This window comes from Brachycentrus maculatus, unplaced genomic scaffold (assembly GCF_059751285.1).
Source record: "Brachycentrus maculatus isolate JH-2025_06_01 unplaced genomic scaffold, ASM5975128v1 h1tg000357l, whole genome shotgun sequence".
NCBI classification, from domain to species: Eukaryota; Metazoa; Arthropoda; class Insecta; order Trichoptera; family Brachycentridae; genus Brachycentrus; species Brachycentrus maculatus.
Genome location: NW_028281106.1, coordinates 270,585 through 389,224, shown reverse-complemented (window position 1 = coordinate 389,224; position 118,640 = coordinate 270,585). Strand labels below are relative to the sequence as shown.

General features: G+C 33.5%; 12 protein-coding genes across 14 annotated transcripts in view; 5 read left to right on the top strand and 7 right to left on the bottom strand.

Annotated features, from left to right (window-relative positions):
- The first annotated feature begins 5,821 nt into the window (after window positions 1-5,821).
- LOC148303681 (small integral membrane protein 14) lies at window positions 5,822-11,739 on the top strand. The gene is made up of 4 exons (XM_088269569.1): window positions 5,822-5,994; window positions 9,858-9,957; window positions 10,709-10,900; window positions 11,526-11,739. The coding sequence occupies exons 2-4, from the start codon at window positions 9,883-9,885 to the stop codon at window positions 11,571-11,573; spliced, it is 315 nt and encodes a 104-aa protein (XP_088125695.1). The 5' UTR covers window positions 5,822-5,994; window positions 9,858-9,882; the 3' UTR covers window positions 11,574-11,739.
- Window positions 11,740-16,126: 4,387 nt separating this feature from the next.
- On the bottom strand, window positions 16,127-27,016 carry LOC148303680 (uncharacterized). Its single transcript, XM_088269561.1, has 7 exons — window positions 26,281-27,016; window positions 23,595-23,779; window positions 22,118-22,328; window positions 21,381-21,512; window positions 20,215-20,410; window positions 19,007-19,239; window positions 16,127-17,913 (listed from the first exon to the last, which is right to left on the bottom strand). Exons 1-7 carry the CDS (start codon window positions 26,833-26,835, stop codon window positions 17,257-17,259), a joined length of 2,169 nt encoding a protein of 722 aa, XP_088125687.1. The 5' UTR covers window positions 26,836-27,016; the 3' UTR covers window positions 16,127-17,256.
- A 117-nt stretch (window positions 27,017-27,133) lies between these two features.
- Window positions 27,134-30,003, top strand: JMJD5 (Jumonji domain containing 5). Its single transcript, XM_088269547.1, has 4 exons — window positions 27,134-27,591; window positions 27,688-27,845; window positions 28,110-28,752; window positions 29,724-30,003. The coding sequence occupies exons 1-4, from the start codon at window positions 27,334-27,336 to the stop codon at window positions 29,979-29,981; spliced, it is 1,317 nt and encodes a 438-aa protein (XP_088125673.1). The 5' UTR covers window positions 27,134-27,333; the 3' UTR covers window positions 29,982-30,003.
- A 1,507-nt stretch (window positions 30,004-31,510) lies between these two features.
- Window positions 31,511-49,236, bottom strand: Pef (penta-EF-hand domain containing protein peflin). The gene is made up of 4 exons (XM_088269548.1): window positions 49,058-49,236; window positions 35,767-35,932; window positions 35,145-35,288; window positions 31,511-34,168 (listed from the first exon to the last, which is right to left on the bottom strand). The coding sequence occupies exons 1-4, from the start codon at window positions 49,067-49,069 to the stop codon at window positions 33,942-33,944; spliced, it is 549 nt and encodes a 182-aa protein (XP_088125674.1). The 5' UTR covers window positions 49,070-49,236; the 3' UTR covers window positions 31,511-33,941.
- lbk (leucine-rich repeats and immunoglobulin-like domains protein lambik) lies at window positions 35,929-39,145 on the bottom strand. Its single transcript, XM_088269545.1, has one exon. It carries the CDS (start codon window positions 38,892-38,894, stop codon window positions 36,114-36,116), a length of 2,781 nt encoding a protein of 926 aa, XP_088125671.1. The 5' UTR covers window positions 38,895-39,145; the 3' UTR covers window positions 35,929-36,113.
- LOC148303677 (putative ATP-dependent RNA helicase DDX43) lies at window positions 41,786-44,394 on the top strand. The gene has a single exon (XM_088269546.1). It carries the CDS (start codon window positions 42,040-42,042, stop codon window positions 44,026-44,028), a length of 1,989 nt encoding a protein of 662 aa, XP_088125672.1. The 5' UTR covers window positions 41,786-42,039; the 3' UTR covers window positions 44,029-44,394.
- A 1,157-nt stretch (window positions 49,237-50,393) lies between the features above and the next one.
- On the top strand, window positions 50,394-59,908 carry LOC148303675 (lanC-like protein 2). Of its 2 annotated transcripts, XM_088269544.1 has the most exons (7): window positions 50,394-50,503; window positions 52,037-52,155; window positions 53,926-54,105; window positions 54,436-54,581; window positions 55,836-55,977; window positions 56,678-56,986; window positions 57,651-59,908. In XM_088269544.1, exons 2-7 carry the CDS (start codon window positions 52,075-52,077, stop codon window positions 57,978-57,980), a joined length of 1,188 nt encoding a protein of 395 aa, XP_088125670.1. In that variant the 5' UTR covers window positions 50,394-50,503; window positions 52,037-52,074; the 3' UTR covers window positions 57,981-59,908. The 2 variants fall into 2 exon arrangements, with proteins under 2 accessions (XP_088125670.1, XP_088125668.1); XM_088269542.1 differs by lacking the exons at window positions 50,394-50,503; window positions 52,037-52,155 and adding an exon at window positions 53,606-53,852.
- On the bottom strand, window positions 57,979-80,115 carry LOC148303674 (ATP-dependent DNA/RNA helicase DHX36-like). Of its 2 annotated transcripts, XM_088269541.1 has the most exons (11): window positions 80,101-80,115; window positions 79,465-80,026; window positions 77,010-77,396; window positions 75,186-75,518; window positions 73,556-74,096; window positions 72,625-72,793; window positions 69,297-69,697; window positions 68,173-68,509; window positions 67,477-67,661; window positions 66,118-66,310; window positions 57,979-63,964 (listed from the first exon to the last, which is right to left on the bottom strand). In XM_088269541.1, exons 2-11 carry the CDS (start codon window positions 79,870-79,872, stop codon window positions 63,874-63,876), a joined length of 3,045 nt encoding a protein of 1,014 aa, XP_088125667.1. In that variant the 5' UTR covers window positions 79,873-80,026; window positions 80,101-80,115; the 3' UTR covers window positions 57,979-63,873. The 2 variants fall into 2 exon arrangements, with proteins under 2 accessions (XP_088125667.1, XP_088125666.1); XM_088269540.1 differs by lacking the exon at window positions 80,101-80,115 and having other exon boundaries at window positions 79,465-80,081.
- A 109-nt stretch (window positions 80,116-80,224) lies between these two features.
- Window positions 80,225-88,296, top strand: LOC148303673 (syntenin-1-like). The gene is made up of 5 exons (XM_088269549.1): window positions 80,225-80,470; window positions 80,924-81,158; window positions 83,209-83,549; window positions 84,131-84,394; window positions 86,848-88,296. Exons 2-5 carry the CDS (start codon window positions 80,931-80,933, stop codon window positions 86,897-86,899), a joined length of 885 nt encoding a protein of 294 aa, XP_088125675.1. The 5' UTR covers window positions 80,225-80,470; window positions 80,924-80,930; the 3' UTR covers window positions 86,900-88,296.
- Window positions 88,297-96,284: 7,988 nt separating this feature from the next.
- Window positions 96,285-105,448, bottom strand: Culd (CUB and LDLa domain). Its single transcript, XM_088269579.1, has 13 exons — window positions 105,342-105,448; window positions 104,605-104,725; window positions 103,606-103,800; window positions 102,462-102,640; window positions 102,040-102,223; window positions 101,250-101,399; window positions 100,989-101,171; window positions 99,878-99,997; window positions 99,514-99,732; window positions 98,618-98,726; window positions 98,186-98,252; window positions 97,853-98,027; window positions 96,285-97,141 (listed from the first exon to the last, which is right to left on the bottom strand). The coding sequence occupies exons 1-13, from the start codon at window positions 105,354-105,356 to the stop codon at window positions 96,756-96,758; spliced, it is 2,103 nt and encodes a 700-aa protein (XP_088125705.1). The 5' UTR covers window positions 105,357-105,448; the 3' UTR covers window positions 96,285-96,755.
- A 2,415-nt stretch (window positions 105,449-107,863) lies between these two features.
- Window positions 107,864-116,004, bottom strand: Prim1 (DNA primase small subunit). The gene is made up of 6 exons (XM_088269560.1): window positions 115,534-116,004; window positions 115,275-115,444; window positions 114,017-114,215; window positions 112,516-112,726; window positions 110,748-111,081; window positions 107,864-107,972 (listed from the first exon to the last, which is right to left on the bottom strand). Exons 1-6 carry the CDS (start codon window positions 115,785-115,787, stop codon window positions 107,950-107,952), a joined length of 1,191 nt encoding a protein of 396 aa, XP_088125686.1. The 5' UTR covers window positions 115,788-116,004; the 3' UTR covers window positions 107,864-107,949.
- A 1,696-nt stretch (window positions 116,005-117,700) lies between these two features.
- Window positions 117,701-118,640, bottom strand: part of LOC148303670 (uncharacterized) — an 8,758-nt gene continuing 7,818 nt past the window's right edge. Inside the window, exons 12-13 of the mRNA XM_088269539.1 lie at window positions 118,560-118,640; window positions 117,701-118,029 (exon numbers count right to left, since the gene is read on the bottom strand). The exon at window positions 118,560-118,640 is cut by the window's right edge and continues 156 nt beyond it. Of these exons, the coding sequence (XP_088125665.1) occupies window positions 117,966-118,029; window positions 118,560-118,640 (145 nt within the window). The 3' untranslated portion in view covers window positions 117,701-117,965. The remainder of the gene's footprint in view (window positions 118,030-118,559) is intronic.

The window sequence follows — 118,640 nt, the reverse complement described above, 5'->3', positions numbered from 1 at the left end:
TATTTATTTAACATTATTATATGTTCATCAAAGGTAATGTATTGGCAAGCACGCTCGGCTACCGTTCTGGAGGTCCCGGGTTCGATTTCCAGGGAGGGCCAAATAAATAAATTGATTTTTTCACTGTAATATTTATTCAATATTACCCTGGACTGGTACCTGCAGCGGAGGGCTGATCACCTTTCCTTCATGTATAAACGATCAAGATAACACAGCGTTTATGTGAAGCAGTGCCCTATGCACCATTGGGGTGCGGATAAGGGTTTTATTATTATTATTAAACGTTCATTAACATTTCATTTAATTAAGCAATAAAGCTTACTTTAATGATAAAGGGAATGAATAAAATGTAATGAACTGTCATTTGTTGGTACTCAAATTTGTTTTATTATTTATTGATTTGGCATTAACTTAGTGGAGTAACAAGATAATATAACAATAAATCATGAAATATTTATTTATTTATTATTTTAATTAAGTTATTATGTTATGATCTAGGAAATGAAACAAATGTAATGTACATTAAATTTTATAACGTGTAATTTTTACTAAGCCTTAGTACTCAACCTTTTTTTAAATTTAGCACTAATCAAAGTTATTCACAAATGGAGTAACATGATGATTTAAATATTTTAAAAAATAAACTTTTGTAAATAAATACCACTTCTTGTGTTTGAAACAGTTTGTATTTTCATCTGTTAATGAGAACATAAGCTGTCGAAACTAGTTGTATTTACATTGATTAACTCAAAAAGTCATATCCATGTGTTTTATTTTTACATTCAGTAAGTTTGTTATTAATTAAATATCAAATATCGGCATTAATTTAATATAAAAAAGTAAGTGGTTAACGGTATATTTTGGACCTCGACAGTTGGAAAAATAATATTTTGGTAGATATTGCTTTTACTATATTTTTTTTTGTGTGAATGACATATTTATAAATTTTAATTTAAAAAAAAAAGTATTGATGTCAATAAAAGTTCACTAACGTACTGCTTTTAAAAATAATCATGAATTTTAAAGCAATTCACACAGTAAATATCAGACCATTAAAAAATGAGTTAAAAACTTCTAGTAATGAAATTTGATTCGCGGTGTAATTATTTTTGGACACCTGTTTTAATCTAATATTGTAAAAATGACATTTGTTGGTACGGAAAAAGTAAGAAAAAAGTATAAATGAAAGTCAATTAAAATTAATTTTTCGGTTATAAAGGTTTCTAATAACTCTTTTTAATTTTTTACGAGTTTTTACAATCCATCAATACAACACTTTTTATAAATTTTAATTTAATCATCTCATCAATAGATGTCTCTAGCGAAGTTCTAGTGATTCAAGAATAATGTTCAAAATTGGTTCATATAAGTATATAGAACTTCCAAGAATTTGAGATGTGTGGTTGTCAATAATGGGTAGAATTTATGAATGTTACACGTGTGTAAAGTGATCACTTAAACCAGCCTATGACGGTCGTCAGGCCCCGTAAATGCCCAGACTTCCATATCTTCTTCTTCTTCTTCATCTTTGATGAGATGTCAAAAACTAAAATAATTAAATTTAATTTTAGATTTTAAGGGGGTTCTAAACTGCGCGATTCATTAGTTAGAGAGGTTGGTTGTAGGTACCTACAGAAATTATATTGAATCTTTACTCTTTACTTTTAGATATCTGTAATGTTAGCGACCGATAGAAGAAGCTCGACTAATTTATTTATCCTTTCGCTTACTACTACCTGGTGAAAGAAAAAATTAAATATTCGTAATTAAGTGATTTTTTTCAATCTGAAAGAACTCATTTTTGAGTTATATAATATAGAATGAGTTATATAGAAAGACAGAAATGGATCACGAACATAAAATATTTATTTCCAACTTAACATTTACCTTAAAAGCAAGAATAGGGTAAAAAGTGCGATAGAAGTAATTCATATGGAAAAAAATAGGACGGCAGATTAAAAATTAAATTGAATACAAAATAAATCAAATAAGTTATTATAATTGAACCAGAAATAGGGTTAAAAGTTGATAAAGAAATAACATTAAAGTATTTTCTTGAATGTTTTTCGCAGATACTTTGTGGCACATTTTATAAACTTTTTAAAATAAAACAACTTTGTTTTTACTGACACATTTTTTCTTCAACCGGTTTCGACAAGAACCTTGTCATCATCAGGGTTTAACATGTACGATGATGATGACAAGGTTCTTGTCGAAACCGGATGGAGAAAAAATGTACCAATAAAAAATAATTAACAACAAAGTTGTTTTTTTTTATATAAACACTAAAGTAGGTTGGTATTGGAAAATTATAAAGGCATAAAAATCAAGAATAGAGTCAAAAGTACGACTGAACCAATTTATATAGAAAAAAAATCTAGTAAAATAGATAAAATTTTAGATAAAAATTTAAAACAAAGTACATAGGATTAATTATTATGAGCAAATCTGAAATAAGGTTAAAAGGTTATTGTTATGTTTACATTAAACATAATGTAAACTTTAAATTAGTATGAGGAAAAAGGGTATATGTACATATAAAGCAAGAATGGGGGAAAAACGATTGGAGCTATTTCTATTGAAAAAAATTATCGGATAGTTGTAGAATTAAATTCAAAGCGAAATAAATAAGGTACCTATGTTAATTTACGCGAAGCAGAAATAAGTTTAAAGGGTAAACAAAAAATAACATTAAACGTAATTAAAACTTAAGTTATTTAGAGGCAAATATGGCGAAGTATAGTAAGAATAAAATAAAATGTAATAAAAATAAATAAATGTAAAGATTATCTTGGAATACAGTAAAAGTAACTAAACCGGACAGAAAAATAGTACAAAATAAACAAGACTGAATAGTTACTACAATTTGTACAAAGAAAAATGTATGGTTACATGCATTAATTTATAAAGTGATTAAGGTATTAAATTAACAAAGGTATTCATTAATTCAATTAAGAATTAACTATCGATGAAATCTTTTCATTTTTATTAATCTAGTTTTAGCAGTATTACTGGGTAATGCTGCTGAAACTTGATTACTACTGTTTTATTGTAAAGCATATAAGTATACACATATTTATTAATCTTTAAACTTGACAAATATTTGTTAGTTGTAATTGTTTGTCAAGTTTTAATTTTATACCAACATATTGTATTTTAATTTTTTTCGGTAGAAAATTGTATGTATTAGATATATAATATTTAAATACCTGTTAGTTTCTTTAGTCTTGTATTTTTATTATAATTGTATTATTATTTTCCCGGACAAATTAACATAAGTATAAATGACTATGTTCGTTTGTTCAAAATTTTAAATCCCCTGAAGTAATTTATCGATTGCTTTGAAATTTTGACACAATGTTGGATTCGAATTCGGGCGCGTTGTTATATACAACTGTAACAGGTAAAACTGTTTTTTTAAACCGCAACAGCAACACACGCCATACTAAATATTGCTCACGTCGGACAGCGTGGTTCTTGACAGCTGCTGTCAGTTAGCATTTTCAATGTTTTCGATTGCATTGTTTCATAAATCTAAATATTTTCATTGCTTTACAAGTATTGGGGAATTTAACATATTTCTATTTTCTTTTTTTTTCAATTAATCAGACTGAGCTACAGTAACACGTTATCGGGTACAGCTTGTTAATAAATGTGTCGGGTTGTGGTTTCGTGGTTAGTGTCGCGGACTCTTAAGTCAGAGTTTCTCGGTTCGAACCCACTCTACCACAATTTGATACCTATTTCTAATAATGAGCCACTATTACTATTTCACAGAAATAGTATGAAATTCAAATATTTGTGTGAATAATAAAAACACAAATATTTCTCTATAAAAAAGTAAGTATAATATCTACGTTTAAATAAAAATAAAGTTCAAATAAAAAAGCCCTGTTCTAAACGTACAAATTCCAAATATCAAAAAAAGTATTGAGGAAATTAAGAAAGAAATACACTCTCTGTTTTAGCTCTATTAAAAATGCTTATATTTTACAATACCTAACGGAAATAAGTATTTTTTTACGTTACTCAATTGATTTTATTTTTAACGTTTTTTAATGGAATAAATAATTGCAAAATAAAAAAAAAAACTCACAAACAACAATTAATTTTTATCGCTGTAATCAACATATGAAATCATTTCCTTTGTTTAAAAAAATGAGATTCATACTCGTATGGTGAATTTAAATACGTGACGTCGAAACGCGGATCCATTGGATTTTCAAACGAAATGGTCTTTAGAAAAATGCTTCGAATTTTATGGACAGCAATGACCAATGCAGAGTTCTCCGAGGGTTTTTTTCATTATATTCCTTACGGAATACTCGTCTTTCTTCATCAAGTGATACATGGTGACTAGTAGCGAGTTCTCCCGCTCATTTTTATGGGGCTGATCACCAACGTAATACAGGTGACCTAACTTGAAGTAAAAAAAAAAAACGCAAAATTTTTAGCGTTGTAAAAATCGTCTTATTCTCAGATGTATTCATAAAACACTAAATATTTTCTTTATTTGACTTGTTACAATATGTTATTTTATATAATTAAAAAAAGATAGAAATAACACATGAGTTTTTACATTTTTTCTAGATAAAGGTCACCGTGTCTATAAACGTTTTTATTTTTTTTTTTTTAATTTAGGTTTCAAATATGTAATTGTCAGCTCCGTCGGTCGACAGATTTAATAAATTTGCCTAGTGGACCCCGAAAATCTTCGCTTTCTACACTAATTCGCTTTCTATACTAAAGTTTCCATTGAAATTTAAACTACGCTTTTGTTAACCATCTTATATTTTTACAATATATTTAAGATTTAATAAAAAAAACATATTAGTACCAGTAACCTTGTGATAGGTCTTTTATGGGTCCTAATAAATCCTGATAACTTAAATTAAATAAATTTGATGCTGATTTCGAAATAATGAAAAAAGAGAGTCTACGACCTGTTTTGTCACCGAGAAAATAAAATAAAATTGGTGGAAAGTATAACATTTAACCCCGAAAAAATTCGCACAAAGACGCCAAGTTGAAAGGCATTAGTAACGGTTTCTTTCGAATCGATAAATATTTTATTCAACGTAGGAATACATTTTATTTAAGGAAAAGGTAAATCAGAATCTTAATTGTTTTACTCATTTTAAGAATAAAAAATTCTTCTACCATTATCTCTGTATAAAATATAAATTAACTAAACTTATTTTCATCTCGTGGAATCCTGTAGTATAAAATTAACATTTTTGCGTTTTTTTATTTAAAAAAAGAGTGTTTTTATGCTCATCGGTAAAAATCATAAATTTTGTCTGATTTCAATGTAAATTAATTGCATCGAATGTACAATCGAAGTTCCCAAATCTATCTCCATTTCTTTGGTACTTCCTTATCTCCAGCTGACTCTGAAATTCAGCTAAGGGTTAAGCAATACCACTCATTCTCATTCTTGAGTAAAAAAGAAATATTTCTTGAAGCATGGCATTCGCTTTGTATACTATAACTCCCCCTATTTATTTTAAAATTATAGAACATAGGTACCTACCTAGGCAGACCTAATTGATTTTTGTAACATTTATACCTAAGTAAGATAATTTTTGGAAATCAATCTAAATCCAAAATTCAGACTACATCACGGATTAGTTATAGTTTAAAGTGTACTTATCACTTAAAATTTGAAAGGCGCTTTGTCTGCGCCAATTTATTTTATAGTATTATTTCAAACTTCCCGCGTAGGTACCTACTTGTAACTAGAGCTACGAGCTACGACATGTCGACCAATCAAACGTGAACAGGCATTCGTTTGGTAAATGGTCACCGTTCGGTTAAGTCCGCCATTCATTCGGGCTCGTTCGGTTCCACAACTGCAAAATACACTTGTCAAGACGTTCGTGTTTTGTTGATGTCAATAATATAAAATTGTTTCTCCTTGCATTTCACATTCGCCAAATTTCACAGCGTGTTTAAATCGAGGAACCAAATCGGACTTATTGTAACTTTAATCAGGTAAGTAAATTATTATTACTGTTCACATATATAGGTAAATACGGAACATATGATAGTTTTATCTATCAGTTTGACATTTACGTGTTTCCATTATTTTGTTCACAAATTCCGATTTTATGACGCTGGCAGCTGTAATAATCATTATAATTGACGCAATTACTTAATTTAGATTTTGATGCTAAATAATTTCGTAGCTGCTCGCCAAATTGTATCCACGGAAACATTGTATTTTTTTCTATATGTACTTAGTTTGGTTTCGTGGAAAAAAAAATTGGCACTGTATTGCAAGTTTTTGTATCGTATTGATCTAAATAATAACTTTAAATACTGCCTTGAAAATTGTGTTTATTTCGTTGTTGAAATACTCACACGAGATATGAATTACAGATAACTTATCTATTATGACATTTTTGCTAAGTAAAGCAAGCATTTTGTTTATTATATTAATTTCACCATTAGTAGTTTATTATTAGCATTTAAATTAAACATATGTGTTTATATCTTTTTCACGGTGTCTTCGTTGCTGCCTATTGATATAGGCATAATCAATAAAAAAAATTGTAATTCTGCTTACCATTCTCGCAGCTTGGTCGGGATTGTCTCATTTTAAAGGTGGGTCATCAGGCCACCACTGTAAATTACAGTGACATGTCTTTAACTATCGTGAGGAACTGAAATCCTAATAGCGAGTATTGTTGCCTACAATTTTCACTCAAGAATTACGTGAAATTATAGTAACTTTAAACATAAAGAGTAAATCCGCTCATGAGTAGGTATAGGGTCTAAAACTTACCAAGTTGAAGCCTAAGTAGGGCCATGATAAGCGGTGCTGCAAAAGCCGCAGCTAGATTCCAGAATCACTCGGACGTTAGGTAATTTCATTAATTGATTCCGCAGTCAGTTTGTGGTAATATCTAGCCATTTATGATTTTAATTTTGCTTGGTAAATACCACTATTTCTTAAAATCTATTGTATATACGGTGATTTTAAGAAATAGTGGTAAACATCAAGTCAAATTAAAATTAAATGGTAATCCTTTTTCAAAATATATAATTTCTTTACACCGATGCTCAGTATTTTTAAGAACAAAATGTAAGGAAAGTATTATACTAAAATAACATAATCAGACTAACGGCAGTGACATGCACACAGAATTAATTAGGGTACGCAGTAGAAGTAGGTAGTAAGGTAAGCTAGGTAGGTACTATTTACCAGGGTAGGCAATAAAGGTAGCTAGTAAGGTAAGCTAGTTAATACTTAGTAAGGTAGGGTAGGTACTGGTTGCATTTTTATGTGTCACGCGGGTAAGTTAGGATAGGCACTGCTTTTCTGCCTGTATGGAATGCACATCCCTGAGTAATGGCCAAAATATAATAAGATACACGCTATAATTCATGTCTCTGTGTGCAAAAATGTACCCAAAGGATTCAAGAACACAGCAATTACACACATTTCAAAAATATTTGAGATATGCAAAATTATTAGCGTTAGAATGCTCGTGCTCTACACGGAATTTTATCGTCTGCAGGACGGTTTAAAAAAAAAGCGACTACGACAGTTTAGCATTATCAAATTTACGCGCACCGTGATCACGCACCGATCAAGCGCACCGATCCGAAGAATGACAGCCAAAAGCACAAGCCAATCCAATCCGTTTTATCATGCTGACCAGACTGCCGGACGGTAAAATTCCGTGTAGTGCACAAGCGCTCTTAACAGTTCTTTGTGGTTACTTAACCCATTGCACCACTAATAAAGATGACATAATTTGTTCATGCAACACACTATTTAATTTTGACATATTTTTTATTACAATAACGTTAAGACTAAATTACATACAAAATAAAAATGGTGAAATACAAAAGTATAATTTTGTTGTTGTTCATAAGCTACAAATAATTTGTATTTTGATACCTATGATTTAAAATATACTATCCATGGGCGAAGTGAAATTTTAAACAAGAATCAGGGAATTGAATTATGTTTGAAAAACAATAAAAAATTCTACCATTTAATAGATAAAAATCATACATAAAACAACAATAGCGTAAATATACTAAAAAATTATTAATACAAAAAGTCATACTTTTGAAATAAAGTCAGCTATATAATAACTGAATAATCGGCGAATATGTATGAGGAAAGAGGTGAAGATTGTTTGGAAAGACAGATTGGTGTGGCGTTCTATTCTCTCTGCCTGCTACTGCGACGAAGGGCGTGATACTTATGATTTAAGATTTTTAGTGATATCCAAGACTAGAAATCGACTGAACGCCGCTCATAAAATTAATGTAAATATAGCTCCATTTCATAAGTTCTCACATTATTTAAATTCATATTGTTTGAAAATATCTTCAATCACTTCTATCTCTATCTCTGGTCTCAATCCTGCGGATTGGTCTGCAGCAACAGACAACATCTCCTTCGCCATTCTGGTCTATTTTCTGAAACCCTCTTCAGCCCCTCATACGTCGAGCAGCCCATGTCCTCGGATAAGTCGCTTAGATATTGGCGGCGTGGACGTCCTCTTGTTTATTGCCTCGATCGTCCCCTCTATTATTATGTGGAGGAAACCCTCTTGTCTTAAAAAGTGACCGATCCATTCGGCGCGTCTCTTGGAGATAGTCGCGAGTTGGTGCAATCTTTCTTCGATTAATCGTAGTACCTCGTCGTTGGAGATGTGGTCTCTCCAGGATATCCCGAGCATTCTTCTATAGGTCCACATCTCAAACGCATTCAGCCTATTCTTATCTCTTTCAGATAGGCACCATGTCTCGCAGCCATACAATAGCACACTCCATACGTACGTTTTGAAAAGGGAAAAACATACTTCTATATGAAGAGGGAAAAACAACACAGATATATTTTGATTTCTTAATCGCACAGCAATATATTTCAACACAATCCGCATTACTTAGCTGTGTGTTGGACAAATTATTTAATTTACTAGACAGAAATTAAATAATTTGTCAAACAGTGGCGTGTGGCAAAAATGCAACAATCAAATCTATTTTAAGAAATGCCTTGTAATCAATGCAAAGAAAAATATTGCACAGTAAAAATTGTGTGAGTTGATCACTTTTACTGTTGTTATAATGTCAATGAATACCCAATTTCAAGAATTTTGCATGCATTCATAGTATGAACTTTTTATGACGTAAGATTTATTTTTCTTAGAATTTGACAATGTCGGTATACATATTTGATTCTCCTTATAATTAAGGGGTCATGAGAGTCAATACTCTCATGACTCTCCATAACTGTATTGAGATAAATAATATTTCGGATAATTTATATAGTGCCTTTTTCGTAAAATATAACATCAGGGGCAATGTGCTGGGGTCCGTTAACGTAGCGATGGAACGCACTTTTATTGCATTGAAAATGTAGTCATGAAGATAGTTAATATTGTAACTAATCATTTAAAATGACAGAATTTTACTAGCGAAACTAAAGTTTTTTGATCACTGAAAATTGGGGCTAAGGTTATTTTGAAAAATATTTTGTAAAATAAAGTATTTAAAAAAAAAAAAAATGTGTCTCGTAATTTTGTTGTTGTTAAGGGGGTAAAAACATGACCGGCAAATAGAACAGTGCAGTTGATAGTTCAAACCATAGTGACCGTGTATTCATAGTGTCTATAAGTTGTGTGAAGACTCTCTCATTATCTATTTAATTAACCTCCAATGCGATTATACCAAGAGTGACTGGTAGCAGATCGATTACCAGACTTCCTTATGATTGTGTATTCGTTCCAGCTCAGCTAATTATTGCTGTTTCAATTCTTCAAAAATACATGTCTAAAAAGATTCAAGGGGTTTTACTACGGTCTATGAATATGTTTTTGTTTTCTTTTTTTCAGCTAAATCTTTAACACAACTGCAATTATGAGTGATGATGGCATGGATGCATGCGAATGCATCTGGAACCATGAGTTGGCCATGCGGCGCTTGCTTTCTTTGGTAATTTTATTTTTTGATAATATTCATTTAGCTGCTAGATAATTTTGGTTGCATAAGAACCTTTTTATCAAAAATTTAAAAAATTGTTTTATTGGGATTTCAATGTGACATACTAGTTAGTGGTCGTTGTATTGTTCATACTGTTCAAGAGTTTAAACAACACAAATGGGCCTTTGCGGATTTGCTCGTACCTGGTACGGGCACCCCGACGAAGAAATAGCTAACTGATTTTCCCATATTATGTTATGATGTATTTGAATGTATTCTCGAAGGGTGGCTCTATGCGTATGAACTGGAGTGGACTCTCTCGTCCAATGTCGGTATTATTTTGTATGTTTTGAACATAATATCATATATTTAAAATAATTAAAAAAACCTGCTCCTTTTCTAATAAAATCTGCATTAAAACTTATCAGTTAACACACTTCAGCCAGGTATTTTTTGATAACTATGCTGCTGGTGGCGACGGGATTTGATAATTATGTACATATAGTTAAGACCTTAACAAAGAGATTGGTACATAATTTTCATATAAAAAACATTGGATAATTCCTTCTTTTCTGACTTTGAAATGAGGCCGACGCAGAAGGTAAAAATACCCTTCCCGTCCTTAAGCATCAATTGACCGAACGAGTAGAAATACCTTTCCCGTCCGAAGTGTGTTAAAGGGTTAAAATTTTCCAATAAAGTTCTATTATAGAATTCTAATTGTGGTTCTAACACACTCGATTTTGATTACTGGGTATTTTAGTTAAGGCAAGGCCAGGCGTACTGCACTAACAGTGAGTGTCTGGAGGAACTGCCCGGATTTAGTCAGCCAACGCAGACATCGGACAACTTCATCCTTATGACTATCGTTATGATGTTTGCCATGGTGCTGTTTGTGCTCAGGCCTCGGCGTACCGAGACCCGAGCACTCGATGAGAAAGTCGTTGATAATCAGGTAAAAATTAAATTAATTTATTGATTGTGAAGGAGGTTATTTCAGAGATTACACAAATATAATAGGTATCTCAACTTCAGATGAAACATCTTACGTTTTATACGACAGAAGATGCAGAAGTCTGTTCATATAAAACAATAGATTTCACTAATTAATTCGACAGTCACTTTATGGTAATATCTATCCATTTTTAACTAAAATTTCACTTTTAATTTTTGAATAATGATAGAGGTTTCATCTCGAGTTAAGACACCTATAATATTGATAAATCATCCGTAGCCTCAACTTGAGATGAAATATGTATCGTTTTAAATGACAGACTCCCATAGTCACCTATAAAATTCATATATCATCTGTAGGGTAAATAATCCAGTGTCCGATAAAATAAATGATAGTAAAAATGAACATACAAATATGTAGATTTTCCACTCTGTATAAAAAATGTGCACATTAACATATATTCACATTTTTCATACATTGATATATATGTATTATATATTGCCATTACTCAAATAATTTTGGGGTTGTGGTCCCATAGTTATTGTCGCGGACTCCGATAAATGCCTATCGCAAGTAAATAGGTAGGTACTCTTGAATTTTTTTAAAATTAATTTTTGTTTTCTAGGGGCCCAGTGGACATCCCCCCCCTCCGCCACCTCCAGCAACCAATTAATAAATTAATCGCTTAAGATAAATGCCATCCACTACTATTTGACAACATCTCAGAAAAATATGCTATAGATCTGCCAGTTACAAGTTTAATATGACTCACTGCCAAACAATAATAATCTTTCCCTTTGAAAGGGAAAATGAGGAGTCGGTTTTAGCCAAAATTAAATCAGACATTCCCTGAAACTGGTGGTTAACGATGCGCATATTTGTCCCGACAAAACTATAATGTATGTATTACTATGTATGTATAACTTTGTAGATCAGCAGGATTGAGAAACCTGTATTTTTATTAATAGAGTTAATATGACTTTATAATAATTAATTCTTTATCTGTTTTAAATATATTATTTCAAATTGCTTATATTTATCAATATTTTTTCTTTACCTTGTTTATGTATATATATGCAAATAGCTTAGCTTTATTTAAAGCGTGGTGATGATATTCACTATGGAAAATTGTATCAAAACCAATTAACAATTTCCTAATTATAAATACATCATTATTATACAAATTCCAATGCTTTTGTATTAAATATCAAATATACCAATAAATCTTATTTCAATGCACCTTTTTATTTAATATATTTTAAAATACTGTAATATAAATATCCATTCAAATTATTATTATTTTACATGTGGAAGTCACATGTAAAACTTATTTTTGCTCTTTTTATCTAACCTACTTTTACATCTATAAATATTATTTTGGCTTTATATTTGAAACTGAAATGATGTTTTGGTAACTTACTGACTGTATACTCGGCGCAAATGAAAACTAATGTGATACTAAATTTGTGCTGTATAATTTAAAGGAGATATAGATTACTAAATTGCTTAAGGGAAATTGCACATTTATTATATTTCGAGAATGGTAATTGAAAAATTAAAAAAATACTTTAAAAAGTTGTTTAAAAAACTAGCAAACTGTAAGTTGTAAAGTAGAAGCATTCTTTAACCTTTATACTTAATTGATCCCTGAAATTTGCACAAAATTCAAAGCGATTAAAGTAGAGCATTGTATACAAACATGGAAGAATGTTTTTTTAAATATTTATTTTACCTTACATTAGGATTATATCCTTTCGCAATTAGTTGAGATGCATAATTATTGCTTCTATTATATTTTTCCTTGTCAAAGTATTATTAATCACTAATAATGTTTTTGGGAGTACGAATTATACCACAAGATATTAATATTTTATTTCTTGCTTCAACGTATTTGAGTCTCTAAATTACGATTATAATATAGTGGCAAAAAATATACCATTTCCCGTCTCAAGATACATTCTAATTTGTGGACACAGTAACAAAATTTGTTTTTAGTAACAAATAATAATTATTTTTATTTAAGTATCTCACATTTTTTACTAACATTTAAAATAATCAATAACATAATATTTTATAATTGAAATACAACTTTGTTTTAAAATCACTATAAATATTTTATTATAATGTCTACCGGTTTTGAAGCTAATCGCTATATAAATATCATGAGTATGCTTATTCTGTATATTTTATTTCTGTATATTCAAATGCATGTACTCAAGATTTTAAAAGTTAACTGTCCAATAGTCGTCACAACAGCTTCCTATTATACCAATGTTGTTTTAAAATATATAAGTGGTTGATTTGTATTAGCAAAAATATGTAAGTTACTGTTTAAATATTCTAATAAAAAATACTAAGCAAAATGTGGTTGCATCAGTGTGCATTGATGGGTTAAACTTATACAATACGTGATTGTGTGATAAAAGGTTTTTGGGTAGATATGTATAAATATATATTTTATTATTTTTAAGTAATTTTATGCACAATTTTTTTTCCTGATAATAAAATATTGGAGATATCATTTTCGTGTTATGTAATATTGACAGCTCCAAAAAATAAAGTCAGATTTTCTCTACTTTACAATAGAGCAATTTAAAATTAACAATAATAATAAAATTAAAATAATACATTATATGCACTTACGGCAAGTATGTGACCCATAGTTGATTTAACTATCTAGAGGTAGCATCATGTTTGTATCTCTTGACATTTCTCTCGCAGGTTTGATTTTTTGTAAATGGTGACAAATACAATCTGCCATGGAGGAATATTTGTCAAAAAAGTGTGGAGAAATGCTTTAATTTATTTATGACTGTCTTGCACCAAAGTTTCATGGAAATGTAACTTCTCAAAATTTAGCAATTTTGTACGGCCACTCTACCACCAAGATCTTCCAATTTGACACCACCAGCTTTTTTGTAGTAATATTTCGCTGCTAAGTGTTCAATAATTCATCCAGTCGTTTGCCAGACTGAAAATTGATATTCCAATATTTTGACAGGAACACTGCACCACGTCATAAAATGCGCCCAAAGCTTTCCGTCAATTCTAGAGTTGGCATTCAGATCTTATTTTTCACGCTCAATCAAAACTAATTGCAATGTCAATAAAATATATCAATTGTGATTCTGAAGTTTTTTTAGTTACTGAATTATTCAACAACATTACTAAATGACTACACGGAAGTACACAGAATTTTACCGTCCGGCATGTCAGTTAGCATTTTAAAACGACGATTGGCTTGGATTAGCATGTGCTTTTGTCCATATTTTTGGATCGGTGCGTGAACACGTTGCGTGTAAATTCGATCACGCTAAACTGTTGTAGTCACTTTCATTTTTCAAAACCGGACTGCCAAATTCAGAGTAGTGGACAATCGCCCTATAAATGCATAAATACCCTACAAATCGGTTATTTTTCAAAATAACAATGATTTTTAGTTTTCAGTTCAAAAAAGAGTTCAGTTTTTGTTGGATCATTCTTATTGCATAAAAAAGTTTTGTCTCAATATTTGTATCAACAACTCAGTTGTGATTTTATTTATTGGTGATGTCGATATGAGATTTTTCATCTTTGATATTTTATATACTACCTATGAATAAATAGCTCAACTTTTTGGCTAGCTAATTAGAAATTTATTTATGCTCTTCCATGTTGATAGAAGTAATAGTTAAAAATATTTTTTTTCAGAACAGCACAAATTTTGAGGTGGTAATCTCGCAACTCAATTTTTTCTCGGTTCTTGAAAATTTTTATACAACCATCTATCGTTCGAAATCTGTTTATGGTTTGATTTATTACTCTTTAAGTATTAAGTGGAATTAAAATTTTATATTCATGTTTTATTTCAGTAATCCTGAGCTAAAAAACTGAACTACTAACTCTCTTTATCTTTTTAATTCACAAAAAAACATTAGCCAAGTTCTTGAAATGTGTACAATTTGTATGTAAATAAATTGATGTGTATTTTGTGTAATAATTCAAATAAAACACTATGGTTATAAAGAAATGTCGTTGACTTATTAAATCTCCAGTGACTTCCTACTTCTGGACATCCCGCATACATTAATTCCATACATCCTACATATGTTCTGATAATCTCTTAGAAAATCTAAGGGCGGTGACTGACAGGAGCATTTCGTTGTAACATCGCTCGCGGCGAGCATGCTACGTTACAACGTTACGGCATCGGTGACTGGCCGCGATCAGTGCTCGTTTAGCCAAACCAATATGCCAAACCAAAAAATCTGAATTACAGTCTAGAAATCTGCATTAAATTTGTATAGAATCAATAACTCAAAATCTGTATGAATCCTGAGTTAAAATGTCGGACGACGAAGGTGTGGTTCTTGGTTCTGTGGTTTTAATAAATTATAGCTTACTCCAGATGATGAAGAAAAAAATATTCCCCGCAGTTCGGGGAATTTCCCACAGATTGACAACCTTGGTACTGACCTAAAATTTCATCCGACTTCGGATGGAGCATTCGGAACGAGCGGCGAGCAGCTCGGCTCGGTGTACTGACTGCCTGAATGCTCGCATCGTAACATGTTACGTTACAACAAAATGCTCCGGTCAGTCACCATCGAATTCATATCATATCTAGATTGCATAACATCTAAATCCTTAGGATTTAGAAGCTATGCAATCTAGATTTTATGAGTTTTACATTTACAAATTTGAACAGATTTTTTTCTTTTTTATCCAAGTTGGAAGAGTTTTATCCCTTGGTGGAGGATATTGTCATTACAAGTCGTCTCAAAGCCATTCTGTCATGCGGTATTTCCTCGACTTCCTCCCGGGTCAGTTCAGCATCCTGAGGTTTCACTGAGTGAATGGTTGTCAGCGGCCTACCGGGGTGATAAAATTCTCAGGGTTTGAAGAAGAGACATGGGGGGTTAATGCTTTCAGGCGGCATTCTCAGGATGTGTCCCAACCATGTCCATGTTCTCCTTTTGGTAACTTGCGATAAAAGGGGCTGTTGCGTTCTTCACTTAACATCCAAATTCCTGACGAAGTTATACACCCAGTGTGTGCCTCAGGCGCCTGTTTTTTAAACTTTTTAGTTGTTTGCCCTGAACGTTGTTGAGGTGCTATGACTTGCATCCCTAAAGAGACAGTGTTAGGATGCAGGGAATAAAAAGGCAACAATTTTTTAATTGTACCGCATTTTTGATATTTGAATTGGTATTGGTAATTTATGTTGTAGTAGAAATATTAAAAACATTTTTTTTAAATGTAAATACATAATTTATTCAGAAGTACATATACAAAGTCTTATAAACAGATTACTTATCTATATTCAAAAATAAGTCACAATAATTGGTAGTTCACAATGGAGTACTACTGCCAACACTGATGTATGTAAAATATGGAATTGGCAAAAGAAGGATGAAAACAGAGTGAACACTGTTGAAATTTGATCCCTTGAATGAGTATGTGGAAAAATAGAAATGACAATTAAAAATCAAGATTTTATAAAAGGATGTAAGGCTGAGTTAGGGATAGTTAAAAAGATTAACAAGGGTTCTTGATGGTGGTATGGACACGAGGAGCGAATGGATGATGAAAAAAGACAAAGAGAGCATATTTGGCAAACATGAATGGGAGAACACAATGAGGGTGACCAACAAAAACTGGCCACTATCAAATCAATCGGAATTAAAAAAAAGCCTTTATAACCAGAAAGCTTGTATAACTAGATGTATGGATATAGAAAAAGCTAGGAGTGTATGTCAGGACAGACGAATGTGGCATTGCATCCTCACCGCCTACCCTTTTAGGAAAACAGCATTATGTAGAAGCAGTAGTAGTTATAATAAATCACTAAAAATATACAAAGGGAGATGAAATAATAATTAATAAAAAAATACAAGTTTAGAAAATTACACAATTTGGCTGGTATTATGCACAAAGGAACTTTGTACTTCACAAACTTGTGAAAAAAATAGGAGTATAGGAATAATGATTTTTTCACGCCAATTTACACTTACACAATATGTATCTGAAAAAAATATTTAAACAAAAACAAGCAGAACGGATCCAGTTGGGAGAATTGTTTTTTAAATATAATAAAAAAAAAACAACAACAAAAAAACAAAAATTATCAGTATGATAATCATTCATAATAATATTGAGTAAGTTCACATTGCGTCCTAAGCTGTAAATCTTCATTATCCCGTAGTTGAATGTGGACTGGTCCCTTAATGACTTACGAATATGTATATGATAGTTATAATATCCAATCCCCTGAGGTGTTGAATGATTTTTTTTAATCAACAAAAACAATATTTGAAATTAAAAACCTGTAGTAAAGATTTTTAAATTGCGATTTTTTGAAAGTCGACATTATGAATTTAAATATTTTCTTCTTGCAATTTATGCACTACGGTCCTCACTTTCTTAATAAAATCACTTATTTTTTCATACTTTCCCGTTGAATCGGGCAAGTTTTCAAAGTTGATTACGTCACAAATATCTTTAGCAAAGTTGATGTCAGATGGAAGCTTATTGATAGAGCTCGATACAATCGGAGTACCGAGAGCGCTCTGGCGAACTCCACCCAACCTCGGGGTCATGGGAGAACTGCCAACGCTGGGGAAGTTGGTAAGGCTAGGAGATTTGGCGACACTAGGCGAGCTGGCAACACTGTGTGAATTACCAAAGTTGAGGGAGTTGGGTACACTAGGAGACCTAGCAACACTGGGTGAGTTGGCAGCACTGGGAGAGTTGGTAGCACTGGGAGAGTTAGCAAAGCTGGGAGAGTTGGTAACACTGGGAGAGTTGGTGACACTGGTGGAACCAAATTCACTCCCCAATTCCGCTGCTAAGATGGCCACACATTCTTGAGAACTCTCTTCGTCGGGGAAAGCGGAAGATAGGGCTTGGGAGATTTCGGGAGTTTTACTAGAAGCCTCGCTCTGCGGTGAACATACGCTGATGGATGAATTGTCTAGCGCCGCTAGAAGTTGTAACTTGCGGTTCTCAAGGTCATCAAGGGATAATTCTTCATCCTGTAAAATATATACTCGTGGAATAATGTGGCTTTTAGTAATAATACACATTTTCAATGTTCAGGCAAATTTATAATACTAATAGGTCTTCAACTAAGGGTCTTCGGCAATATTTTTTTTTTATCAATATTTAAAAAAAATAGATTGAAAAAATAAGATCATAACATAAATCAGTAAAAGAAAAAAACAATATATTAAAAGTAAAATAAAGTGAAATTAAAGATATATATTCAAATATATACATACATTTATTTGAAACCAGAAAATTAAATAAAAATATGTATAATAATAAACCCATAATTAACAATATTTCACAATAGATTTTAAGAAAAAATGGTATTTACTAACAAAAACATAAAATATGACAATGACTAAAGCCTCCCCCCTATTGTCTATGTTCCCGCTGATAAGAAATAAATAAAAAAAAACAAATAAACAAATAAAAATAAGAAACAACTCCTACTTCCTCTTCAAACTTCAGTGTACCAATGACACAACTCTAAAATTTAGACTTATATTCACATACAGTCTTTGAAAATGATGTGGAATGTATCAAAACACATCTCACAATATATTTTAAGAAATATGTACATAGTGATATTTACTAAATAAGACTTAAATTAAAAATTGATAGATTTAACTGGTAAGAGACTGTCGAATCAATTAATGAAATTTATTATTTCTCTGAAACTATAAACAAATAAATTTAAATCTAGAATTAAACATAAGGCGGATGGGCAAATATGGCACTCTGGTCCATGGCATTAACACTTTGCATGCCTACTACACGGATCCATGTATCATACGTCTAGCGCATGGTGCCAACTACACAGGTCCGTGATCGCACACATCAACATGCAAACGCGTCAGTCTAGTGCGTGCACTGCTGGCGAGAGTTGGATACATGGATCCGTGTGATAGGTATAAATGGGTAAATATACCACTATTTTTTTTTACAAAAATTGAATTTAATTGGTAATAAAGACACTTGGTGGAAACAAGAACAAAATTCTGTAATTTTTTAAAGAAATTGAATTTTTTTAAGTGGATATGTTAAGGTGCGAGTGCAAAGGAAAAATAAAAAAATGCAAACCTGCAATTCCGGCAATGGTAATGGGCTCTCTGGCGGGGGAGGGGGAGGGATGTCGGGGGGCGGTGGGGGTGGCGGGGGCGCGTCGGGCGGCGGGGGCGCGTCGGGAGGGGGCGGCGGAGGCTGCGAGTCGGCCGCGGGGGGCTGCTCCTCCGGCGGAGGGGGAGGAGGGGGCAGCAGCAGCAGGGCAGCCGCGGGCATTGGGTGCATACACGGCGCCATGCGGCGGAGGTTGTCTGGAAAAATAAAAAACAACATAACCTCAACAACAAACATTGTGTCATTTTAAAACACTTCAGATGGGAAAGGTATTTCTATCCGTTCGGTCGATTGGTGCCTAACGACGGGAAGGGTATTTTTACCTTCTGCGCTGGCCTCATTTCAAAGTCCGCAAAGAAGGAATTATCCAATGTTTTTACATGAATATTATGTACCAATCTTTTGTTAAGGTCTTAATTATGTATATGTACATAATTATCAAATTTCATTACCAGTGGTACGCAGGCATAAAAAACACCCGTCTGAAATGCGTTAAGGGAGATCTTGCCATCTTCAAATTCAAAATGCATCTAGCGCTAGAGTTCGGACGTGATTTTGGACATATTTTTTTTAGAATATATATTGGAATTTGAGTTTTTGAAAAACTCTTTTCAAACCCACACATTTATTCAGAAGAAAAACTTATTTTTTCAATACAAAAATAGTACTTTAAGAAAAAAAACAATTACGTCAAATGTTACCGAGGTTTAAAGAAAATTAAGTTGCAACTTAACGTATATTAAGCTTTAATAGGAAATGGTTGTCTTATTTGTGCTTTTGTACAAAAATGGTGTATGAATTATGCAAAAAATATGACTTAGAATTGGGGTGAAAAATATTTACAAACATATTTATATTTCTATGAATGTAAATATATATTAATTATTTTTTTTTTAATTCACAAAAAATTTAAATGAGTATAAAAAACATGTATGTAGAAAAAAAATCAGCATTCGATTTTGTTTTAAACCCACATTCTACAAATGTAATTTAAAATAAAAATATTGATATAATTAAAATGCAACTTTGTTTTAAAATCACTTTAAATAGTGATTTCAAAACAAAGTTACATTTTAATTATAAAATGGAAAATCACAAAGTTAGTGCTTCAAATATAAATTATAAAAATATTGAATAATATATTTATTTCAAATTAAACGCTGATAACTTACCTTGGCCTTCTTCATCAATGTCCATGTCAGATTGTATGCTGATGTCCAGCGGATGTGTCTCCTGGGGAGCTGAGGTTTGTGCGTTGGCCAGCTTCTTACGGCGGTACGCGAGAGCGCGGCGCGGCGCTAGCCTCTCCAGCATCGCACTCTTGCTGTCTTCCTCAGACATTGCAGGACACCCAAACAACTCGCATTCCTAACATTATTCACACATTATAAACAACAAAAAACACTTTAAGTAATTATATAAAATACCCTACAAGGGTTATATGTAAAATACCCTACAATTACCCGTAGAATTTTAATTTATATACTAAATATTAAAATCAAACACAGATTTTTAGAGTTAAAAATAAAATTTGTGACAATTGTTATGGCAATTTCAAACTAATGTAACTAACTTTTCAAACAATAGACTTTTGATGTTTTTTCATTAACCCTTTAACTAAATTATTTAAAATAAAAACACTTGTTTACCACTTGAGAATTCTATTGTTACGACTAGTTTCAAAAGATACAAATGCTTCCATCTACGGGTTTGAAGATAAACTGCAGCTTCCGAAATTAGTCGTAACAATATTATACTCAAGTAGTAAAAAAAACAAATATTTTATTTATAATTTAATTTAAATTTAAAAGCTATGAATAATCAAGATGCTGGCAGATTTAAGTGCACACTTGCCACTCGGGCAATATAATATACACAAAAATTTTGCCATTTATTATTATTTTATTATAAAATGCAATGATTACACGACAATAAGTAGCATGTAACATTACGTAAAATATTTGGAAAGTTATCATTAAAATAAAATATATTTAACTAACTAACTAACTAACTAACCATCACGCCGCTTCTCCGCAGGGGTAGGCAGAGAGAATAGAACTCCACACCACTCTGTCTTTGCAAACATTCTTCGCCTCTTCCACGTTCATGCATCTCCTCATACATACCCGCCGATTGTTCCATCACATCACACAGTTCATTCATCTTTCCATCTATACGTCATCTTACATTCCACATCGCAATCCTGCATTCATGCGCTATCCTACTCTTTGCGTCTCCGCGGGAAACGCGGCCAACTAGGTGGCGAACCTCAGCGTGGCCATTTACAGGCATTTTCCCACATATAAAATATATTTTTATATAAAATATATTTGCTTACATCGATGTACTTAGAACTGGCAGAGATGTTGAATCCGGGAAAATCCAGAATTTTTTTAACATCATATTTGTCTTTGGAACCTTCTTCAGCAATCTCGCCATCTTCATCCTGAGGATCCACAACCTCCTTACCCTGGAAACAGGAAACACAATTAATAACAAAAAGGTCTGACAGATGTTTCATATTTCATTTAGCTTTTTTATACAAATACATACATAATATTGATGATGATAAAATTGATTGTACACCTCAAAATGGGTTTAAAATATATTTTATAGATCAGTACGAGTTTCCGCCTCCGTAGTGTAATGGTCAGCACGCTCAGCTACTGTTCTGGAGGTCCCGGGTTCGATTCCCAGGGGGAGTCAAGTAAATATAAGTGATTTTTTCACTCTAATATTTATTCAATACTACCCTAGACTGGTATCTGAAGCGGAGGGCTGGTCAACTTTCATTAATGTGTAAACGATCAAGATAACACTGTGTTTATATGATGCAGTGCCCTATGCACCATTGGGGTACGGATAAGGGTTTGAAGAGAGATGAAGAATTTTACTAAGGCTAAAAACTTTAAATAACAGAGATTATTCAAACAGGGATTTTAGAGTTAACATTTTTGCCAGTATACCCACGATATTTAATAATCGTATATACTGTAAATATATGTGTACGTATATTAAGTATAAATATTCTATTTCCATTGATTGGATTGTGACATGACTGGATAATATAGTTACGGATGAATCGAAGATAGAGATCCCGGAGTGTTGAATCTTAGCATTGAGTAACCAGCCGGGCGGGTAGCCGAGGGTGCGCATGCGGTACACATGCTGCGGGAGCTGGTGTCGTTGGAGCCCCAGAGCCCTGCGCAGGGCCCCCGAGATCCGCCCCGCCACAAGGTCCATCTCCCCACTTTCCCCCTTGTTCTGCTCCTCCGTGTGGTATCTCCTGTTGCCAAACAAGAGAATATTAACAAACAAGAATTTTACTGTAAAGTGAGAAATAATATTATAAAATATTCACAGTGAAACCTTTCTTTTTTAAGGGATTGAAGAAAAAAAATTAAATGGAGGGAAAACGTAAATTGAAAAAAAAACTCTTAATTTTATTTATTTTTTGTGAAAATCATGTACAATAGATGAGATTTTTTGCATACAAAAACCTAAATGGAGGGAATGTATAATTGGGGGTATTGAAAAAAACATTATAAATTAAATTTATTTGTAAAAATTGTAATGACTTAATGAAAAAAATGTCAAAACTGCACGTAACAGATGATTGTGAATAATGTCAAAAAAAAGAAGCATCACAGATCCGATATTTTTAAAGTAAACTGGGGATAAAAAAGACCTAAAAACGTAATTTCGGGGACCATATTGATATCTGAAATATATCATATCTTTACTATAAAGCAATAAAAATTACAATATACATATCAGGCTAATGCATAATTCCTTGTTTTTTATATGTTAATCCTTGTTTAGATAAAAACTTTTGGAACCAATAATATATTTAAAAAGAGAAAACATATTATTCTATCATAAAGTACAAAATATTTTTTCGGCATTTACTTTACGGTAAGACATGTTGAAATTATTAAAGAAAACACTTTTTTTTTACCACTTCGGAAGCCAAGTTTACATCTTCAAGTTTAAATGTAAACAGTTTACATTTAGACCTGAAGATGGAAGCTTAGCTTCAGAAACTAGTCGTCATAAAATAAACTGAAGTGGTAAAAAAAAACAAGTGTTTTCTTTAATAATTTGTAATATCGCTCACTCCTTTCAAGAACGTCATAAATCAAAAATTGTCAATTTTTAGTTGTGCATGTTTTCGGAATGCCCATAAAATGTACTATATCCCACCAAAAGAGGCATATTTTTAACCTAATATTTACCCGCTACAGGGCAGATAGTGTTGTTTTTGCATTTTGAAGAAAAGTATTGTTTAATTATTTTTTTAAAAATAAACTAGTTTTTTTCAAATGGAGAAAAAACCTTCTGGTCTAACCTAAAAAGATCTATTGCACAGTAATAAGTTCAATAAGTGGCTTGATGTTTACTTTTATAAATTGTATTATATTTTTAAACTTTAAAAACGTTCTCCTGAAAAATCAAGTTTTTTGATTTATGACGTTCTTGAAAGGAGTGAGCGATATATGATGTACAAAATGGCTATGGCCACTAATAAAGAAAAAAAGTTTAATTATCATACCCTGGTTTTGACATCATGGCTTTCCTTTTTTGGTTGACCCTATGCATATCCCTCGGGTAAGGACAATCTCTTAATGTATGTTTGCCATCACAATTAAAGCATTCCTGATTTCTGGAAGGACCAACCTTAGGAGTCTTTTTTTCACTGTCTTTTAAAGTCTCTTTACTATGAAGAACATCAAATTTCTGAAAAATAAAAATAATTAACAAACTAACAAAACACCACGCCGCTTCTTTGCAGGGGTAGGCAGAGAGAATAGAACGCCACTCCACTCTGTCTTTGGAAGCATTCTTCTCGCCCCTTCCACATTCATGCATCTCCTCATACATTTTTTTTTAAAGCCTTACCGCACCCCAATGGTGCATAGGGCACTGCTTCATATAAACGCAGTGTTATCTCGATCGATTACACATGAAGGAAAGGTGATCAGCCCTCCACTTCAGGTACCAGTCCAGTGTAATATTGAATAAATATTAGAGTGAAAAAATCACTTATATTTATTAAACCCCCCTGGGAATCGAACCCGGGACCTCCAGAACGGTAAGCGAGCATGCTGACCATTGCAATACGGAGGCGGACATACCCGCCGATTATTCCGACTCCTGATCTGACCGCAAGTATTTGACATACTTGATAATTCCAAGTTTTCCTCGGTCTTTCACTTCTTCTCTTGCCAACTAAATTTATTTTACCATTCTTTCTTCACACATTGGTTCCTCACGTCTAGACCATCTCAACACATGTTTCTTAATTGTATCGATAATGCTTATCTCAGCCTAGCATTCTTTCCTTATTTCACCAATCAAACATCTATCGTTTTGCTGCACATTTATCTCAGAGATTGCATTTATCTCTGAGATTTCAGTCTACCTTCATCCTTCTTTTGTCAACTCCACGCTTCACTTCCATGCATTAGGGTTGGTACCCTTCACTACCTGGTTGGCAGGACTTCATTGTGTTTATCTTTACCTCTACCAATTTATCTTTTATTTGCTATAACTGATTTCAATGCACCGCTTACTCTGTTCCCACAATTTATTCTCCTTTCTCAATTTTTATCAATCTTTCCTCTAGGAAAGAAAAACATTTAAAAAAACTAACTAACCATCACGCCGCCTCACCGCAGGGGTAGGCAGAGAGAATAGAACGCCACACCACTCTATCCTTACAAACATTCTTCGCCTCTTGCATCTCCTCATACATAACCGCTGATTGTTTCGACTCCTAACCTGACCACTTTCAAGTATTTGGCATACTTGATCGTGCCAAGTTTTTCTCGGTCTTCCTCTGCTCCTTTTTCCAATTACATTCGCCTCATAAATTTGTTTTACCATTCTTTCCTCACTCATTCGTTCTACATGTTCAAACCATCTCAACACACCTTTCTTAATTTTATCAATAATGCTTATCTCAGCTTTGCATTCCTTCCTTATTTCACTATTCGAACATCTATCATACATCGTTTTGTCGCAAATTTTTCTGAGATCGCATTTTGACTGCATTCAGTCTACTTTCATCCTTTTTTTGCCAACTCCATGTTTCACTTCCATACATTCATACAGAAAACATACTTCTCAAATATACGAAATCATCTACCTCTCATATAAAAAGAACAAAAGAGGTTTCATATCAAATCGAGACACCTACAAAGCTGTAAATAGTTGCGACGAGTCAGTAATTTGTGAACGAATGATATGTGAAAAAAAAGTGAGATTCTCGCGCATTGGAAGTGAAATTTTTTAGACCCTTAAAACAGTTGATTTTATGCATAGCTATCTTTGCAGTAGCTGACAATTTTAAATTTCAGGATCACAAAATGGTTAACTGAAATTTAATTTTTATATCACTTAACCTTTTAACCGCGTCAACTTTGTACCTGAGAGACGCCCGTACGCGGCGGTATTTCACCGTTTTTAAAATGATTACTTTTATCATGTATTTAGTTAAGAAACGATTTATTTTCCTAAACAAAAACGTTCAATGGGATTCATCGTGCCTTTTTGGTACTCTATAATACACTTGTGTCACATTATTCTTGAAATATATCGTAATATAAACAAATAAGATCGTATCATAAATAAATCAAAGCACGCATCGTGTGTCACTCTTACCCACTGGCGATGCGTAGCGTCGAGAGTGAGACAGATATAGGGCATGATAATGGCGCGGACTAATTACCGACGGCAAGAAAAATCAGGGATCTGTTCTTTTATTTATCCTTGTGATGTTACAAATTATTAGTCAGATATTTCAACAGATGTCATAAGGCCAAGGATTGACGTATTATTTTATCCAAAGTTCCTCACCATGAAAAAATCCCTCTAAGTTGAACTGAGGTTCGAAACTTGGAGCAATGTAAGAACACATACGGTTATGTCAGCCGCGTATGGGACATGTTTTATGAAAACACATACGGTTATGCGAGCCGCGTGGATCCGGTTAAATAAATGAAATGTTTCAATTATTTCACACTCTAAGAAATTATGGGTTTATGATAGCTGAAGTATGATACACATGTACGTAGACTGTCTATGATGTATGCAATGAAGAGAGTATAAACGATTCATCCATTTCTCCTTTCAACTGCTCCCCACTGCGCCTTAAGATGTTTCACTCCAAAGTGACAATTAATGGTGTTAATCAATCTATTGAGTGATTATTAATTAATGAAAATGATTCCAATCACCTTGCTATAAGCTGGAACATCGATGTTATCGTACATCGGGACATTAGAAGGATTAGTGTCAAGAACAAACAGGTTAGAATTTAAGGAGTCTGTAGTGTCTTCTTTGGCGTTAGAATCTGAAGGCCATATTGTGAGTTCTTGATCAGAATCGCTATCGCAATGTGAAAATTCTTCATCAGAATTTAAAAGCTGCAAAATATATCTTTTAATCTTCTGCTTATAACGTCTTGCGATATTTTTGTCCATGAATCTGATACGCATTAGTGGTTTTTTTTCATTCATTTCCAGTGTACTTGCAATGTTCGCTGATTGGCTATTACTATCACATTCCGTCGATGTAGGACTGCGTTCCCGGATTAGCACCTCTTCATAAGTAACAGGCATTACTGGTTCATTGTATACCACATCTCCAAGACAATTATTATCAAAATTTTTGCTCGCTAGGCCCGGGTTGTTCGTTAATATAGCATCTTCACTAGATGAATTAGATTCAATTTCGCCGTTCTCTAATTCGAATATCATGTCATCGACTCCTTTTTTTCTATTTTTCGACATGGTTAAGTAGAGCAAAATCAGGTCAAAAGTATAAATTACGGACAGAAGATTTTACTGAAATTCTCGCTGGATAGTTGCATGGTGTTTTACACAAAATGCATCATTCAAACCAAAACTAGCCAAAAACTCGAAATTGACAACCGACTGACAGTTGACTTTTACGCCATATTGGTTTGTCTATGTAGATTTAAAATACTCTATGGACGTTTTAAAAGTAAGTACCTGTGTTGTCTACGTGTAGATTGTCTATGACGTAATACTAGTATATATGTATAATCTTTATATAATCGGTAGCTGTAGTGGTGTATAATCTTCTGTCAGCTGTTGGTTCTGTTTTGAATTTTCGCATTAGTTTTTTGTTCACATCAAATAAACTAAATATGTTTTCATTACAAATAACCTAAAATACGCAAAAAGGAAAAGTGAATTAAATCGTTGTTCCTATGATTTCTAGAAGTTTTTCAGATTTATTGGTTTTGTATTATTCAAATGAATTAAATGGATGAACTAACTAAAAAGCTTATTCAACTCATACCTCTTATAAAAACAAAATACTTGGCAGGAGTCGATCATGCTGTGCTTTATGTTATCAAATCGTGCAAACAAAAGTTTCTTTCGAAAGAAATTTTATCATCAAATGAAATATATTTAATACAAAGTTCCCTAGACAGAATGCATGAACGCTTGAATATAGGCCACTGGAAAGACGTGTCGGTTAATGAACGTCGATGTGTGACTATTTTGAGTTTCTTTAAGGTATAACTATTTTTATTTTTAACTTATAAATCTGTTCTATCATATTTTTCAATTCATAATTTAAATTTGATTTACTCTTTATTGTACTGTTTATAGGTCCTTGCATATCTGGAACAAAATGATCTGTCTTCTGACTCCGCATTTAACATGGCCTTTGAAATAATTGACCATGGCCTACTGTTTGGTGCACCGCTGTGTAAAATGCAAGATTTACTTCACCAATGTGCCCATTTGTTATCGTTATGGAAAACTGTGTATGTTTTGCATTTTTATACTAAATATTTTGAATAGCATATAGGTTCTTCTAGTTAAAAACTTGCTATCCAGTTCAATTTGACCTTTATATCTTTGTCTAGACATTCCGGTACATACATGTAATGGAATTTATTTTTCAACAAAATGTTACAAACTCAAAAACTTAAAACAATGAAATTATAATCATAGTAATAGACAAAAAGATTAATGCGTAAAAAAATTATACATATGGTTATGTAATTTAATGAAATATTTTATTTTAGCAAAAATACATCTGACAACAGTTCTGAAAAACATGACGACATTGAAAGAAAAGTAGAAAACAATCCGAATGATCCAGCATTGACGTCAGTATACTGTACTTATGAGATGGATTTGAAAGACATGATTGTAAAATCTTCAGCTAGTACAGAAAATCCCGAACATTTAGAAAAACTAGACATTTTCTCCAATATAATAAAGGAGTCTTGTCCATCTATTGAAAAATTTTACTGTCAATATTTTACACCAAAAATTCCAGCTATCCTTTTGGATTGCATGAACCATTGGCCAGCTTTGAAACTGTGGCCTGATATGAATTACATAATGCACAAAGCAGGTCACAGAACCATTCCTGTCGAGTTGGGATCAAAATACACGGACGAAGACTGGACACAAAAACTCATGACGGTTAGAGATTTTATGAAACAGCAAATTTTCAAGAAATCCTCAACTGTGGGATACTTGGCACAACACCAGTTATTCAACCAGATCTCGGAATTGTCTGGAGATATAAAAGAGCCTGAATACTGTTGTCTGCATGAAGAGGATGAATCTTCAGACGAAACTGACGTAAACGCTTGGTTTGGGCCGTGTGGAACAATATCTCCTCTCCACTTTGACCCTAAACACAACTTACTCTCCCAGGTAATATATATAGTGACATAATATCACAATTACCTTCAATTTAAATTTTCCCTAGCAAACACCACTTTTCTAAATATCTATCGTGACACGTGTTTAGATGCATTCCGCATCATTATCAAAAACCGTATGTGAAGCTGATTCTAAATTTTAGAGTTATGGCATTGAAGAATGAATAGAGGGGTAGAAACCGTTTCTTATTTTTATCAGTAGGAACATAGGGGGAGGCTTTATTCATTGTTGTATTGTTAATTATGGGCGTTCGTCCACTACCCGGAATTTTACCGTCCGGTAAGTCAGTAAGCGTTTTAAAACGATGATTGGCCTGTGCTTTTGTCCATATTTCTTCGGATCCGTGCGTGAACACGTTGCACGTAAATTTGATCACGCTAAACTGTCGTAGTCGTTTTCATTTTTCAAAACCGTACTGCCGAATGGGACAAACGTGGATAGTGGACAAACGCCTATGGGTTTGCTATAGCTTTTTTACAGAATAATCAGCCTAGCCTTATATTTTTAGATACTTAGATTTTAATGGATTGCCCATCTGAAAAAACTTGGTCAAAAAACATAGGGGATGATTAGTTAACTAGTTGGTGCATGTGTGGTTTTATTGTTTCGTAAATTTATATTAGTATATAGAATAGGTAACCAATGTAATTTCCAAAAAAAAGTAGGAATGCAATTCCATCACATGTTATTGTGATGGAATTAATCATGGTGTTAATTTTTTATATAAATGAAAAGTTTTGTTTTGAATATTGAAAGCATTAACTTTGTGGATCATATTGATATATTATTTTGAGAAATAAAAACCTGTTGCCCTCTTCAGAGTTTAAAGTCATAAATTAAACCCTGAAGAGGTTGTTGCCGAAACTAGTTGGTTAATAAAAATGTGAGTGGATCAAAACACAAAGTCTTTTTATTTCTCAAAATAATAAATAAAAAGTTGAATAAACATTCCTTTTTTTCAGGTCGTTGGTGAAAAGTTAATTATATTATTTTCTCCCCAAGATACTCCTTACCTTTACTGTCACACGGATAATATGCTAAGCAATACAGCCCAGGTGGACCCAACACAACCAGACTTCGTCAAGTATCCTCAATTCAAAAATGCCAAATCGCATTTTTGCATTTTAAAGCCGGGAGAGATGCTTTATATACCTCCAAATTGGTGGCATTATGTGAAATCATTATCTATTAGTTTTTCTGTCAGTTTCTGGTGGAAATAAAGACTATTTTTTCATAAAAAAACTTTAATATTATTTAAACCCTATTAAGTTCTTTATAGCTTTGTTTTGTCTCTAATAATTTTTATAACCAAATATTTCTCTTATACTACTTGTTTTTATTAATTATTCTTTAGTTCTGTATGTGAGAGTAAAAAAGAGCTACCAGTGTAATTTTAAAGTATTTATGTATTAATGGTTAAATCAAACACAGATTTTTTGAGTCTACTAAGTTGTATTATATTGTTATTGAAAATTATATATTGAAAATGCCATAACTAGGCGAAACAATTATCACAATATTAATTTTTATGTGTTTTTAACAATAAAATACAACTTAGTAGACTCAAAAAATCTGTGTTTGATTTAACAATTCATACATAAATTAAAATGAAGTTCTACAAATTAAAGCAAAATCAATAAATAATTTTAAAGTTGTAGCCAAACTGCAGGCATTTCTGCTAAAGGGTATCCATACTAAGTTTAAAAAGAAAAGTTCCCTCCAAGGCATAAGTTTTTTCAATTAATCAAATGATTTAACTAACTAACCATCACGCCGCTTCCCCGCAGGGGTAGGCAGAGAGAATCGAACGCCACTCTGTCTTTGCAAACATTCTTTGCCTCTTCTACATTCATGCATCTCCTCATACATACCCGACGATTATTACGACTCCTGACCCGGCCGCTTTCTAGTATTTGACATACCTGATTGTACCAGGTTTTCCTCGGTCGTCCTCTGCTTCTTTTTCCAACTACATTTGCCCCATAAATTTGTTTAACCGTTCTTTCTTCACTCATTCGCTCCACATGTCCAAACCATCTCAACACACCTTTCTTAATTTTATCGATAATGCTTATCTCAGCCTTACATTCTTTCCTTATTTCATCATTCGAACATCTATCACACATCGTTTTGCCACACATTCGTCTGAGGGATCGCATTTCGACTGCATTCAGTCTGCTTTCATCCTTCTTTTGCCAACTCCATGCTTCGCTTCCATACATAAGGGTTGGAACCAGAACTCCATTGTGTACTGCCAGTTTAGCTTCCGCTGATAGATTTTTATTTGCTAAAACTGATTTTAGTGCACCATTCACTCTGTTCCCAGCATTGAAATGATTTATGAGTTATAAAAAGTGTTTAAGAGAATATGTTACCAGTTAAAATTTAAAACTTATGAACAGAGCTGGGTAGAACTTTCTTAATCATTATTAAATAAAATAAAAAGTAATTGACACAGTATGTAGTGTGTAGATAATTTTAATATTACATATTATGAATTTAGTACTTTCATATTCAGAGAAAATGTGTACATTCACATGCTGTAAAGTGACTTTTATTCTGCCCTATAAATTACCAAGGAATATGTTTTAGAAATGTGGATCAAAACAAAAAAAAAATAGAAATGCCAGAGTAATTTATTTTTCAATTAATGAAGAAGATCTGGGCCACCATTCTGAACATGTAAAATTTTATATTTAAAGTAATGATATTGGGGATCTCTGGTAAAGATGAAATAAAATGCTTTAAATAGTACTCATTTCTCATTTATTATGATAAAATATATTACGGTGAAACACTGTTCGTCCTTTCAATGTGGCAAGCTGAAAAACTAAACCAAGAAATGTAACCTCTTTTTAAGAAAACAATGCAACTAAGAGAAGTGTCATAGTAATAAGATATTGCTATTATATAATAATGTACTTTTAAAAGAACACAAAAAATGGATGTAAGAAATCATCTTTAAAAAAGTTTTAGTTTTGGTAGCAAAAAAGTAGAATAAATTTTAAAAATTGCATTGTAGATTCAAACAATATAGCTGTCATGTCTCAAATATTATCAAAATTAAATGACACTAATACATTTATAGCTTACAATAACTTAAGAGGTAGTAAGGTAGTAACAAGACACTGGTAAAATACAAATACATATGTAAAAATGCATTTTGTGATTGTGGGCAATTTAAGGCATTTCGTTCGTTAGCTGCAATATTTTTATTTATATAAAATATGTATTTAAACAATTTTCCAATATTTATGTATATCAATCTAGAAAATTAGATTTTTTACTCAATGAGAATGTATTACAAACACTCAAATACGATCACTAGCCGGACAAACAATCACTTAACATCAAGAAAACACCATACAACATTCAACATACTTAGGTATAACTTTGTTTGAATTGCCAACAAAACGATTTGTAATATTTAAAGATTGCAACAAAATTAAATTAATAGTCATGAACACGCCACGCACCTTACGTATCACAAAATATTTGGACTGAAATAAAAATCTTGGCAGAACATTGATAAATTAAATGCATGTATTTTATAATTTTTATTTAGCAAATATGTACATGCATTTTCTCTCATTTGTGGCTGTGTTATAAATTTTTTGAAGTACATTTGTATTTATTCAATTTGACAGGCAGTAGAGACCTGAGATGTGGATTTAATTCCTGCAGATAATGTTTTGTTGATCTGGATATTGTGGCACTTCATAATGGTCTTTAATAAAAAAAATACATATATATATATATATGTAGATAAGCTAGAATTGTAAGGGTTTCGCGGGTAAATATTTTAACAAATTTAAGTAACAATACAATTGTTTATAAATACATACATAGTCTATTTATCATTATTGACATTCGGATTATTTTTGTTTTGCTGCACAACAAATGTTTAGTAGCTAAGAAATACAAAGATTATTAATAATTATTTTTTATCTATAAGGACAAATCTGGGCACATCCTAAGGTAAGTAAAGCTTTTGTATAGTAAAAATAAATACTCCGTAGCGACTAATGTTACTCTAATTTATTACATAAGTTTATCGCAAACAAACTGGAAGACCAAAACATGGTGTAAAGCTATAAAGAAGTGAATTTAAGGGGATTGGTTGCATATCTTAAGGTAGAAGCTAACTACGTGTGGGAATATATTTGTATTTATGGAATAAAAGCTATTTCAAATAATCCACTGTAAAAATAAATTACCATAGATTGACTATTGCTCAGTAAAATTATGTACGTATATTACTGCGTAACTTCTATACATTTACCAGCAATTATTTTTACTAACCACAACACATATCAAAGAGATAGATATTCTTTACTGTCAATGTATTGATAAAACAAAACACAATATGATTGATTAATTTAAAAGAAATTAAAAACAATCTCTCAAGATAAGGAAGTACAATTACAGTGTTTTTTTATTAGTCTGTTAATCTAACTTTTTTTTTATCATAATAACATAAAGGTTTGATTACAAATGAGTATTTCTAAATAAAGATAATTTTTTATTTACAAAAAATTAATTTCATTGATCTGAAAAAAAAAATTCTGTTCACATCATGTACATTATTCCAACAGATAACAAGAATTGGGGGTAAAAAAAATGCTGTTCACAAAGTCAGTAATTATTAACCTGTCGGTGAGTTGTTCTTGCCAACTAAAGAGTATGAAGAAGCAAGCTTTCCTGTCTGCATTTCATTTTTTTTTCCGTAGATTGACTAAAATAACTTACGTTGTTTTTGAAAATACAATCATAATTAAAAGTGTTAACGGATTAACTGTTGACGGATTTACAGTAGTTAAAAAGAAGGCATTCTATTAAAATTTCAATTGTGAAGTTAGTATTACAGATGATTGTACAAGACTTCAAGAAACTATGCAATGTCCACAAATATCACTATCAATTTAAAAAATAAAATAAAATTGAAGAACCTTTGAATACTAAACACAGACACGATACTGTCAATTGCTATTCAAACTTTTGAACCAATTGGATTTGGCGATAAGGTTCTTTCATACTCTCCCAACAGGTTATGGATACGTAAATTTAATTAAATAAAAATGAGTGGCAATGTAAAATGTATTGCATTGTGTGAATGCAACTTGTAAGAATGATAAATAATACCAAATGGGTTAATTAAAACTAGTTTCCTGTTAGTTGCCTTAAATGGAACAGCTAAGAGCAACGTTCAAAAAATCTTCAAAGCCAATACTGATCATTCCCTGTTGCTGCGTATCCCGAGAGCGGAAAGCCTCGGTGAAGCGTTGGATCTGGACACACAGCACGATGAACTGGTCCACTGATACTTCCTTCTTATTTACAACATCACTCTTGTTCACCAGAAATTTGATGAAATCCGGGGAGAACCGAAATCCCATTTGCGTCAAAGCTAGAACCAATTTATTTTCGTATGTAAATTCATCCACTTTTCGAGTCTATTTTTCTTCCTTTCTTATCACATTTTAGAGAGATTGTCACCGTAGATCGAAAAGTGACAAAATTATATATATCTTGGGTATTCGGATGTTTATCATATTTTCCATTCAAAATTATCATTCTTAGCACTTTGGGTTACTAAATACTGTAAAAAAGGGAAACCTTTTTTTGTCATAGGTGACACATTTTGCAATTTGACAAAATTAACTCATTTTCACCCAAAATGTTAGTTGTCACTTTCCACTCGGCGATAATAAGATACATAAGTTATTAGCAATCCAACGAGCAGTCAATACATTTTAACATCTCAACATAGATGATTAATATGGTCTATAAGTCTGGGTAACAAGGCTTATGACATAGCCTGTGCAAGTGATCACTTTACACACATGCAAATTCACCATTCTAACCGATTCTACTCAAATTTTCAGAACTCCTTTGATCACAGTGCACAATATGAGTTCACAACGGACGTCTATGTTGGATTGAGAAAGCTTCTATTTATCAGAGACCCTTTTATTTGTATGGAAGATCTGAAACCCGGATTATTTTTACATAGTGGGAAACGCCTGAAAACATGATTAATTTTTTTATGTGGCTTATAATGTACTGTGTCATGAGATTGATCAATATATCTAGGAGATCCTGAAAAGTAACTGCTAAGTGGAGAAAATCAAAATTTGTGAATGTTGGGAGTAGTTAAAAGATTACGGTACAAGGTTGCATTTTATAGCAGAAATGGTTTGATAAAAATATTTGAGATAACATTATACATATACCCTATGTATATGTAACAATCAGTCCTGCGAAAATAGCTTGACTAGCAAAGAAGCTGTGAATTTTAGCTTTGTGAGAAATAGACGGGATAAAGGAATAGGAATCGAGTCAAATGGTTCATTAAAAGTACAGTAATCTTGCTAGTTAGTTACCTTGAGATAATTCCGGTTCTTCGATGTGTCCTGACTGGTCTCGATCATAGGTGTGGAAAATTCCAAGCCACTGGTTGATATAGGCGTACAGTTTGGAGAATTCCTCAATGTTAATAGTTCCCGAAGAGTCACCATCAAACATTCCTGCAAACATTCATCAAATCACACCATTATATTACAAAATTACTTCAACAAACATATTCGGCATGACCAAACTAGTCAATTTTTGTCACATGACTTGATTCGAGTAAAAATTATTCTTCTTCTAAACCTTATCCGCACCCAATGGTGCATAGGACACTGCATCGTATTGACGCAGTTTTAACTTGATTATTACTTACATGAAGGCAAGGCGATCACTCCTGCGCTTCAGGGACTAGTCCAGAGTAATATTGAATAAATATCAGAGTGAAAAATCAGTTACACTTATTAGACCTCCCCCCCTGGGAATCGAACCCAGGACCTCCAGTACGGTAGCCGAGCGTGCTGACCATTACACTGCGGAGGCAGGCAAAAATTCTATCAATCATAAAAAAAAGTTTTAATTTCCATCATTTATTTTTAAGAAAAAAATACCCCATTGTTAGTTGTTATATCAGCGAAGGGGAAGGGAAGCACTTACCTATCATGAGGCGGCAGGCTGTGTCGGAGAAGTTCTTCCCCTGAGAATTGACAAGAGCCGCCTGCAGCTCGGGGGCTGAGATGTGGCCCGAGCGGTCGCGATCCACGGCACTGAACCACTGCACCACTTCCGGGGGCACGCCGCCCGCCGCCGCTCCCCCTCCCGGCTGTTCACAAGCGTAATTAGGAACTACGTCACTCCGCTAGACTATATACACAAGCGCTTTATACAATACTTAATACTAAATCAGTCTTTAGTCGCCCGCCTGCCGAGTGTGGACAAGTGTCACTGGTTGCAGGAGGTAACGGGGCGGAATAAGGAAACACTCGCAACACAACACTCTAGCGCTATGAGTAGGGATAAGTCCGGTTGGGATCGTCTCTATTGGAATGGTCGACGCGGCCCGCGGGCGCGAAGCTGACGGCGCAGTCGGGCGTGGACTGGTAGTAGTAGCGCTCCGCAGCCCCCAGCAGGCGGTGCGCCTCGTCGGGACCCGCCCGCGGCGCCTCCGCGTACGCCCCGCCCGCATTCATCTCCGCCACCCCGTACTCGTCTACGGGGATCGCCTCCATACTGCTCCTTTTGGCCGAATCTCCCGTGCCGCTGTCTTTGCATGACGACCGTTCCGAAATATTATCGGTAAATATGTGCGTTCCTGGAACTTCTCCTTCCAGAGATAGGGGAGCTAATTGCAGGGAGTCCGTAGTAAATTGCGGCACGGCCGTGTTCATTCCCTTTCTCGTATGATAAATGAAAATGACCCAAACTATGGAAGTCAAGACGGCGCAACAAACTATGGTAATAATGATGATACCTATCATATCCTCATTCCCCACAGAAACGACTCTGAGCTTTGTGGAATCTCTTACAGTACCCAGAGAATTGGTAATTTCGCATTCGTATAAACCATCGTCGCTTTGTAAAACTCCCACAATGATCAAGAGCTGATCCTCGGCCGTAAAAAAATGCCTCTCGGTTCTAGTAATAGTCGCACCGTCCTTCAACCACGTTAGAGATGGTTTCGGCGACCCAGAAACCATACATTCCAAAACGACAGATTTTCCTGCGGAGACTTCTTTGTTAACCATCGCGTTAACAAAAGAAGGCGCTTCTAAAACAATCAAACTGGCATTAGATATAATGGAACCTGCGGGATTCTGAGCGGTACAGCTGTAGACTCCCATGTCGGATATATTGGAGTTGAGGATAAAGAACACGTCGTCTGTGGGCATGACGATCATGCGGCGTTCTCGCGCGGCCGGGAAGTCGTTTCCTCCGTCCTTCTGCCACGCTATCTGCGGAGCCGGCTCCCCGCTGGCCGCGCACTCCAACTTGGCAGTTTCTCCCGCCTTCACCGTTATATTGGACGGCTTCTTGATGAACTTTGGAAATATTACGATGGTTATTCGAGACTTGAGAGAATACGTAGTTCCAAAACTATTTGATACGATACATTGGTATTTACCAGAGTCGGAATTAGTAATGTTGGGAATCGATAGCTCGGAATGCGCTTGAAAGTTGTGTTCTTCGGAAACTAATACAGATTCTGTCACAGAAGGATTGGTGATGTTGACATTATTTCTCCTCCACAGGAAGACCATTGGCACGTTACTAGTGGAGACAGCCTTGCAGTGCAGGTGGGCCGTGCCTCCCTTGATGGCTAGCTGCGTTTTAGGATGTTCGAGAATGCGCGGTTTGGGAGAATCCTTGCAAGTGAAATTTTCCCGGTATAGATTGTAAAGAGGTTTATTTCTCAACCAAGGGGGATATGCGCAGACGGCTTTAACGGAATTTGGTTGCGCAAGTCTTTGCAGCCAAAGTGTCAACCAACGTACGTTACAATCGCATAACAAACTACTCGTATTCAAGTGCAGTTCCCTCAAGTTTTGCAGAGGATCGAAAGCGTGTTCTTGTAGAGATGTAATGTTATTACTGGTCAAGTCTAGTGACGTCAGCATGCCGAGTCCCAGGAACGCCTTACTGCTGATAGACTTTATATGATTGTTAGCCAGTGAAAACTTGTGGAGGTTGACTAAACGTTGGAAAGGGCCGTTCATGTCTTCAACTGTCCAAGATATTTGATTGTGGGAGAGTTGTAACACTTCTAGTGCCGGAATACGGCTGAAAGCATTATCGGTAATTGCTGAAATTCGATTCCTGTCTAATTTTAGCCTTTTTAAATTAGACAAATGTTCGAATGTGTGGCCGTATATAACTTCCAAGTTATTGTTAGATAAATCAAGCTCCTCCAAGAGCCCGTTGAACTCCCAACAGCCTTGATCTATTGTCCCTATAGCGTTGGAAGATAGCGAGAAGGACCTCAGCGTATCCAGGCCGTAAAGCCAACCCTTGGAGATGGTGGATATAACATTTCTATCCAGCTGTAACACTTTTATAAACTTCAACCCAAAAAATACCGCATCTCTCAAGTGCTTGATTTTATTTCCGCGAAGCTTCAACGTATCCAAGTTTTCCAAACCTTGGAATATCAACCCGTCCATTTCCTGGAACATGTTTTCGCTGAGTTCTAATACGCTGAGGGATGTTTGATTCCAAAATAAAGATTTGGGCAAATGTATCAACCTATTTTTGTTGATCTTTAACTTGACGAGATTTGTCAGGTTACTTAAAGCTCCACTCTGGATAGTCTTTATTTTGTTGTTTGTTAAATGTAACGTTTTTATTGTACTGTTTGCAGGAAACAGAAAAGGACTTAATTTGTCGATATTGTTATTGTTTAAATTTAAATCTTCCAAAGCGGGTAGAGATAAAATGGATTCCATTGCGATATTTTGTATTTGGTTGTGAGATAAGCTCAGTTTTCGTAAGGACTTTAAATATCCCACAGACGGTATCGCTGTAAACAAATTCTTACTCAACTTGAGATCCGAAAGATTTTCGAGATTAGATAAATCGCAACTATAATCATCTTTTAATTTGTTCGAGCTCAAGTCCAATGATTCAACCCAGGAGGGTAGCTTATCGACCAATCCGGAAACATTACCCTGCGGACAGGATACGAGAGTCGAAAGACAAGAACATCCGCGAGGACAATCATTTAATCCGAATGCAAAATGAATGTTCCAAAACGGTAGCGCCAAAAACCACAATAGACAATGGAAGCCCATCTTAACACTTGTTAGCGCATTTGCTCACAAAACTTCGGGAGATGTAACTGCACGATCATTTTTGTATCCAGTAGCACACTTTGAGGCAAATGTTTTTCTCAAAAAAACTGTACAATATTTTTCAGGCGTATTATGTGTTGAAACAAATATATTATTTTCAGGTGCACAACAACCCACAGAATCAAAAGACGGCCATTTTGACAATAGCTTTCGTACAGTGCTACCAACATTTTTCTACCAATCCGTATTATGTATATGTTCAAACGATTGAAGGCAGTCAGATCGCATGAGTTTTCCGCCGTCGAACGAGTGTGCTTGGTAAAGTAGTTGTCGGACGGAATACATGCATTCGGAATTCCGAAAGAGGAAAACGCCTAAATTATGTTTGCATATTATACATGTGAAGAGTGATGTATGTAATGATTTTATTTTAAAATTTATAAACATATATTTTTTTAACCGTTTCCATTCACCCCCTGATAATATTTAAAATGAATTATTATTAAAATGAATGAAAACACGATTTATGAATCAATGAATTTAGTTATTTTTCTGTTGTTTCGCCTTGCAATGGCAATGAAACTAAGGATAATGTGAACATGTTTCATCTCTGAAAAATCAGCCACTAAAAATGGAAGAATCCAAATGTATTCGCCAAATATTTTTACAAATTACAGGGAATAAATTAGGCGGAATAACTGCTACACAAAACAAATTGACTGAGTAGAATTATAAAGCATGTTTTAATTTGTATTCATAATAATAATCTGCGGCATACAATACAATTGTCACAAAAACCACCAGAATCATAAATTTGTATTTTGATTTGCATTAATAATAATAAATTACATAACTCTAATAACTAAATACCATATTATTTTTTTGACATCTCATCAAAGATGAAGAAGAATGTGGAAGTCTGGGCATTTACGGGGCTGACGACCGTCATAGGCTGGTTTAAGTGATCACTTTACACACGTGTAACATTCACCAATTCTACCCATTATTGACAACCACATTACTCAAATTCTCGGAAGTTCTATATATATGAACCAATTTAGAAACCTTGTTTTTGAATCACTAGAACTTCACTAGAGACATCTATTGGTGAGATGTAAAGAAGCTTTTTACTAAGCAGAAACTCTTATATTATGTGAGGTCCGAATCCTGGATTATAATCACACACATGAGAAACGCCAGAAAATAACATTTTCATTTTTATTATTAAGCTTATAATTTGACCAAAACTAACTTAAGCTTATAACTTAAACCAGCCTGTGACGGTCGTCAGCCCCGTAAATGCCCAGACTTCCATATTCTTCTTCATCTTTGATGAGATGTCAAAAAAATAATATGAAAATAACACCTGTAATTGGAGATAATCCAGATTTTGTGAACAAGTATTTGGACACACTCAAAATGTTGTAACTAAATACCAATTCAATAAATTAAAAGTTAACATAAAAAAGTGTGGTGTAGGTCAGAAATATTAGGTAACACGGGAGTGGCTGGAGGTGTTTGAGATGTGGTGCTATTTACTCATACGCAGAGGGTAGAAACGAATATAATATGGATAGTGTTCACAAAATCAAACCTCAATAGAAATAGACAATAATTTGTGGTCGACGGGCAGAATGAATGAGAGTATGGGCGGAGCTAACAGACCAATAAATATCTGAACCCTTTTCGCAGATAATGCGTTTTAGCTAAGCAGGCTCGACCTTTGAAATAAATAAATAAATACCGGTCATGAAATACCTACTTTGAAACATTTATACTAGTTTTATATAATCGTATATTTTTCAAAAATCTACCGGCCCATAGCTTCACATTTTGACGTTAATTAACGCTTCCGACCATTAGCGACGTCACATATGGCCCCGGGTTTTGGGAGGGGAGGGAGGAGTCGACCGTCTGTATATAATTAGTAGTTTGTATTCAGGGGGGGTCGACTCGTAAACGTCAGATTGTTCAAAAAACGACCAGAAAATGACGAGACACACTAATACACTAACAAAAACACCAAAACGGGAACAAAAAATACGAGATACCAACAAGTTGTTCAAATATTTCAAATAAATATGGACAGACTATGGTTATAGACAATTATCGATAGAAAAATAGAAATCCGTCTATGAAGAACTTCATAATATTGAGTATTATGCCAAAGTTAAAGTTAAATTTTGCGTATGAAAGTGTAGTTTTTCTTACTTAACACAACGCTCCCTTGAACTTCTGCAGCACCCCCCAAATGCAAAAAATTTAAAAACGCCTAGCCAGACTTCCAAAACGCCCACAAAGGGGCGCTGGCACCCCCGTTAAGAAACATAACTTCAGAAAGTGGTGGGCACTCCTTCCGCCCTTTTAAAATATTGTATTTTCTAGAATTTTAAATATAATATAGTAATTTGAAAATTCTATCGTTTTTGTTTTTGTTGAAAAGCCTTATATTTATACATAGTTTGAGATAATAATTTCAAAACCACTATTACCATTACCATTTACCATTGTAAGGCTGAGTTGAGTAACCATTATTAATCGCCTGAACTCTTTTTATAAATGTCGCGTTTTAGCCGTGACCTTTCTATTTTTGTTTACACTGAAATAAATAAATTTAGATAGTGAAATATCTTCTTTGTAATATTAATATTATAATTTTGAAAATATGATTTACAACAAATTTCAATATACATACCATTTAACCTGAAAAATGAATGATAAATATTTCGGCGGGTGGATTTGACATTCAGCCGCGGCGAAGTCACGCCCAGCCGGGAGCTTAGTACTTCTAGCCGTTTACGTCACTTCCGGCCGCTGGCGAATATCACTTCCAGCCATAAAAAATCGAGGTAGTTGGCGGTCTTTATATAAAATAGTTAGTCTGTGTTTGTATTTATACATGTGATCGGCGGCTTCCAATTTTTGAACTTGGAACTTTCGAAAATAACAAATATTGATATATTTATCGAATTTGTGACGTTTAACATTTGACGACAATTTAACAGTTTTAGAAAGTTATCTCAGTAACTATTATTGATTAACATTCGCTGTTGATCAGTTTGCCGTTTGATATAACCATTGTAAACGTGGGAAATTCTAGTTTATTATCGTTTTTAAATAATTTATTACGAAAACCATTAATATTATGGCCGATGATGGTTGGAATAGTGACGAAGATAAATGTCCTATCGTACCTGCAACTACGAGCGGATATTATGGCGCCAACCGAAGCAGTAACCTGAATTCTGGTAACCAACAGTTTGTCAAAAACCGAGCCTTCGTTAAAACGGACCGGCGCAATAGGAACAATGATGGCAATTCACAGGACGCGGATAAAATGGAAGTGAATTCAAGTTTGGTGGGTAAAATAATAGGAAGAGGCGGTACCAAAATACGAGAATTGGAAGCGGACAGCCAGGCCAGAATTAAGATAGACAAATGTTACGATCGTCCTGAGATTACAACGGTTTCATTGATTGGAAGTCAGGAAGCAAAGACCAAGGCTCGAGAGTTAATTGAAAATTTGCTCGGGGAAAACAAAACAGATTACTCCTTTGTGAATTATTCAGGACACGAAAGGTATGAAAATGAAATGAAACAAAACAATTTTAACGATTCATACGCAGATCCGGAAGAACCAATAGATTGGCAAAAACTTTACGAAAAGAATCGCCTGATTGAAGAAGCTCATTGGGCAACTCTTCCTCCTATTTTAAAAGATTTTTACCACGAAGATCCAGAGATTGCCGGAATGCCCGAAAGTGAAGTTGCCAAGTGGCGGGAAGCAAATTATAATATTTCAGTGGAACGTATATGCGATGATTCCACTGTCGAGATGCCCAGGATACCTAATCCTGTGCATACGTTCGAGCAAGCATTTGCAGCATACCCCGAGATTCTAGAAGAAATAAGAAAACAAAACTTCACCGCACCGTCGCCGATTCAAGCCCAAGCATGGCCGATTCTCTTGAGCGGTCAGGACTTGATCGGGATAGCCCAAACGGGAACGGGAAAAACATTAGCATTTCTTCTACCCGCCCTCATACATATAGATAACCAACCTACTCCCGTGGAAGAGCGCGAAGGGCCCAATGTCCTCGTATTAGCTCCAACTCGGGAGTTGGCGATTCAGATCGAGAGAGAGGTCAACAAGTACCAATATAAAGGCTATAAGGCAGTCTGTATATACGGAGGAGCCAGCAGGCGCGATCAGATTGAAGTGGTATCGAGAGGAGTGCAGATTGTGATCGCTACGCCCGGCCGACTCAACGACTTGGTGCGTGCCGGTCACCTGAATGTGGAGGCCATAACCTACTTGGTTCTGGATGAGGCCGACAGAATGCTGGACATGGGCTTCGGCCCGCAAATCAGAGTATCTCTTCTCAAGATTCGCCCCACTAGGCAGACGGTGATGACATCAGCCACATGGCCCGAGGCCGTACAGAGACTGGGACAGAGTTACATGAAGAACCCCGTGCAAGTAGTTGTCGGCTCCATGGATCTTGCGGCCGTGCATACTGTGACGCAAGAAATAGTTTTTGTGAATGATGATTTTCAGGAAAAATTTGAAATACTCGTCAATTTCTTGAAATCCATGGATCCCGAAGATAAAGTTATTGTATTCTGCGGTCGACGAACTACAGCTGTACAAATCTCATCTGACATTGCGTTACTGGGTTTCTATTACCAGAGTATTTATGGCGGCTTAGAACAATCCGACCGAGAACAGGCTTTAGAAGACATGAGGGAAGGGGTAGTCAATATCTTAATCGCGACAGATATTGCAAGTCGAGGTATAGATATCGAGAACATTACTCATATATTAAACTTTGACTTCCCGCACAATATGGAAGAGTTCGTACATCGCGTGGGACGCACCGGACGCGCCGGCCGAACGGGAAAGGCTATTACGTACATTAGCCGCCACGACTGGTCAAAGGCAGAAGGGCTGATCGCCATTCTGAGCGAAGCCGGCCAGGAGGTTCCGCACCAACTTGTCAGCATGGCCGAGAGGTTTAAAAAGAAAATGCTGGAGAACCCGGATCCACGCGGCGGTCGCGGGGGCAGGGGCGGCGGCAGGGGTGGGGGGAGAGGATATGGAGGGGGCGGCGGTGGCAGGAGTGATCGCTGGTAGGGTAGATGGAGAGGCCAGATTACTGACCATGCTTCTGTGATAGTTTTTATGGAATTATCTAATAGAACAGCATGATAATTTCAGTAATTCTAATTAATTGTGGGAAAAATCTGGACTGAGTTCAGTGCCACAATAAAAAGTTTCTATCATTCTCATTAAACCATTAGTTTTGTATGATACCACTTAAAACTAAACATTCCCTCATCAGGTCAACTATAGAATAAACTGTAATAGGTCATGTTACTTATTCTTATGGGAAAATATTTCACTCTAGTCTGTAGTCGAGCTGGTAATATAGTTTTGAGTGAAAAAATGAAAACGAGAGTGTTAGACTATCATACCACAAAGTTAATGCGTTTACGTCACAAAAAAGTAAATTAAGAAGTTATTGTACGCATGTATATTTTTTTAAATTATTATTTTTGTTTAGAAAGCTCATGAAGGAGTTAGTAATCTACACACTTGATAGCGTGCACTAGGGTTATGTAGAATTTATTGTTTTAAATTACTTTCAAGTATTGCTATTCGTTAAATTTAATGTGAAAGTATTCACTATTGTCTTTTCTCTAGTTGAATATAATTTTAAATAAGTATTTAAAAGTGAAAAGGGAGAGAATTTCACATTAAAAATTGTGTCTGTGGGAACAAATATACAGACCTATGTTCCAAGATTATTGTACCTGACGTTATTTTGTATTGTGACATTGTCCACAACTTATTATTGCTAACATAAATTGAAACATGCTGAATTTGTTTATTTTTTTGACAGTTGTTTTGCCTTGCGCGAGTGCATTGTCGAAATGTTGACAAAAAAATACTTACATATCGCTCACTCCTTTCAAGAACGTCATAAATCAAAAAACCCGATTTTTCAGGAGAACTTTTCAAAGTTTAAAAATATAATACAATGTATTAAAAATAAATATCAAGTATTAAAAATAAATATCAAAACCTGAAGGTTTTTTCTCCATTTGAAAAATATTTAGTTTATTTTAAAAAATAATTAAACAATACCTTTTCTTCAAAATGCAAAAACAACACATTCTGCCCTGTGGTGGGTAAATATTAAGTTAAAAATATGCCGCTTCTGCTGGGATATAGTAAATTTTCTGCATTCCGAAAACATGCACAACTGAAAATTTACGAATTTTGATTTATGACGTTCTTGAAAGGAGTGAGCGATATATTTGATTACAATTTTGTTTAAAGCAGTCAATAAAATTGGATAAAATTATTCTATTGTGAAGTGAGTGTATTTTTTATTTTACAAAATCCTTGGTTTGTACGCCACTGATTCAAAATTCACGATGTATTATAGAAACCAACAGTTTTGCACATAAGTTGCAAACGCACACCTTAAAAAAACTCACTCGCAGAATATAATAATTCTGTTTAATTGACTGCTTTAAACAAAATTTATATGTAAATAAAAATGTCCAGAGTTTTGCCCACACAAGGCGAAACAGTTACCAAAAATATTAATAAACAATTTTGAATAATTAAGCGTGTTTTGATTTATATTAATGATAATAAATTACGAAATTATTCACAGTAAATGCCAATGCAAAAAATAAATCCATGGATTGTATTATAAATGGGTTTGTTGTCTTTGACTTTTGATCGGCAATACTTAGGTGCTTTCATGAATAAATAATAGAACTATAAAATATAAAGTTAATATTTTTTCCTAATAGTAAATAAGTTTGTAAAAGTTATTTAAGAAAAGATTTTTAGTATTTGGGTATTTAAATAAAAATACCTCCTTTTTATATGCGTTTTAAATTTGTGTATTTCGAATAAGTCACATCTCTGCTGAAATGTACGCATGTATTGATAAAAAATATATTAAATTTTACTATTTAACATATTAATACGTTGTGATTTACGAATATTCTGCACATTTATAGTTGTTCCGATTTATAGTTGGTTAAAATGGCGAATAAAGTGATAACTTAAACCAAACAATAATATGCCTTTTTTTTACTTCTTTTTATCCCCTAATATTGGGTGTGGTCCTTTGAGTTTCATACACATCAAGTGTGTTGTTTTTTGTTATTTTTTTATTTATATTTATATAAATAAAACAAGAATTGAGACCGAATTTCTAGAATTAGCGAAGGTTTGTGGGAATTGTTTTATGACATTCTCCTTAATCATATTAGGTATTGATTGTCCGAACAATTGGATGTTCAGTACACTAAATACTACATTACTCTGCTTATACTGCTATTATATTATAGAATAGTTTGTAATGTTGTAAAATTTAAACCTTTTTTTTTTTAAGTAAGTTTTTTTTATGTTCACATAATCCCATATACCTATACGTTGATTTGTGTAGAATGTTTATTTAAAAAAAATTAACTTTAACAGACCATGACGTTTCTATATATAGTTATCATCTAAAGGTGGAGACTGACCGGAGCATTTTGTCGTAACATCGCTCGCGGCGAGCATCCGAAACCGAGCATGGAGCGCTCGGCTCGGTGTACTGACCGCCTGAATGCTCGCATCGTAATGTGTTACGTAACGACGAAATGCTCCGGTCAGTCTCCTCCTTAAGCTTTTTGTGAGTAAAGACATTCATGAGTACAAAGTACCCTTGCGGTAGCCTAACGTGCTATATAAATTATCCAAAATGATTATGAACATTCTTGAAAAGGCATATTACGAGTGTCCTTTTAACTCAAAGGAGTATGAAAATTAATAAACGTTGGTCTTCATTTGTATGATGTTATATGTATAGCAATATATATAATTAGAACAAAATAATGTATCAAGCACTGTAATTTTTTTCTGTCTGGTTTAAGTAAAATTCTTAGTCACATAACACTAGTATATTGAGTGAAAAAAAGGTGTTATTTCGAATAAATATATTTGTGTTTTTGTGTCAATTTATGGTTTGCGACCTCTGGATAATACAACTTTTTTTTGAAAAACATGAAAATTAAAAGCAATATTATTTTGCCTATTTTGAAAACATTTCCACCTTAATAACACACCCATTTTTTTAATGAAAAAAAAAAACACTTCGTAAGGAACAGATATAAATAAATAACTCATTAATTTACAACACTGTTATATTTTTCACCAATTGTATAACTAAAATTAAAAGATTTGCAATCATCCAAAAATATCCTATACATATATGAATGTGTGGATTATGAATTAATATGTATTGTTATAAAATGAAAATAAAGTTTTATTAAGTATTATTTGTTTTAGTCACTTATTATATTTTTTTTCCCGTTATTAAGTTCAGTTAATATGTGTAAAACTAAATCAACTTAAATTTGATATTTTAAATTCAAGTTTATTGATGAAACTCCATTATTAATTGAATAAATCTTAAATGTAACAAACCGCTTGGAGCAATCATGGTCATAGCCATTCTGCAGCTTCAATATAAAAATTCCACTCTCCTCACGGTTGAGTCCTACCAGTCCGCGTATATAATACATACTCGTATATCAATAAAATAGTTTGTAAGCTATTTTTCGGTTTCAATTCATTGATTGTAAGTTATATTAATTTACAATTAATATATGCATTCTGCACACAGAAATAAAAGGTTCATTTTTGTGATGAAGGTCTTATTAGTTATTCCAAAATTCTTATTTTTTTGTGAATCATAGCACTTGTAATTCAATGTTTAGCAAGTGCTTTTTAAACTATTTTTTTATGTCTATATGTACTAATTTTTAATAATCTTAAAATTATATTTGACAAAAATCAACTAATAAATAACGATTAACATTTAACGAAAATCAACTAATATATATTTTTTATCATCTTTCATATGCATCAACATTTTTTGCACATTTTTTTTTTGCTTAAAAGCCCTAAAGTTGAAGAGCTTTTTGTGCTTCGATCAGTTCACTTTGTATCAAATCTGTGTCAATTGAGTCAGTACCGAACAAGGTATATTTTACCTATTTTTTTTCTTCATTTCTTTTTGCTAAAATTATATTCCATATTCTATTACGAAATTGAGGACTGTTTCTTGATTTATTTCTCGCCAATATAACTTTACAACAAATTTTATTTATGGCAGCACTGTATCCCCATGATAGATGGTAAGCATACTTGAAGATTTTTTTTTTAATATCAAGATGGCTAATTCTCATATTTTTTTCCCCTTTTATAATAATACAGTGCAAATTTGACTACACGAAATCAAATATGTATTTTTATTACATATGTAGTTATATAAATGATTTTTTAATAGATTTATATTATCCACTGACACTTCGTGATGGAATTGCATTTTAAATTTATTATTAGATTAAAACCAATATTTTTAGCTTTTCCACTTTTTTATTTGACCAGCGACCGGGTTTCGTCGTTACCGACATCATCAGACTGGTCTGATGATGTCGGTAACGACGAAACCCGGTCGCTGGTCAAATAAAAAAGTGGAAAAGCTAAAAATATTGGTTTTAATCTAATAATAAATATAAATGATTACTTATCTATTGAGAGATAGGTATAAAATATTAGTCACGTATACATCTCTCATGTATTCTTTAAATATCAAATAGAGCAAGTCTTATTGGGGTGGCATCCTCATGGTCGTTCACGGAATGATATGCGTATTTGTCAAAGAACTGTTTATGTAGTATCTACCAGTTAATGTATAAAGGATATAAGAAAAGTGGCCATTCAACATTGAAAATAGAATGAATTACTGAAATGACATGCAACAGTTCTTTATTATTTAAAAGTAAAACGTGCAAGCAAAGGAATTCCGTTTTGATTGATTATGAACTGCTCGAATTTAAAGAATTTAATTCCAATTGGAAAGTAAGGTTCTCGCAAGGATTTGTCATTTATTTCCTCTAAGATAATAAAATATTATGGATGAAACTGTTTAGGATGACAGCTGTCATTCGCGCGTGACATTAATATTGACTGAAAACATAAATATTTTGGAACAGATAAAAAGTGTATGCTTAGTTTAAAATACATTTTACAATAAAACACAATTAAAAAAATTATTTTTCCAAAAAGATTCAACATAAATCATACTTACATTGTAATTCATCTTCAAGCTTCCTCACTTCCTAACAACAACAAAAAATATCGAAGAAACGTCCTGGCGATATAGGCAATACTAAATAGCTTTTTTTTTACTTTATTGATCAAACTTTATTTAATTGAACAATAATAATTGTCTAGCCCTGATATCTTTCAATAAAATTAAAATTAATTGTATATTAAATCTATGTTTTATTTTATTGGCAACAATGAGCAAAAAAATGGAGCATAGAGTCACAAAAAACAGTAATCTTTGGGTATCTACTCCAGCGTATTGCATTGGCTTTCTTTTGGTCACATTTGAAAATTGTATTGATTCTCCTCGTTTTATTTTTATTTTCGCATAATGCAAAAAAAACATGGTATAAATATGTGAATAAGTGAATTTTTAAATAATCTTATAAAACACATTTTTTAGATTTTTTTTAAATTACATAACGTCCAAGTGACTCTGAAATCTAGCTACGGCTTATGCAACACCGTTTATCATGTCCCTACTCAGCCTTCAACTTTATAAGTTTCATAGCCTACGCCTACTTGTGAGTGGATTTACTCTTTATGTTTAAAGTTACTATAATTTCATGTAATTCATGAGTGAACATTCTAGGCAAAAACACTCGCACATTTTTTAGAGTACTGCATGTCAATTATATTAAGTCATAGCTTAAAAAAATACATGTATTTATATATACTTAAATGAATTATTTGTTTGAAAATATTTATATAATTGTGAAATAAATAAATATTTTCTTCCAAATAATTAATTTTTAAACATATGAATGAACTATTTTGTGATAAAACAATGATTGAGTGAATAAATAAATGAGGCTGCCTTATTTAAAATCAATAAATCGCCACTATTTATCTTGCTCGCGTCCACAGTATAGTAGCTAGTGTATTTGTCTACGGTGCTGGAGATCTCGGGTTCAATTCCCAGGGGAGCCAAAATGAATATTAGTGATTTATTACTTTATTAATTTTAAATCACTTTCGACTTGTACCTCAAAGGCAAAATTAATTACTTTGCATTTATGTGATCAAAATGACACTGCTCTGATACGATTCAGTGCCCTATGCACTATTAGAAAATAAGATACTTGAATGAGGAAGAGGCGAAGATTGTTCGCAAAGACACATTGGTGTGGCGTTCTTTTCTCCCTGCCTACCTCTGCGAGGGAGCGGCGTAATAATCATTCAGAAAGCTTTTTTTTAATAATAATAATAATTATTTAGTGAGCTTTTTTTATAAGATATTAATTTATAATGAATCCACCCTCCAAGTCAATAATTTCTTTAGCTGATATCATACCTTGCATCCTTGCATGGCAACCAATAGTAGCGGCGGTAATCTATGGGCGGCAGCGTCCAAATTTATATTTGTGTCAAAATCTGGCGAAGTGGCTGTCAAAAATCAAAACAAAAGTGCAGGAACTGCGTTGTGGTTGTATCCATTGAGTTTCTTGCTACTGATAAATTGACATAAATAATCCGAACTAAATTTATTGATGATAATTTGATATGATCTGGATGTTTTATCTTAATTCCCCTGCAATACGACGCGAAAAAAAGTAATGTTCTAGAACCGGTACACGGGTGCCGGTTTAATGTTGGCCCTTGATATATTATAATAAATATTTGTTCATCCATAAATAGTATATATTGATTAGAATAAGGTGTTAAGTATTTAAAAAAAATGTATTTGTGGGCGGAATGGTTTAAAAAGCCGCCTTTGATACTGTCTGATCTGATTTATTTCTTAAACAATATTTGAAAAAAAGGGATCATTTTCGTCTGAAATCCAACACATATTAGAAACACTGTGTTGGGTTATGGACCATTGACGCTAGGCCAATTTTTAAGCATTCCAACTAGTTAAGCCAATACTGGCTTTATGTAGATAACATCCCAAATAAATAAAAGGTCTTCAAGCTAAGTAGATCTTTCTAACTTACAAACATTTTATATGCTGCAATCTAATTCACATTATCATTACCATCTAAAATTAATTATTGGCAATTAAATTTCTATATTAAAATATAATAGGTAACATTTTTGTTATTTCTGATAACTTTGCTTTTATTCTTCATACTTTCTGGTATTTTATAATTTTTTTACCTTCTGTAGGTACATTAAAAAAGTTATAGAATTTTTCTGGAATAATATACATATTATAATATTCAATAATGTAAATCATTACTTCGTATAATTTTCACAAAAAAAAAATTATACCAATAACAGCTTCCCTGTCATTTGTATGTCAAATTAGTCTGTCTATTGGCCCATTATAAGGCCATATAGTTATTGACAGGGCTTTTTTTTAAAACAAAAAAGGTCCCAGAACTCACTTCATGTCAAGCTGTTTACTAAAAAAATATATTCAAATATTCAATATAATACCACATTTTACCCCGTTGACGAATTATTTAAATATAGATTTTAATTACGTAAGCACAAACACTGTTTTGTCTAATTGATTTAAAAAAAAATCGGTGAAAAAGGTGCCCAAATGCTGTTCCACCGCATTACATGGAAAAAAAACCCTGGTTATTGGTATAGCAATTGGCTTCCCTCAAATGGGCCATGACTGTAGATTGCCGGCTTACTAGAATTTGAATAAAGAATAGAACTACAAGAACAAATTATTATATAAAAAACTTGACAAAGCTAGACACACACCTACCGAACTTGGTACTATACAAAGTACCTGCATTGTCTACAGCCAGGCTTTCTCATTCAACAGGATATAGTTGAATATAGAAATTATTATCATCATGTACTTTTTGCAAAGTGGTGAATGATAAAACATCCAGAACATTAAGTGTTGTTACAGTAAACCACTGATGCTTAGTGATCATTTAGAACGGTTGCACCAAATATTTCAATTGAGTAGTAAACTTAATTTTTTAACATAACGTGGTTTGCAAACGGACTACTCAATTATCATAAATTTGATTTAATATTTTTTATATTATAGGGAACTATTATTAAGCAAGATAATAAATAACAGTAAAAATGGCTAAGTACTTTAAAAATACAATGGAAGATTTTGGATCACATCAGTCAAGAGAATATCTTAGTGAGAACCTGAGTGATGTAAGTGTGAGGTTGAAATTATATTTTTTATGTAACTTTGCCACAATACAACTGTACAGATCACAGTAGTCTTTTATGGCACTGACTTCTAACTAGAGTAAGAATAAATAATACTTTTTTTCATTAATTTATTAATATCTTTCCATTTTTTAATTTGATTTGACTTGGTAAATACAAATAATTAATATATTCTTCTTCAAGAAAGGGTAACTGCACCCGATGGTGCATAGAGCACTGCATCATATAAAGACAGTGTTATCTTGATCGTTAACACATGATAAAAGTTGATCAGCCGTCCACCTCAGGTAATATTGATATTAGAGTGAAAAAAATCATTTATATTTGTTTGACACCCCTGGGAATCGAACCCGGGACCTCCAGTATGGTAGCCAAGCGTGCTGACCATTACAATTATTATGTTATATTGTGAAACATGCTCCGATGCATATAACATCATTATCAAATACAGTATGCGAAACTTATGTACCTTAGAGAGGGAAAGAGCTGATTGTATTTTTTGTCTGGGAATATGGACAGTAAGCGGCAGGCTTTATTCGTTGTCAAAATGTCAACTGTTTCATCATTATTTATATTTGTATGTATTTTCAATGTTTTAATTTAAAATTTAGTGTAAAATATTTTTGGGATCTTTACATTATTACTATTATATATATGTGCGATTGTTACCTATGATGTAGCTACGGAAAAATTATTAGTTGTAAAGGACCTTAAAAATAATTAACATTGCAAGTCCGAAGCTTTAGCATTTTGAAACGTTAGAAATCCATAAAAATATAAAGAATGGTAAATCTATAATTACCAACATGACAATGACTGAAGCCTCCTATTGTACATGTTCCCACTGATAAAAAATACAAAACACCTCTTAGGGCGTTTGTGCACTACACGAAATTTTACCGTCTGGCACTTCAGTTAGCATGATAAAACAGATGATTGGCTTGTGCTTTTGTCTTTCTTTCTTCGGATCGGTGCACTTGATCTGTGCGTGATCATGGTATGCGTAAATTCGATCACGCTAAACTTTCATAGTCGCTTTTATTTTTAAAAACTGGACTGCTGGACGGTAAAATTCCGTGTAGTGCACAAGCGCTCTTACCTTCTCCTCATCTCTCAATGTCCCAGGGCACCACTCTCAAATTTGGGCTTACTTTTGCATATTATGATTAATATTGTTGGGTGCATCAAAATGTGTCATAATGTGTATTTTATAAGTGGTATTTACCAAGTTTTTGCATTTAAAAAAAAAAACTAATTTAATTTAAATATTCATAAATACAAGGGCTATTTATAAAGCTAGCCATTACGCCATTTAGTATTTCATTTTTACAGCTACTGTTATCCATTCAGTCAGCTAATAATCTTCGAAGAAAATAACCAGCACCCACTGCATAAATATAAGAGCTGTGTAAATATTAGTTTTTCAACATCTAGAGAAGTCGATCATCAATTTTGTGTCTAACGTATGCTTGAATCAGTTTTATTTTTATTCAGTATAATTCGGACTGTGTAAGAATTTGAAAATGAATATGAATTACATGTTTCCTTGTTCGTTATTATTCTTTGTGCTTCATTTTTACGTGTATGCAAACATTGACACATCTAGATTTTTTGAAAATACTATGGAAGATTTCGGATCGCTCGAATCGAGAATGTATCTTAACGAGGATTTGAATGATGTAAGTCATGAGGTTTAAAAGGATATTTTGTAGAAGTGATCGACATTGAATAATATCGTTTCCGCGATTTCAGCTCTCAAGTGACTTCAAGAAAAAAATTGACCTCTTTACTGATAAAAAGTTGCAAGAACTTTTGGCTGAAAAAGATGAAATATTTTCAAGTGGATGCGTCTACACTGGTGCGGCCGGAGTAGGACTTCTACTTTACCTGCGTGCTAAGAACAAACCGAGTAGAAGGGATGACACTCTTCGTGTGAGTATAGCCATCAATTAGTCAGATAACTCGGAAAAAGTAGAATTGGACTTAAGTGACCATCAAATTATATTTTTCTCACTATCTTAAATATCAAACAAGTTATTTGGAAATGTCCTGCCACGAACTGAATAAAAGATATTTTGGTTAGCAGTCATTGTCGTTATTGTTTGTGAGGTTCTTTGTTAAATTTTCCATCTTGCCAGTTGCTTATTCTCCTTCAAATGTCAACATTTTAAAATGTATGTCAATGATGTTTCACTCTTGCAATGTACTAATATTATGTTTGTTTTGTAGTAAAAAAACACACAAAAAAATGTGCTGTTTCAGGAAGCTCTTTACTACGCGGAAGAGAGCTGTCAAAGGGAAGGTCGGAGGGACGGACCTAGCTTCCTGTGCGGAGCTGCCGGACCACTGGCCCTGGCTGCCGTCATCGCGCATCAGTTGGGCCTCCCGCACCAAACATATATCTCAAGGTAATCGAGAGCTAACCTAACCTACACTGTAAACTCACTTTTATTCATTTCATTAAGTTATTCGGCAATCACTTTGTGGTAATACCTATCCATTTTTATTTTAAGTTTTACTTGGTAAATACCATTATTTTAAAAATTATTTTTACTTGGTAAATACCACTATCTCAGTTTTATTAGCCAGCACACTAATTATTACGCTATATAATATTGACTCTGGTAAAAATTCATACATAATTTGTATCGCCTTTTCCAACATTTGTCTCTGAAACTTGTAGCAAATGAATATCGCCCAATTTAGGAATTAGTGATGTATGTAACGAGATAAAAATACTGTATTCCTTTTTTGTACTTCCCATCAACGCTTCTGTGAAGACTGACTTCAGACATTGGAAATAATAATCGATTGTTTGTTCAGTCATTCTTCTTCTTCTGTGCTGGTCATATCAGGTCTCACTGACACCGACCATCCTTGTCTTGGACAGCTCTAAATAGCGCCTCGACGGTTCTGATCCCCGTACAATCTCATATATTTCGAAGCAAGAAGATCTGTCTTCTGTCTTTTATGATTAGGTGCAATAGCTATCAGTCATTGTTTGAACTTATTTCTAAGAAGCATATTGCAACCTATCACAGTACAATTGTTTGTTCCATTATCCTTAAAGTCAATTAATAACGAAACTAAGAGCTATTCATAAATGGATAATGGAGGTAGGCAGATCTGAAATAGATCACATCAAAAATAATGAAGAAGGCAAGTGAATGAAGCAAAAGCTGTCTTATTTGATGGCATATCATAAACAATTTACTTTTCATATAATTTGATAGTTTTTAGTAATTTTTAGTCCGCCTCCGTAGTGTAATGGTCAGCACGCTCGGCTACCGTTCTGGAGGTCCCGGGTTCGATTCCCAAGGGGGGTAAAATAAATACAAGGGATTTTTTCACTGTAATATTTATTCAATATTACCATGGACTGGTATCTGAAGCGGAGGGCTGATCACCTTTCCTTCATGTGTAAACGATCAAGATAACACTGCGTTAATTTGACACAGTGCCCTATGCACCATTGGGGTGTGGATAAGGGTTTTATTTTATTATTATTATAATTTTATAAATAAGTATTGTAAAAAGTGCTCTCGGCACGGGAAAACCAGTGAGGGCCCATGCATGTAGTGTATGATGAAAAATAAATAAATGAAGTGCAATTTTCAAATGCATATATGCAATAAAATAGTATTACTAAATTACTTTACCAGGCTCGAAGGACTTCTGGATTTAGCGGAGAAGTCCACTACACCTGATGAGTTGCTGTATGGCCGTGCCGGATATTTGTTTGCTTTGCTGTTTGTTAACCGAGAAACTGGACAGGAATTCTTTTCACAGAGCATTATCTCCAAGGTATCTAACAACATCTTAATTTAGTTGTATTTCTTGAACCTTTTGAGTATTTGCCTTTAAAAAAACTGGGCATGTATCATTAATTCTAAAAATGAGTATGAATCATGGTGTGGTTACTAAATTAAGTAACTCTTGGTTGTTTGAGTGTAACAAAATCAAATTCCGTCACCAGCCGTCCGCAGGCGTAAAAAAAACCCGTCCGAAATGTGTTAATTAATTCGCCAGTCAATTTGTGGTAAAATCTATTTTTAGTTTTACTCAGTAAGTACCACTATTTCTTGAAATCTATTGCGACATGCATCGAAACACTGTACGGTTTTAAAAATGATGCGGAATGCATTGAAACACGTGTCACAATAGATTTTAAGAAATAGTGGTATTAACTAAGTAAAACATAAAATAATACATTTCGGACGGGTGTATTTTACGCCTATAGACCGCTTTTTATGATTTGATGATAAAAGCGACGGAATTTGATAATTGTGTACTAGACCTTAACAAAGAAATTGGTATATAATATTTATATAAAAACATTGGATAATTTCTTCTTTTCTGACTATGAAATGAGGCTGACGCAGGAGGTAAAAAATACCCTTCCCATCCTTAAGCATCAATCGACTGAACGGGTAGAAATACCTTTCCCATCTTTAGTGTATTCTAAAACTGTTAAGTCGGCTTTTATAAAGTTAATACACCACAGGTAGTGGAGTCCATCCTGAGATCAGGGCGGCAGCTGGCGGCGCAAGAAGGGTCCGCCTGCCCGCTGCTGTACCGCTGGCACGACTCTCTGTACCTGGGCGGCGCGCACGGCACGGCGGGCATCCTGTACCTGCTGCTGCAGGCGGGCGCCGCGCGCGCCGACGTGCAGCCGGCGCTGGACTGGCTGCTGGAGCAGCGCTTCCCCTCGGGCAACCTGCCCTCCTCGCTGGGCAGCAAGTCGGGCGACCGCCTGGTGCAGTGGTGCCACGGGGCGCCCGGCCTGGTGCAGCCTCTCCTGCTTGCCTATCAGGTACCGTGAGCTTATCGTTTGCGATTTTAAATTTTAATTCAATCTACATTTTGATTGATTGAATTTGTATGTCAGGACATTTAAATTTAATTTGATTGAATTTGTATGTTAGAACATTTAAATTTAATTTCATTGAATTTCTGTCAGGACAGAAGAGTGTGGCGTTCCATTCTCTCTGCCTACCCCTGGGGGGAAATGGCAATATTATATAAAAATCGTTAACCGTTATCTTTGAATGATTATACAAGGCGTACATTTCATATAGTAAGAAAAGCAGCACCTATTCTAACTTAACCGTCACGACCGTCCGGTACCTACCCTACCTTACTAAGTACCAAGCTTCCTTTACTACCTACGTCAAATAAATATAGGTGATTTTTCAGTCCAATATTTATTCAATATTACCCTGGACTGGTACCCGAAGCGAAGAGCTGATCACCTTTCCTCTATGTGTTAATGATATAATACTGCATTTATATGATGCAGCGCCCTATGCACCATCGGGTGTGGTTGAGGGTTTGGAAAAGAATATATTTGTGGACTTCTTTGCATAGTTTCCTTGAAGTTTTGTACAATTATTTATAATACTAACTTCACAATTAAAATAATTTTAAACCCTTTGTTGATTATATCTTTTTTTTGCCCTGATCGCGTGTTCCACCAGTTGTGGGGCGACGAGCGCTACCTGCGCGCGGCGGAGGAGAGCGGCCAAGTGGTGTGGCAGCGCGGGCTCTGCACCAAGGGCTACAGTATCTGCCACGGTGTGGCGGGCAACGCCTACCCCTTGCTGCACCTGCACCAGGTCACGCGCGCCCCGGGCTGGCTGTACCGCGCCGCGCGCATGGCCGAGTGGTGCGTGGAGCAGCGCAACGGCACGGAGCAGCACCCGCCCGACCGCCCCATGTCCCTGTTCGAGGGGCTCGCAGGGCGCCTGTACTTCCTGACGGACATACTCAAACCGCTGGATGCTAAATTCCCCGCTTACACTTTGTAAATTACGCGTCTTTCGTGCTGTTTTGTGGACTTCTGGATGCTCAACACATTTAGGACGGGTGTTTTTTACGCCTGCGAAACGCTGGCGATGTGATTTTATATTTACATATTGTAAAAACCTTAACAAAGAGATTGCTATATAATATTCATATAAAACCATTGGATAATTCCTTCTTTTCTGCCTTTGAAATGAGGCCGGCGCAGAAGGTAAAAATACACTTCCCGTCCTTAACCTTCCCCTCCTGTTGATATGTATTTACTACAACCCGACTTTTAAAATGAAAATTATAAATTAAAATAGATAAGAGCTCAGAATTTTTTGTATTCCTCCGTAATATAATTACATATAACATAAAAGTATTATAATATGTATATAGAAATCCCTAAAGAGTTTTTGCCAAGTAAACAACGTGAGCTACATAGTAGCATTTTTGGATTTACACCAACTACAACCCTTGTGTCATACGTGCCGCAGGAAAACAAAGCGGTATTGCTTTGTGAAATTACTTTACATTCCGAAAAAAAAAAAACAGTAATAATTTTGAATTATAATGAAACAAAAGGTACTGTAGACACAGGGGACAAGATGACATCAGAGTATTCGTGCGTGAAGTCGAGTAGAAGATGGCCTTTTCGCATCTTCATGGAAATTATGGATATGGCAGCATTAAATACACACTTATTATGGACTTCAAAGTATCCTGAGTGGAAGAAAAATAATCAAAGTTGCCAAAAATGCTTCAGCAGAGAGCTTTGTTTAGACTTGGCCAAACCAAATTGTCTTTCGGGGTGGTCGTGTCGGCTACACAAATTATGACGGTTACTTGCGATGCTTTTTTTCTTCTTTTCTTTTCTTATTTTTCAGATAATTACCAGAGCTAGCATTACAAAATTGTTCAATTTCAACTTCAACTATGGTTAATAAAAGGAATATTCACATTTTTCCCGTTTTTAAACCACATTCTTATATGGTATACAAAATACATATCACCGGAGTGCATGGAAGTTTTTAGCATCGTAAGGGAAGTGTTAAGCATCAATTGACCGAAAGGGTAGAAATACCTTTCCTGTCCGAAATGTGTTAAGTTCCCACAGTTGTTTTTTTTTTTAGATGAGAATTGGATTTATTATTTACCTTGCTTTTTACAAGGTTTATAGATCATTGAGTGGATTTTGTTTCTTCTAATTAAAAAAAAGGATGATTTATTTTCATCTGTGTTGGGGACAGGAGGGATAATCTAGTGTGGGTCAATCACGAACTTCTCAGCATTACTCATTGCTGGGAAGAAACCATGTAAAATCCTCAGGAGAAGCCGGACTGTTGACTGTCGTCAACAGTTCTTCCATTCCACTAGATGTCCTTCACTATTTTTATCATGTATGATACCACCTCTCGTGACCCGCAATATTTTGTAAATTATAATAAATGTTATCTGTCACTGCATTGTCCTTAAATTATTTAAAAATACATCTTTACTCTAAGTTTTACTAGGTAAATACCACTATTATAAAAATCTATTGTGACATGCGTTTCGATGCATTCTGCGTAATTTTATTTGAAAATCATGACTTCGAAAATGATGCGGAATGCATCGAAACACGTGTCAAATTAGATTTTAAGAAATAGTGGCATTTACCAAATAAAACTTGAATTAAAAATGGATAGGTATTACCATAAAGCAACAACTGCTGAATCAATTAATGAAATTATTTGAAAATCCTCTTTTATTGAATGTTTTATTTTTTGTTTTCATATTTATTATTATATAATCCACCTCTCAAAACTACATACAAGGTTTTGACTAATTTAATTTTTTTGAAAGGAATTTTTTTCCAACTTTAATGTTCTTTATTTATTTACACCAGCAATCTCTGGTAGGTACTGAAAGAATTAAGAAATGATCAGTTTCAAATGTACCAACTTCTTGTTGTAAAAATATATACATAAATAAATATTTTGTTCAATTCAAAAGTATACTTTAATTTGCATGCATTATAAAGTAAGGCAACAATGAAATACAAAGTGTTCTGTATTGATTAAATTTGTCTGATTTAAATTAGGCAAGGCAGACACAGAATTCACCTAGGAATGAGATACATATAAGGATAAAAAAATATAATACAATTTGGTTGTATGTTATATGTATTTATACATCAAATGAAAATTAAAAAAGTATATCTTTAAAATATAATGAATGTAGGGCATAAAAAAAATTGCATTTTTATACATTATATGTATTTATACAACAAATGAAAATATAAAAAGTATATCTTTATAATAGTGTTATGAAAATAAAAGTGGTGTAAATGTATTACTTGATATGAGTTTATTAAAAATATTTTTTTTTCTTCACTTTTATCTGCACCCGATGGTTCTTTGGGCTCCGTATTGTAGCAGCACAGTGTTATCGTCAATTATGTTTATCAAACAAAGAAAAAAAATTGAAAATTATTTTCATAAACAAAAAAAGTTATGGTAAAATATGAAAATAGTTTATTTATATTTCTTCAAAATAACAGTACAATGTCGTGAATAAAGTTATGCACATTTTGTAAAGTTTACTAAATGGCACTTATGACCTTTTCACTTTCCAACATCTATGTTACATTAAGATAAAAAAAAACATGTACATACATACATAATTGGTATGTATTATACTTACAAATTTAGGTTGCAAGACTAGAATGAATAAGGAAGTACCAAAGTTTATAAAGAAGCACCATATTGAAAACTAAGGTGTTTAACATGATAATATAAAAATATAACACTTAAAATAATAAATGAAATACCAGGAGTACAAGTATGATATGCGGATTTAAGGAAGTACCAAAATTAATAAAAAGTACCATATTGAAAGCTAAGGTGTTTAACATGATAATATAAAAACATAACACTTAAAATAATAAATGAAATAACAGGAGTACAAGTATGATATGCGGATTTAAGGAAGTACCAAATTTAGTAAAAAGTACCATATTGAAAACTAAGGTGTTAAACATGATAATATAAAAATATAACACTTAAAATAATAAATGAAATACCAGGAGTACAAGTATGATATGCGGATTTAAGGAAGTACCAAAGTTTGTAAAAAAAGTACCATATTGAAAACTAAGGTGTTTAACATGATAATATAAAAATATAACACTTAAAATAATAAATGAAATACCAGGAGTACAAGTATGATATGCGGATTTAAGGAAGTACCAAAGTTTGTAAAAAAAGTACCATATTGAAAACTAAGGTGTTTAACATGATAATATAAAAATATAACACTTAAAATAATAAATGAAATACCAGGAGTACAAGTATGATATGCGGATTTAAGGAAGTACCAAAGTTTGTAAAAAAAGTACCATATTGAAAACTAAGGTGTTTAACATGATAATATAAAAATATAACACTTAAAATAATAAATGAAATACCAGGAGTACAAGTATGATATGCGGATTTAAGGAAGTACCAAAGTTTGTAAAAAAAGTACCATATTGAAAACTAAGGTGTTTAACATGATAATATAAAAATATAACACTTAAAATAATAAATGAAATACCAGGAGTACAAGTATGATATGCAGATTTTTTCTAAGAAAAAACATTAAATTTGAAAGAATGAGAAATGGTAATTTAATCAATTTTATTATATTCTTTATACTTTTTATTTTTGTTTTATCCAATTTGTGGATACTACACTAGTAAAATTTTTCCTCTTTTGCCGCGAGCTATTTATCGATCCATTTTTTCACATCTTGGAAGGTACTAAAGAGCTGCTCAGTAAATACGTGGCCCAATGATGTAAACAATTAATAATCGGAAGGAGTCAGGTTTTGTGAGTAAGCCGCATGGGGTAGCACTTCCCAGTTGAGTGCTTTCAACGTGTCGCCTACCGGTTTTGCTGTATGTGAGAGAGCATTGTCATGGAGCAACATCACTTTGTGTTGTCTATTTCGACATTCCGGTCATTTATCTAATAGCGAACGATTCAAATCGATCAACTGTTGTTGGTATTATCCATTTCACCAGGCTTTAATAGCTCTAATAGATAGACCACGCCTCTCTGGTTCCACTAAACACGGAGCATTATTTTCCTGCCAAAGCAATCCGGCCATGCCGTTGATTCGCCTAGAGTTACCAATGATTTTTTATGCTGTGTATTCTCAAAATATATCTATTTTTACAGTAACGATGTGATGCAAAAGACTTTTTTGTATAGTTCAAGCAAAGTTTCAGATGTGGTTTTTTGCCTTTTCATCTGCCTCTCGTTCAGCTCGTGTGGTATCTTTGCCATCTACGCCTTTCCTTCTGTATCTTTCCCATCTTTCATAAGAAACTGGAAACAGCTTGTTGATTAATGTTCAACTGCTCAACGAGTTATTTTTGTGTTTAACCTTTCCGGGAGTATGGCCGTACATGTACGACCATTCCAAATTTTCCTCATAGGAGTACGGCTGATCCAAAACATGATTTATGACATGATTTATATCAAAACATGTTTAAAACATGATTTGCAGCAAATTTATCGATGCTTCGATAAATCATGTTTACTGGTGTAAATAATAAAAAATTTTCAAGAAAATATATTGCTTATAGAATCGACTACGAAATAAAATTATAAAAAGTAAAAAAATAGCAAAAAACTGACTCCCCAGATTCAATTTTGTCCGCAGAAACTCACTCCCGGACAGGTCAAGAAACGTCTTTCTTCAGCAATGCTTGCGATTTCATATCTTCATACTTTTTTGACGGTTTTATGTGTTCCTTGACTAAAACCTCGAAATCACCACTTTTGAAACGCTGAAACCATCATTCGCATTTATCTTCCAATGGAGCGTGTTCATTAAAAGCTGCTCAAACTAATCGGTATGATTCAGTAAAAGTTTTCTTCAAACGAAAACAAAAAATTAATGCTCAATTTTATTTGTGTGAATGCTCAATTTTATTTGGCACAAATTTTGACATATTGAATACAGTAAAACAATACTATGCAAATACTTTTACAACTTATTACTTGTGCACGTTGACTCTCGTTAATGGCATAATGAAATGGTATATATGTCAAATTATTTTAACACTGCATCGGCGTGCCTACTGTTGTCTGAAATCCGCACTTCATACTTGTATACGTGGTAAAAACCCATTGTTTCTTTTGATGGAATGTTTGTAGTGTAAGACTGCACACATTAAAATAAAATATAAAATAAAGGTATGATTACTTTAAAGGTGAATTATTTTTTCTTCCAATAATTCTTTACTAAAAATTAATAATGAAAAAAATTAACATAATAATCTCAAATTATTTCGAGGTTTGAAACTTATACTAAATATGAAAATTTGTAGCGATCAGCTTTACCACAAACCAGACAACAGTGCTGCCGAGAAAATCGAGTCTGTAATAATTACAGATATAGCAACCTAAAAACTTTATAATATTTATGACTTTATTATATCATATGTATTGAGATTCAATGGTAACTACAGTGCTGGGGTCCTATACAGAAATTAACGGGTTAACTTTATAGAATAGATAACCATTAGACAAATTAGCTGATATGTAATAACTACAACAACAATGGGTAAAGTTACCTTACCAGCTCCCAACCAGCAGACTAAATTTGGCGACCATCCCTTGCTGTTGCAGGCCTGGTGGCATACTCTTCCACCACCAGTTGGAGACAGTGAGAGGATCGTTTTGAAAATTTTGATTTCCTCATAAATTAATCACGGCTAACCGTTTTTGAGATAGCATTTTATGAAAATGGCACTTTATAAAATATCCAAAATTATTATGTATTAGGTAAAAAGTGATGTTATCTACATTATGTAGTTAAATAGTTTACTTCCGTATGGAATCCCAGCTATGTTATAGAGATATTTATTAATATGTTTAATAAAATTTATGACTTTTTCGAGGGTTCCTCATTTGGAAATTCTTCACCAATGTAGCCTGTAGATGCATCTTCTGCTGTTATGAGTTCGATTATTGCTCTAAAAAAATATGCAAAATTAATCAAGTAACTAAGAACGCTGGAAAAAATTTGATAAATAAGTTTGTCAAAGTTTGTTACAAAATCCATAGAAATCATCACAATATAGAAAAGGATTAACAATGTAATGCATAGACAATAATTTTCAACATCACATAATTTCTCATCATCATCTTCTAAAGGCAGCGCCTTGTTGTGTCAGCCACTTGTCTCTGTCAGTCGCCATCCTCTTGAGCTGCGAATAGGAGGAGACGTCCATGAGCCGCTTCAAATCCTGGAAGTATGAAGTTCTTGGGCGGCCTCTTGTTCGTTTTCCCAAGATTCTTCCTTCGAAGATGTTGCTAAGAAAGGTGCTATGTCTAATTGAGTGCCCTATTAGCTTGGCCTTCCTCTTCAAAATATGATTTATAAGCTCTCTTCTTTCTTTTACGTCCTGCAACACCTTTTCGTTGGACTTCCTTACGACCCATGATGTTTTGGTCATCTTCCTCCAAACCCACATCTCAAATGCTTCAAGCCGGTCTTTTTCGTACTTTTGGATGGTCCAGGTTTCACACCCATACAACAAAACACTCCAAACAAAAGCCTTTATGAATCCTTTTCTTACTTCAATTTTTAAATGTTTGTTTGATAGGAGGCTGTACTTTTTCATAAAAGTTTGCTTGGCTAGCGTTATCCTCTTTTTTATGTCTAGGGTACATTTATTGTTATATGTTAGCGTGCTACCCAGATAACAGAATTGATCCAACTGTTGAATTACTCTATTTCCGAGAAGTATTGTTGGATGGAGGTCAGATTGCTCTTTTTCAACGATCATTGATTTTGTTTTGGCGGCATTAATTTTCAAATGGAACTTATCCAGAGCATTAGAGAGAGTGTTTAACATGTGGTTCATGTCACTCTCGTCCTCTGCTATCAGGGCGATGTCATCAGCGAATCTTATACAATGTATTTGTTGACCGTTTATTTTTACTCCATTTGTTTTTTCCTTCAACTCTTCAATGGCCTCCTCTATGAACAAATTGAATAGATAGGGTGACAGCGGACAACCCTGTCTCACACCTTTTCTTATCTTGGCTTCTTTTGAGGAACCATTAATATCTATGAGAGTGGATTGGTCCTTGTACAATTTGAGGATGGTTCTTCTGTCCTTCCAATCAATTCCACTTTTCTTCATGACTTTAAACAAGAGGTACCAATCCACTCTATCAAAAGCCTTCTCTAAGTCTATAAAGGTCGTGTATGTTATAAGATTCACATCCAGTCGTCTTTCCAGTATCTGTCTCAGTGCCAAAATTGCCTCTCGTGTTCCCACTCCACTTCTAAAACCAAACTGATCCTCTCCAAGCTGTTCCTCCACTTTCTTTTTCAACCTGCCCTTTATAGTGTTCAGGAGCACTTTGGATGCGTAGGATAGAAGTGTTATGGTTCTATAGTTGTTGCAGTCTGCTGCATTTCCTTTTTTAGGTATTGTTATAGACTTACTCTTTACGAAGTCGTTGGGCAATTTTCCCTTTTCATAGCACTCACTTATGATGTTATATAGTGCTGTCTTCGTCCGTTCGTCTACATTCTTTAAAACCTCAGCAGGTATATCATCTATCCCAGTTGTTTTTCTATCCGTTAAGGCCTTCACTGCAAAATCGAATTCAGCCCTTGTCAAGGGTGGTCCCTTGTAATCGGGATCTACTTCTTCTACATAATTTCTATGCATTGTATATTTCCATTTTTTCTTTCTAAACCAACTATTCAGCCGCAGCTGTTATACAGTCATAGGGAGCTTTCTAAATATTCCTAAGGAATATGAAGATTAATGAGGGGGGAGTAGGACGTATGGACAGAGGCCGTCATTTCGTCCCCACCCCTTTAGGATCCTGATAATGCCTCTGTTTTTTACTTAGGGAGGGTCCAATACCTTGCGGGAAACCCGCTTGCAGCTGTAAACTGTGCGCCTTTGAGTTAAGCTTAGACTACTTTGAGTTAATCTATATTTACTTATTGTATACCTTAAAAGTTTTACACTAAAAAACTCGATAAGAAAAAAGGTAAATATAAGTATGCTGGTAATTATGAGTATGTAGAGATTGAAAGGGGAGGCCATTTGCTGAATATTAAAATGAGCAAGATAACTGGAAACGAGGAATGTATACTCACTGCAGGACATGCCCTTCGGACGAGTTCCAGCAGACGGGTCGTGGGTTCTCCAGGCGACACTGCAGGGCGTCATGCAGGGCCCCCCGCAGGTCGGCTAACAGCTGTGCAGTGGCGCGTTTAGTATGCCACGCATGGGACCCGCTCCACACGGAACACATATCCTCCCCTAACTCTGATGTTGTCTCAATAGGATCTAAAAAAATATACACATGGCTATTGTTAACACACTTCGGACGGGAAAAGTATTTCTACCTATTCAGTCGACTGATGCTTAAGGACGGGAAGAGATTGTTACCTTTTGCGCCGGCCTCATTTTAAAGTCAGAAAATAAAGAATTATACAATGTTTTATATAAATATTATATCTTTTTATTAAGGCCTATGTGCATAATTATCAAATCCCGTTGCCAAATAAGGCGTAAAAAATAGCCATCTGAAATGTGTTAATGCATCAAGAGAATGAGATACGATACATCTCAATAATTACATACATACCTGTGTAATGGGTGGACTTTAACAACCTTTTCTATTTTTGCCTATTAATATTTTGCCAAATCCAATCCCTGTCTCTCCAATACGTCATGGCACCCACGAAACCTCTTAACCTCTTATCTTAAAAAAATTACAATTACGGGTGTGTTGATCAGAATAAGTCAAAAATATCAAATCAAATACGTAAACACTTCCTAATGTATGGGAGTGAAGCACGGACTTGGCAAAAGAAGGATGAAAGTAGATTGAATGCAGTCGCAATGCGATTTCTCAGAAGAACATGCGGCAAAACGATGTATGATAGATGTTCAAATGGTGTTATGTATAAGGACAAAATGCAAGGGCAAAAAATCTGCGGGTATGTATGAGGAGATGCATGAATGTGAAAGGTGCATGAATGTGTCGGGTTGTGGTCCCGTGGTTAGTGTTGTGGACTCTAAAGTCAGAGTTTCTCGGCTCAAATCCACTCTACCACAATTTGATACCTATTTCTACTAATAAGCTGCTTAGGCTCACAGAAATAGTATGAAATTGAAATATTTGTGTAAATAATAAAAACATAAATACATATTTCTCTTTATTTATAAAAAAGATACAAAGATTGTTCGCAAAAAGTTCGTTTTAAAAGTAAGTTCAACTTTAAGTTGAATACCGGGTATTTTATTCAGGCTAAAAAGCTTTAAATAACCGGGATATTCAAACAGGGATTTAAGAGTTAATGTTTTTTGCAGTATACCCACGATATGTTCACAGACCATATATTTCACCGAAGATAAGACAAGTCCACGGGTCCTATTTCTCTCTGGTATTTGTAAATGGTTAGCAGTTACCTGGTTATTTATTATACAGCGGACACAACAATAATTACCAGAAATGGAAAAATTATCCCCGAAGAAGATGAGAGGCAATGCGTGCGCAGGAGATGTGTCGTGTAAGAAGAGATCAGAGGAACGCTGTTTGAGACGGTATACAAGGAAATCGGCGGGTGGTCTTGCGAATACATTCACAGAACTCGGGTGAAGGTATACGCGCCCATCCTCTGGCGTAGACAGCCTGTTAAAAAAAATGCATGTAAAAACATACTATAATCATAAAAAATAGTCAAATCTACACCATATTTAACATATCATGGTACATGTTAAATTATTTATTAATCATGGTAAACTTCAGTCAGAGGTGACAGTTTATTCATGGCATTTTTTCACAAACTTATAGGCATGTATATTTGTAAGATTCTAGATATGATATCTCGCTTTAGATGCACAGTGGGGTGTAGCCATATTGGTATAAAATAGGTATGTACATGATATACCAATGGTAATACTGACCCCCCATTTCTGCAAAAAATCGTACTGGCATTCATCAAAGAAGAAATCATTCAGTTTGTCACCAAAGACAGCGAAAGGTGCAGAAGAGGTAAATAAGTTGGCATATCAAAGCAGCCCAGAAGTCAAGTTGATAATCCAACTAATTTGTTTTACTTTCAGTCTGACAAAATGTAAATTTGAAAATTGTTTTCCAAACAAAGGAACAAGATAAAACAAAGGAACTAGGAAAGGGGTACCTCTTGCGGCCGTAGTACTTGGCGACGTTAGGATATAGGCCGGCCACCACGAGCGCCTTGAGCAGTGCTGAGTTGGCGGAGTTGCGATTAGAGTCGGCGTCGTCCGGGTCCTCGCTGGCCAGGAAACCAGCGATGCTCAGCAGCTGCCCGAACTGGTGACGCATATTGTCCAGCATCCTCAAAGTGCGCGGGCTCAGGAAGTATTTCCTGCAGAAGTCCTCGGCCTGGCGGTGGGACAGGCGCGACCAGCGGCGCTGCGCCTCGGCCGCCGCCAGCTGGTCCGACCCGGAGCCGTCTGCGAGCTCCACCCGCGCAGCCTCGACCTCTCTCTCTTTCCCTTCGCATGCAAAATTTAATTCTTTAACCCTTTCTTTTTCGTGTAGTATCTGGGTCACGTATTTTGTACAGAAAAATAGGAAAATACTACATTCTGCAAATTATAATGATGGGGAACATAGAAGGACGCCGAGGACCTGGCAGGAAACGAACATCGTGCCTTCGCAACATTCGCGACTGGACCGGGATGAGAGGAGTCCAGGAGTTGTTGCGGACGGCGCAGGATCGCGAAGCCTTTGCCAACATTGGGGGGACCTAATACGGCACACGAAGAAAAAGAAAAATCCCTTCCTCTCCTGCGATGTGCAAATACATAGAAATAGTACTTGTGCTAACTTTAATATCTCGATAACTGTAATAAATACTAGGTTCAGATTTTAGGTGTTCCTCCACAATACATTCAAAAATTGAAATGCGATGCAGTGTTATCTTGACCATTACACTATGGAGGTGGCCAATATTTTTTTTTCTGCCCTACAAAGTAAAGGTAATAATTGTTCTTGTGGGTCTATTATTTCTGCTTGTCAAATCACGCCCTTAATCACATGAACCAAAATGTAAGTTAGTTATAAATAATCGTGTGAATTCCACGTGAACAAACAGTAATTTTACTTAATGAAAAATAAAGTTTTTTTTCTTACATTTGCATGTTATGTTTACCATTATTTATTCTTAAATATCTCTATAATGTGCCCGTTAAGTTGTGATTGTTAAAAAAAAAATCATTGTCATCGATAATCATCGATAAATAAATTTAAAAAATAAAAACTATAATTAGTAAGCCTTACCTAAAGGGAGAACGAAAGGATCTCTGAAGGCAACGACGGCTGCTATGGAGCTGACGGGTGCGACGGCGGAGAACAGTGAAGCCAGCAGCAGCATACGCGCCGCGCCGGGCGCCACAGGCAGGCGCGCCACGTGCACGCCCAGCGGCGTGAGGCGCTCGCCCTCCAGCGCGCCGACGCGCTGCAGCAGGCTCGTGGCCGTGGCCACGGCGGCCGACTGCGGAGCGTCGAGCAGCGAGTTCAGGAAGGAGGGCGGCAGGCGCAGCAGCAGCGTCGCCAGCAGCGGCTCGTGCACCGGCGTGCGCAGCAGCGCAGGGGCGGGCCGCTCCGCTAGCGTGTCCGAGCGCGCGCTAGTGTACAGGCGATAGCACTCCCCTTCGCGCACGCGACCAGCGCGGCCTCTCCTGCAAAGCGGACACAATTATTTAATCTGCAGTCATTAACCAATTACTTTTGATTTTGATTATGAGCAACATTTTGAGTGTGTCTAAAATCTTCACAAAATCTGGATTAAACAAGTATTTGGACACACTCAAAATGTTGTAAATAAATTATCTGGTCAAATTATAAGCTTAAATAATAAAAATTAAAATGATTTCCTGGCGCTTCTCATGTGTGTGATTGTAATCCAGGATTCGGAGCTCACATACTAATATAAGAGTATCTGCTTAGTAAAAAAGCTTCTTTACATCTCACCAATAGATGTCTCTATGAAGTTCTAGTGATTCAAGAACAAGGTTTCTAAATTGGTTCATATATATAGAACTTCCAAGAATTTGAGTAGTGTGGTCAATAATGGGTAGAATTGGTGAAAGTTACACGTGTGTAAAGTGATCAATCAAACCAGTCTATGACGGTCGTCAGCCCCGTAAATGCCCAGACTTTCATATTTTTCTTCATCTTTGATGAAAAAATAATTTGATTATGAGCATATAAACAGAATGTCAGAAGAGACTTCCACGTATCGCCCTTCAAGGAAACCCTGAAGGACGCAGACCTCCAAAAAGGTGGAGAGATAGCTGGGAGTCAACATCCCAAGAGAGACAGACGGAGGCACAAACAGATCCTGAGGATCTATGAAAAGAAGAAGAAGATTTCAATTTGATTTTTGCTCTGCGTGGGGCTATATTTGATTAAGATTGCATTTTACGGTTCCTCGTTGAATCACTGAACTGCGCTATTAACACATTGTGTGCGGGAGAAACTGCAAATGTTGTTTATTGCGAACTGTGGGTTGAAGACGGAACCCAACAAATGCCTTTTTTTCGCTGAAGATCGGTTGTTTGCTGGATACGACATATTACGGGTTTGTTTGTTGGCATGGAAAATAATGCCGCAACTAATTATCATTAGTTCTCCTTCATAGACAGTTAAAGGTGGAAGTTTGTGCTAGTAAACAAAAATCAACAGTCTCATAGAACAATAAAATCAACCCCTATCATTTGATCCAGATAGACATTAAATTGTTATTATTTATCATTTAATTATTATTATTTTTTTAAATAATATTATTTATGTTACAAGCAATCATATATGTAATTACATATCGCTCACTCCTTTCAAGAACGTCATAAATCAAAAAACTTGATTTTCCAGGAGATCGTTTTTAAAGTTTGAAAATAAAATGAAATGTATTAAAAATGAGTATCAAGCCACTTATTGATCTTTTTACTGTGCAACAGATCTTTTAAGGTAAAACCTGAAGGTTTTTTCTCCATTTGAAAATTATTTAGTTTATTTTTAAAAAATAATAAAACAATACCTTTTCTTCAAAATGCAAAAACAACCGTTTCTGCCCTGTAGCGGGTAAATATTAAGTTAAAATGTTGCCGCTTTTGCTAGGATATAGTACATTTTCTGGGCTTTCCGAAAATATGCACAACTGAAAATTGACGATTTTTGATTTATGACGTTCTTGAAAGGAGTGAGCGATATATGGAATGGATGACCATGATATTTTTTATGGGGAATATTTCAAATTGAAAATCGGTGTAGTGCCATTTACCAAATTAATAACAGGTGTTTATATTCAGTTTAGAAATGTGGTGAAATTATAACATAATCAGATTTTTTGTTATTTTATCTATGATGACAAAACATTACGCATAATTTCTTTGAAAATTCTAATCAAAAATATTGTTTTACTTCCGGCTAAAGTCTATTGTTTTTAGACCCCCGCATACAATGTGTTAACCTTCCCCTCCCGGTGATATGTATTTACTACAACTCGACTTTTCAAATGAGAATATCTATATAAAATATAATAGATACGGACTCAGAATTTTTGTATTTCTCCATAATATAATTTGTACATATTACATGAAAGTATTATAATATTAAGTTTCATTTTCAGCGACGGAAATAAACAATTTGTGAAAAAATCGGGAATAAAATCACCAATACACAAACTAACGTGGCGTGTGCGTGCTATGTAAGTATTTGTGCATATCGCATGTCGTAACGTGTTTACTCTGCCTGTCCAGTAGTATGCAGATCGTCTGGCGCAACGGTCTTGTCACACTACGTCATTTATAACGGCCACTTTTGATGTTTTTTTTCTCGTTTTCAGGTAATTATCAGAGCTAACATTACAAAATTGTTAAATTTCAACTTCAACTATGGTCAATAAAAGCAAAATTTAGGAATATTCACATTTTTCCCATTTCTAAACCACATTCTCATAGGGAGCGCGCAGAAGTTTTTAGCATCGTAAGGAAAGGCTTAAAACAGCATTATAGTAAAATTGTGTATATAGGGGTGGCATAAGGCCACATATTGCTATTGCTATTGGTATGTATTGCCGTATCTCAAAAGTGCATACAATTACAGATATAGGGTTTACATTCCATTATAATGCGAGGGAATGTCTACCTATTCCAGTAGGTCAAGTTATATTATAATTGATAATGACATAATTATAAGCAAAAATAAGGTGTTTTACATTAGTATAAATTTATATTGGATTTGTGTTTAATTTGGCTTGATATACAATAGATTGTACCTAATTTATTGTTATATTTTGTACTAAGATGCTTTCGATGCAATACGGTATACAATATTTGGAGACTCATGATGGTACGGTATAAAATCTTATCGGACTTAATAAGTTTCCCCGTTTTAATTTTCAGGTTTATTATGCGGTTCGGTATAGAATTTTATCGCTATAGAAGCGTGAGGCCACTTTCAACAATGTACGGGATGACCTATTAGAATGTCGCAAGTATTTAAAAAAGTAACTAGTTTGGGAGGAACACCGTCTTACATCAAAATTAGAAATATGGCTGATGATTTGTTGTCGCAGATATTGTAATTCGATCAGAGGAAAACTAACCTTTGATGTGCGTTGGCTTTGGATACCCACTCGGCCTGTAAGGTTTTTTGGTCTAACTCCACATCGTAGTCTTCTATCTTCATGCGACCGCTGTCAACCACGTAAACAACATCGTCTATCGTGATGGATGTCTCGGCAATATTAGTGGCAACTATAATTTTTCTTATATCTGAAAAGAGTACAAAATTTGTGCTTCCAGCAGTAAATAATAATAATCTTGCCCTTATCCACACCAAATTGTGACAAAGGGCACTGCATCACTCGTGCAATGTTAAATTGATTGTTATTTAAATGAAGGCAAGGTGATCAGTCTTACGCCTCGGGTACCAATCCAGGGTATTATTAAATAAATATTAGAGTGAAAAAAATACTTACATTTATATAACCTCCCTGAGAATCGAACCCGGGACCTCCAGAATGGTAGCCAAACATGGTAACCACTACACTATGAAAATGGACAAAAATAATACCTCATCTTTATATTTATGCTCTCTAGAGATACTAAAACATCAGAAAAGAAAAAAAAAATACATAAATACGTTTAAAGGAAAACAACCGCAGACCCTAAATTGATTAATGTTTAAACTAAACTTTTCAAAATACCCTTTTTTCAACCGGTAAACTCACAATATACATGTTAAGATCATCTCATCTACTGATGATATATTTTCCCAATAGATTTTATAGATGTCCTAATAAAATATCGGGTCCATGCTGTGAAGTGTCGGGTTGTGGTCCCGTGGTTAGTGCCGTGGATTCTTGAGTCAGAGTGTCTCGGTTCGAACCCACTCTACCACAATTTGATACCTGTTTCTAATAATGAGCCGCTTACGCTCACAGAAATAATACGAAATTGAAGTTTTTTGTAAATAATAGAAGCACAAATATTTCTCTTTGATTATAAATAAATAAATTTAAATCAAGAAGTAACCATTAGGCGGATGGGCGAATATGGCATTCTGGTCCATGGCATTAAGGTGCGAATGCAGAGGAAGTAGCAGGTGGGGCGGGAGGGGTTCTTCCGGATCTTGGAGCAGCTTGCACACGCGTGAGATCTCCACCATCCCTGGCAGGAATACGAGAATGGCCCCTGGCGGACGCGTGCGGCACAGCGTGCGCACTGTGGCCGCCACTAGATCCACGTTGAGGAATTCACTGTCAGGCAGCATCAGGCTGTCCAGGGTCTGCCGGCAGTAGAGCCCCGAGGCGTGCAGTTCTGCCACCAGCGGGCCCACGAACATCTCGTGTTTCAAGCGCGCCAGCTCCGCCTCGCGGTAGCGTAGAGACGAAGCCCTGTGCCAATCACTGAAGCCCGTAATCTCCAGCACGTCCTCCAGGTAGTACTCCCGTATGGGGAACATGACCCCCGGTATGTGCAACAGAGGACAGCCGCCGAAGAACTGACAGAAACGTTCCGCGTCCATCGTAGCGCTCATAAGCACCAACTTCAGATCTCGGCGCTTTGCAAGAATCTACAAATTTACGCAAATTAAATAAAGAAGCCTAGTCATCATCTATCTTATGTATTGAATGTCAAATCAAACACTGATTTTTTGAGTCTATAAAGTTGTATTTTATTGTTAAAAAAAACACATAAATATCAATTTTGTGAAAAATTGTTTCGCCTAGTAATGGCATTTTTAAATGAATGTTTAAAAATGCCATAACTAGGCGAAACAATTGTGACCAAATAGATTTTTATGTGTTTTTTAAATAATAAAATAAAACTTAGTAGACTCAAAAAATCAGTGTTTGATTTAACATTTATTAAAATACATAAATTAAAATGGAGATCTACAAGTCAAATATTTTGTTTTCAAATGAGTCTGTATGGGCAGTGCAAAAAACATTTTTGCACTGCCTTTAATAATTATAAGGTAAGTTTTGAATTTAGTACGAAGATTTAAAAATGACAATTACGTTTTTATTTTTATTCAAATCGATACTTCTTGGCGGAGCACATGTTTTAAAAAAAAATTTAAGCGGAGCTTTGTTGCGGTATAATGTCTAAAAGTCACTTTAAGAGCTTAGCTAATAAGCTGGTGTACAAATTAAACGCCAAATCTATAAATAATAAATGTACTGCCGGTACGTGGAATATTGTGGATGAGTATCATCGTTGAACAACAAACTAGACAAAAATATCGAAATCCTTTAGTACACAACCATGATACACGATTTACACACAACGAAGGTTTGATAGTCCCAAGAATTAACAGTAAATATGGGAGTCGAACACTGCAATATATCATTCCGAACATTTTTAATTTGTTACCGACGGATGTTAGAGGTCAAAATAAAATATGGAACAAAGGCAAAATAAAGGAATGGGTAAATGATCAAGAGTTAATTTTATGAAAATTGTAAAATGTTTATATTCTTAATTGTTTTCTCTTTTCTGTGTCTATATTAGGTTAAAATCGTTAAAAACAATAAAAAATGTATTAAAAAAAGAATTCCACCGACAAGACACACAAGGTGGCTTGGTGGGTCTCTGCAAAAAAAAATGTTCTAAGTATGTATAAATTGTGATTTAAATAAATGTATTAAAAAAAAAATACCAGTTTGACGATCCCGAGCAGAAGGTCACAAGTGGTGTCCCTCTCGTGCACCTCGTCTAGCAGCAGGTGGGAGACGGAGAGCAACGCCGGGTCCTGCTGCAGGCGCTGCAGCACCACGCCGGCCGTGACCACCTCCAGGGAGCCGTGCAGTCGCGCCGCCACGCTGTCCAGGCGCACGCAGTAGCCCACGCTCCTGCCCAGCGGCTCCGCGCGCTCGGCGGCGATGCGCGCTGCCACGCTGGTCGCGGCGATGCGGCGCGGCTGCGTCACCACTATGCGCACCCCGGCGCCCTGCTGACGCGACATGGCCTCCTCCAGGATTAGCTGCCCCACCTGTGAAGGTACAACTATTTTATCGACGGCCCCTACGTAAAGTACTCTATCTGCAAATCTGTTACTTTACAGCTTAGAAGATTTTTTCCTTTTTTTTTTTTTTTCTTTTTTTTCAACGTATTCTTTTTTTATTAATTAACGGTTATATCTGAAATTATAAACTAGTATTATTCATTCAAAAACACGATAAAATAATGTATTAAATCGTTTAAAACCATGCTTTGTCAAAATTAAGTAGTTAGCGTTTTAGGAGTTCAGTTCATTTCGAAAATTCGATGTAGATAGCGTCTTATATGCCTGAAAACTAGGCGTAATTTATTTTTTATATTTTTTTTGTTTGTTTAAATTTGTAGATAACGGTCATTTGATAACATACACCAAATATTTCAAAATTGACAAAAATGTAGTTAGAGCACTTTACGTCAGACACGACGATATGAGCCTGATATTCTTCTATATAACTAAGTAACCGTCACGACGCTTCTCCCCAGGAGTAGGAAGGAATAGAACCCCACACCACTCTGTCTTTGCAAACATTCTTCGCTTCTTTCATGTTTTCATGCAACTCCTCATACATACCCGCCGATTATTTTGTCTCCTAACCTGACCTGTATTGCGATGGTTCGATATGTGGAAGGAATGAGTGAGGTAAGAATTCTTCTTCTAACTCTTATCCGCACCCAATGGTGAATAGGGCACTGCATCGCATTGACGATACTGTTATCTTGATTGATAATTACAGGAAGGCAAGGTGATCACTCTTGCGCTTCAGGGACCAGTCTAAGATAATATTGAATAAATATTAGAGTGTAAAATCACTAATATTTTAATTTTGTATCCGAGATCTCCAGCACGGTAGCAAAACATGTTACCCATTACACCGCAGAGGCGGAGGGGAAAGAATGGTAAAAAAAATTATAAGGTTAATATAGTTGGAAATGGGAGCAAAAAAGCCCGAGGAAAATTTAGCATGATCAAGTAGTTCAATTACTTGGACGTGGTCAGGAATATTGAAAGTAAAATTCTACTCAAAAAGGAAAATTTAAAATATTTTTTTCCTGCTTGCAAAATGAGTACCGTAGAACGGGGCTACTTGAACTTTGATGTGTTACTTGAGCCCAGTACAAATAAATATTTACATCGTGGTATCGATCGAAGTATCGTAACAATAAATGTCACCTGTCAGGGAAACAATGAATCATGTCGATACGTTCATTATTGTATACCAAATACAGATTTTTTTTGTACTGGGCTCAAGTAACACATCAAAGTTCAAGTAGCCCCGTTCTATGGTAGTCAAATTGAGTAACAAACGCCAGTGGATGCCCACGCCGCGAATATCTCGCGACATATACGAGGACGTAGGTTATTTGACGTATGAGGAGCTGAAGAGGGTTTTGAAAAATAGATCAGAGTGGCGAAAGACGTGTCATTTGTTGCGGCAGACCAATATACATGAGATAAAAGAAGAATAAAAAAACAACCATTTACCTGTGTAGTTTTTCCACAGCCGGTATCACCACTGATAACCACCACTTGATTTTCTCTAATGCTTTTCAAAATTTCACCTCGTTTCTGATATGTTGGCAATTTCTTCCGAATCTCTAACATACTAATATATTTCTGGTCTTCAATTTTCTCCAAATGTTCCGCGTGAAGCTCGGCATTCAGGTCAGAAGGCACGGAGAACTGCGGACCGTTATTTAGACATTGGTTCAGTTTGTCAATAAAAGAGACAGTTGTAATGTCGATATAATCTTTTTTGAACCGCGTTTCCTCCGCAGTCGGTATGGGAACATCATCACTGGCATTCTGACCGATGGAATCCAATAAGTTCTTTATCTTTTGGAGACTCTCTTCCGCTGGCTGAAGTAACCTCTGAAAATAGTTACAGAAGAATTCAAATTATTTTATTCTCAATATTATTTATATTTAAAGCATTTACTTTGTGGTCAGTCATTTTTACTTATTTATTTTTTTACAAAAATGTAGGTAATATTAGTATATAACCACTCACTGAGATTTTTATGTCTACCGGTTTCGAGACGTACCCGTCTCTTCGTTAGGACAATCACTACCACAGCATGCAAACAATACTACCCTTCAATACCATAGCACTATTTACACACTTAAAACTACACAAAATGTTTAACACATGCGATTTTGGTCAACCCGAAAACCAACATGCAATAGGGGTTGCAGCACAAAATATGCATTAAGAACCGAGGTCAAACATGCATGTGTAAATAGTGCTATGGTATTGAAGGGTAGTATTGTTTGCATGCTGTGGTAGTGATTGTCCTGACGAAGAGACGGGTACGTCTCAAATTATTTATTCACTAATTTATTTTTATTCAAATGATTTATATTTAATTTCATTAATTTATTAAGCAGAAAGTAGTCGTATTTACTCAGTAAAAATTAAATAAAAATGGATTTATATTTATGCTACTAATAATATTCATTTAACCAAATTAATTATTCATTTCGATATTACTAACTAATTTGCATTGCCTTGATATATACATTTAACCAAATGAATTATTTATTTGAATATTACGAACTCATTTGCATTGACTTGATATATTCAATTAACGAAATTAATTTTTCATTTACATGTTACTAACAAATTTGCATTGAATTTATATATTCATTTAACCAAATGAATTATTCATTTGGATATTACTAACTAATTTGCATTGACTTTATATATTCATTTAACCAAATGAATTATTCATTTGGATATTACTAACTAATTTGCATTGACTTTATATATTCAATTAACCGAATGAATTATTCATTTGGATATTACTAACTCATTTGCATTGACTAGATATATTCAATTAACCTAATGAATTATTCATTTGGATATTACTATCTAATTTGCATTGACTTAATGTATTCAACTAACCAAATGAATTATTCATTTGGATATTACTAACTAATTTGCATTGACTTGATATATTCAATAAACCAAATTAATTATTCACTTGGATATTACAATCTGACCTGTTTGAACTGACTTGAAACATTATTTATCCTAATGAATTATTCATTTGGATATTTGAATTTGTCTACTTGTTCAGTTTCTATTCATTGTAGAGTTCAAAAACAAAATTTAAGCAATATTTTTTTCAAATAATCATTACAAAATATCATAAATTAATAATACTACCCTGGACTGGCACCTATAATGCAAAACTGATTAAATTACTTTTAAGTACAAAATTAAAGATGAGCTTAACACTGGATCAAATCAATTTAGGGCTCTATGCACCATTGCATGCAGTTAAGATCAGAAAGAAAAGTTATTTAATTTTTTTTCTTCTAATAATGTTGAATATCAATTTGTAAATGTGGAAACGACCTATGCTGAACATCATGCATTGGCGATACATTGTTTTAACACTAGCCAGTGGATATTTGAATCATAAAATAAGTGAAATTAGACAAAAAAATTCTTCACTTTACTATTACCCTGGACTATGAATTCAAAGCGCAGTACTGATTACCTTGCCTTTACTAGATTAATGATCAAGTAAACGCTGAATTTTGTCCGCCTCCGTAGTGTAATGGTCAGCACGTTCGACTACCGCACTGGAGGTCCCGGGTTCGATTCCCAGGGAGGGTCATAACATAAATGAATATAAGTGATTTTTTCACTATAATATTTATTCAATATTACCCTGGACTGGTACCTGAAGCGGAGGGCTGATCACCTTTCCTTCATGTGTTAATGATCAAAGATAACACTGCATTTATATGATGCAGTGCCCTATGCACCATTGGGGTGCGGATAAGGGTTTGAATTGTAAAAAAAAACGCTGCATTCATTTGGTATGGTGTTTTCCATACTATTGATGAAAATAAGGGTTAATAAGGGCTTACAGATTATAATTTGTTAAAGATTCTCATTTTCCTTCATAATAAGTTGCTTGGTACTTACCACCTGCGGAATTTTCTTTTTCTTTTTTAGGTTCTTATAATATAAACCAATTTCTCTCCCCTCTAGATGTGGTGGGTGACTTTGCCTCGGTTTATCGTGCGGTGGGTGACTTTGTTTTGGTTTATCGTGTGGTGGGTGACTTTGTTTTTCTTTATAGTTCCGACTCCGGTCAGTTTGTTTGCCCATGCCCCTTTGCATGCCTCCGCCCCCGCCCCTGCCCCTGCCCCTACCCCTGCCCCTGCCTCTCCCCCTGCCCCTGAAGGGCCTTGAGATCTCTCCATCAGAGCGATTCTGGCTGCCGGATGCCCCGCTCCGATCAAAATAGCTCTCATTCCTTTGATTCGGTAGTTGTAGATAGCTGTACTCTCGAGAAAATTGATGATAATTATTGTTATTCGGAAATGACATTACACCGGCTGTGAGTTCTTTATAATAATATTAGCGTAAAACTTCCGGTAATATTTAGGGGCATAGTAATTCGAACAAGTATTTAATAGACTGACACACCGGAAAACTAAACAATTCGCCGTCACCGGCCACCGACATTGACGAATACGAATGTCTGGAACATAAATTTTAAATTAATTTGTATTGTCCGGAATGTCAAAACATAACCACCAAATATCATATACCTACCAGAAAATACCTACAAATACAATCAGATACGAATAACATAAAATACCAACTGAACGAACTGAATCATAATATAAGTAGGTAACTTATAAGATTTTTTTAATCCTGGCAATACCTGTAGGTGTTTATGTGAAGAAATGTTTATCTATTTTTTGTGCGAGTAATTTGCAGTTTGATGTTTGATATCTGAATCAGTTTGTGTTGGTCTGTGCGTGTATTTTTGGTCTGCGTTTCTGCCGTTCAGTTCTTCTTCGGTATCGTTTTACTGTTTGCTTATTCTATCTTGTTTGTGAGTAGTGCGTACTGAAAGAAAAAAAAAACTGTTGAGACTTATCTATCATATTTATTAGTGCCCTATTACCATAAAGGCCAAGTAAGTTTTATTTTACTTGTTTTATTAGAAGCATTGTCTACTAATCTTGGGAATTCCATATCACTGTTCTAAATTAATGAGTCACCTAGCTCAAACGATGTTAATAATAGTTAGCACAGAAAAGAATTTTTTATTGACATTTCTAGAATATTTTGTTTGAATAAATCATTAATCGATTATATGAATCAATATTAATTATAATTTTCTGAGAATGTTAAAAAAAAAATGTGCAATGATTTAGTCATTTACCATTTTGCTAAAAAAAAACCTGTAATGCCCCTTATTTTTCAATCCACGCCCATGTGGATAGGGATCATTAAATTGATCCAGTGCTATCTTGATTAGTGGCCGATGGCTTCATTTACACATTTTATTTCTTTATTTTCCTTTTTGTGCTTCACACATATCAGCTGCAACTTTTTTCTTGCCAAATTAAGCTATTTGTTATTATAGCTACAGAATGGCTCTTTACCCATCACTGGAAGATATGAAGGTGGATCACATGGTCCAGGCACAAGTGAACTATGCGGTACAGTCTGCGAATCATCCGGCCATCGGGGCGGGCGGGAGGACAGGAGTCATGTACCCTGCACTATCTGAGTACATGGGACTGGAGCTGTCTCCGGAGATGATCGCTATCAACATGCCCGAGTACTCGCAGATTGCAGGGTCCACTGCTATAGTTCCCGTATGTATTTTATAATTATAATCTAGGTACCTTCTTCTTTTAAGCATACAACTTACATAGTACATATCGCTCACTTCTTTCAACACGTCATATATAAAAAAACTTGATTTTTCAGTAGATCGTTTTTAAAGTTTAAGCGTAGCTGTAGCGGGTAATTATTAAGTTAAAAATATGCCGCTTTTGCTGGGGATAGTACATTTTCTGGGCATTCCGAAAACATGCACAGCTGTAAATTGACGATTTTTGATATATGTATGACGTTGAAAGGAGTGAGCGATATTTGCTAACTTTTTTCATTTTCATATTTTTGATTTTTTGTTTTCTGTTAAAATCAAATATTTGTAGTTTTATTTCTGATAATATCTATTGTATTCTTGCCATATTATTATAGGCCAGTGCCCTTATTATAACCTAAAATATAATGTATACCCATCCACAGGCCATGCCATTGTGGGATCTTTTTTTGTATTAATATTTTATATATTTTTGTACATACTTGTAATTTTAATATATTGTGAAATGCAAAAGAATATAATAATATAATAAAGAAAAAAAAATAAAAATTAGGCTTGCCAGATTTCTGAAATGTTCAACCGGGACACTGGAATGCCCCCAATACAGTGAAACAAATGACCAAGTAATTATCATAAATAATCCTTCACACTTTATCTTTACACTTTTTTTGTCATCAATGATCAAATTAAATTTTTACTGAGAAGTAAACCGACACCTCGATTTTGTTTGAAATCCGGGACGTCTTCATTAAAACATTCAGCAGTGTAAGGTTAAACCAAAATTCCTGTTTGTGTTAGTTCATATAATTTTTTTTTATTACGTATAAGATTTTAACAGTTCGTCTCTATATCGAACACTAACTTTTTATGATGAAGTAAACAGTTAAACCGATTAAACAGTCATCTTTGGAATAGTTGATAAAAGGATTACATTTTTTACTCAAACTTCTAATTTGTGGTATTTATTTGTATATATCGCTCACTCCTTTCAAGAACGTCATAAATCAAAAAACTTGATTTTTCAGGAGATCGTTTTTAAAGTTTAAAATATAATACAATGTATTAAAAAGCAATATCAAGCAACTTATTGAACTTTTTACTGTGCAACAGATCTTTTTACGTAAAACTTGTAAGTTTTTTCTCCATTTGAAAAATATTTAGAATTTTTTAAAAAAAAATTATACAATACCTTTTCTTCAAAATGCAATAACAACACTTTCTACCCTGTAGCGGGTAAATATCAAGTTAAAAATATGCCTCTTTTGCTGGGATAAAGTACAATTTCTGGGCATTCCGAAAACATGCACAACTGAAAATTGTCGATTTTTGATTTATGACGTTCTTGAAAGGAGTGAGCGATATGTCACCCAAAATTGTAATTTCATGAAATGCACATTTCTTTTCTTCAGTTATATTTTCAAGATTTTTTTTATTGCAAATTTTTTATTTTATTGTTGTTTAAAAAAAAATTATTATCAGTGTTATCTATAGAGGGTATTAAGTGTTTAAATTAGGGAAACTTCAAAAACCCTGTCTTGCAGGCTAAGAGTGCTTGTATTTTGTTTTATTGTTATTATTTTGCTAGTCATTTTATCTCCTGTAAATATTTTTATTTTGCAGCCATTCCACTTGGCTAGAAACCCATAGTTTTATTTTATTTTATTTTCACATCATAGACTGTCTAAAGTAACATAAATGTGTTTTAAGTCTGCTGCAGTTTTTTCATTTGCAATTTTCTGACTATTTTTTGTAAAGATTTTGCATATTTGCTCTTTTATTCTCATAACACATCATAAATTTACAACATTTTGAGTGTGTCCAAATACTTGTTCACAAAATCTGGATTATCTCCAATTACAGGAGTTATTTTCATATTATTTTTTGACATCTCATCAAAGATGAAGAAGAATATGACTTCCATATTCTTCTTCATGTTTGATGAGAAGTCTAAAATTAATATCATCATAAATTATTTGTTACAAATGTATTTCTTCATTAGCTTGCAATAATACTGAACTACTTGTACTATTTTTCAGGCTAGTAATTATCCGACTCCGAATGTGTTGGGAAACATGGTGGCGCCGTTGACTGGAAACTCCATGGCTGTGCAGAAGTCATTTGTGACGCAGGGCATACGTCAGGTGGTCCTCTGCAAAGACGGCAACGGCAAAATAGGACTGAGACTGCGCGCTGTCAGCAACGGGCTGTTTGTGTGTCTCGTGATGAAGGGGAGCGTGGCAGCTATGGCGGGACTGCGCTTCGGAGATCAGGTCCTGGAAATTAATGACAAATCGGCCGCTGGGATGACAATGGATGAAGCCCACAAGATTTTGAAGCAGGCGCCGGTTAATGGAATTCGACTCTCCATCCGAGATAGGTGAGCAAAAGCGTAAATCTATATAAATATAAATTAGAGCTCTATCTGTCATTGTACCATATTAAAAATTCTAAATGTTTAATTTTGTTAACCCTTAAATTTGTTAAAATGGAAACATATCTAATTGCTTAGAATTTATGATAAAATATAAAAGTATATATATTACTTCTATTTCTAAAATCAGTATGATATTTACATTATGTGTTCATTATTGTGTCAAAATTTATGGCAATCGTTAAAAAATAATTCATATTTAAATAATAATTACGTATGTATTCATTTGTATTACTTTTGTCTTTGTAGTGTAATCGTCAACACTTTTGCAAGACAAAAGGTTTTGATCTTGGTTACTGAATGGGTTATTATGATAAAACTAATGTTTTTTCATTATAATTATTTAGAATGGTACCCCACATTTGTGCTTATAGTGTATGACTGATCACCGTACCTTAGTTTTATTGATGATCTAGAGACTTGATAAATCTGTATTCAGTGTCCCGTGCACTAATTACCGTAGGTGGAATTGTATTGATTTTATTTCAATTACTGGGTGTATAGTAAGTAATATCTAATCTTTTCAGGCCTTTTGAGCGCACGTTGACTCTGCACAAGGATTCTGTTGGACATATTGGATTCCATTTCAAAGATGGACAAATAACGGGTCTTGTAAAAGACTCCTCCGCTGCGAGGAATGGTTTGCTCATCGACCATCAATTGGTCGAAGTAAATGGACAAAATGTTGTGGGATTGAAAGATAAGGAGATAGTGAAGATTATCGAGGAGGCGGATACTGTCATGACCGTTACCATTATTCCTGTCAGCATTTACAAGCACATGATCAAGAAGTAAGTTTCATCATTTTATTGTGTATGCTAGAACGTATCCATTACCCAAATTGTCCAACTGTTTGTAATTTCTCCATTCCCCATCCCCTGAGTAAAATGAATCTATAATACAAAAAAATAGTGTTATTTGATTGTTAAAAATTGTTTGGTTGATTCATTCTGTATTAACACATTGTTGTCGGGCGGATCTGTACGGTAATTAGTGCGAGGAGCGAGTGTTTTTAACATATTTTTTGAAAATTATACACTTGTGTATAAATCGTCATACCTTCGAAAATATTTAATATTTTGTGATAAAAGTTTCCGTGTAGTATTCACCATACTACTAGGTACGGTAAGAGACATATTGTCACATGCATATCGTTCACTCCTTTTAACAACGTCATATATAAAAAAACTAGATTTTTCAGGAAATCGTTTTTAAATTTTAAAAATATAATCAAATGTATTAAAAATAAATATCAAGCCACTTATTGAACTTTTTACTATGCAACTGATCTTTTTAGGTAAAACCTGAATGTTTTTTCTCCATTTGATAAATATTTAGTATATTTAAAAAAAATAATTAAACAATACCTTTTCTTCAAAATGCAAAAACAACACTTTCTGCCCTGTAGCTGGTAAATATTAAGTTTAAAATGTCGCTTTTGCTGGGATAAAGTACATTTTCTGGGCATTCCGAAAACTTGCACAACTGAAAATTGACAATTTTTGAAATATGACTTTGTTGAAAGGAGTGAGTGATATATTGTTATTTGAAATTTTATTCATGAAATATAAAAATTATTATACTCTCATAGTTTATCAAATTTAAACATTAAATGATGATTTAAAATATGTATAAGCACCAGCACTGTAAGATAAAAAGCTTATTATAACACTCAAGACCACCAACATCACACAATTTAGCATCTAATGTTTATGAAATTTGACTACAGCAATACAGCTTCAATATTTATGATACTGTTGACAGTCTGGTATCTGAAACCTGACCCTGAATAGTGTAGTGTTTCCATTTGGAATTATCACTTGAATAATTAGTTTTGATGTGGTATTTTACTTGTCCGCCTCCGTAGTGTAATGGTCAGCACGCTCGGCTACCGTTCTGGAGGTCCCGGGTTCGATTCCCAAGGGGGGTAAAAATAAATATAAGTAATTTTTTCACTGTAATATTTATTCAGTATTACCATGGACTGGTACCTGAAGCGGAGGGCTGATCACCTTTCCTTCATAAGTAAAACGATCATGATAACACTGCGTTTATAAGACACAGTGCTCTATGCACCATTGGGGTGCGGATAAGGGTTTTATTATTTTATTATTATTTTACTTATACATATTTTTTTTAGACATAATTGATTTATGTCTTAACAAAATATGAAATTTACTTATGTTTTAACATATATTTTTCCTTTTATTTTTAATTCGATGGAGCTACAAGAATCGAACATTGAATTTCTTGTGAGCAGAAAGAATGAATGAATCATAATTTAATTGCTTTAATTATCATTTTAAGCGTACTTTGTTTTGTACTTTCTTATCTATGTAAATATGATAACAGACAGTGGCAATAGTAGGTATAAAGTAATGATGTTATTCACATTGTTTTAATTTTTTTTTGTTTATAATTAAGCACTTTAGATTCAGGCTGCAATGCAATTGTTATATATTTTAAATTATCAAGTTGCTTTGAGTGTTACATGCTGCAGAATTGCAAACATATTTTCTTTTTAACCTGTCCGGGAGTATGGCCGTACATGTACGGCCATACCAAACTTTTCTCAAAGGAGTTTGGACGTACATGTACGGCCGATACAAAATATGATTTATGACACGATTTATATCAAAACATGTTAAAAACATGATTTATCGGTATTTGGATAATTTTGATATAAATCATGTTTACTGGGGTAAATATCTTTGTTTATTCAAGAAAACATGTTGCTTATAGCATCGACTATAATATAAAAATTTAAAAGTAAAAAAAAAACACAAAAACAAATTCACTCCTCAGATACAGTTTTGTCCGGAGAAACTCACACCCAGACAGGTTAAAATACAACTTTAAATACTTAATGGATTGAATAATAAATGTGACTAAGGCATTGAGAGTGACTAATAGCAACATATTTCACCAACGGATTGTATATTAGTCACACTTCTTAATGCAACAAGGCATTGGTTATAGTGTATCCTTTCCTGTCATTGTATACATTATAATTATTGTAACCAAATAACTCTCCATACTGTAATATGCATTTTTTGATGTTATCAGGTTACACAGTGTAATTTGACTTGTGGCAGTTATCATTTCCTAAACGAGAATGTGACAAAGTGTCATTTATTAAATTTTTTTAAATCCTCCACTTATATTATAGTGATTTTAAATTCTTATCATATTTGATTTAATCAGTTGGAAATAATTTCTAAATGGAATATTTGTTTTTTTCCAGGATGGCAACCAATTTGTTGAAAACCTCCATGGACCACACTCCAGCCGTATAAACTTTTTATTGACCCTTTTGTTTCAAAGTTATTCGCAAAATGTGTATCCTTCATTATTACTAATACTATGCAAGCGACCGTTAATTGGTACTATTACTTTAATATTATTATTTATTTTTAAAAACAAAATTTATATCTAAAACTATTGAAGTACGTTTTATGGTCATTCATCTTTGGAGGTGCTGAATTTAGTGGCCATGGTAAAATATTGTTTGGTTTGTGATTTGTTATATAACAATTAAAACATAATTTTTTATTTGTTCCCTTTTGGTGGTTATATTACGTATGTATTACTATTTCTGGTCCCCCAATCATTGTTGTCAGTAGAAAAGCATTGAATTTTTATAGTAATAGATGTATGTTTATTAAAACAACACAGTATTATGTATGGTAAACATCAGAGTTATTAGCCTACAGGTATAACAGTTGACATATTTGGATTAATTTTTTTATTGTTAAAACATGGCATAGTTACCTGTTTTCAACTCTGATTCAAAGCGATAAATTAGTAAAAAATATATTACGCGATCAGGAAATAAAACACCCAATAATTCATCCCATATGTATATACATCATTACTAGCATTGCTAGTATTGCTAGAAATGTATGTCATCACAGCAGAATATTCATAGCATGAAAATGGGATACCTACTTTATATATGAAAGCTTAATACATATATGTGTTTAATATTAGGCCAATAATTGGGGTAACGCCAATAACTCTTCTGTTCTTCATACATGTTTTCAATTAAAGAATAATATTGTTGACCAGTCAAACTCTATAATGCAACAGTTCTTGCATAATTACAAAATGATTGAATATTATCTGTTTTATATAACATTAGAAACATATATATTTATATACAGTGTTGCAATGTTACATCTAAAAATATTTGTAACTGGGCGTAATATAAAATTTAAAACCAATATGGAATTATTGCCCACTTAAAGTTATACCATAAATTGAAAAAAAAAATACTATAAACTGTTATTAAATAAATATTTTGCAGTTTTTGCAAAAATAATAAATACCCAGCGTATTTCTATAATAACTGATGTTTCTACTCATATATAAATTTATTATTATACAAAAAAGAAGATAAATAAAATATAATCAACCTCACACTGGTTTACAATTTGTATTTTGTCTATAAATTCAGTGTGTTTTTTGTCCGTATTAAATGAATTTATTTACAGTCACAAATTCAGGTAAGAAACCGTAATGTTTCATAATTATTAAAAGAACTTAAATTATCCAATTTTTTCATTGTAGTAAGGTCAAAAGATCAAGTTATTAAATTATATTCTTTAACGGTCATATATGTTTAAAAAAAAAAGCACTATGAAATGATAAAATTAAAATATTTTCGTTGCTAGTCTTTGTATATACAAAAAAATGAAATTTTATATAAAATAAAACTTTTACCGAATTTACGAAATTTCCATTTGAACGACACTAGTCTATAGTTAAGGGGATGGTTTTGGTCTAGAGATAGCTATGTTTACTTCTCCCAAGTGTTAAGAGTCCGCCTCCGTGTTGTAATGGTCAGCGTGTTTAGCTACCGTGCTGGAAGTCCCGGGTTCAATTCCCATCGGGGATGAGAATAGATATTAGTGACTTTACACCCTAATATTTATTTAATATTACCCTGGACTGGTTCCTGAAGCGCAGGAGGGATCACCTTGCCTTCATGTAAGTAACGATCAAGATAACACTGCGTCAATATGATGCAGTGCCCTATGCACAATTGGGTGCGGATAAGGGTTAAAAGTTAAAAGTGTTGCAAAGTATAATACATACATACTAATATTCAATTAACAAACTGTGTATTTCTATATGTATTTGACTGATTTTTTATTAGTGCCATTACTAAAACATAAAATAAATATAATGCGAGATGCCGAAGGCAATCCTTTTTTTTGCTCATTGAAAAACTTATACTTAAATGTAAAAATAACAAAATTACTTTTGTTACTGCCATCGAGATAATAATAAAATCCAAAAATTAAGTTCACACACAAATTAATGGAAATAACCTGGTCTCACAACTATTAGAATATATAAGTATAAATTTTACCTGATTTGTGGGTATTTTTTCATTGCCCGTGTATAGATTTTATTTGAATAGTGTAGTTTCTAGATATACCCGGTATAAAAAAAGCTGTTTGTCTGCGTCTTCATATATATTATGAATTCTAAGACCTTTATATACCTAAAATATATATTGTGACGTTTCCGATGTGATTTTCAGCTATTCCAGAGAGGTTTTGTTGTAATATTAATCCTCGGCTATGTATATGTTTAATCATAATACATATATCACTAATCCTATTATTAAATACGCAGCTGGTTCACTTATTCAAATTTAATACTCGACAGATCAAAGTAATAATTAAACTGTTTATGAATTTTTGTTATGTGGTGTATGCATTGAGGTCTAGTACTAGTAACCTACTCAGAGAGCTGTGGCGGGAACAACATTACAAAGTTTATTTAAGGCTGGTTACATGTCCGGTTGTAAGGCTGGTTAGTTGCAAGTCTACCTTAAAATTTTGTCTTTGGTTAATATTTTCATATTTGAGTTCATGTTTTTTCAAATAAAAATCTTCATTTTTATCTGAGAACCGTAATTACAAAAATTCTACTGATTGTATTGTCCGCCAGGTACTTGGCATAAACTAAACAGTATAATAGTTAGTGCTAATTCTGATATCATCGAACCTTTAGCCATGGTTCCTAAACGTGCTAATCACAGCACTACAGAGGCATCTGCCTTATCATCATCTGATTATAATGTATGTTTATTATTATCAGTTTTTTATGCTTTAAAGCACATTTAAAAGTTTTAATTTTGATTTATTTTTAATGAATAAGAGTTTATTCCTTTTATTAAGCATTTATTCTACTTTGTTTGAAATATTAGCAATTATTGTTTTTCATAATGACTTGTCAAAATGAAGAGACAAGAAAATCAATTTAAAGCAAAGATTACAGCAAAGTGAAAATTTTTATTATACAAAATATTCAGTTGTTACTTAAAACTTGATTTTCTGGTCACGTTGCTTAGACATTACGGACCCTATCTATCTTTCGTCACCCTTTGAATAAATATTATTCTATATTGCATTATTATTTCTTAAAATAAGGCGTTTACTGCATTTGTAGTTTATTATTTACAACACATTCCAATGTACGTACAATACATATTTCATGTTTAAGTGCATTGTAAAAAGAGCACTTCCTTTTTTTATCTATACAGAATTGAAGAGAAGGGTGTATAAGGTGACTTTTTTTTTATTTTTAATTGTAAAAGGCTAACTGTATGGCTATTACATATTTTATAATCACTTTTGAGATTAAAAAGAATACAAAAATTATGTATACATATTGTATTTTGATGTTGTGTATTTGAGTATGTATTTTTATTATTAGTGTGGTTTTCTTGACACTGATCTATTAATGTATTTGATTAATGAATAGTAAGTAAAAATTACAAATAAATTTATTTTATTGGAACCAAATTTGTGTTTTATTATAATTATAATAAATTAAATAGAAATAATTAATTTATTTTTGTTGTGCATAGTTTTTTTAAAAGTTTTAATTCAAGAAATTAGAACCGAGAATAGCAACCTCCTAGTAAATAATTTTCGGCCATTATGTGTTAAGTTTAAAAGTACCTACTTCATTTCAAAGTCTGTGAAAGGTGTGGGTATTTATTTCTAGTATGTTTGACAAAATTATTTGTATTATATTGTAAAAAAAAAATTTTCATGCATTACTGAATTTTTTGCATGGTTAAGATTATTTTTATGTACTTTTACTTTTACATTAATTTTGGTTTCTTTAAACAGCGATAGTGGCCCCCACCAATTTAACTGATGGATTTCTTGAAGAACTATCAATGTTCTGTTGGCAACACTGAGGCACCAACCTAAAAATTTCCACTCCCTAGGTAGATGCTTAATAGTGGCAATATTGGTAATCATAGCTCAATCTGTTTACTTCTTTAAAAAAATGGTTTCCTGCCAAAATATTGAGGCTAGTTAAGTAACAATTGTTTCATTTTTACAAATTTGCTCAAACTTTTTTTTTTTTTTTTGTTTTGCGTGGGAAGAGGAAAATCTTTTATAAGACGCCAGGTGACATCCGGGTCACAAGACTGGCAGTGTGGAAATCTCCCTGCTGAGGGCCTACCCACTAAAAACCTCTCCCGTGCGAGCATCTACCACACTCCGGAACCGCCGTTAGGCATTACTTCAGAGTGTGGCATTGTCATGTCTACTGATCTACATCTACTTGTGCGGTCATGTTCCGCCTCCTCCTCTCACGCTCGGCATCCTCCTTCAGTCCGATCACGGTTGAGGCAAAGGCGTCCCATGCCCGCCACGTATTGTCATTTTGGAGCATTGACAACACTATCATGTCCAAGCTAAGGCGATCGACCCCAATGGTGGTTATGCTTATAAATTTGCTCAAACTATTTAGTTTATACTCCAAATATTTATTATACTCCAGACCAAAGTGTATGATTTTTTTTGGAAATGATGTGTCAGTATTTATATAATTTTAAAAGATACATTACATTTAAACCCAGCGAAACTGGGATCTATGAGGTCCTTAATATCAGTGTGGAATCAGCACTGAAAGGGGTTGTTTTTACTTATTTATTTTTTTACAAAAATGTTAATAAAATTAGTATATAACCACTCACCGAGATTTTTACGTCTACCAGTTTCGAGACGTACCTGTCTCTTCGTCAGGACAATCACTAACACAGCATGCAAACAATACTACCCTTCACCACCATAGCACCATTTACACACTCAAAACTACACAAAATGTCTAACACATGCGATTTTTGGTCGACCCGAAGACCAACATGCACTATAGTTTTCAATACAGACATGCGTTACGAGCCGAGGTTAAACGTATATTAGAATTAGACTAGGAATCGAATCTATTTATATACTTGTAGGATGAGAGGAGTGGGGGGGGGGTTCGAATTGGATATTGACGAATCGTGTTTAATCGATGTCGAATCAAACAATGGACTATATGTAAAATTTATTTGGTTGTTAATTAGAGGAATACTATTTTTAAGTGCTTTCCTAATATAAAAAATCTCCATATTATTTAGTTTTAACCCTTTATTATTAGTGTTTAATATTTTTACTCCCGTGTCTTTTTTGAAGACGTGATTTGATTCTATGAGGTGATTGGCAAATTCGGAGAAGTTATTATTGTTTAGACATCGTATGTGTTCTTTTATTCTGGTATTAAAATTACGCGACGTTCTACCAATATATTTCGAAGGACAAGAATCACAAGTTAATTGGTATATACCAGAATTGTCTAGGATATTATTTTTATCTTTATTATTTAAAAGGATTTTCCCAATATTATTATTAGTATAAAATGCCGGTCTTATATTTTTTGGTAAATATTTAGTTACTTTATTCGTTATATTATTTATAAACATTATTCTTCTCCATTTATTATTATTATTATCATTAATTATTTTGGGATATAAAAACTGTTTTAAGGTTCTTTGTTTAATTTTTTTATTTAAAAGAGAATTAATTAATTCTACATTATAACCATTATTTAACGCAATTTGTTTGATCGTATTAAGCTCGGTGTCAAAGTTAGATTTGGATAACGGGACATTCACTAAGCGATGTATCACATCGAGTGGAAAGCGGAATGTTTGTGGGAAATTGGATGATTGGAACTATTATTAATGACCGTATCTGTATAAGTTGGCTTACGAAAAATATTAAAGTCTATAGTGTTATTTAGTACTGTTAAAGTTAAGTCTAAGAAATTTAATTTATGGTCTTTTTCAATTTCAAGCGTAAATTTAATATTATCGTTAAAGGTGTTAATAAATTTTAAAAATGAAGTTAGTTGTCGTTCTGTTCCTGTCCAAATGCAAAAGATATCGTCTACATATCTTTTCCATAAAAATATGTTTTTAATTAATTGATTATTAGATTTAAATATACTATTTTCAATACTATCTAAAAATATGTCCGCAACTAATGGGCTTATTGGAGAACCCATTGCTAAGCCTGAGGTTTGATTATAAACTTTATTATTAAATTGAAAGTAATTTTGGTTTAAACAAATGTTGAAAAGACGACTTAAATCATTAGAAATGTTTTCAGGTAATTCTGAAGTATTCAGAATATCTTTTATAATTATTTTTGATTGTTCTATATTTACGTTGGTAAATAAGTTGACGACATCGAACGACACTAATTTTGCATTTTTGGGGAGTACCAGGTTTTTAAGTGTGTCTATTAGTTCTAATGAGTTTTTAATTGTATACTTAGTTTGGAAAATATTTAAATTATTTGATGTATTTGTTATAAATGACGCTAATTTAAAAGCTGGGGAATTACAAGAGGACACAACCGGTCTAATGGGATTATTATCCTTATGAATTTTTATTAAGCCATATAATTTGGGAATTTGAGGATTTGATTGAACTAACTGTGATTTTATTTTATCATTTGGAAACAGATCGCTTTTACATGATTTTATCGCATTTTTTATATTATCTTGGAATTTATTTGTTGGGTTATTTGGAAGGATTTTAAAAATATCATCGTTTAAGAAGTTTTCTACCTTTGAAATATAGTCTTTTTTATTTAGAATAACTATCGAATTGCCTTTATCGGCTTTTGTTAGAATTAATTCTTTATTTTTTAATGTTGTCTTAATGTTTGATATTTGGGTGAAATTAGTATCTTTTATAATCAAATTATTTAAATTGCCTACTTCATTATTTAAACTTTCCGCACATTTATAGTGATAGGACTTTTGTTCTTTAAATAATGCTGTTTCAACATCCATAGCTAAATTATCTAACGCGGGTTTAACATTTTTAATATTGTACTGTAAGTTGAATTTTAAACCCTTTGACAATAATGAAGTTTCATCGGGTAGGAATGTGTGTGAAGAGAGATTCACTACGCGATCATGAAATTTATGCGTATTTAGTATTTTTGGGTGATCTATTTTTAGTGTTTTTTTATTTATCAACTCGTTAATTTTTTTATCTAATTGGCATTTTTTATTGTATGCTTCTATGGATGTAAAGTGTCTTACTTTATCATCGAATAAATCCCATTCAATGGGATGTAGGATATGAGTTAGTTCCATGTGCAACACTTTTAAAATTAATTTTGTATCATTTCTTATTTTGAAGGCATTTTTTAAAACTTCTTTCAACAACGTTATTTTTAATTTGAGGATGGATTTTTGTGGGATATTAGAGGATTTTGAGAATGTTACAAATTTAGACTCAATGAATTGAGGGAAAATGTTATTTTTAATACATTTTTGATAAAAGTATATGTTTAGGGAAGTGATTCTATATTTTTTTGTGAGTTTTTTATAATGATTTGGTTTTAAGGCCGTACTCGCCATTATAATATTCTCAATATTATTAATATTTAAAGCATTTACTTTGTGGTTAGTCATTTTTACTTATTTATTTTTTTACAAAAATGTTAATAAAATTAGTATATAACCACTCACCGAGATTTTTACGTCTACCGGTTTCGAGACGTACCCGTCTCTTCGTCAGGACAATCACTAACACAGCATGCAAACAATACTACCCTTCACCACCATAGCACCATTTACACACTCAAAACTACACAAAATGTCTAACACATGCGATTTTTGGTCGACCCGAAGACCAACATGCACTATAGTTTTCAATACAGACATGCGTTACGAGCCGAGGTTAAACGTATATTAGAATTAGACTAGGAATCGAATCTATTTATATACTTGTAGGATGAGAGGAGTGGGGGGGATTTATATACTTGTAGGATGAGAGGAGTGGGTTGTTTTTATCTTCTTGGTGTAGACCTTGTGGCTTAGTCTCCTGCATTGTCGATTCCCAGCATCAATCCATCTCTTTGGACCACCAGACCAGGCAGACCACTGCCTGGGAGTCATCTACCTTGCGGAAAGGCCAACGGCCTTGCAATGCAATGTGGGGGGGAGTCTAGATTGTTCCATTCTCCTCTCATGCGCATACCATTGTCCTCTTTGTTGCTTTTCCCACCTAATGACATCTTTGATCAGGGATATTTCTCTTATCCTAGGTTTCTTATTCTATTCCTTAGACTCTTGCCAGATATGCTCCTTAGAGTCTTCATTGCTGACACTCTTAGCGCTTTTTTGTTACTGCTGTGTCCGATCTCCGTTTGATCCCATATCGCTCACTCCTTTCAAGAACGTCATAAATCAAAAAACTTGATTTTTCAGGAGAATGTTTCAAAATAAAATTCAATGTGTAAAAAAAAATCAAGCCACTTATTGAACTTTTTACTGTGCAACAGATCTTTTTAGGTAAAACCTGAATGTTTTTTCTCCATTTTAAAAAATATTTAGTATATTTAAAAAAATTATTAAACAATACCTTTTCTTCAAAATGCGAAAACAACACTTCCTGCCCTGTAGCGGGTAAATATTAAGTCAAAAATATGCCTCTTTTGCTGGGATATAGTACATTTTCTGGGCATTCCGAAAACATGCACAACTGAAAATTTACGATTTTTGATTTATGACTTATGATTTATTTATAGTTATGGTCAAGGGTTATTGAATAAGTTAAATATGTACAGTCATAGTTCTTTATATATTTATTTATTTATTAAGAAATCATATACGAGATGGAAAAAATAACAATGTTAGCTGATCTTAAAATAAATAGTAAAATAACAACAGTATGTTAAATCATAAATAAAGATTTAATTTTTTTTTAAACACTTGTGTAATACCACTTAATGAATTTTATATCATTACACACAACTAGTTTTGAAAACTAACAGACACTTTCATCTACAGGTGAAAAGTAAAACCTGTGGATGAAAATGTCTGTTAGTTTTCGAAACTAGTCGTGTAATGAAATAAAACTCATTATGTGGTATTATATTGTACAAGTGTTAAATTTAAAAAAAAAAAATTAATCCACAAAGTTAACGCCGAATCTATGAATAGTTTAAATAAAGATAATAAATGTAAATATATATTTTTTAAATTTAAGTATTTCTTGGTATTAGAAAGAATCGACACATTATTGAAGTTCAGAAAAAATACTACAATCCCCATTTTTACATTAACAGAAAAAATACTGTTGACTGATTTGAAACAGCTGTATGCACTAACTTTAACCACTATCACTAGTCTGTTTTCGGTTAGCTGGAAGATAGCATCATAACAATAAGCTTGGCAATCTAAAAAAAAATATATATATATATATATATATATATATATATATATATATATATATATATATATATATATATATATATATATATATATATATATATATATATATATATATATATATGTTACGGCGCAATAATTCTAACAACTTGAACTATGACCCCAAGCGCCCACAGGGCAATGTACGTGGGGAATGTTTATGTTACCAACCCCTATAAGATTGATACAAAGGAGACTGCACACACTTGTTCTTGTACTGTCATAGCGACCTGTTGAATAAACCGATTGCATCCTAATTACGAGATATTATTATTGATACCAGAGCCCCATGATATAAATAAATAAAAAACAATAACTGGTATTCAAAATTTACATTGTGAAGTTAATTCGATACCAAATCTGTAAGTTTTCATGCAAGTAATTTTTCATCCCTGCAAGATCAAGTTACAAACCTCTCACAATATTCTTTACATCATTATCAGTACATTGTATCTTTACATACAGCACAGCCAAAATGCACATTTGATCACAAAAATGCCACCTATATAATGTCATTGTATTACTATAATAGTGTTTGCGATTATATTTTGAACAAGTCATCAATTAGTTATTTTCAACAACACTCGTCTCACCTTTTGCAAATTCTAATGGTGCTTTGGGGTAATCTAAAATACTTATATCATCTAAAGAACGTTGACTGCATGGTCCAGGTTTACCAAGAGGCCTTGGTTGACCAGTAAATGAATTCAAATCCGAATCATAGTTTTCCTGCATCATTCTATTTGCAAAATCGGCTCGCAGTTGTAGTAAATTATCTTGCGAATGGCTTTTGATGAGTTTTGGAGGCGGAATGGTTATAAAATTTTGATCAGTTGATGAGTACAGCGTATCAAATGAAAGAGCACTTATATTAGATGGTGATGCCAATCCAGAAATTTGGTGGTTTGATGTAGCAGAGATCCATTGAAGATTTTGGGCTGTGTTTTCAGCTGAAAAAAAATACAGGTTATTGGTATTTCTGCATCTTTATATATTTTTTTCTCAGTAGCCATTCATCAAAGATTATTTAACGAATATATAACAAACAATACTTGTCATTACATATTTTTATGCACACTAAATCGCTGCCATGATATTGGAGATTGAACTTCAAAGATAAACATAGAATTATGCAAACACTTGTATAGTTGGTTGCTTCGCATTGGAAGGGACAGGGTAGAAAGTGATTTAATTAAAGTCCAGGTGTAATTATTTTATTGTAAAACTTTTATACTGTAAATTATTATTGTATCTCTTGTATAAAATGCATATAATCTAATAATACAAAAAAACAAATAATAATAATAAAAAATTGTATTAACATTGTTAGTATTTCGGCTCAACACAGGCCATGTCTAGAGAGCCGTATTGCATATAGTAAATGTATCTATGAAATAAATATGTATCTATGTATCTATGAAATAAATAAATAAATAAAAATAAAATAGCTTATATCGTTCACTTTGTCTTTCCTCATAAATCTCAGGTCTGACTTTGGAAGATGGACTGTGTTATTAAGGTTTTTAGTTGGAGGTCATAAATAAACAAAAAAATCATAAGCAACACTTCTCATTCTGATTTGCCTGTTGCCTTTCATGACATAATTTTAATTACTGTATGTACATATTATGTAATATTTTTCTGGAAGGCAAAAATCTAACCTTTCTGTGATGACGTGGAGAGAGTGAGGGATAACCCAATATCTTGTTCATTATAACCTGTGGTTTCCAAAGACATAGGAGGAGAAGTGTCCGGAACTCTGACCAAAGTGCTGTTGAGCATTTCTGGGACTGGTTCAGGAGGTAAATTTACATATTGCTTCTTCATGTCTGTTGCCTAGAAAAATAAAAGTATAGATGAACCAAGAAACTTTAGTTTGCACTGTCATAAAATCGGAAACTTAATTTTGCTGTTGAATTAATTATTATACTATGTATTTGAAAAACCTTGATGATTTAGTTATTGACAGAAAAAGTAAATTAATAAGTACTTACCAAAGAACTGCTCGGTAAAGATGAATCCTCACAATGCCTCTGAGTGGAAGAATCCCTTTCAATTAGTCTGAAAACATGTCAATAATATTTGTTCCAATATTTTTTAATCAATTTATAAAAGTAAACAAGAGAAAAAAAAAACTTCATACAAGGACGTCAAAATAGAAAATGCTGGCACATGTTGCTGATAAATGATTCTAAAATGTTGTTTCACATTATAAATTGATTTATGCAATATATCCTACGATTTGTATAATCCAGTTGTAAAGATTAGTAAGTTTTATTGATTTTAAAGTATTCTTAGGCTCCCTTAGACTAACATAAGTAAATAGTATAAATAAATACATTTTCTAAATTTAAAATAGCAAAAGTATAATTGCGGTTATTCCTTTAAAATTAAAAAAAAAATTATATTGAATGAAGGTGCATTACCTTTGCGTTGAATGTTTCCTTCGTGGTCGAGATGGTTTAACAACTTGGCTGTATTCTGGTGGTGGTTCATACAATGGAGGTTCATCTCTGTCGTCAAGTTCAGCAATAGCTGAAAAATCCAATTAAATTTTTTTATGAAATTAAATTCATTGATATTTTGACAGCTTAATGGAGATCGTGGTAATGAATAAATGCAAATCATTGCACATAAGTCTCCCGGCCTTCTATACTATTAATTTACAAAATAAGTTTTATTCGATATGATCTGATCTTTGTGCATCCGTATCTGGATAGCCTCATTCGATATCTGGATTGTCCTTGATTTTCAGAGTATTCAATAAAAATATTTTTTTTAAAGGCCAGAATTTTGTTCATCACGTTGATAAGCAGTGTTCGAGTCTTGCACTCGTACAGCAACACAGACCAGACATAACATTTGAAGACTCGAAGTCGAATCTACAGTGACAGGTGACTGTATTATTACAAACTTTTGAACAAATCTATTCATAGACAAATCAAAATAGAAAAAAATTAAAATAAATTAAGCACCAAAAAATTTAGAGCTATCCAATTCAAGAAAATAAAACTCTAATGCAATCAATATGTTAACACATTTCAGATGGGTGTTTTTTACGCCCGCGGACCGCTGGTGACGGGATTTGATAATTATGTACATCTAGTTAAGATTTTAACAAAGAGATTGATACATAATATTCATATTAAAATATTAAGTATGTGTGTAATTCCTTCAATTCTGTCTTTGAAATGAGGCCAACACAGAAGGTAAAAATACCCTTCCCGTCCTTAAGCATCAATCGACCGAACGAGTAGAAATACCTTTCCCGTCCGAAGTGTGTTAATAACTTAAAAGTAACTAATAACAATTCCAAACTCACTGAGCAAATGTGCTATAGTTCTTGCATGGTCCATGTGAGTGTGCGGAGTCGTGGGGTGCCCCCGTAACAGCAGGCGACACAGTGCGGTGCCCAGCAGCAAGGCAGCACCCGCTACAGCTGCCCCCAGCGACAGCAGCGCTGCGCCGCCCGCCGGGACCCCCGAACCCCCGGAGCCCCGCACAGGCCACCAGTACTGGCCCAGCGCTCTGTCGAGATCACCTGAAAGTTTCACATTGATGAAAGTCAAAACAAACCTATGGGGGTTTTAAGGGCTGATCATGCCAATTCAGTACATACACAACAATAGGTATTAGCCTACTGTTATATTCTAATCGCTATAGTATTATAAAAATGTATATCTCACTTGATTTGCAGTTTCCACCCTCGTCACTGCTATCTCCACAATTATCTACAGAATCACACATCAGTTGCACGGAGATGCATCGTTTATTTCCACAGAGTAGATCTATTCCGGCCAGGCAATCTAGAAATTTTTATTATGAAATAAAATAGTGCACAAGTACTTTCTGACACTATTGAATAAAATATTTATTAAAACATAAAAATAAGAGAAAAAGGGATGGTATGTCTTTACACCAATAAAACAAAAAAGAGTTTTTGTACTAAATATTTTATTGTATGAAGGTGCGAGAACCTGCAGGCTTAAAGCCACATGCTTGGCTACTCTGATACAGGCTTTTGACTCGTGTCAAATTTATGAAAATAATCTCAATATCTTTACACATAAAAATTTAGCTTCCATACTATTGTGTCCACAAAACTCGAAAAGTAGTCAATGGATTGACTTAAAGTTTTTACAAAAGCGGCTTTATGTTGAACCAGATAAATGGATGTGGCCTTTAGAAATGAGTAGCCTGGTCCAAATATTGCCGATAGTTTTTAATGAAAAACATAATTCTGTATTTTGAAAACAGTAAATATGTAACTAGTGATGTCATTAAAGACAACAACCGTTTGATGGTCAAATAAAATGAAAAAGGAAAAAGCTTTTTTTATTTATAATTTAAATTTGAAGCACTAACTTTGTGATTTTCCATTTTATAATTAAAATATAACTTTGTTTTAAAATCAACATAAATGTTTTTTTATAACTAAATTATAATGTCTACCGGTTTCAAAGCTAACCGCTTCTTTATCAAGACTGATTAATACTAGCTTGTATAAAATGTAATTTTGTTTTAAAATCACGATAAATATTTTATTATAACTTAATTATAATGTTTACCGGTTTCGAAACTAACCACTTCTTTATCAAGAGTGATCAATATTAGCTTCGAAACTGGTAGACATTATAATTAAGTTATAATAAAATATTTACAGTGATTTTAAAACATAGTTACATTTTAATTATATATTTTTAAAATTTATTTTATTCTTTTATATTATATCAACGATTTGAATAAGCTAGAAAGATTAAAGTATGCGTAAGAGTTTATAATGTGAAAGTATCATACCCATGTAAGCAAAGGCTGAGTAAGCTATTATTAGATTGTCTTCCGGTATAAGGTTTCCCCTAAAGGAAATGTAGAATCCATCGGCAATAGGCGCAACGTGTTCTATAGGGCTAAGATTAGCTTCTGTGAAAACCTCGATGATTCGAGATTCTGATGTCAAACCGTGATGCAATGACAAGTTGCCTGAAAAAAAATTGTGGTTATAATGTACAATTCCGAATTATATATCTGATAGATTAGAATTTAATAAAAAAATGTTACCTTTAGGATAATCTATAACCTTGAGGTAAATGTGAGTTTTGAAGTGAGATATGGTTGCAGCTGGTCGAATTAACCAGACACAGTCGTAGAATCCTTGTACGCCCGTCATATAAATGGTTCCACCAAGATTATCCACCTCACCTCCACAATCTAAAAATAATAACTAAAATTGAAATTCGTAAAGATAAAACGTACAAAACCATTTACATACATATTAATAAAATTTTACAATTGTTATTTTGTTTGATTTGGGGTGCTGTGACGAAGTCATTAGCTGTCTAATAACTAAAGTGATATCTTTAAACCCTCATCCGCACCCGATGGTGCATAGGGCACTGCATCATATAAACGCAGTGTTATTTTGATCGTTAACACATGAAGGAAAGGTGATCAGCGCTCTGTTACAGGTACCAGTCTAGGGTAATATTGAATAAATATTACAGTGAAAAAATCACTTATATTTATTTGACACCCCCTGGGAATCGAATCCGGGACCTCCAGCACGGTGGTCGAGCGTGCTGACCATTACACTACAGAGGCAGAAAGTGCTATTAAGTACCAAATATAGAAAGAAACTCGCAGTAAATTCTTCCTTGCAGATACACTAACACAGTACATATTATGTAGTATGTAATAGGTAGGTATTTGGAAAATGTTTACAAAGAGCTTAACAAACAAGTAAATAGCAATGATACAGAATTAAATATTTAGGTTTGCATTCTACTAATAATAAAATATATTGCTAAACTAAATATCAATACTATTTCGATACATGAATTTTGTAACTAACCTGTATTTAAATTATCAACATCTGTAGAATTTTTAAGGAATTGGTAAGTAGCTTTATATCCCATAGAAGTTCCACCATTTCCGAAAAACCTGATTGTAAGAGAAGCTCCCGAAGATACAACTGTCTTAGGTCTTGAAATTAGTCCCGAAACAAGTTGGATAGGTTTGCTATCTGAATTATAAAACTGAAATAACAAAGCAATATTTTAATATTTCATCAACTGTTAAGGTGGAGACTGACCGGAGCATTTCGTCATAACGTAACACGTTACGATGCGAGCATTCAGGCAGTCAGTACACCGAGCCGAGCGCTCCATCCATAGTTTCGGATGCTCGGTGATGCTCGCCGCGAGCGATGTTACGACGAAATGCTCCGGTCAGTCTCCACCTTTAATAAAAGCTTTTGAAATATTAAAATTTTACCTCCATTATTGATGCTGGCGAAATAAGAAAATCTGTAAATAGAAGCCTTATCTTGCAATCTTCATTTGTGCACAGTATAATGTGTTCCACTCCATAATCGCGGGGGTATAATGATGGAAAATCTGGAGAAGTTAAGAAGCCCTGCGTTCCAATTGAACCTTGAATGAATTGTTGATTTCCTGTAAAAACAAAATATGATTTCTGTCAGTAATTACTATATTATTATTTCACCCTAGTGATTACAAAATTTACAAAATGCAACATTCATAAAATTACTCCTAATATATTGGTATAAACTGCTAAATAATCAAGCCTTTCCATTTTTTTCCAATTCCTCATCAGACCTTTAGAATAAATATTTTTTAAAAAGGCATACAAATATAAAGAAATCCAAATAACTTCATAAAAGAAGATTTACGTAGATAGCGAAAGGTTTGTACCAAAACAAGTTTTTGCATGTTTCAAACGTTAGTTTTTGGTTCGATGATGTATTAGAATTTAACACTCTGTGGGTTGGTTCCTTTTAATATTGATGACTGTTAAATTTGAGATAAACCAAAAGGTAATTACTGAGGGTTTGTATAAGTTTTGAGAGAATTCTGTCAGCTTCTTTTCCTGTTAACATTTGATGTGAATAGACCGGCAATAATTTTTGATTGGCCATTTGCTCTGGTAGGCATTTTAATTCAATCAACTAGACACAGTTCCAATTTGTGGAAAATAAACATTCAAGAAGATCCAGCACATTTTAATACAGACTACTGCTTTACCAGACTTCTTCAGATGGTCTCTTTATTATTTGGGCTTCCGAATGTGCTAAATTTATATTATTTTGAGAAATAAAAAGACTTTGTTTTTTGATCCACTCACATTTTTACTAACAACCAAATAGTTAGTCCAACTAGTAGTTTAGTGACAACCAATGAGTCATAAATAAACCCTGAAGAGGGCAACAGGTTGTTGCCGAAACTAGTTGTTTGTTAATAAAAATGTGAGTGGATCAAAAAACGTCTTTTTATTTCTTAAAATAAAATATCACTATGATCCACAAAGTTAATGCTTTCAATATTCAAAATATTGCTTAATTTAGTTACTTATTATGTTAGCTAATTATGTTAGCAAATTATTTATTAGGTATACAAACTTTGCGAGATAAAGGTCATGTAGAAAGATCCAGACCACTTTTGTGGGACTAGATCAAATGATATTCCGACAGAACGGGTTGAGCTTGTGTAAGTACTTGTGCCGGCCAAAGAACATCGGTGTGCCGGAGCACTGTGCGCTGAGGGCTCCCATACTGTGAGGGCACTGCACGGACATTGCTCAGATGTGGAATTTACTGTAAAAATATTAATACCTTGATAATTATTATAATTGTACAAATATCAATTGTCAAAAATGCAATTTTTTTTTGTTGAAATCCATTGGGATATCAGTCCACAACTAGTGGTGTATGAATCACTAATTACTTATTTCTCTGAAAATGATGAACTTGTTCATATTGTTACAATTTGATACTCTTAATATTGATGACTATTTGGTATATTTTGGATAGTTCTAAAGAGTATATAAATCATTCCCTTGTTTCATATAACCATTAAGATTTGGGAACATTTTCAGATTATCTTGGGGAAAAATTAATCTCTTTTACCTTCCACAGTGAAATAAAGTCTGAAAGAGTAGTGGAATATTATATAACATCTTGGACTGTCCTAGATATTTAAATTCAAACAGTGCCAACACAACTCTATAACCCTTTCCGACAAAAATCTACTATTGGTTTGTGGACCACTGGTTGATGACTGCTATCTTAGCTCTGATCAAGGTGCAGCTCAGGACCGAAACTGCCCAAAGAAAGGTTGTTTAACACAAAATGTCTTCAGCGTACATATGTACAGCACAATAAAATGAATCTTCATCACGTCATTTGATTGCACTTATTCCCTTATATGTAATTAGCTTTTTTTTTCATAGATTACTAGCGACATCTAGTTTAAAAAAAAGCAATTACTTCTACAATAATCATAGACAAAATAAATCAAATTATTTGAAAAGGTGTACACAGGCTTATACTGCGGTGATAATAAATTTTAAGTTTCTTTTTTTTAATTATTATAAAATAATAAATTAGCAATATACTTACATATAGAAGAATTGGAACACATTTGGGGTAAATCCAGTTGAATTAATGATATGTGAATGCGGCATGAAGGACATGTCACTAATTCCACACCACAGTGTGAAATATTCTCTTCAATCCATGTCTAAAATGTGATTGCATAAATAATATACATATGTTCACAAACTTATTTATCAACATGATCTCTCAATTGTTTGCCACAAGAAAATTAGCAAATATTGGTAAAAAAGATAAAGTGTGATAAAGGTAAACTTAACATTTGAAACCCCGGGGCCGGAATATTCCGTGGTAAAGAAATACATTACTGAACAATACATTACCTGCAAAATTGCATGTTTTACTTTTACATATCCTATAAACAAAAGTAATACATGTAGTACTTCTGTTTATTAACTTCGCCTCCGTATTGTAATGGTCAGCACGCTTGGCTGACGTTCAAGAGGTCCCAGGTTTGATTCACAGGGGAGGTCAAATATAAATATAAGTGGTTTTTTCACTCTAATATTTATTCAGTATTACCCTGGACTGGTATCTGTAGCGGAGGGCTGATTACCTTTCCTTCATATGTTAACGATCAAGCTAACACTGCGTTTATATGATTAGTATTAGTGCAGGATTAAACTATTAGATATTCAAAAGATTTGGCCAATATTATTTATTAAAATAAGATGAGACGAGACCACAAAATTAAACATTAAAAAAGTTTATAAATAGTGCAAAATATAAAAAAGTAGCTTTACTTGATTCCTATGCATAATGTTTCCATTCTCCCCCAACTGTAAATATATGGTTCGTGTGTTGAAAGCTCCACATAGTTCTTCTTGGTAAGAAGGAACCAGAAAAGATATCCACCAGAATTTGAAAACTGTTGGAGCAGATAAAAAGTTTAAAATATGAACAATCTCACATTGATTAAAAAAATGTTATATCCTAGTTTTTTAATACCATGATTTTAAAACAATTTTATAGTTTAAGATCTTAATATACTCCTTTCAAGAACGTCATAAATAAAAAAACTTGATTTTTCAGGAGAACGTTTTTAAAGTTTAAAAATATAACACAATGTATTAAAAATAAATATCAAGCCACTTATTGAAGTTTTTACTGTGCAACAGATCTTTTTAGGTAAAACCTGAAGGTTTTTTCTCCATTTGAAAAATATTTGGTATATTTAAAAAAATAATTAAACAATACCTTTTATTCAAAATGCTAAAACAACATTTTTTGCCCTGTAGCGGGTAAATATTAAATTAAAAATATGCCTCTTTTGCTGGGATATAGTACATTTTTGGGCATTCTGAAAACATGCACAACTGAAAATTGACAATTTTCGATTTATGACGTTCTTGAAAGGAGTGAGCGATATGTAAAATGAGTATTATTTTTATTCCTAGATAAAAATATATTATTATTATTACTAGTTCTTGCTTACAGGTTTAAATGTTTGTTGTTGGCCACCAATTTTGAAAACTCCATTTCATCAGGTTAATTACGGTGTAATATTATATCAACATTAAAAATATACTTATTTGGTATCATATATTTATATCATTAACTCAAATCATGAGGTTTTTCGCAAATATGTTAATTTTTATTATATGTTTAACATTATTTTGTGGTGGTATTAACATAATTTTAAGGTAAGCCTAAGTGACCTTTGTTCGATAATATGTATTGCAAGTTGTAGACAAGGGTATCGAAACATAGACACTTGATACATAGTTTTTAAACTAAATCTGACTTTATAATTAAAAACACACAAGAGAAATGATCCAAATTTATTGAAGAAAAAAAACAATGAATTATGTACACATTTTATTGGATGCTTCTGACAAAATCGTCTACTAATTATTTTTGGGACCGATTTTATTGAAATTTCCTTAAAATATTAGTTATAAAATACAAACTTTAGTAGCAATAGGCTGTTTTCACTATATATTCTCATTTTAAATACGAGATATGAAGGATTAAACTAAAATTTGCTACTGTACTTGACATTAGTATGGATTTAGCCACAAAGGTCACTTACTAATCACGTTATTTGTATGTAAATTAAGTTCCTTGCATCGTTATAGCCATATTGTTTCTGTAGAGTTTACAAACCCTGTTCTAAGTATTTCACATTAAGAAAATTTTTGCTCTGGTTTTAACAGGATTGGTACTAATTCACCAAAACAACGCAGTATGTCACCAACAAAGTAAAATGGTATTCTTTATAAATAAACGAACTTTGTAATAAATTTAATTGGTTATTCAGATTCATATGAATGCAGAATCAAAATAAATGTATTTAATAATAATGGATAATTTGTAAATACCATTTTTGTGAATTATCACATCAAGGGCACTGAAGAAAGAACTTAATCGATCCATTATTAATTTATGTTTTACTTGGAAAATACCACTATTTCTTCTATTGTTACATGTGTTTTGATGTATTCCGCATCATTTTCAAACACTGTAAAAATGATGCGGAATGCAACGAAAGACGTGTCACAATAGATATTAAGAAAAGTGATATTTACCAAGTAAAACTTACAACATTTTGAGTGTGTCCAAATACTTGTTCACAAAATCTGGATTATCTCCAATTACAGGAGTTATTTTCATATTATTTTTTGACATCTCATCAAAGATGAAGAAGAATATGGAAGTCTGGGCAAATGCCCAGACTTCCATATTCTTCTTCATCTTTGATGAGATGTCAAAAAATAATAAGTAAAACTTAAATAAAAAATGGATAGATTTTACCAAAGTGACTGCCAAATCAATTAATGAAACTTAAATGTAATCTTTATTCTAGTTTTTGATAGTTAAATAGACTTGTATAATGTACAGTATGTCAAATTAAATATTCTTTATGTCTGATAATACTCCACTGTACAAGAATCATCAGTATTTTATTTGAACTTAAACACAATTATTATTAAGAAGATTCCTATTTGAACTTCATCACAGCGGTCACTATAATTAAAACACAATTGAAATAAAAGTAAAGTAATACATACACAGGGATTTGAAGTGCATTGTAGAGTTTGCTTTAAAGACTGAGGTTATTTTCACAGCAGGTTTTGAATAACAAATCCAATTAGTGGATTACTAAACACTTGCCTTTTGTAAGGATTCATTGCAAAATATTTGATTGTGAAATATGGACAAACTGTACTAACATAATCACATATAGATAAGGTGAACCTGTGTATTGATTTTAGGTCATCAGCTTATATCTTGAACTACGTGGGAGAAATAAAAATAAAAGAATAATAAAAAACTTTTTATTTTGTTTCACATATTTAAGTGTAGTTACAATTTATAAATAAATATTAATTGATTAACAATCGGGTTGTTTTAAAATTCAATGCTGTCTTCCGCTAGAAAAAAAGAGAAAAAAAGATTAAATTATTATTAAATAAATTAAAACAAAATTTAAAAAATATGTGTTAACCTGACACATTTAAAAAAAAAGTCACAAAAAAATGTCAATGACTACTTAACAAGGACATACATAACATCAGATTAATATGAAAAGGTATTGTTTAATTTTTTTTTAATATACCGTAAAGTGGGTATACATTGCACCAAAATACTGCATTTTTTCAAAAAATTGTCTATTCAGATCAGGTTTTTTACTTTTTCTGAGGTTTCAACTATTGCAATGTAATAACATATATACTTGTAACATGTCTAATACATTTTTTAATTTTTATCTATTTTACCTGTATTTTTTTTTTATATTTATATTTTGGTGCAAAGTATCCCGGGGTAAAGTACAACTTTGCACCATGATATTTTCTCTACACTTTTCGTACTAGAATCCAAATTGATGCAAAGTAAAGGCTATCCTACATGTTTTGTTGCACCTTATGAAGGGTTTTGGCTCATAGTTCGCTAAATGCAGATTATAATATTGTATAATTATGGAAAAATAAGACAGTTGATGGAATTTTTTTTTAAAAAATAGCAAAAAATCTAACACAAATGTTTTTTTTCCAATACTGAAGCTTTAAAATTATATAAAATTAAAGGTGGATATTAAAACATATCGTACTACATAGATAATAGGAATTAAAATGAAATTAGGTCTAAATATGGTCAAGTTCCGGGACGGTAAAGAAACCTCTTTTGGATTGCATTTTCGGTTCTTTTATGGAACCCACTACATCCTTCCAAGAATATTGAAGAAAGTCATCCTTCATCGGCCACTTCCACGATTTGAGACTCTTCTGAATGGATTTGACAGCTCTGTCTTTCTTTATTTCCAAAATCTGTCCCGGAAAATTTTCTCCTTCATAATGAAAATATAATACGACATATTCTCCCACCTTCTTTTTTACTGGTCCTAATGAAACTGAAGAACAAATACGATAACTGGTTTCAGTCATCCTTTTTGTTCTTCTCCCTCTTCCTCAAAGCTTCCGTGTGAACTATTATCAGTTGATGCTAGATATGCTGGAAGTTTCGATGCGGAAGGTGGGATCATTGATGTAGTTGGTTCAGGTAGCATTTGTGTCTCGTCAACGTTCATTTCGACATTTGAATCGTGAGCAATGCTCTTACTTGGTTCTATCGGTATCGTTTTCCTGCGTTCTAAGACTGAATTATTTGGGTTGAATCTGTTTTCTTCCAAAAACTGTTGAAAACTCTGGCGCACGTCATCGTCATACGCTTTTAATGGCAACCAATTAAGCAACTGACTAGTTTTAGCAACAGTCAAGGTTTTATGTCTGCAAAAATGATCTTATCCATTCAGAGCCTGGTACGTTGTTCTTTAATATTCGTACTCTTCTGCCAAATCTATCCAAATAGGCTATTAGAATGTAGCGAATGTTAAAAACACTCACTGGGAAACCGTACTCACTCATGTCTACTATGCAGTTTACGAAGGATTGCTCTTCGCCCTTGTCACATATCGGAGGTTTTCCCACAGGTTTTGTGTGCTGACCTTTGAGCTTATAGTTAATCATCCTTCTGAGGATTTTGAAAATTTCTTCAGCCTTTCTTTGACTGATTCTACCATTTCGAATGGCCTCCAAACACTGCTCCACTCTCTTCGGTGTAAAATCGCAGTATCGTCTGGCATAAGGCCGCTGTTTGTGTGTTCTTGACATTTTTGAAAAAAATATACCATTAGGAATCAAATAAGTACACAAAACCTAAAGATATTTAGCAAAAATGTCAAGTTGTATTAGCCGTTTTAAGACTTTTCATCTAATTAATTAACTATTGCCCTTTGTGGATACTTTGCACCAGGTGCAATGTTACCCCAAATGTGGTCAATACAAGCCAGTTCTTAAAAAAAGATTATTTTTACAAAAACTTGATAACGTAACCAAAAAATACAGCATTTGAGAAAAGCAGGGCCCACCTACCTACGATTTAGAGACCACTCACTTGTTGTAACTTGTTTCAGTATACTGATTACACTGGATTTTTTCAGACAGAAAACTTTCTTTACGTTCGGACAGGAAAAACGCATTGAAGCAATAGCGACCGACTGTTACTTCAATGAACTAAAAAGTAGATTGAAGTGCCATCTATCAGAAACAATAGAAAGTAGAATGAAAAATGACACGTATCAGAGATGACCAGCTCCACAATTTCTTTACAGAAGGTGGTGCAAAGTATCACCCATGGTGCAAAGTATACCCACTTTACGGTACTAAATATTTTTCAAATGGAGAATTAACATTCAAGGTTTTACCTAAAAAGATCTGTTGCACGGTAAAAAATTCAACAAGTGGTTTAATATTTATTTTTATTAAATTTTATTATAATTTTAAAGTTTAAAAACGATCTCCTGAAAAAACAAGTTTTTATTTTATTTATGACGTTGTTGAAAGGAGTGAGCGATGTGTGTATTTTTCTCAAATTGCATTTATTTTTAAATACACATAAGTATGTTAAATACAAAATGCCGTTTTATTTGAGTACCTAGTTTGATTTTTATATTTTCCACCAATACCAGAAAGTAATACTAAAATCGGTCAATATTTGAGAAAAATATTGCCAATTTTACCTTCTATAAAAAGGATAATTTTTGCAAAAAGTCTTTAGTAGTTTTAGTATACATATAAGAAAAAATCTCAGCAATAAAACGGTTAATTAAAATTTAGACATGCTCCGAAGATTTTTGGCAATTTACTAACCTATAGCCCTTTTTCTCTTGGCTTCCTCTTTCTCCAGCGCCCAGACATGGTCCTGGAAAGCAGCAACAGCTTCTTGCATCAAGGCCTTGCCTTCAACGTGGTCAGGTGCCTCTTCGTCCAGCAGGTTCCCGAGGTGCGGCACTTGAGCTGGTCGCAGTTTAGCGGCGTTGGTGGCTCGGAAGACGACACATACTCTCCCAGTCTTCGGATGGATGCTGAAGGGGGCCTTCAACAAGTGATTAGATCCTTTTGTCACGTTGATGTCGAGGCGTGGGTAGCACCATTGGAGTTGAATTTCTTCAACAAGGTGTTTCAGTCGGCGATTTCCATTGTGCTGTAAGATAAGATGGATGAACAATTAGGGATGTTTTATATTATGAGCAATTCGAAATTGTATAGGAACAACCTTAAATGTATCTTCGAAATAAATGTGTAAATTAATGATTTTGAAATTATTACTTGGATTTGCATTCTGGTAACGATCTCTCAAATACCAATTACACTTATTGCATTTTAGCAGTGCTAAAGAGAAAAAATAAATAAATAAGATTTAACCGGATCCACGCGGCTCGCATAACCGTTTGTGTTTTTACAAGACATGCCCCATACGCGGCTGACATAAGCGTTTGTGTTTTCACTTTGCTCCAAGTTTCCAACCTCAGTTCAACTTGGAGGGATTTTTTCATGGTGTGGAACTTTGGATAAAATAATACGTCAATCCTCGGCCTTATGACATCTGTTGAAATATCTGACTAGTAATTTGTAATATCACAAGGATAAATAAAACAACAGATCCCTGATTTTTCTTGCGGTCGGTAATTAGTCCGCGCCATAATCATGCCCTATATCTGTCTCACTCTCGACGCTACGCATCGCCAGTGGGTAAGAGTGACACACGATGCGTGCTTTGATTTATTTATGTTACGATCTAATTTGTTTATATTACGATATATTTCAAGAATAATGTGACACACGTGTATTATAGAGTACCAAAAAGGCACAATGAATCCCATTGAACGTTTTTGTTTAGGAAAATAAATCGTTTCATAACTAAATACATGATAAAAGTAATAATTTAAAAAACGGCGAAATACAGCCGCGCGTCTCTTAGGAACAAAGTTAACGCGTTTAAAAGGTTAAGTAAGAAATAAATAAGCTAGTTTTATTTATTTTTAATTAATGTTTTACTTAGTAAATACCACTATTTCTTAAAATCTACTGTGACACGTGTTTCGATGCATTCCGCATCATTTTCAAACACCGTATGATGCGGAATGCATCGAAACATGTGTCACAGTAGATTTTAAGAAATAGTGGTATTTACTAAGTAAAACATTAATTAAAAATGGATAGATTTTACCACAAAATGACTGCCGAATCAATTAATAGTTTTATTTACATAAGTAACAATTTTCTAAAATACATTTTTATTTTATAACAGATTATAATTTAAATTTGTGCGCCCTTTACAACATTCAAGATTTTAAGATTTTTGCTAGTATTCTTAACATTATTTATTTTCACATTTCCTCATTTTTGAAGGCCAGAAACCATTGGTGAAATGGACCAAAATATGTGTTGGTATTCATAAGGTTTTTTTTATTCATGAAAGATGTTTTTAAAGGATAAATTAATATTAATTATAAAACCAAAAATAGTATTTAAAGATATTTATTTTTAAACTACTTTCTTTTTCTCTTAAATAGTTGACATTTTGTCCTTTACAGCGATTTCCCCTGCCGATAAATTAGAAACTGTATGTAATTACCTCATTCCAGAATGCTCTGTAAACTTGTAGGAACGTTTTCCAACGTACACCAGAATCTGAAGGAAGTCCATGGAAGGATTTCTGGACCTGTGAGACGAGATTATCATCAGGCAACAGGCGGAGGAACTTAGCAACACCTTCCGGAGTAGAAATAAACTGCTGATCATTCAAGATATCATCAAAGTGCGTTGTTACTACTTTGAGAGCACGTCTGAAACAAGAAGACACAGAATACATAGAGGGTGATATTTCTGGTCACAGTATGCAAACAGGGCGATATTTCTGGTCACAGTATACATAGAGGATGATATTTCTGGTCACAATATACATAGAGGTTGATATTTTTGGTCACAATATTTACAGAGGGTAATATTTGTGATCACAATATACATGGAGATTGATATGTCTGGTCACAGTATACAAACAGGGTAATATTTCTGGGTACAGTTTATATAAAGGGTGATATTTCTGGTCACAGTATACATAGAGGTTGATATTTCTGGTCACAATATACACAGAGGGTAATATTTATGGTCAAAGTATACATGGAGATTGATATTTCTGGTCACAGTATACAAAGACAGTAATGGTAACAATATAAATGGTTTAGAGCAGTTACAATATCCTCGGATCTACAATAGTATTTGTCAACTTTTCTATGAACATAAAGCCCCCACGTATTTATTATTTAACATATTTACCTTTCTTATTATGTACAAGGTTTATAGATCATAAAGTGGATTTTTGTTTCTTCTATCTTAAAGAAATGTTTTATTTTAACCTCTGTAGGGAACAGGAGGGATACTCTAGTGTGGGCCAGTCAGGTAAATCTCAGCATTTGCTCATTGCTAACCTTCCCTTTCCGGTGATATGTACATATTTACTACTACTTGACTTTAAAAATGAGAATATCAATATAAAATATAATAGATACGGGCTCAGAATTTTTATATTCCTCCGTAATAATGTTACGTGTTACATAAAAGCATTATAATATAAAGTTATTTATTTGCAGCGACGGAAATAAATATATGAAAAAAAAAATTGGGGATAGAATCATCAATACACAAACGTTTGTCGTTTATGTGTTCGAGTATGCGTGCGTGCCGCACTTTACATACATGCGCACGCGACTTCATACTGTTTCCGACGTGACACGTGATGCGTTTCATCTTCTTAGGACATTATCAAACACGTGTTAACATATACATAAATAAATGTAGAATTCAACAAACAACAATTCCAAAAAACCTTGTTTTATTTTGGATATATTACCCAACAATTCAATATGGAATTCTACCAACTGTCTGCAGTTACAATGAATATTTTTTTGATATTTACATTACAAGTTGATCCATTTTAACTAACACTTAGGAATATTTACATTTTTCCCATTTTCAAATCACATTTTCATATGGTGTACAAAATACATATCACCGGTGCACATGGAAGTTTTTAGCACCGTAAGAAAGAAGAAGGAAGGGCTAAGAAAAGTTCTCACTTGATGCTGGAGTGGATGTTGTCGGAGTTGAGGTGCACTTTCTTGGCCTGCGAGTCTCCGCCAGAGATGAGGGCCAGGTAGTCCCCCAGGGCCGCTCTGCCCGCCGAGGACAGGGAGCGCGCCTCCCAGCTGGACACCCAGCAGTGCACACCTCGGCGCCCGGAGTACACCCACAGCACGCTGCTGAACCCAAAGTCCTCTGAAACCAAAGTAAGTTCACATAATATCGCAATAGGCGGTCATTAATTACCTAGCATATGAGAATGTATTATATAAAACATATCGCTCACTCCTTTCAAGACCGTCATATATCAAAAAACTTGATTTTTCAGGAGAATGTTTTTAAAGTTTAAAAATATAATACGATGTTTTAAAAATAAATATCAAGCCACTTATTGATTTTTTTACTGTGCAACAGATCTTTTAAGGTAAAACCTGAATTATTTACTCCATTAGAAAAATATTTAGTACATTTAAAAAAAATAATGAAACAATACATTTTCTTCTAAATGCAAAAACAACACTTTCTGCCCTGTAGCGGGTAAATATTAAGTTAAAAATATGCCTCTTTTGCTGGGATATAGTACATTTTCCGGGCAATCCGAAAACACGCACAACTGAAAATTAACGATTATTGATTTACGACGTTCTTGAAATGAGTGAGTGTTCTTGAAATGAGTGTCAAAATTTTTATTATTTTTTTTAATTAAAAAATATTTGTGTTTGTATGATTTACACAAATATTTCAATTTCTTATTATTTCTGTGAGCCTAGGCGGCTTATTATTAGTAATAGGTATGTGGTAAAGTGGGTTCGAACCAAGAATCTCTGACTCAAGAGTCTGCGACACTAACCACGGGACCACAACCCGACCGAAATGATATTATCTAGACCAGTGATCGCCACACAGTAGCTCGTGAGCTACCAGTAGCTCGCTGAGGCTTTTTCGGTGGTTCGCGTAGGATAATGAATTTTATTATTTTGTTAATTTTTAATCACAGTTATTTTCAATTATTATATATATCATAAATAAATATTTGAAGTACGCATTTTAAGTTTTATTGTTAATCTGATGTTGTAATTAATTTAAACTAATATAAAATATTATTTATGGTATGATAAGAGCTTATTATAAAAAATATTTAAAAAAACTATAAAGAGGGAGAATTTGTTTAGGTGGCTAGCACCAGACAAGTTCAATTTCTGAAAGTAGCTCACTCCTTTTTTAGTTTGGAGACCACGGAGCTCAAAAGTTTACCTTTAAGAGCAGCTTCGAGTATTTGACAGGCTACAACCATAAATCTCCAGCATTTATCACAAACATCAGCTCCTTGGCAACAAGTTCTAGTATCGTCATAGTCCGTGAGATCTATATCAAACACGAGCTCTCGTGACAGTACTATCGAACCTTGTTTACTCATTGATGGTCTGAAATCAAAGGAAAAGAAATCATTGATTGAGAGAAAATTTACAGGATTTTTATCACTTTAAATTTAATGAGAACATATGCTACTTACTTGCAGTTGTAGACGGCGCCGATATCTATTTTATACGGACATTTTTTCTGAAATAATGCTTGTAGATCCTTCTGGTTGGAGATGGATAAATAGCGGATATAAACATCTTCCGCGAGTGTGAATGACAGCTCTCTGTGTGACAATGGATGAGGCGAACATCCACAGTTAAGCCATCGGCAAAAAATATTAATCGGAAAGAAACGATTGTAGTACACAGGAAGGAGGTCCGGAAGAAGATTTGAATCAAATGCCATCGCAGTGGTCACTAGTTCAAGTTGGTTACAATCAGTAGAAATATTTTAATTAAGCAAATCAATTTACAAAAAATAGAAATTAAAAGGAAGAAATTAAATCGCACATCTTTTCATAAATATTTGTAAAATAATAAACGAACTTTTAACCTTAATTCACAAAATGAAACGACGGATCAGTATTGTTTTTTGGTTATTTGCAAGCAACCTGATATATGACAGTTCTTTGTTGTTTCCCGCCAAACCGTTTTATTTTTAAATGTGTTTGCCAAACAGGTCATGGCTGCAAAAATTATTATTATCTAGCCTGTCATCTCATGGGCGTTTTTTTGCATTCGGAATTTCTTGATTCAAAGAGAGAAAGAGAGAGAGAGAGACCAAACCAAATACAACCAATCGCAATCGAGCGAGAGAGAGAGAGAGTGAAACCAAACCGAATCCAACCAATCGTAATCGAGAGAGAAAGAGAGAGAAAAAGAGAAACCAAACCAAATCCAATCAATCCTAACTATTAGCCTTCCTGAAAACGGGTGTTTTCCTTCTTCGGAGTTTCGAATGCTTGAATCTCATACAAATCGTAAAGAATTTTTTGAACCAAGCATAAGGTTCGGAGAATCTTGTGAAAATCGGTCATTTTAAATGAGATTCCAAGTTATTTTTTACGAAATCCACTCTATAAGGCTGTACTTACATATTTTGTTTTGAAAACGTGTTTTGTTTTGTACAAATGTAATACTGATATTACAAATTAATTTTCATAAAAAAAAGAATTCTGATATTTCATTTAGCCATATTATTTTCTGACAGTTTGAAAACTGGAAAATATGCAGTAGAGTCCACCAACTCTTTTTAGATTTAGATTTAGGTTAAGTTCTAACCCAATCCTAAATCTCATAATGATTTGAACATGACTTATTTTAATACTGTAATATTTTGTAAAATTAAAAATGATGTTTTTAAATTCAAGATAATATTGCATGAATCGACACAGCATGAAGAGATTAATCCTTTTGATTATCATGTGCAAATATGTATATTTTTAATAAAAAAGAAAACAGTATGTCCGTGTTATGGTTTTATTATTATTATTTTTAAAATATAGTAACAATAACAAATAGTAACTAAAAATCTATCATCCTCCTCTGTCATAAGATTGCTTCATTCATTGAAAGTATTATAAACATTTATAAAATTGTAATATAAAAATGGTTTAAAGCTATAACAATGAAAAATAATGTTTCCATTTCTTTTTCCTCTTTATTTTCCATTACTGCTGCCTGTGTAGAGAACATGGTGTCCACAAACTTCATCCACGCTTTTCTTACTGCTGCCAGCTACTTTGGTAAGTTTTCCTCTTTCTGAGTCAGGCCTGCGTCTTTGTAATTCAGATGAGAACTGGAGTCAGGAGTGGACGTCCTGCACAGCTGGAACCTGATGCCTTATAAAATATGCAAGCTTGGCTAAGGTTTTAAGGAGGCATAACCAACTGAATTACCTTTTTTGGTGTCAATTTTGAGTTTAAAAGATAGGAATAAAAAAAATATATATATAAAACATCACAGGTTTTCTTAAAATTTAGATTGTTAGATAGTTATACCATTATTTTGTTTGCATCATAATGGCATTTTTTTAACATGCAAAGTTTATGGCAAAGTTTGTTAAAGAAATGTAATTTTCTGACGCGGGCGATATTACACATGCGATATTGTAGATCACATCTAAAGAATGACTTTTAGCCATATTTTGAAACCAGAAAATAATAGATAATATTTTTGTACTATAGTGCCATCTATCTGCTACATAGCAAAACAAACATGATTGAAGAAATCAGACGTTTAAGATATGTTTTTTGTATATGAAGAAGAAGGTATATGAAATGCACAAATATGTGCATACCATAAACAATGTGTTAATACTCATATTTAAAAACAAAGGGTGTGATAAGGAACTAAGGGGGGTTTCGAACTTTTATTAAAATAATAAATTGAATCAGCAATGAAACTTCACTTCAATTCCTGAAATCAGGTATTGAATATGTTTTATATCGTATTTATGAATGTTGAAATTGGTGGATGGTGTGGTGCGGCCATCAATCACTGGCCAAGTTCAGAAGCTCCATCTATTCTCAGGCCTTTTAGTATTCTGTACATTATTAAATGCAGACGATGAAAGAGAGAAATGTTATGCATCTGACTTTTGTTTTTCTGTGACTGCTGGCTTTGATTTGGATTTACCCCCACGTATTCTGAAAAAAAAAGATTGACCAAGTATTATTATTGCAATTCATTAAAAATTACATAGGTGCAAATGAGTTGTCATAGAAAAAAGAAACATAAAACATATGTATTTCTTAGTTTAGCTTGTGATAAAATATATTTTTGTTATATTTAATTAAGAAGTATGTATATGATTCTCAGGCACATTCCATTGAATTTAAAATAGGGTTTTTTCATATAGTGGTAATAGAGACAGTAAGAGGACGTAATAGGTATTTGGAAGAGGAATGCAAAATCTCTGTAATCAATGTCAGTATAATAAATTCAATTATAAAATATATGTACTTGTTTAAAGAGCTGTTTATGTTGTTCTCCCAAATACTTATTATATACTCTGACACCGCTTTAGTGTCTGTACAGCGAGATTGTGTACAGAAAAGACAAGACATTTTTTTTGGTAGTGTTGATTGCAAAATATATTAAACCATTTGACAAACATTTTTTTCCACTTAAATTAATCTTTTAATTTTTTTTCTAAATAGGTATAAATTGTACTTACTTGTCATCTGGTTTATCAGCATTTTTATGAATGTATTGGTGCAATTTTAGGGAGGACTTGAGAGTGAACCGCTTGTTACAA

Coding starts and splice junctions, on each gene's coding strand:
- LOC148303681 (XM_088269569.1), top strand. CDS start 9,883: ATGAGTGATGATGGCATGGATGCATGCGAATGCATCTGGAACCATGAG. Junction 9,958..10,708: donor TGCGGCGCTTGCTTTCTTTG/GTAATTTTATTT, acceptor TGGGTATTTTAG/TTAAGGCAAGGCCAGGCGTA. Junction 10,901..11,525: donor AGAAAGTCGTTGATAATCAG/GTAAAAATTAAA, acceptor TTTGTTTTCTAG/GGGCCCAGTGGACATCCCCC.
- LOC148303680 (XM_088269561.1), bottom strand. CDS start 26,835: ATGTCGAAAAATAGAAAAAAAGGAGTCGATGACATGATATTCGAATTA. Junction 21,513..22,117: donor TCTCTATCTTCGATTCATCC/GTAACTATATTA, acceptor TCCTGTTTCCAG/GGTAAGGAGGTTGTGGATCC. Junction 19,240..20,214: donor CATTGATGAAGAAGGCCAAG/GTAAGTTATCAG, acceptor TTATTTTTCCAG/ACAACCTCCGCCGCATGGCG.
- JMJD5 (XM_088269547.1), top strand. CDS start 27,334: ATGGATGAACTAACTAAAAAGCTTATTCAACTCATACCTCTTATAAAA. Junction 27,592..27,687: donor CTATTTTGAGTTTCTTTAAG/GTATAACTATTT, acceptor TACTGTTTATAG/GTCCTTGCATATCTGGAACA. Junction 28,753..29,723: donor AACACAACTTACTCTCCCAG/GTAATATATATA, acceptor CCTTTTTTTCAG/GTCGTTGGTGAAAAGTTAAT.
- lbk (XM_088269545.1), bottom strand. CDS start 38,894: ATGGGCTTCCATTGTCTATTGTGGTTTTTGGCGCTACCGTTTTGGAAC.
- LOC148303677 (XM_088269546.1), top strand. CDS start 42,040: ATGGCCGATGATGGTTGGAATAGTGACGAAGATAAATGTCCTATCGTA.
- Pef (XM_088269548.1), bottom strand. Junction 35,289..35,766: donor AGCCTGCCGCCTCATGATAG/GTAAGTGCTTCC, acceptor GAATGTTTGCAG/GAATGTTTGATGGTGACTCT. Junction 34,169..35,144: donor AGAACCGGAATTATCTCAAG/GTAACTAACTAG, acceptor AATTGGTTCTAG/CTTTGACGCAAATGGGATTT.
- LOC148303675 (XM_088269542.1), top strand. CDS start 53,697: ATGAATATGAATTACATGTTTCCTTGTTCGTTATTATTCTTTGTGCTT. Junction 54,106..54,435: donor GAAGGGATGACACTCTTCGT/GTGAGTATAGCC, acceptor GTGCTGTTTCAG/GAAGCTCTTTACTACGCGGA. Junction 56,987..57,650: donor CTCTCCTGCTTGCCTATCAG/GTACCGTGAGCT, acceptor GTGTTCCACCAG/TTGTGGGGCGACGAGCGCTA.
- LOC148303674 (XM_088269541.1), bottom strand. CDS start 79,872: ATGTCATTTCCGAATAACAATAATTATCATCAATTTTCTCGAGAGTAC. Junction 72,794..73,555: donor ATTCGCCCATCCGCCTAATG/GTTACTTCTTGA, acceptor TACTCTTTTCAG/ATATAAGAAAAATTATAGTT. Junction 69,698..72,624: donor AAAGCCAACGCACATCAAAG/GTTAGTTTTCCT, acceptor TCCGCTTTGCAG/GAGAGGCCGCGCTGGTCGCG.
- LOC148303673 (XM_088269549.1), top strand. CDS start 80,931: ATGGCTCTTTACCCATCACTGGAAGATATGAAGGTGGATCACATGGTC. Junction 81,159..83,208: donor GGTCCACTGCTATAGTTCCC/GTATGTATTTTA, acceptor ACTATTTTTCAG/GCTAGTAATTATCCGACTCC. Junction 84,395..86,847: donor TACAAGCACATGATCAAGAA/GTAAGTTTCATC, acceptor GTTTTTTTCCAG/GATGGCAACCAATTTGTTGA.
- Culd (XM_088269579.1), bottom strand. Junction 99,733..99,877: donor GGGTGGAAACTGCAAATCAA/GTGAGATATACA, acceptor TGAAACTTTCAG/GTGATCTCGACAGAGCGCTG. Junction 98,028..98,185: donor CTTTACCGAGCAGTTCTTTG/GTAAGTACTTAT, acceptor TTATTTTTCTAG/GCAACAGACATGAAGAAGCA.
- Prim1 (XM_088269560.1), bottom strand. CDS start 115,787: ATGGCATTTGATTCAAATCTTCTTCCGGACCTCCTTCCTGTGTACTAC. Junction 114,216..115,274: donor ACTCGAAGCTGCTCTTAAAG/GTAAACTTTTGA, acceptor CTTTGGTTTCAG/AGGACTTTGGGTTCAGCAGC. Junction 107,973..110,747: donor CAAGAGAAAAAGGGCTATAG/GTTAGTAAATTG, acceptor CTTTTTTTCTAG/CGGAAGACAGCATTGAATTT.